Raw genomic sequence first — 144,179 nt, 5'->3', positions numbered from 1 at the left:
CAATCAACAGGCTTTCATCCTTCAAGCAATGGTACAAGATCCCATGTTTGCTTCTCCTTTGGAACATGTGCATATGTATTGCAACCAAAAACTCTAATATTTCTCAATGAAGGCTTGTGACCCGATCATGCTTCCATAGGTATTTTATCTGTTGGAATTAATTAACACTGAGAGGGGGGGTGAATCAGTGTTATGCAATTAACAACTTTCTTAAGTTGATTTTGTAACCACCAGATGCAAATGAATAAAAGCAAAGTGCAGAAACAAAATGAAAACAAGCACAAAACCATAGCACCGAAAATTTTACGTGGAAATCTCGAAAGGAAAAAACCACGGTGTGATTGGAACCCACAATATTATAATACTATGATCAGGAGTGTAATAATATTACAATAGAGGAATGCACATGCATTCAGGAATACTACCTAGAGCTCACTACTCAATTACAAAAGAGGGTTACAACTCGAAAGAAGCCTCACTGCCTTACAAAGATTACAAATGATAACAAGAATGACTAAACTAGAGAATAGCATCTACATATGCCAAATTGCAGTTCTAGTTAAGCGCAAAAAGATTGTCTTCATTGTTTTGTCAAATTGCTTTGCTCTATTGCTCTGTCATATACTAGAGCACAAAAAATTTCAATCACACAAATAAAACTTTGCACAATCACTCATACAATCTTCTCTCACTCACATCTCATCACATCACACACCAAAATGCTCAAATCAATCAGTCTTATATATCTACATCAATAAATTAAATCAATTTCCATGTCGGTCCAAAACCGCATAACAGGCAACATGAAATGTGTAACCATAAGTCAACTCAATCCAATTACCAATCCATATGCGGACCTAAACAAATTTATAATTATCTTCCCACATGTCGGCACAAACATCTTGAACTCAAAACCAATCACCAAAATCATCCCAAAGATTCCACATAACACGTTACACCAAAATAACTTTGTTCTTCCTGAACTACCAGATATTTGATCTTCAATCTTACATAAGAATCAATAATGGAGATTAGGATTGTGAAATAAATTTTCTTGAACATCTAACCATCTAACTCTTTCACCACAACCAAAATGGAGATTTGTCCAATGTATTCATACTCTACCACATACTATGTTCCACCTTCCAGACTTAAGCATAAATGAATATCAAACTTCTGGTAGAAAAAATTTGCATATACCAAATGTGATCTTGAATCTAAGTTTCCATAAATGAGAAACCTCAGAATAATCTTCAAGCAAAAATCTCTACTGGTACAGTGCCTCTTGCCAACATTATCAACAAGAGCTGATGTAGGAGACTTGTTAATCAGGTAGCAAGCAGTGGCAATAGCTTCAGCCCAAAAATTTTGTTCTAGACCAGTACCACTTAGCATACTCTTAGCCTTCTCCATCAGTGTCTTGTTCATTATTTCTACAACTCCATTCTGTTGTGGAGAATATGGATTTGTATTTTGTCTATTAATACTATAGTCTTTACAAAATCTATCAAAATCATTAGAGCAAAATTCACTGCCATTATCAATCGTCAAACATTTTATTTTCTTTCTAGTTTTCAATTCAACCATTGCTTTAAATTCTTTAAAATGACTAAAAACTTTAGATTTACTCCTTAGAAAGTATTCTCATGTCCTTCTACTAAAATAATCAATAAATGAAACATAATATGTGGATTTTCCAACGGAAGAAACATCTAGAGGACCAAACAAATCAGAATGAATAAGATCCAAAACACCACAATATTTATGAGAACTCAAGTAAAACTGAACATAGTTTTATTTTCCATAAATGTAATGCTCACAAAAATCAAAGTCAAGATTACAATCATTCAAACCTTCAACAAGGTTTTTATTTTTCAAGGTCCTTAAGACCCTTTTCTCCAATGTGGCCAAGTCTCTGGTACCGTAGCATAATCTTCTCTATAGCTAATTTTTATTCACAAGAAAGAGCACCCTTTGGTACCCAAAATATATGTCCATCCACTGAAGATGAAACCCTTAAGTCTTTTGATGAAGTATCCACAAATTATCTTTTTATAGAAGTGTTATTAAACTCAACAATGTATGCCTCTAGCTTATACAAAGTGTCGAACCTAACACCTCTAGCAATCACCATAACACCCTTAATCATCTTACATACTGCATCAAAAAAGACTACCTACACACCCACATCTATCAGTTTGCTCACAAATAATAAATTTTTCTTTAATCTAGGGATATGCAACACATCGCTAATCCTTTTTATTCTACCATCAAGAAACCTGATCCTAACTTTAACTCGACCAAAAATGTATAAATGTGAATCATCACCCATGTATACCTTACCTCCATTAAATTATTCATATTCAGAAAACTAATCTTTATTGGAAGTCATATGAAAAGATGCACCTGAGTCAATTAACCATGCATCATTACCTGCATGAGTAGCCAAGCCTACAATGCATGCATCACCATCTTCCTTCTCAAACTCAAGATCATAATCGAACTTATTATTTTTCTTCTTCTTTTTCTTCTTCTTTTTCTTCTTCTTTTCTTCTTTGCAATCCTTACAGATGTGACCTAGTTTACTGCAATTCCAACATATGAATTTGGACTTTCCAAGAGATTTCAATATCCCTTTGGATTTGGACTTATTGCACTTCTCATTCTTCTTGTCTTTTTCCTTAGGTCTTCCTCTAACAGTTAGGGATTCCTTCCAACTAATGGATGCCTTCCTCTACATCTCTTCACCAAGTAGGTCACCCACCACATCTTCAAACTTCAAAACAATAAAAGTACTACAAATAGCCATAACAAGAGAATCCTCGAAATCAAGCAAAGAATAAAGCAAGATCTAGCATTTCTCCTCTTCGTCCATCTTAACACCAACAGATACCAATTGAGCCACCAACATATCAAATGCTTACAGGTGGTCTACAAATCCTCCACCCTCTTCCATCTTCAAGGAAATAATTTCTTCCTTAATAAAATCTAATTCAATAAGGATTTCGCTTGATACATTTCACCAAGCTTAGTCCATAACTTCTTTGCAATGTTCTCTTCATGGGCATTGATTAGAACAGAGTCTTCTAGGAACAATATAATTAGAGCCTTGGCTTTTCAGTCCATAACATCATACTGAGTAGCCCCAATAGGATATGAGGGTCTTGAGACACTCGCATCAATAACATCCCACAGATCTCAATCTATTAGCAGATCTTCCATCTTCAGCTTCCACATCTCAAAATTACTTCCATTCACTTTTTCCACCTCTATTCTCCTTGATGAACTTGCCATCTAAAAATTCCTACAACAAGATCAAAAAGTGTCTTTTGCACAAGCTCCCACTAAAATCTGGATTAGTTCAAAAAACCCAACAACCCACAACTAAAACCAAAGGTGATCAGACTCTAATACCACTTGTAAGGAAGTTAAGTATCAAAACAACTTCCTACACTAACCTTGAAAGGAGGGTAATGCAAAAAAAATTATATATCATTACAATAGTTATAGAAACTTAACATAAATAGACATAATAGAATGCATACCACAACATAGTGATTTACGTGGGGAAAACCCTTTTAGGAGAAAAAACCCACACTCCAAAAGCTGCCCAATATATTATTCAAAAATAAACAATAGATTACAATATATTTGTAGAGAAAGCTCTTCATAGGAGTACCACTAATCAGAGAATCATAGGTAACTCAATAGTCATGAGATTCTTACACATAACCACTATCTCACGCACCTCATATAGGAGATACAATACAAGAAACTGTCAAATGGTATTATAAAACCATGGGCTAAAACTACCCAAGAAAGTTGAGCCAACCTTATCTCCTATCTAGATGTCCTATGATGTTTTAAAACACACATCAACACGTGTCCCTCCCTTTTACAACTCATTTATGTGTCCGATGTGTTTTATATTTCCTATTTTAGGAGTACAAACTTCTGGAGGCCATAACTTGAGAACTGTGTATCCTATTGATGCACCATTTGAAGCACCAAAAAGATATTGAAGTGCTCTATCACATTGTAAACTGCTATGCCATTTATTGTTGGAAATTGACACTCTATTGGTTGGCTTCACTATGTTGTCATTGATGGCAACATGATTTTGTGTTCTGGCTTCATGTTTTAATTCTATGGTGTACCGGTAGACACTTCACAGATTCTACACCGACACCGACACCGACACTAGCAGGTCAGAGGATTTCTTTGGTCACCGACAATGTAGAATGACATGGTATAGTAAAGGATATTGGTATTGGAGGCCGACATATCTTGGATCTGGCATCGACAATTTGTTTTAATGTTTACACATTTATGTTATCTGGCCTACATGTAATCTGATATTGTATATATCTTTGTAAGCGGACATAAGGCATAAAAGTTGTATAGGGTATATAGGTCAGTTTGATAGATCATTATGTTAGAGACTTAGAATGGACATGATGATATAAATGTAATGGATCATGATGTGAATATAATATGATGTGAAATATATCAGAGAGATCATGTATGTGAGAAATTTATTGTAAGGGTGGTGCAGAGGCACTCAAAGGTGACTCAAAGGTGTGATAGAACATGTGTTTGCAATCATCATGATGTGTTGTCTTGAAGGTTTCTTGTGTAGGTCCTAAATGGATATGATAGGTCCAATGCTATGTTATAAGCCCTAAGGCTCCAAAGTTGTATACTTGGTCACAAGCCTTGTATGGGAATTTTATTTATGTTTTTCATGTCTATGGGTCCTAGAGGTGTTGTGTGTCCAATTTGTAACCTTCAATATGAAGGCAAGTGTGTGATGTCATAATATGTCAAAAGTTGCTATGTTGTCATGAGCAATTTTTGTAACTTTTTGAGTTGTGGTTTTGAAGCGGCTAGTTGGTTGCATTTTGTACATTGGGAAGTGGTTAGAAGGCTTCTTTAGTCTTATTTAAGTCTGAGTAATGATTCCCAAAGGTTACATTGAGGCTTTGAATGAAATTTATGCTTCCTACCATTCTGAAACTATCATTTTTATTGGTTTTTCTTGGGTTCTTGGTCTTGGTACAGATTTGTACGGACTTCTAGAAGATCTAATATTTTGAAATGAGTGTAGCAGTGAATCACCTCTCATTTGAAGTTGGTTTGAGGTCTTGAAGTTCTATGATCGAGGATTAGTTGATTTTTCTTCCTCGTTGCTTGGTAAAACCCTCAAAACCAGGGTTTGGATTAAAAAGGAGACCCTATTCAACATTCCTCTATGGGAAAGGTTTGAAAGCCTGAGGAATTTTGGATTACCATGTATACTAGTTGTCTTTCTTGGTTTGGGGAGCAAAAGATCTTGCCTTGGCACTATTGGAGTGATGCCCTATACTTGACATCTCCATGTCGCAAGTCTGTGCAGTGAGGGATTGAATGAATCCTTGAGATAGTGGACACAATGGTGGTGAAATTTTAAATGGGAAGGACCCTTAGGAATTTTAATACCTTCTCCAAGAGCCTTGACTTCATCCGACTAGTGAAGGTTTTGACGCCTAAACCTCTATACCAACTAGTTAGACCAAAAATAGGCCCAATAGGGTTTGAAAACTTGCACTCAAAACCCAGATGCAAAAGTTTGAAATATTTTAGAATGCCCAAAAGGGTACTTGAATATCAAATTTTTCAGGGGGTTTTTTAGGTATTTTGATAGGTAAAGTGGGAAAAGTTCAAATGGAGGGCTAATTGCTTGTAGCTCTATTTCCTAGGTCCATAAGGGAAAAAGGCACAAAGGACTTATAAATACCTATAAAAGGGGTAAAGGTAAATAAAAATACCATATAAAAAATATACAAACACTCACATATGATAGACTCCACCATTTGAGCAAAAGGTCATGTTGGCAAAGGGCTTGGGGGTTGTGAGGTGTCTTGGTTTAGGGGTTGAGTATTTAGGAGTAGGAGTCTCCTAGAGAAACTAAGTTGTCTTGAGAAGATTGATCATTGGGAAGGATCAAGGAAAAGACTAATAACCTTTGGAAGTTTGGAGAGGTTGGACCATTGGATGGTGCCAAGTGTTGACCCCTAAAGAAGAAACCAAGGAATTTGCCCATTACCACCTGTTTATGGTAAAAATGGATAACAATAATAACAATATTGAAAGGCTAAATGAATTCAACCACTAAACCCTAGCCTAACAATGAACAAAGATCCACCATAACATATGAAGATAACCTAAGACAATGCAAATAACTCAAAATCACAAAGATTATACCATCACATGTCCAATAGGGTTTTGATCTCCATTCTTCCTATCTCCATTGATCTTGCTTGATATATTTGCTCTCAGATTTTTATATGCACAAGAGCTCAACAAAGAACGGAATGTGGTTGCAAGTAGGATCGTAGTGTAGCCAAGTACTCCAAAATCAGTCATTAGGTTTTGACAATGAAGGAAGCATCTCCTTAAATAGAAGACACAATAGGAAATGGAGGGTTAAGATTGAGAGGTGTAAAAAGAGAGGTCGGCTAGGATTAGAGGGTAGGTAAAAGAAATACCAAAATAATGAAAGAGGTAGGTAGTGTAGGAATTAAGAGATAAATGACATGTGTCATGGGTAGAAAAAGCTAATGAATTAATTAAATAAATAAAGATTTATTTAATTAATAGAAGAAGTAGGACAATTAAATAAATAAAATATTTATTTAATTTAAGAAAGGGATAATTTAAATAAATAAATGTATTTATTTAAATGAGAAATAAGGCTAGAAGAGGATAAATGAATGAATTAATTAAATAAATAAAAATTTATTTAATTAATAGAAGAAATAGGCTTAGATAATTAAATAAATAAAATATTTATTTAATTAGACATGACAATTTTGAGTGTCTACACCACCAAACCCTCTACATCAAAGGGTTATTTTGGTAAAGGGGTTTAGGGTTTCAAACCAAAACAGAAAGAGCTTAAACCATAACTGTATTCTAGCATAGAAGATTTTATCTTAAGCAGTTCACACTTCTCTAGATTGTAGTCTAGAATTTTGTGTAGTTAGTGAGGCTCCTATTGTTATTGAGTAGTGTGCTCTAGGCTGTAAGCCTTCCTGCAAGTATAGGCCCCTCATATTTTATAATATCTCTTAATATGGCCAGTGGATTGATATTGTGGTTCACAAATCCCACCATGGTTTTTCCTCTTTGAGGTTTTCCATGTATAAATCTATGTTATGATTCTCATTTATGTGATTGGCTTATTAGTTGCTTTACTTCTTTCAATTTTGTTTATACTGGTTGGTGTATGAATGTTTTAATAAGGCTAAAATATACTATTTTGGTATAACATTGATTCACCCCCCCTCTTAGTGTTATTATTTTCCAATAATTGGTAGCAGAGCCTTGTACCTCAGAGGAAGTTTAACAGCTTGAGGAAGATCTTGAAACCGGAATCCATGAATATGGCTTTGGAGAAGCAACTTGAGATGGCACTTGAAGATTATGATGATGAAAGGTTGAAGAACTTAAAGATACAAGATGAATTGAATTCTACAAAGGAATTCATTCTTGTCCTACAAGAGAGGCTATCATCTATTCAAGCTAGGAGGAAGGAACTTTTGCAAAATCAGGATGATGAAGAGAAAAATGCACTTAAGGAGAAATGTCATAAATTGAGTCAGGAGAACATGGTTATGAAGAATGAAATGAAAGTTATAACTATGAGGATGTCTAAAGAGATTGAGGACATAAAGAAAAAGGAAGAAAATCTTGTTGTATCCTTGAAGAACAAGTTTGAAGAATGTGGTAGGTTGGTTCATGAAAATGATATGTTAAGAACTGATTTGCTGCAATCCCAAAGTAATGAGCAAGATCTTGAGAGACAAATGATAATACTAAGTGAATATTTAACTACTGCAATTGAGTACAAAGAAAAATTCAAGATCAGCTCAGCACAGCTTGATGAGTTATTGAAGAGATAAAGGCAGATTGGAGATTCTAGTGGACTTGGATTTGAGCAAGGACGGAGTTCCGGTACTACTAATGAAGATCAAAACCATAAGGCACCGATAAGACAATTCAATGCTTATAAATTCAATGGTAGATGTTTTGTTTGCAATAGATTTTTATCACATGGCTAGGCAATGTAGAAACATAGCAAATCAGAACCCTAATTCTACTCCCAGTAAATGTTCTAAATGCAATCATTTTGGTCATAAGATAGAAGATTGCAGAATGAATGTAAAATGCTATGCTTGTCAAAAATTTGGACATATGGCTAATCAATGCAGGTCAAGAAATCTCATTGGTTTTAGCAAAGCAATTCAGAAGAACAATGTTACATGCTATGCATGTAATGAAGTTGGACATATTGCTAAGTTATGTAGAAGCAGAAATCCATTGGTTAGTAATGGAGGATCAAATGAAAAAGGAAAAGAGAAGGTTAGTGAAATCCAACAAGATCATACTCAGAGATGGGTTAGGAAAACTGAAGAATAATCATCAGATGGGAATGTCCCAATTACTTATGTGGCAAAAGAGGTTGCTCCTACACCGGTAGGAAGCTCATCTGGTAAGTAAGGAAGATGCCTTAGGGGTAGGCAAAATTCATGAAGATGTTGCATATGCCCCAGGAAGAGGTTGTAGAAAATGTTCCAGATATTGGAGAGAATTATCCGGCATAGATATGTTCTGAGTGAGATCCGGTATCTTTCATCGGCAGTCATTTACATCAATGGAAGATTAGGGTTTTTCTTGAAGGTTAAAAGGCCAAATACACTTCATTGTTAATCACCTTGCATTTAGAGCGACTTTAGAGAAATTCAAAGTGACTAGCTACAATCAGAGGCAATTCAAGGCAATCAGATTTCTTCTTGACCAATTTCACCAGCGTTTGGAAGAATTCATTAAAAATTTTCACTGAGAGCGATCAAAAGGTATTTATCTTGAAACATGGAAGCAGTATCATCTTCTATTCCTATTTTTGTTGCAAACCCAACTGTCGTGGAGGTCAAGGACTACCCTAGACCAATTTTCAAGCAGTATCCACATGTGGCCACCTTGGAAGACTCGGGTTGGAGTGTTTTCTCGCGATCCAGAGGGAGTTGTGTATGTAGAGGATATTAGGGCATATATTCATTGTCATATCAAGGACTTGGGAACTTCAAAAATCAAGGGAATGTATATGAGTGAGCTAATGAGAGAATCTGGAAAGATCAAACCAGCATATCAACATATTGAAGAACTAGGGTTTACAAACATTCTGGATATTCTGGAGTTTGAGGATTAGATAATCAGATATGTACTGAGCAAAGTACATGGGGAATTCATATGGCTGAACAGACCTTACAAAATCACCAAGGAAACCATCTGGGCAATTACTGGTTTGCCATCAGTAGGGCAACACCTAGACTAAGAAAGTTTAAAATGACTTCGTGAGGAAGATCATCAGTGCTACATTTGATAAAAGATCCATGAAAGTGAGCACTATCACCGACACAAACATCAAATTTGGTAGCATGATTATAGGATATAAGGTAACTCAGTCAAACCGACTGAATTCAGTTTCCAGTTCATGCATTTTAGCTGCATACAAAATGATGAGAGATAATGTAAAGTTAGATCTATGTGATTAGATGCTTGATGAGTTGCTAATCAACTTAGGAAAGATTAAGGGTGAGAATAATGGCACCTTCTGGTATGGGAACTTGTTAGTTTGCCTAATGTTATATTTTTTGAATGATACACCTAGTTCTGGTAAGAGACAGTGGGCTTTTGACATTCCAATAGGAAGACAATTGAAACAATCAATTGTTGCATTAGGAAGCCAAAGAGATGATAAGATATGGAGTTATTTTAAGGCATTTCAAAAATCTATGAGGTCTAGGGTAAGGGTACCTAAGTATATAGTATAAAAATACTCTACTGACATATGCTTCATGGTAAAGAAGGATGAGACTCTCATGGAAGCAATTAAGCCCCGAAAGATTTGGATTGAAGAAATGGGATATTCTTGATTCCTATGCAAAAATGCTAATTGATGCACCAATTGATGAGGTAGAGAAGCCCTATGGTACTGCACAACAGAAAACTCAAGAGGTTGAAACAGAGTTCAACCGGAAGAAAAGGGAGAAACAAGAAGGAAAAGAAAGTAAGTTTGTGCAGAAGGTCTCAAAGGACATCAAAGCACTAATTGATGTTGTCCTAGAGAAAGGTAGAAAGAGGAAGGATCTGGAAGTTCATATTGAACCTATTACTGCAGAATTTGAATCAGAGGATGACACACCATTAGCATTTAAAAGGGTTGTTAGTAAGAAACCAAAGGAAACAAAGGCAAAAGAAAAGAAGCAACCAGTTAGGAAGGTCACAATCAAGCTATCAGCATAGAAGCAAGCACCTAAAGATACACCTGCAACTGCATCTAGTACTGCCAAGAGGAAGAAGAAGAGTGACATTGACTTAGTAATTGAAACTGGTAATGTGACTATCATACCACCTAAAACTTGTGCTGAAATAGTAGATGAAATTACTAAAGATGGCATGTTGAAGAATGTTAAATTTTATTATGAAAACCTAGAGGATGATGAATAGAGAGAGGTAGAAGAAGCAATCCTATTATACTTGGATATCTATAAGAAAGCCTTAATAGAGATATAAAATCAAATATCAGCTGATTTATATAACATGTTAGATACTAGAAGATTATCTACTATGCAAGAGGATAAACACATTAAAATTCAAGAACTACTATCTATTTGTGTTACTATAGCTCCAGATGAAATGGACAAGACAATTAAGGCCGCAGATAGAAAATTTTTCAATAGTAAACATAGGATAACTAGTCTGATGCTAGGGAGAGTAAATGAAATAATAAAGGAGACTCAAAAAGCATGGGTCAAATTTTTGGGAGAAAACAAAGTATTCTTTACTTCACCAGAAACCAAGATAGACATTGTAGATACCCCGATTGAAGGAAAAGGAAAGGGGATTATAGGCACTTCACCATCAGTTTTGAAAAATATTAAGATTGTGGAAATTGAGCCTCCGGTAAATATAGATGCATGGACAAATACTGAGATACCAGTTAATACTGAGAATGAACAAGCTAACATTGTACAGGATACTAATATTGAGGATAATTGTCCTCCGGATATAAATGTATAGGTTGAGAATACTGTTCCTATAGAGGAACCGACAGTTACACAGACTGCACCAAGTGGCGAAGCCACCAATGCAAGTGAGGAGATTATAAAGGATAAAACATCAGAGGAGAAAATAGGGGAATCTGGTAGGGAACTAGTTGTTGGTCCATCATTATTGTCAATTGACACTCCTCAGGTAGAAAAGAAAACCATCACAGAAATGAGTCCCACTAAACTGATGATGATGGCTGCTCAAAAACTAATGAAGGAGGGATCCACGGACAAGGGGATTATAGATCAATCAATCACTGTTCTACATAGATTGGTCCCAGAATGTAAGATTGAAAATGAAGCGAGCTCTTCTGGAAAGCTTAAGGTAATCACTAAGCACATATCAAAAGACTTTCAATCCTTATAGCAAATCTCAAACCGACAAGCACTAGAAATATTTACTCAGGCTAAGAGAGTCGCTTTTGATCAAGTAATTGAAACAGAGAAGAAAAAGATTGAGGAGAAGCTAATCCTAATAGAAAATTCTTTGAAACAATGTACAAATACATATAGGGTATGTTGTAATACTGAAATACTTACAACAAATGTAGATAAAAAGATTAAAGAGATTCAGGAGAAAATTGCAAATATTGCTAACTCTTTTGATGGATTAATTTCATTGACTACATCAATTGATGGTCAAATTTTGATCTTGGAGAACCAAATTTCTTCTCTTGAAAAGGAAAGAGACAAAACAATTCAAAGAGCCAGAAGTCTGAGAGGTTTGGTGAGTCCTCGATTGGATTCACTCTGTGTACACAAGAAAGAATGCATGGATATGGTGGAAAAGCCCACACCGGCAAAGATAAATGAAAAAGAATCTTTTGCACATTTATTGAGTGGACTTGTATCTATTTTTGACACATTTAAAACTAGCTAGGATACTTATGTGGAGTTACTAGAGAAGGCTTATCTAGAAATTTTGAATTTGGTCAAGCTCCGTTAAGACATTTTTGGAGATATTCAGTGTACAGTTCTTATTCTTTGACATTTTGGGGGGGCATTTATGTCAAAGGGGCAGTAGTATAGATGTGAAAAAGAATAAAAGAGTTGCATACATTAGGGGGAGTTATAGAGTTTTGGAGATATGAAATATTTTGCATATTCAACTTAGGGGGAGCAGGGCAGGATAAAACCGACAGATGAAACCTTGACCATTTTTCACATGAGTGTTGCCATCAATGCCAAAGGGGGAAATTGCTGGAAATTGATACTCTATTGGTTGGTTTCACTATGTTGTCATTGATGGCAACATGATTTTGTGTTCCGGCTTCATATTTTGATTCTATGGTGTACTGGCAGACATATTCTACATCGGCACTGACACTGGCAGGTCAAAGGATTTCTTTGGTCATCGGCAATGCAGGCCAACATGGTATAGTAAAGGTTATTGATATTGGAGACCGACATATCTTGGATCCGACATCGGCAATTTTTTTTAATGTTTATACATTTATGTTATCTGGCTAACATGTAATCTGATATTGTATATATCTTTGTAAGTCGACATAAGGTATAAAAGTTGTATAGGGTATATAGGTCAGTTTGATAGATCATTTTGTTAGAGACTTAGAATGGACATGATGATATGAATGTAATGGATCATGATGCGAATATAATATGATGTGAAATATATTAGATAGATCATGTATGTGAGGAATTTATTGTAAGGTTTATTTCGGTAAAGGGGTTTAGGGTTTCAAACCAAAACAAATAGAGCTTAAACTGAAATTGTATTCTGGCATAGAAGATGCTATCTTAAGCAGTTCACACTTCTCTGGATTGTAGTCTAGAATTTTATGTAGTCAGTGAGGCTCCTATTTTGATTGAGCAGTGTGCTCTAGGTTGTAAACCTTCATGCAAGTGTAGGCCCCTCATATTTTGTAATATCTCTTCATATGGCTAGTGGATTGATATTGTGGGTCACAAATCCCACCATGGTTTTTTCTCTTTGAGGTTTTCCATGTATAAATATATGTGTTATGATTCTCATTTATGTGATTGGCTTATTAGTTGCTTTACTTCTTTCAATTTTGTTTATACCGGTATACTGGTTGGTGTATGAATGTTTTAATAAGGCTAAAATCTACTATTCTGGTATAACACTGATTCACCCCCCCCCCCTCTCAGTGTTATTGGTTTCCAACATTTATGCCCACTTTTCAAGGCATTTAAAAGGGTCTAAAGTCCTCAAAATTAAAGTTAAACCTTTCATTACACCCCTCCAAGATGAAAACTTTAATATATTCAAAATTAGTTGTGACCTTGCGACTTAACTTTACCAAAATGCTTATCTAGCCAACCAGAAGCTTTGGGGAGAATTTTGCACCATTTCATGCTCAAATGAAAACTCACTATAAACAGTAACCTCATGTAAATGCAAGGTTGAGACACCATTTTTTCCAACATCCTTAACATGATTTCCTATGGGCCACTTACAAGCTGGGTACGCATTATGAGCCACTCCCTAGACCCACTCTAATATGTAATCCTAGGCTCACCCTGTTCCACACAAATAAGGGACAATAAAATTCATATAAAAAATTGAATATCACATCAATTTTCATTTCCAATCTCAAGGCACATTTTCCCAATATCTCATCATTCAACACAATACAAAGTCTCATAATATCACTATTCACCATATTGCTCATATGCCCAATTGGCCAAAACATCATGAGATGGATCAAATTTGATCCCAAGAATGAAATTCCATAACATTATCCATTCTCTCACATCATATTATCAAGTTTTAACATCCAATTTCCACTTTTGAACTTTACACAAAATTGCCCAAAAACCAGTCATAAACCATAATCTACATTAGTGGATCTCCAGAAAGCTTCAAAAATCCAAAATCTAATCAATACTCATTGTTTCAAATATTAACAACATCACATTTCAACAATAAATTTTACCATTCAATCATTTTATACAAATTTTGACAACATAACCCTACCTAGGGCATTATTTTGGATTTTCAGTCAATACAAATTATACAATGCATAAAGCAACTTGATCCAAATTGGAGAAACATTCTAAATCATATTTTTAAATCAAGGAAATAAATTTGAATTGAAAGAATGAGAAAATAGAGAGAAATCAAATTTTTCCTACCTAAACTTGAGCAAAAATTCAAAATTAAAGTACTTTTAACAAACCCAATTATAGCTTGAATCCTTTAGACAATAGGGAGAATCCATGAAAATAAATTCATTGAGCTTCTACCCACAAAAATCTTTAAAAATCTTTCCAATAGAACTCTGACAATGAAATTCCAAAAATTTGAATGTTGGAGGTTATGGAGAGCAAAAAAGTGAAAAATAGACAGTATCCAAATAGCTTTTGATTTGCCATTATAAAACTCACTTTTAGAAGTGGGAATAAAATAATAATAATTTAAAAATATAACATAAATAAATAATAAAATCCCCAAATAAATCGACAAGCTAAATAAAAAATTACCAACATTTTACATACTCATAAGGCATATTTAAGCATTGACTATTAAATTGCCATTTAATTATAATTAAAATTAAGTAACTATTCCCCAACTAAAAACCATTTAAAATAATTAAAATTAAATAATAACAATAAATTCCCAAAAGGCATCAAACCCCAAATTAGGCAATTGCCTTCATTTTAAATACATATAAGGCACAATAAAGCATTTAATTATCAAATTTCCTCAAATAACATTAAAACACATGAATAAATTTCAATGCAACGCTAAATTGCAAACAAGACAAAATGCTCAAACTCTCTACACAAGTTGATTGTGGATAATGATTGGGTTTTTCAAACAATACCAATTGCCATAGTCAGGGCTCAAGTAAAAAAATACTAAAAAATCATCCTTATTAAGGAACGATGGGTTTTGGCTTGGGGTTATTTTGGCCAGTGCGTTGGAAACATGAGTATGTGTTGTCATTGATGCCAAACTTGTTGTCATGGGAGACTATTCGTAGTTTGCATGGTGTTGTCATTAATGTCACACTTGTGTGTATTGATGACAAAGGTGGAGAGGAAGTTGTAGTTGTTCGATTGTATGGTCTAGAAATGATTTTTCAGATGTTACTATGATGATTGGTGATGATTGATGTCAAACTTGTTGTCATGGGAGATTGTTGGTAGTTTGCATGGTGTTTTCATTGATGTCACACTTGTGTGTGTTGATGACAAAGGTGAAGAGGAAGTTGTAAGGTTTTAAAATAATTTTTCATATGTTTCTATGATTACTAGTGGTTATATTGAGTGAGTATGTGGTGTTTCGAGAAGATGATAATAGTGGAAGCTAAAATATGCAGGAAAGAGTATTTAAAGTATTTATGAGAGAATGATCTACATTCATTAACTTTTGTATTTGATGTCTTGTGGTTCTAGATCTAATGCCTATTCTCTATGGATGTTGCACTATTATGTTTTCAAGTCCTCAATAGTTCAGATGTTGAAGTTGGTTGTTGCAGTTTATTGACAGTGAGGTCGTTTATCAAGATTGGTCTGAAGAATGCTTCACATTTCTCCATGATGTTTATTCAAGTGTTGTGTCTTGGAGGACATGTTCATATTGTTCGTGCAATGTTCCAATTCAAAATTCAAGTGTTGATTTGCTTTGCAAGAGAAGTTATGTTATTTTGTTATTTGGTGTTGTCTATTGTGTTGGTTTCTAGCCAACTCAGTTGGTTTAACTTATTTTGATCATACTTAATTAAATTGGATATGCATTGGAGGTCGAGTGAAAGTGTTTTTATGGGTTTTACCATGGTGTGTGAAGATCCATATTGATTATTTTGCATTGGATAATGTTTTTGGGTCAATTGGTTAGCATGCTTTACTATATATCTACATATTACATTTGATGTTGAATTTGGAGGATGTGTTGGTGTGTGTGGTTCATTGGAATTGACTTAGGAAGACATGTTGTGATGTATTTGGGTCCCCTTTATCTCCTACAGTGGACCACATTTAGCACAATTTCTCATTGTGGCCAACTTTATGTAATTTATGTTTATTTTGTCTATGGCTGACCTAGTTGAGTGTTTCAGTGAATAAGTTGATATAAATAGATGTGTAGATGTGTCAATTGTTGTGTGGATTGTTTGAGGATGATGTAGAGGTATATGTGTGGTAGAAAAAGTATGAATATTAGTTTGTGACGTGTTTATGATCAAGAGATACTACTCAAGTTCAAATCATCCTTCTCTGTGTCTGACGCAAGATAGTAAGTCCTTTTGGAAAATTGTGCAAATATGTATCTTTCCCTAGGATCATATGTCTTAGTACTGCAATTATTTTGTATCTTGCCTTGGAGTAGTGAACTTCAACCTACAAGTCCTTTGTATCTTGCTCTGAGGTTGTGTGTCTTACCATGCAAGTCCAAATCAAAAGCAGTGAGCTTCCTTGGCCTTGAGCAAAAAATATTGTATTCAAATATTTATATTGTGAGTGTGATTCTCACCATGGTTTTTACCACATTGGGTTTCCCACGTAAAATTTTAGTGTTTAATGAGGCCCATTAATTTCTTGAGTTTACTTATTTTCTACTACTTTAACAAACTTTTACTAACTTATCATTAGACTGATAATATGTTTTAGTCATCCTTAGAACCACATTATTGATAATTATGATATATATACACATGGTATATTGGTATGGATATGTGATATGTTTTAATAGATAACATGTTGTTAAATGTCATGAATGTTGATTTATGCATATTATTTTCATTACTAGAATTAACGTGCAATGAGAAGCATGAACCGGTTGTAGTTGACATATCTTAGTTACATCTGTAGTCAAAGAAGGTGGAACTTTGTCAGTATGCATAGGAGTAGCAATGTGGAGAAAAATATTCTCAATTGAAGAAGAGTCTTTTGACTCTATCCTTTCAAAAGGTGTTCAGAAGATAATAGATCATGGAAACCGATGAAATTGTGCATCATTAATATTGAATTAATGTAGCAACCATGTTCCTAGTTCTACATTACTACTTAATAAAAGAGTCCATAATGAAACAAACTCATGTAGTGCTAATCTGTTAATCTATTTTTCTTCTTAGAATAAATCACCTTAGTGTTAGGGAGAAGTGACATTTAGTTAGAGTCAGTTGGAAGAAGTTAATGGCATGCTTTCTCTAAATGTTTTGAATAGTGAAAGTGTCATTCTAGTTAGAATCTTCTATTCTTGTTAGGAATCAATCTACTTTTGTAATTTTTTGTTGAATATATAATGTAGACAATATAGATTGTGTTATAGCTATATTTTCTACGTAATCAGTATCAAGTTGTTCTGAGTATAAGTTAATAATGATAAAATGATTATTGTTCTATAAATTCTAGCGTATTGTTATCCTTCACGAAGATTGAATTCCTCAAGAAAGAACCACTAGAGGTAATGTGAGACTCCTTTATCCTTTTTGTTATTTAGTGTTGTTTAGTTTTATTTATGCAATTAATAATTATTCTTAATCTTTAGTTGTTAATTTATGTTCATTAATATCTCATAGTAAAGAGTCCTCGTTGCAATTGACTTCTATTTTGTTCGATTACATTGATAATTTGTACTCACAGTGATTGTTGAGCTACTCTTAGAGTTGCTCATAGCAACTATTGTGTTAGTTTCTCATTTCAACATTGTTTATTGTTTATGTCCTTAGTAATTTATTATATTTTTTATGAAATGATAGAGAAACTAGGACCCTTGTTGCACATACAATTCCAATGCCATCTTTGAAGATATGTCCTTGGCTGATAATTAAATAAGCCTTAACTTAAGACATAGGGTTGCCCCACTGAATACTTCAACTGAGTTGTGTGCATGGAAAACCACACCAACACAATGGATATAGTGGAAACCAATCATTTTTGGCACCATTGTTGGGGACGGTGCTAAGGTTTAGGACTATTAAGTTTAGGATTCCTTTTAGTTATTTACTTTTTGCAAAGTTTATTTTAGTTATGCGCTTTCATTAGCATAAGTGTTTGTATTCAACATTAGGGAAATTATATTTGAACTTGGTATCAAATTCATTACAAACAAGTGTAGGAAGAAAGCCCATAAGCCCAACACTTTCATTGCTTACATTGATAGAGAGATGCTAGAGGAAGGTTTCTTCCCTATACATCAAGTGTAGTAGGAATATTGGCTTCAAGAGAGGGGCTAGAGGACTCATCACTTTGACACGAACATTAGAAGATCCATTTAGTGCACTTGTAGATCCAATATCTTCTGGTAACACTTGAGAAGAACCTAGTCAAGAGTGCACCAAAGATAGTAGCAACAATGTGTAACACTAAAGTAGAAAATATCAATACACCAGTCACCTTTGCATTTCCAATTATTGACTACGAGAGGGCAACAACATTGAAAATATACCTCTAAATTCCCTCCCTAACTTTTATGGCCTAGTCACTAAAGATCTTGATACCTTTTGTTTCTAATTTGATGTACTTTGTATAAGATATGACTATGTAACTAACTCCCATTGCTTAAAGATGTTTCCAACCACTTTGAAGGACTCTAAATTATGGTGGTTCATGGGGCTAGGAAGAAATACAATTACTAGTTAGGTTATCATGAAAGAGAAGTTTCTACAAAAACATCAAGACTATTATAGAGGTGGAGACACATGAAAGGAGAACTTTCTACTATTTAGGATGTCTCAAAGAAAAGATGAACCCCTTCAAGACTACATAGATAGGTTCCAATTTTGTTTGAAGAAATCCAAATAGAATAGGCTCACTCTAAGTCTCTTAAACTAGTTTTTCTTAGGGGAGTTAATGAGGAATGCATTGATGCTCTCAATTTGATGGGTGGAGGTGACATTATACAAACAATATTTGATGATATTTGTAAACTAGCAAGGAATTACTCTAGGGCTACTTTGAGGAAGGATAGGAGCTCTCAATTCCTTCCTATCACTAAGACACCTACTAGTGTCTCAAGGGTGGAATTAATAAACCTACTCTCCAATATGAAGGAACATATAATAATTCATTTGGCAATCCAGTTGGATACCCTTTATCTTAAGAAAAAACAAGAAGCGGAGGTTTCTTTTATAGAGTACTATCCTCAATATAGAAAAAAGAGGTCCAGTTGCAGATGCAAAAAGATTGTTGCTATCATTGAAGAGAATCCAATTCATCCATAATTCAATGCAATAGAATACAAGGATGGACAAATATTCTACATAAAGAAATGTAGCCCATGGCAACAAAAGCAAGGTATGTCATAAGAACCATTATCCTATAATCCCTCATTTCTTGGATTTCAACAAAATGTTGCCAACTGAAATTTTCAGTCTTGGAATACAATGCAAAACCTCTAATGGAAGGGTAATGCACCAAACTAGATTCCTCAATAGGTCTCCTAGCCAACTCAATATCAATATCCAACTTATAATCAATGGCAAGATCCCCAAAACCCATGGAATCAACCACTGGCAATAGTCTAATTCCAATTACCTACAACAACAACACATTTCACCTCCATAACCTACCTTGATTCCTAATGTATACCCTCAAAAACCATCCATTATGTCGATTCATAACATGCCTACCTCTTCTCCACCAACAGAACCTCATTTGCTTGCTCAACCTACACCCAATCCTACCAACAAGCCTACTCAATAGGCTTGTGTGAATGAGATAACTCAGTATCCAACCTATATAGTTGAGATAAGATATCCATTTATGGTTAGGGAAGACTCTTCCTAACTCTACATCTCCACACATTGCATAACTTTCTGATGAGGAGCTAGTTATTGATGTCACTAACCAACCATTGGAGCAACCACAAACACATGATGAATCACTTGGTAAGGAGCCACCTTTTCTCAAGAGGCTAGCCACACATAAATACCAATGTAAGTCTAAATTTAACCTCTTAGGACAGTTGAAAAATGTGCATATAAGAATACCCCTCCAAGATTTCAAGGATGTTCCCATTACACTAATGCTATTTGAGAATTGTATCTTAGACAATCCAGTAGGAGGAAACAAGACCCTAAAGCAGCCAATGTCATTGGATAGTTGGTTGAGATCATGTTGGAAACCATAGTAGTCCCTAAATATTTCAATCCAGGGAGCCAAATTGTAGATGTAAATATCAATAGGATCCTTATTAAAAATGCACTAATAGATATTGGAGCAACCATCAATGTCATGACTAAGTAAGTAATGAATGAATTGCAACTGGACTAGTTACTATCAACACCAATAGTGTTGCAGTTAGTAGATAGATCTACAGTTAAGACAAAAGGATTGATTGATGATTTATTGATAACTATTGCTTCATGTGATGATCTTGTTGGCTTTGTAGTTTGCAACCTAAGGTCTATTTGGGTGGATACCCATTGATTTTGGGAAGGCCTTGGTTAGCCATTGTAGCATCCTAAATTGTACTCCCTTACAGTTTTGTCCTCATTTGGACCCTCACCTTGGCATTCCTATCCCAAGGCCTGATCAAAGCCTTGATTCTACCCACACCATGCACAAAAGTCATTTTTTCTAGAATGCACACTTTCCTACCCCATTTCATACGTCCCAGCTTAGTTAGTACCAGGGCACTAGCGCTTTGGTCTTCCCAATCAGGAACTATTTTTGGGCCCTTCAACGGTAATAGTATTTTGGCAGGGACCTAGATCCTGTGTCAGCTCATGTTGGAAAATTAAATTGTTTTTCAACGAGCATGTATAAAAGGAGGTCTACCCCTCTCATTTTGATAACCACATAAGAGATTCATGCAATCAATTCAAGCAATCAAGCATTCAAATTCAAGTGAGCAAGCAATCAATCTCCATTCAAGCATTGGAGTAAGGTCAATATTCAAGCATTAGAGTTGAGATGAATGTTCTATGTTTATGAAGACTTCATGAAACCCTAATTCCTTGTGGAGACAAATAAAACTCCAATAAAAGGTACAACATTAGTGTTTAAGACATTATTCAACATTTCCCTCAAAAGGAGATCACTTTCATTGTTGTAATTCAAAATACATTTCATTTCTATTTCATGGTTAATTCCAAAATTGGGGTTTGACCTAAGGAAAACCCCTATTCCCAACCTATTCCCCTTTTCTACTGTGTTTAGGAACAAGAACACCAATGAAGTTACGATCTTTAGAATTGGCTTTCTTTATAGAGATAATATGTTCTCCTTTGGATGGCAAAAAGTACGGAGGATCAAAGCAATGGGCATTTTGGTCTTGACATTTCAGGAGCTCCTCCTGGGAAACAGATCTGAACACTCTTACATTGCTCAGATCCAAGTTTGTGGCTTGATCTAACGATTGTATCTCACTGTTTATGCGTTTTCACTTCAATTCCAACAAATTTACCCTAATTTCAACATTTTTACTATTCAATCTAAAAGAGGATTCTTCCCCAAAGTAAATCTAATAAGAATTCTCAACCCTATCCTTGTTGATTTGTGGCTAGATCTATTAAGTTCATGCCTCTTTTAATGTAATGGTATCTAAGCCTAAAATTAGTGGTTTCTACTACATCTAATGGTGGAAACCCTAATTTTTCACCATTACAGACACTATTGATGCCTTCATTGGTTTTTGGTTAGGTAACATAACAATCTCCACTAGGGATAAAACCAAGCAATTTCACCCTCCAACTCAACCTCATGCGGATTTGGAACAATCTGTTAGGCCTACCTTAGAAGAAGATGAACAATACTCACTACACACACTGATGGTGATAGAGAGAACTCCTATGATGGAATCTCAAATGATAAAGATGGTGTAGTTGCTAGAATCATACATAACTACTATGGCATGGATCTGTAGCAAGAATATTTTTTATCATGCCTCACTTGTCTAGTTCATAGTTTTATGGTCAATGAAGATTTAGCAACTTCAACTATGCTCTCTACTATTTTGCCTAATGATTTTAGCCTAAACATAACAAGTCTTGAAATGGCCTCTGTCTCTACAACAACTAGTCTAGTAGAAATATCACCTGGAAGGATGTTCAACGTCAATAATGAACTAACAATAACACAACGTGATAGCCTATTATGGATGTTGCAAGCTAACACTTCAACATTCACATGAGACTACCATGATATGAGAGCATTGATCCAAACCTTTGTATGCATAAGATGTATATTAATGAAGGTTGCAAACTAGTTAGGTAGCCATAGAGGTGGATGAATCTAGCACCTAGAGATATCTTTAAGGTAAGGCTAAGCTGTAGAAATTGCTAGATGCAAGATTCATCTATCCTATATCAGTTAGTATCATCAAGATAGAGAATTGATATATTGCAGTAGTCATCAGGTGAATTGGATCGGATTTGGCTTGGTGTGGAGATGTGACCAACTACATTAACTTCCTCAACCACCTTAAGGTATAGCCAAGGAACGCATTTGTCATATTTGTCACCATTTCTAGGGTTTCTTGTCTTTTGCGACTTTAGCTAGTTACCTACCAACTTTTGAGTTGTAAATGGTTTGAAGCTTGTTGCACCATTGTTCTATAAAAAGGAATTCAAGTCCATCTATTAAGGGTTCCATTTTGAGGGGTTCCAATCCATTCTAAATAGGTCTCATTCTTTGGTTCCATCCTAAGTGGTTTTATTCTTGACTTCCAAGTTTTCAAAGTAATGCATTTTTTGTGTATGGTTGCTCTACTAGGATTTTCGCTATTCTTAAAGTTTCAGTTTTAAATATTGTAATCTATGTTTTGATAATGACAAGGAAACTAATTTGCAACTTAGGATTCTAAGTGTCATGTAGTAATGTCTCCTAAATGTATGTATTGTTTCTTCTAATTAGAATAATCAAGTATCATTATGGTTTATGTTGCACATTTGTTGCAATAAGTATTTACTTGATAGCTCTTGTTCAAGGAGAAATTTTTTTTTTTTTCAAACAAATGTTGAGGGATAATGTATTGTATTTAAGATTTCAAAGAATGTTACTTGTATGTTCATGACAGGCCTCGTTATTTTAAGTCAATAATGATTTAAGGGTCATCAGTTTTGTTTTCATGTTGTTATCAGATGGGTTATTCCATGTTGACTCTATAAACAAACAAGGAACTAGTCTAGTGGGTTTCTTTTCATTCAAACTCTAGAAGGAATCACCATTGATAAACCTCAAATTATTTTTATTTCTTGTTTGTAGTTTAGGCTTTTGTTTTCTATTTTGATTCACGTGAGACCTAATATAGAAAACAAATGATGAGTTAGTCAAGAAGTACTCACACAAACCCTTGTAATTTTGTGTGAAGTTTTATTTGTTGTTGCATCATTGATTAGTGTCTTGAAATACCTAAAAATGATGTGAAATAAGGTGGAATCACCTAAATTTTGTAGAGCTTGAAGTATAGTGGATTTCAACCTTTTGTTGAATCCTATTTGTTGTCTAGATCCAACACTAAACTTGAGCATAAGAGATGGCATGCCTTTATGGTTTAGTAAATCTATTGATTTGGGAACCAACATATATGAGGTAATATCAATCATTTTATGTTATTGCATCCATGTTATGTCATTATATCATAAGTCAACTAAGAGAAGAGACCTCAATGTAAAGGTTATCTCAAGCACTAGTAGCCTTTTTCAAAATGTTGCTAAAAGAGCATAAGTGGACTTCTAGAAAGAGAAAAAATCATAAACCAATTGATGAGACAAGGATCTATGCCCTGCAATATGTTGCTTTGATCATACATAAAGATGAAGCAAAAATGAAGATGTAATCTTATTACTTGTTAATTAGGTCTTTGCATTTTGATGCTTTGTTTTTATGGACAAGTGGCTCCCTGTTTGTAGCCCCACCTGGTTCGAGCCAAGTTTAAAATACGATTTTAATTAATAGAATAAACCTTTTACCTATCAAAAAATATATATTAGCAAAAAAAAGGGAAAAAACTAGCATTAGAATAATCTTCAAAGTAATTAATGTTATTAATTAATATTAATTTATTTTCACAAATAATTAATAATAGTTAAATTTACGTTAATTAACAAAACATAGTTAAATTTATGTCAATTCATTAACTTTCAAAATAAATTAGTATTAATTCAATCTATATTACAAAAGTATATTTCAAGAAATATAATTTGCCAAAAGAAATTGAAATTAATGAAATCTATTAATAGTTAAGTTTATATTAAGAGACCATTTTGAAGATTTGAGTATAGTTAAAAGAAATTATTATAGTAGAATTTACTAGGATTTAGAGTTCACTTAAATTTATATTGCAAAAGGAAATAAAATAGTTAAGTTGAATTTATTTATGTACAAAATATTTTTTAAGAAATTAGTATAGTTTATTATATTTAAAGGGTATTTAGTATTTGATTAAATTTCTCAAAAAATAAGATTGGAAAGAATGAATTTAAGGAATTTATTTGAGTTAGAGTAAATGAATCAAATCTTTTAAATAAATATTTAGAAGGTAAAAATAGAAAAATAATTTTCTTCATAAAACATTTGGTTTAAGTTCGATTTTCAATCCATGAAATTAAAATGATTTCCTAGTCTAAGATAACCAGTAAAACCAACTTTCTGACACTAAATGGAGGAGTTTCCTTTACAAATATGTCAACAAGGAAGTGTGCCAATGTTGTACAGAGGCCTGCAGATAACATGAAGGGGGAGTTTTCGATGGCTAGGTTTGAGCAAAGGGTGCAATTTTGAAATGGACAATTGATAGGGTAGAATAATAAGTAAATCTCACATGCATTAAAGTCAGGTTTTAATCTGGCTCCTCATTCAACCCAGTGTGTTAGTGTTGCAATTACATCTCCAACAATGATTATTGGGGAAAAATTTAGAAAATAATTGGACAAAAATGAAAGGTATTTTGAGAAATTAGGGCTGACTAGGAGGTTAAGAAGGTTCTAATCGAGCCTCTAAGAATCACACCATTGGATTATAGATACTTGTAACCCCATTCTAGAAGGTGATGTCCAAATTTCTCCTATGGGCAAGGTTTCTTTCTAGTTGCATTTAAAAATGTCTAGGATAAGAATACAATCCTATGTGACTATCCATGGAGCTATGAGAAATTTGAAACCATGATACCCTACTTTCAATCTATTTATGAATTTTAAATGTTGCTCCAATCTAGGTAAAATTCTTGAGCCTACCTTTATAGTTTTCTTTTGAATCTTTTTTTGAGGTCATGGGAGATTATTTGGGGAATTTCTAAGGGTGGATGAGGGTTCCTTGAATTATTATCATACTACTTATGCCCATATCCCAATGGAGGTGGATGTCATGAAAGATCTTCCAATAGATATTTTTGCTAAAAAGTATTGGTATGATTTGGAATCAATTGCAAGTTTATCTTTTCATTATCGTAGATGCTTCAATTTAGGTCATATCATTGCAATTTTTTTCAAATGTAAATTTTATAACCAAGTAACATGGGGGAGAAATGTTTCCCCCCATCCTTTCATGGTAGAAAAAGATGATTCTACACACCATAATATCCCTACTCCTACCTCAAATCCACTCTTGGGTGTTGGCAATCGGAAGGGCATACTGATCAATCCTACTAATTAATGTGTGTAGTCCCCTTGGTTGCTTTTATTGATTGAAAAAATCACTTTGTAGACACCTTAAATTAATTAAATTAATATTTAATTAACTTATTAACTTAAGCTTGTCAACATAATTAACCAGTTTGATTGTGTTAATTTCCTTCTTCTTAAGGTTAATTAAATCAAATTTAACCAATCTTATCACTATAGTCCAATAATTAATTTATCAATAAATTAATTATTTCCCCATTCTTCTAAGGCCACCTCAACCATTATTTCTTCTAAAACCTACTTAATTAATTTTAACTAAAGTGATTCCTACAAATCACTTTCCCTAACCTCCACTTAGCCTAATTAATTCTTCTAGAAGCATGCTTATCACTATTTTCCCCATTTTATATTCCTCCACTCATGTCACATCAACTTTGAGACTTTCAAAGAAATTCAAATTTCTTTGAATCCCCCATGCATCCTTTATTTTGGAATTTTTAATTCCTCTTCCCTCTCCTCAAGGAATTTTATATTCCTCTTTATTCTCCCCATGCACCTTGATCCATGTCTTCTCTCTCAAATCAATCTCAACCCTTCTTCCCAAAGTCAATCTTGGCCCTCCATTGGCCTCCTCCAATCTATAAACTGGGGTCTCCTCCCCTTCATTTTCCATTTATATCCAATCAAGTAATCTCATGATGTTAACACATCTCTATAAATTCATCAAAAGCATCATCATTATAGGCAAGAATCCATGTCATCCATATCCTTATCATGTCCTCATGATCCTTCATCAAATCCAAATCTATCCATTCCCATCTAATCCGAATCCAAATCTTATCAAATCATCCACCAATCTTGTTGTGCATTTGGAGAGAAATCCACATCCCAAAGAAGAGAACATCCAATCAAGTGGAGTGGTAGGGCGCCTCTACTTCATTATTTTCTCAATCGGAGAAACAAGAGAGATATTCTCTTGCAAGGTATAAATTAGTTATTTTATTGTTCTCATTTGGTTTTATATGCTTATTTATGTTTAAACTAACCATCTAACACCTTACTCAATTTCCCTTGTTTCACACTTAATAAAAATTTTAGTAAATAAAAATGAAAGAAAACCAAAGTATGAAAACCTTTCACTAGATTTTAAAAATTAAACTACTAACTCTCAAAACTTTACGAAAACCTAATCGTCTTTAAAATTAAATTAACTAATGAACCTTAATATGAAAGTTATCCTAGTATGTCTCGAATAGATAAGTGCCTATCTCATATGGGTAGAAGTCTGCAAGTATACAAATGAATGAACACATAGTAAAGATCATAAACAAAAAAAACAAATTAGTGGTAATTTTTAGGGTTATTGAAAAGGGTCTTTACACGAGCTATTTTATTATTGGGAGGATACTATCTCCCTTTTTTCCCTCCTATAGGGAAAAATTTATTATATACTTGTGATGAATCTCATCAATGAGGGGACTTGATTTTTCCATCCATAATATGTTTGTTTGCATCTTTTCTCTCTTTTTGAAATGAATTTAGTCCCACTAGGTTTTCTTTATTTCTCTATTTGTGAGAGATTGCATTTGTAAATGGTTACCTAATGTAGACACCTATTTCTTTCCACCCAATTAAATAAATTTTATATTTGTTTAATTATCATTCATCCAACTATTAATTAAATTCACATTTAATTAATCCTTTAGCCTTTTCAACTATTAATTAAATGAATATTTAATTAATTCACCCCAACCCCCTTCTTCTATTAATTAAATAAATTATTCAATTTATTTCATTTTATTCAGTTAATCAAATTCTAACTTTTAATTAAATAAATAATTCACATTTGTTTAATTAAATCCTCCTCTCACATTTAAATAAATTAATATTTATTTAAATCTCTAAAAGCTCATCCCTCACCTTTAAATAAATAAATATTTATTTAAAATCCTAATACCCTCACCCACTTGCACTTTCTAGAAAATACAAGTTGCACACTAACCCATCTCCTAATCATGTCGAAGCACCTATCATTAGCCTAATCCCCTTCTAAGTATTTGCACATTCCTAAACTAAAGGATTAGGGAAGAGTTAGTTCTCAAAAACATTTAAGGCTCTTACATAGCATTAAAAGAATTTTTCTCTTCCACAAGTTAACCCTCAAAGTCTCTGCAAGCATTAAAGGCTTTGATCCAACTAACCCACCTTCAACCCTTGGTTAAAGACTTATCCCTTAACCTTACCATCCAAGGTAACCCTCAAGTCTCTTCAAGAATTTAATGCTTTGACTAAGGTAACCCTTTAACCCTTGCACATTCATTTACCCCTTGAATAAAATATTTATCCATTAGCCTAACCTTAACCCAGCCACCCATGTTAATCATCATGTCTCTTCAGGCATTTAATGCTTTGTACCTCTCCTCTCAATCCTTCTCATCTTGACACTTGTCAACATGTGATTGGCTTGAAGAGGAGAACGTAGATTGAGGATCACCCCTTCCTCGAGAAATCCTAACCCTTTTTCAATCAATTGAATCACACCCCTCCATTTGCCCATTTCCTCTATAAATAGGATTCATCCCTTCATTGTCAATGGCTCCAAGTCCTAATCTCTAGATCTAGATTTTTTCTCTCTTTGCCTCTCACACACAAGCATTTTAGAAGTGTTTTAGATTATAATCTCGTTATCAATAGCATAGCAATCTCATTATCAATAACATGGCATTTCCATTATCATAGATCAATTATAGCAAGCATTGCTATTATCTCATAGATCTTAATTGCATAGCGTATAGATCATTTTATCATAGCACTCATTATTTGGGTTGTCATTCTGAGAGTCAAGTGCTCAATGATCAGAACTTAAGTAATCCTTAGAGAGAGAAACAATGGAACTCTTTTGAAGGATTGTTTTGTTTAATTTGCCTATCAATCAAATCCTTTTATATATAATGTTTCATTGGTGTGTTCTTTGGGCTATTATTTCTTGACAAGTAACATATTGTAGCACACATTTTGGATACCCACCATGGGGCCCTACCCAATCTTTAATATTTTCTTGCAAATTTTCTGTAGGTACATATCCAAAGGTTTGTTTCGGCACATTCAACAAAACCTCTAGCGCATTTTGTTAGGGTTTCAAGCAGATCCGAAGCAAATATGAACTAACAATTATATATAGATATAAATACAAAAGATAAAGGAATAAAACAGGACACAAATAACACAGAGATTTAATGTGGTTCACCCAGAATGGGTTACGTCCACCATACATAGCCATCCAATATTTCTTATTATCCAGCAAAAATAGTACATCAACCTCACAATGCCTTAAGCATCCCAGGCGCTTATAACATGCGTTTTTAGGGCAACAAACAAAGTCGGCCTTTTTAGGGTTTTATTACAATGTCGGTTTTCATCAACAAAAATGTCTAAAAAAATTGACAAGGATACATGCTGAGTGTACAGTACTTTACTGATCAATCGCCGCATATCAACACATTTGACACACCTTCTAGTGCATTTGACCTATGTTTTAGCACCTCTAACGATTTTTGTAGCACTTTTAGTGTTTATTATGGCACATTTAACATTTATCTTAGTGCTTTAAATTGTTTTTCTAGCACATCTGACATTTCTTTAAGCACTTATGACATATTTTGTTGCACATATTATAGTTATTATGGCACTTTTAATCACTATTTTAGCGCATTTAACACATAGAGCATCATAATTTTCTAAACATTTCTCTTTTCTATTTGCTAGTTGAAATCCAAGAATTAAAGATCAAACATAAGCATATATAAACTAGTGATTGTGTGATTATAGGAATTAGAAGGATCAATTGAACATCATTTCTACTTTGTTTTGTGATAGGCCTATGTTCTCCCCTTAATTGGGTGACCAAAACACTAGACTCACTCTTTCATTTATTAGGCTAAATCCATTAGAAAGTATGCCCTCCCTATAGAGACATGGACCAGCTAGGACTCGAACCTAGGACCTTCTATACGCTACTAGAGTGCTCTACCACTGAGTTATTGGCCCCTCTTGGACCAGTCCATCGTCGGTCCGGGTGTGTCTTATTTCCAACACCAACACCCCCCTTTAAGCCACACCTCTCATGTGCTTGGGGATCCTAGCCTGGACCTGGCTCTGATACCATGTTGAGACATGGACCAGCTAGGACTCAAACCTAAGACCTTCCATATGTTGTTGGAGTGCTCTACCACTGAGCTATTGGCCCCTCTTGGACCAGTCCATCGTCAGTCTGGGTGTGCCTTATTTCCAACACCAACACTCTCGAGAAGCCCATAAGGTCAGTGAGAGGGGAACGACCTAAGTGGGAACGACTAACACTAAGTATTTCAACCCACTATAATCAAATGTGGATTGTGATGAAAATCACACCCAATGATAGTGTTCATTGATAGCCTTCCCCCAATATCCTTGAGAAGCGTAAATCCTTTGTTCTAAAGGTTGGGAACTCTCTTGAGGGATTTTATCATTGATGTACCGAACATAACCCTTACTATGAACTTTAAGTGTAGAAGCCAAGCTTAGTCAGTAACCAAACATTATTATATCATAGTGCAAGGGTTGGGGAAGAATTCGCCTCCAAGACACTCACCATACGACTCCCAAGAAGATGATTCAATTGAGAAGCAATTCTCTTTGGTTCAACTTCTCACAAAAGGAAAAAAAACGGGTGCACCCTCGGGTGTGACAAGGCTATTTGAGCTGATGAAGTATCAATATGTGGGCTATGATATGATAATGACCTTTTTGACACTAGAAGAGTCTGACTGATTTGTATTCAATTGTGCAAACCTATTAAAACTAATGGGATTTGAAAAGATACGAGAGCATACACTTTATGTGTAAATTAGGGACAAATTTGTCGTTGTGTTCATGATTGTTTATTGTGTCCTTGTCAGAAATCAGAAAATCATCCAGCACAAAAATCAAAATTTAAAAAGATCAGACAATTCACTGAAAATTTCCCAAAAAATAGTAGATTAGCGCATTTGACCATTATAGTGATGCATTGGACCATTTAACTAGCGCATTTGACCATTGTCTTAGCATATTTGACCATTTACTTGGTGCTTCTGACTATTTTTCTAGTGCATTTGACATTTCTGATAGCGCGTTCAACAAATATTGTAGTCCATTTACAGAGCACATTTGAGACGGAGGACACTTCCTGACATTTTATGCAAATTTCAAAACTTGAATTGGATACCCTTTTTTAGTCTTCTTTCAATTCATACTATCACAGAAAACTTTGTTGAGCAAAATAGACTCGATTCCAACAAGTGACTCAATTATACCTTTTCACATCACTCGAAACACATACTTTGTTTCTCTACTCAAGTCAATCAAATCAATTTAGTTTCACTGTCAGGAAACTTCATTAATCATTTGACACACATAAGTCTCATCAATAGGAAAACATTGAATCTCCTATTATGACTTTGTAACTTGAATCTATCAAACATAGTATTTAAAATCGAACCTTTTAAAATAGTCACAATTTCAATCACCTGTATGACCATATACCATCAATTGAAAAAAAAAAGAGAAACCTATTCAAAAAGAGAAGATTTATCTACACAAACCGCAAACTCTTGTTAAAACATCATACATTCCTACACTATTTTTGTGATTATCTAAACAGTCATGATAATGAGTTTGACGAAGAACCTTGAGATCTTGTGCCTTTCAACAAAGATTTGCCTTGTCCCAATCTGTCAATAGAAGTGGTCAATCTCCTTGTCCAATCTGCCTCAACAAAAATCACCTATTGAGTCATTTCTCGTCTAGGATAACCTTTCATCAATTTTCATTTAATCAAACCTTTCAAAATAGTCACGATTAGATCACTTGCATGCTCATTTTGACAACATCTCAGAAATTGAAACTTAAAGAAAAGGAGGTAGAAACTCCCCCCATCATGACAAAAAGAGAGGAAAATCCTTTTCACAAGTATCAAGATACCGAAATAGAGGAGATAACTGATGAAATAATTCAAGGAGCTCAACAAGACCCCAAATTCCATAAATGTATGGAAAAGGTTCTAGAAACTGACCAAGAAATATACTTTCTAATACCGACAAGTCAAGGTGCTACACTATCGGTTGATTTTGATATAAACAAACTAAAAGAAAATTCCATGAAAGAAGAAGTTGAGATAAGAACTAATGATAATAATAATCCCTAAAGTGCTTTAACCCAACAAATTCAGGCTTTTCAACAACAAATGCAAGACATGCAAAGGGGAACAACGAGGAGATATTCATTGGAAGACATTTGCCCCTATCTATTTGATCAGAATTTAAACACGATACCATTTCCACCAAATTGTGAAATTCTAACATACAATAAATACAATGGCAAAACTGACCCACAAGACCATGTGAGGGAATTTTACAAAATGAGTTTTGAATTTGCACACAATGAGACCTATTTAATGAGGTTTCTTCCAAGAAGTTTGGGTGGACAATCGATGGAATGGTTATCAAAACTTACACCAAGTATTAGAACATTCGAAGAGCTAGTAAACAAGTTTGTATCTCAATATTCATACAACATCCAACATGAGATAACTATGCGCGACTTATGTAAGACAAAATAGAAAAATGGTGAATCATTCCTTACATTCTTACAAAAATGGAGATGATTATTTGCTAGGTATTCTTGTCTAGTATCTAAGAAGGAGAAGACGGATATCTTTATTGACAATCTAAACAGTGAAATGACTTATAGACTCCAACTACAATGCCCTCCAAGTTTTGAAAAACTGATTGAAAATGGTCTCAAGATTGAGGAAGCCTTGGTTAAAAGAGGAGTATTGAAATTCTCTAAAGAAGGTATGAATTTTTCCAATAATTATTGTGTGCGAGAAATGTGGGTGACAAGAACGTAAAAGTCTGATTTCAAAGTGTCCACCAACGAATGGGACTCTTGGTGCAAGTTATAAGAGCTATATTGAATAGCTCAACTTCCCAAGGGGTGTTCCATTGTTCTCTATCTCACAGGATCCCTGAAGTCAATATCTTTGCTCTCAGATCACTGAGCAAAGTGACTTAGGAATAACAACTCCAAGAACAAGTGATGTTTGCTTATAAGTATGAATGCATTACTATAACATGTATAATATTGAAACTAGAATGATTTAAACTAGTATGAATATGATGCTATGATAAAGATTAGTAATCCTATCCTAACAATATATACTAGTCTAACATGGATATGTTATGATATTAAAATGCTTCTAAATGTTTAATGTGTTTTAACAAAGAGAGGCTTGATGCTTAGTAAAATCACTATAAGTTAGATGCATGAAACTTGGATTATCTCAAAATGAGAGAATGAGAGCTCTATTTATAGGGAAAATAGGGCAATGGATAATCTTAACAAGGGCAAAGATTGAAAGTTAATCAATCCATGTTCACAATTATCACCAATGAAATGGTGAAAATTGTCAACAAGAGGTTGCTTGAGAGGAGATGAAAGAAGCATTTAATGCTTAAGGAGACATGAAGGTTACCTTAGGAGGTAAGGGTTAAGGTTAGGTTAGGGTCATCCATTGGATAAAGCTTTTATCCAAGGGATAAACTCTTGTGCAAGGGTTTAAGGGATAGCATAGGTTAAAGCCATCAATGCTTGATGAGACCCTTGGGTTAGATGAGGGTTGAGTTAGAGAGAAAGTCTTTAATCATGCAAGAAGGTTGAGTTGACCATTAATGGTTAGGAAGACTTTTAAGGGTTAACTTGTTGAAGACATAAAGCCTTTAATGGTTTTCAAAGACTTTGGAGGCTTTGAGAAGTGACTTCTCTTTGCTTAGAAATGTGACAATAATTAGGAGATGGATTAGGCTAAATTGGAAGTGATTAGAAAAATCTAGAAGGGGTTTAGGAGGCAAGTGGGAGATGTAGGATTTTGCAAGTGGGGGGATTTAATTATATATAAATTTAATTAAATGGGCTAGAAGAGGGATTTAATTAAATGTGAATTTAATTAAATGACTTCGATGGAAGAAGGGTATATTAATTAAATCTTAATTTAATTAATAGGCGATTAGAAGAATCGGGATATTAATTAATAGGAAGAATTAAGAATAATTAAATGAATAAAATTCACTTAATTCATTATGCAACTTTTATGTGTCTACAGTTATAACAATAACAATGACAATGACAAATCCAAATTTTGGACAAGAAACAAGAACATTGTTAATGATGGTGTAGTTGATACACATAACATAAAACCAAAGCGACCAATCTTAAACTTATCAGGCACTACACCCTCAAACAATCAAGATAACAACGGATCTAAACCAATACCTGCACCATATTTGAAGAAAATTTACACCTTTGCCATAGTCACTCGAATCAACATTTAAAGAGCTTCTTGCAAAAAAACTCATAACATTGTCGCATACACGATATTTTGAACCAAAAGTCAAACCAGCATGGTGGAATGACGCATATCAATGTGAGTTTCATAGAAGCAAAGGTCATAGAACTAATTATTGTCAAAGATTAAAAAATTTACTTCAAGACTTAATAGATATAGGTGACATAATGATGGAAGGACACAAAATAAATGATGATCATAGAGCATTCAAAGATCCTCTTCCTAATTATGAAAAAGGAGAACCCTCTTCATCAAATAATAAAGGGAGCAAAGTGAATTACATTTATGACAATGTCATCAATCACATTTCAACATCTAACAACCAAATCAATGTCATCAAAATCAAGGATAAACAAGTACATAGACCAGTAAATGTGACCACACGAGGGCATTAAGTTTGTATTGAAAGGAAACACATATAAAACATCTCCTATTCCTTTAAATCAATACAACCTAGTAGACCAATTACAAAAGACGCCAGCACAAATATCCATACTAGAACTTCTTAAAATCTCACCAACGCATAAGGATATTCTAGAAAGAGCTCTATTAGACACCACGGTACCAAATAATTTGGATGTCAATCAATTCCAAGCCATGGTGGGGCATTTAATTGCACCTCACAATCTATCATTTTTTGAGAACAATGACATTTCTTTAAGTCAACCGCATAACACTCCCCTCCATATCGAGGTCCTAATCTACAAACATTAGGCCAAACGGGTATTAATAGATGGAGGAGGCAGTCTAAATATATGTACTTTAAAGCTTATCTATGCATTGGGTTTCTCAGAAAACGCTATAGATCCTAAGAAAAAGATAACTATAAAAGCTTATGATGATGAAGAGAGATCTTCAGAAGGATTAGTGGTATTGCCCATTCAAGTGGGACCATTTCAAAAAGATACAATTTGCCAAGTCTTGGACATGGACTTGTCCTATGATATACTCTTGGGTTGACCATGGATCCATGAAATGCAGGCAGTACCATCTGCCTACCACCAATGTGTGAAATTCCCCTACAAGGGACAATAAATCTTCGTCTCAACAGATTCTAATCCCTTCCAGTACTGCAATAATCTCGAGGTAGTTCAAGATCTCTGTATACCACACAACAGGGAAGCTCTCACTTCTATTTCATCAAGTAGTGAAACACAACTCAATTCTTTATCAATAGATTTTGAGAAAAGGTTTCAGCTAAAAGATAAAGGTATGGAGAATATTCTTTTAAACATTCTTTATGTCTATCTAAACAATAATCTTCACAACCCATCAAGCTCTTTGATGGTACATTTGTCAAAGCAGGAACTCTAGAAGATGAATCTGATGACAAAGACATCCTAAACTGGCTATACAACAATGAAGAAGAAACCAAAGAAGTAGCTTTAAATATCAAAGTACAAACAAAACAATATGGTAAAGGGTTCAAAATCATGCAAACCATGGGATATGATGGTAATGTTCCTATTAGCAAAAAAAATAAGGCATTCTAGAACCTATACAGCTTCCTTGTTAAAATGCTAAAGAAAAATCAAGAGTAGGTTTTGGGCAAGGCATTCCAATTCACACACAAGAAGAAGAAGAAGCATGCAAACAACAAGAGGAAGAAGCAACACACAAACAACAAGAGGAAGAAGTAGTATGTAAAAAAGAGGAGGAATATGAGAAAAAATAAGAACTTGCTATCAAGAGAGAGGAAGCTACCCAAAATCTCTATGAACAAATCCACATATTACAAGCTAGTTCTAAAAAAAACTCAAATGAATGAGAGTGGGATTCACTTTCACCTTTTGAATGGTCCTGTGAAGATAAAGAGATTGATGTGACATAAACATATGCACCCATACTCTATGAAGGACAAAGATCAGGGTCTACACCATTTGAATTTGGACCACAACATATCGATGACTCTAGTGAGGATGATGAGATTCAGAATGAGATAGGCAATCCCAAGGAGTGTAATATCATAGACCTTGACTTTGCTATCGTAAACCTTGACAATATTTCCATCATGACCCTTACTATCATGGACCTTAACCCACCAAATAATTCCTTACCATTGGTACATCACAAACTCATCAACTAAGAACAAACAGAACCACTTAATATACCTATCTTTCAAGATGACGATGCTATTGTCCATTACCTCTGTTTAGTGAATCCAGAAAAATGTTCCACTAGAAAATCTCATAACAAAACTTTCAACTAGAGGAGTGCCAAGTCTTTTAGTCGCAAAACAAATCAAGCAAAAAATCAATCTAATGATGAAAACCATACAATGGCACTGTTAGATAATTAAAAAGTTAAAAGAAAAGGCATATCCAGCAGTGAAAACCTCTCTAAAGCACTAAAGGATGAGAGACATGACACTCCTCCTGAGCATTATCAAGAAAGATCATCAATATCGATTGAGCCTGCCCAATCAATAAACATCACCACTAAAGAAGCAACAAAGAACATACACCTAGCCAAATCATTGATAAAGCAAGAACGACCTAATTTCACCAAGTTCTTCGAAGAAAAGCAAATCATTTTTTCTTGGTCATATGTTGATATGTCGGGGATAGATCCAAATTTAATCATGCACCACCTATCCATAGCTCTCGGAGCTAAGCCAATAAAGCAAAAACTGAGAAAGATGCATACACATATAGCACTTCTAGTCAAAGAAAAATTTAAAAAACTACTAGATATAGGATTCATCTAGCCAATCGACTATGCAGAATGGATTTCCAACATTATACCTGTATCAAAGCTAGACAAGAGCATTCGGATATGCACGGATTTCAGAGACCTTAATAAAGCTTTTCCAAAGGATGACTTTCCTTTACCTAGTATAAATACAATTGTAGAATTAACAACAGAACACGTTGTGTTATCACTCATGGATGGTTTCTCAAGACTAGGACAAAACAACTTTTACGTGCCTGTGGGGTAACTATTGTTGGAATGTCATGCCTTTCAGATTGAAGAATGCAAGAGCAACCTATCAACATGCCATGACCACAATCTCCCATGACATGATGCACACGCTCGTGGAGGACTATGTAGATGACTCACTAGACAAATCAATCACAAGGAAGGACATTTAGAGATCCTCGATAAAATCCTTTAGCAATTGGAAAAATTCAATGTGCAGCTAAATCCAAAGAAATGTGTATTCGGAGTAACATCAGGCAAACTCCTAGGGTACATAGTGTCAACAAAAGGCATCAAGGTAGATCCAACAAAAGTACAAGCAATCATGGAGATGCCACCCCCTAGAAACATCGGCCAGTTAAGATCACTACAAGGAAGGTTGCAATCCATCAAAAGATTCATCGCACAGCTAGCTGACACATGTTTTCCTTTTACTCATCTACTACATAAGAATGTTCCTTTCAGATGGGGAAGTAAAATGTGAAGAAGCCTTTAATCAGTTAAAGCAATATCTGATGAATCCACCTATATTAGTGCCACCAATAACAAAAAAACTACTTTTATACATCTCAGCAATCGAGGTATCCTTGGGAGCTTTGCTAGCACAAGAAGATTCAACAAGCAAAGAAAGGGTTGTTTACTACATCAACAGAACATTGAGTAGTTATGAACTTAACTACACATTCATTGAAAAGGCTTGTTTGGCCGTGGTGTTTGCATCTCAAAAGTTGCGACACTATATGTTAACTCACACAATCAAGCTTATAGCAAAGATAGATCCATTAAAATATCTACTCAACAAGGCCGCTCTAACAAGCAAACTGGCAAAGTGGGTAATGATATTGAGTGAGTTTGGCATTCAATATATGGACAGGAGAGCCATCAAGGACCAAGCAATAGTAGATCAATTAGCTGAAGCACCATTGCAAGATAATCATTTGATGCATATTGAATTCCCGGATACAGATGTCTTAGAAATTACAACACAAACATGGGTACTATACTTCGATGGATCTTACACCCAACATGGTCGGGTGTTGGAATCCTATTTGTCACTCCTCAAGGACACACAATCCCCAGATCTTACACGTTGATGTTTCCTTGCACCAACAACAGTTGAATATGAAGCACTAATCATTCACATCAAAGTAGCAATGGAATGGAAGATCACAGAGTTACAAGTCTATGGAGACTCCCAATTGGTCATCAATCAGGTCAATGATGACTATCAAACAAAGGACGACAAGTTGTTGTCGTACAAAATAATGGTGGATGATTTTAAGAAACACTTTGTTGAGATCAAATTTGAACAAATTCCAAGACTGGACAACAAAGCTACAAATGACATGGCAACCATCGCCTCCCTTCTACAAATATCGGATAAGTAGAATCATTATGAGTTACTACAATCCTGATTCCCAAGTCGTATGCCACTTGGTTGGTTCAGAATCTTTAACCTGTGGGAAGATCTATACCTATTTGAAAGACAATACCCTTCCAACTGATTTATCCCGAAACCAAAAATAAAACTTTGTGTCAAGCAACCCATTACACCCTAACAGCTAATATGCTTTACCAACAGGGTCTTGATGGTACTCTCCTTAGGTGTCTTGAAAGTGACAAATCTGAAATTGCCTTGCATGAAGTTTATGAAGGTATTTGTGGTATACATTCAAGCAGTCCTACTCTAGCCAAGAAACTTCTAAGAATGGGATACTATTGGCCAGACATGGAAAATGAATCCTATCAATTTGCTAAGAAGTATCAGAAATGGCAAATCCATGGAAATCTTATACATGCACTAGCACAGGAGTTACAACCGTTCACAACATCATGGTTGTTTTGTAAATGCGGACTTGACCTCGTGGGTAAGATCCATCCCTCCTCAAATGGACAAAAATTCATAATCACAACCACTGAGTATTTCACAAAGTGGATTGAATTTGTTCCATTAACCACCTTCACTGACAAGCAAACATCCTCACTCATTTTGAACTACATTATCTGTCAGTATGACATTCCTAGTTCTATTGTCATGGACAATGGTAGAGCCTTCAAGAACCAAGATGTGCAAGAACTTTGTGAAAGATTTCACATCCAACATCGCTTTTCCACACCTTATTATCCTCAAGGAAATGGCCAAGCAAAAGCTTCAAACAAAATCATTTTGAGAATCCTAAAGAAAACTATGAATGATGCTGGTCATGATTGGCATGTCCAACTAAACCCTACCTTGTGGGCATACCGAACTAGCATCTGCACCCCTACTGGAGCCACATCGTATGCACTTGTGTATGGAACAAAAGCCATTTTACTCATTGAGGTCAAGCTACCTTCACTTAGAGTATCATTGAAAGGACTCATCTCAGACGAGGAATACTAGGTAAACAAACTACATGGTCTAGAATTACTAAATGAACGTCGTCAACATTATTTTGATCATCTAAAAGTATATCAACAACAAATGTCTAGAAGCTACAAACACAAAGTGAACCAAGAATGTTTTAGGTTGGTGACTTGGTACTAAAAGACAATCCCTGCAATCAACAATATCAAGAAAAGAAAGGAAAATTTGAACCAAACTAGCTAGGTTTGTTCATCATCATATCAGCATATGGTTCTGGGGCATATCATCTATCTACACCAAAAGGGGACCTATTTGACGAACCTATCAACAACATCCATCTCAAAACATTTTACACTTGAGTCATCCAATGCCTAGTAAAAAGCAGAAAAATTAAAAAAGCAAAAATCATTTTTTTAAAAGTACAATAAAAGCAAGTAGTGAAAACCTGCCAACAAGTGCTATTTGTGATAGAACGGCTCTTTCATCTATCGGTGCATATGTTATGCATCCGCTTTTCGCCATCATTATCCATATCCACAATAAAGTCTCGTGTACATAATCAATCTTTTGCAACTTCATTTCACCATGGCTTGGTGATCATCGTATGTATCCAATGTCCATAATAAAAGGTTTGTTTCTAGACTGGGGGAAAAATCCTAAACCTAGGTGGGACAATCCATTTTGAGCTTAAAACTAACAGACAACCAAACAAAAAGACATGCATCACAAAACAAAGATCATGGAAACCAACAGTGGACATTACCATCAAATCTCAAACACGCATATCAAACCAAAGAAAATTTAAACTAACTAGCAAAATGGTTTTTTATCTAACAAATGACATGAATAAGCGTGAATGTTCATCTATGGTATCTTGATTTTTTTATCATGTTTCCTAAGAAACTCAAGAATGTCATTGACTAGAGGAACAAGGAAGAGGCATGATATTTTTTTTGTACGTTGTTTGTGAGTTGATCTTTAAACATATGTGAATAGGTCCAAGAACAAAATCGACAATAAGATCATCAAGGACCTTTCCAATTCAAATATGAAAAGGATTAACTTTTGTTTGTTTCAGGCAAGCAATATACTCATGCCATCTCGGTTAATCATACCTAGATGCTTGTAAAACTTGCAATATCAAAATCCATGTAAGAGGTACTTAGGTCATCATGGTTCAATTATACCATCCATGTTTGTCCTATCGTCCAACATTTTAAAAGCTCAATAATGATTAAAAAGGGCACAACAAATAGAATGACAAAATGACAACATGGCATAATTAGGCTTGCATGGTTAAAATCATCATTCACATCATTGCATTTAGTTGCATTCATCACCATTCCATTTAATTGCATTTCAAATAAGTATATTCATCCATGTCATTTAAGTGCATTTTTCACTTCATCATTACATTCATTAAGTAAACAGTAGTGCATCATCATATTCCATAGCATTAGCACATAAACTCATTGCATCATTGCATGCATTACATCATATAAGCATTAATCCATGCATCATGTCATGATACATTAATCCATACATAAACATAATCATATACGCATTAATCCATGCGTCACATCATCATAAATAGCATGCATCATCACATAAGCACAATCAAATAGTATCATAGAGCATTATCATACACATGAATTTCATCATCACATCCAAAACATCATCCATCATTTGCAATTGCATATTGAAGTAATCATCCTACATCATCAACACATTATCATACGTTTAAATGAGCATGAGCATAAATAAACATCACCATGATACATACCTTCCAATGCATAATCATCATATAAGCATAACAAAGAAAATCATATGCACATATTTTGCATCATCATTACATCATTCAATATATAAAAATCACATGCATCCATCATCTAACTAGGGCATATAAACATCCATCATATAAAGCATAAACCACATAGCATCCATCCAATCATCCGCTGCATATCATATCATAAATCAAAAATCAAAGTCCAAGTGTACAAAGACGCTAAATAACTATGAGGGGTACATCTCAAGTCAAAAATGAATACATACAAGGGGTACTGTCGTCAAGAGCATTTATACATCAACAAAAATCAAAGCACATAGATCTATGCAGTGCTATCCCCAGAGATTGTAGTTCTCACTGACCCTCCTACTACAACACCACCTGATGGCCCTGCACCTAGACCCCCCTCTCGGGGATCTCTATGGAGTGGCCCAGTGACACCTCTGCTCTCAGTTTGTGAGCGACTACGCCCTGACCTAGTGCTTGAAGTCTATGCATAACTGTGAGCACGTTGATCAACAAGAACAACCTCATAATATAACCTCCGATAGTACTCAATCTCCCTACCAGACTGACGGGTCTCTCTGATAGTATCACTCATGATGGTCCCTATAGCAATTGTATCTTTGTCAGCCAAGGCCTCTGCCTACCCATATCTCTCGATAGTCGCATCTCTCTCCATCATCAAAGAGGCAATCTATCTCTGAGCCTATGCTAATTGCCCCTATAATCCCTGCACCATCCCTACCTCTCCCACCACCACCTTGCCCCCTCCCACCATATCCTCTCCCGGCCTCTCCTTTGGCCCTCCCAATCTTACCTCCACCCCTCCCCTGGTTGTGACCACCTCTTGCATCTCTGACTCTGTCTCCACCCCTGTTGCCTAGGTCAGTCCTCGTCATCCTCAACCACCTCAAGAGGAGGTATCAACTCTCCCAGCCCTATCAATGTCGAAAAAGGGTGCTCTGCCTTGTAATGTGCATATTGAGGTGTCATACCTCCATTTGTAATATCTAAACACATGTTCCAATGGGAATGTGCGAGTGCATAAAACTCTACTTTGGCAGTGTCAAAATCAAGTGTTGGTCCCCAATCTACCCTACACTTGTGCATACAGGCATACAAGGCAGAACCTTGAGGCATCCCCTGAGTCCGACCAAACTGCCTCAACACACGAGTCTGGATAATTCTCTCAATAATATATGGCGTCCGACCAATCAGGTATCGACTCTGCATTACAACAGGTACCTCTGCAGCGTCCTCCTGCCATGCCTCACAATCAAGGTAAGGCATCCATACAACTCGATCTAAATCATCCAATGCCCGTCTTCAGTACTCTAGTTTCCCAAGCGTCAGTTGGGAAACTACACGACTGTATGCATAAAGGTAAGGTTGTCCAAGTGCTCATAGTCTATCTACAATCAACCGAGTCATAGCTATGTACTCCCAAGCCCAAATCTGGAGCAATGTGATCCCAAATGATAAACTGGTCACTTTGTCATACAAAACCTGGTGCAAATCATGATATAAATGGGCTAACATGCATATAACCCACGCATACCGAGTGCCTTGTCTCGTCATTCACTCTATAATCCAACCCTGTCCCACTGTGAATCCATGTGATCGCCTAGCATGACATAGAAACCCAACCAAACCTGCTAGTATAGAGGGCAAAGGCGCATAGAACTCAACCATATAATCCCACCTAGATGTCAGGCCCCTCAATCTCCTTGTCCCCAAAGACTGTAGAGCAGTTGTACCTCCCTCAAGGTGATCATACTTTACTAACTCTCCAATGATCGAGATGCGAAGAATCCTGTACACATCCTCTGGTGTCACTATAATCTCTCCAGTAGATAAGTGGAACGTGTTGTGGTCACTATGCCACCTCTCAGCCAACACGATCAGTAATCCCATGTTCGTCCTATACTCAGGCATGAACAAAATGTGTAATAACCCACAAGAATCAATGATGGCCCTATCAGCATCTGTGAGGTCTCCTCTCATGGCAAATGTCTTCGGATATTGCTCCTGAGACATCAATACACCAAGATCCTCCTACAACATGGTATCAACAAAATGTCAAGTTCTTTATCAATCAATCGGATTCATCAATCAAATCAATTATCATATCTACTCACTTGAAATTTTAATCACTCTCTTTGAGTAATCTATCAAGTGATGTTCATTCATCATGAAGTCATGCAATCACCAAATTTTGAGTTTATATCATTGCCTATCAATCATGAGGTCAATCAAACTCACCCTATCAAGTGACGCTCATCAATCGTGAGGTCACACAATCAATCTAAGCTATCAGATCATCCATATGTCAAGTTTAAATCATTGAACCTCATCGATCGTGCGATCAATCAAACTCTATCAAACATCTAATCGAGCACAAAAATCGAAATAATCAAGAACTTGGCATTCTAATCACTAAAAAATTGCAAAATTAAAACATCAACATTTTGTCTCAAAGCCGCCACCATAACATTTAAATACGCTACAAAAATTATCAAATGCGCAACAAAAATGCTCATATACGCCAAAACATATCAAATGTGCTACATCATGCCTATCCTATAACCCTCAATCAAATGCACTAAATCAAAAGTTCAAAGTGCCAAAACACCAATTAAATGCGCTACAGAAAAAATTGAAAGTGCTACAATAAAAATCAAAAGCACTACAAGAACTATCGAATGCGCTAAAAAATAAAAAAAAAATAGGGCAAAAATGCAAAAAACCACTAGCAAATTTTCAAAAAAACAAAAAAATCAATCAAAAATAAAAATTTTGAAATTGCAAGAGATTAAGAATTCACTTACCAGAAGTTCGTACTCCATTGGCCAGTCGAATCGACGAACTTTCTCAAATCGATGATTTTGGTAGGGTGGTGCCATTTTCTCCAAACTCTTCTTTTCTCTCCAAAGCTTTATTCATTGAATGACAAATGTACAAATGAGCTAGAAAAGGGACCCCAAGGGTTTATATATCAAGTGTTGATGTAGGCATTTTGTGCCACATGGGTGAAATGAGTGGGGCATGTAAACCCTAGGCGCAATCACATATATTTTAATAATCAAAACATTTTAATCGAAAGATAAATTATGTCAAAAATTCCAAAAATTCCAAAAAAATCAAAAATTCTAAATTCCAAAAAAATCGAAAAATTGTAAATTTTCTCAATTGATCTTCTGAAAGGGCATACTGGTATCATTATCTGACAATCAACATCTGAGGCAAATCAAAAAATTTATCAACGTCATCAAGCGAATTTTTTCTTTGAATCAAAGTGTCGCCACACATCACTTCAAAGAGAGGCAAAATGTAGACACCAATTTATGTCCACCCAATAAAATGAATTTTATATTTGTTTAATTATCTATCATCCAAATATTAATTAAATTTATAATTAATTAATCTTTTCGTCTTTTCAACTATTAATTAAATAAATATTTAATTAATTCACCCCAACCCCCTTCTATTAATTATATAAATTATTCAATTTAATTAATTTAATTCTCTTAACCAAATTCTAACTTTTAATTAAATAAATAAATCATATTTGTTTAATTAAATCCTCCTTTCACATTTAAATATATTTATTTAAATCTCTAAAAGCTCATCCCTCACCTTTAAATAAATAAATATTTATTTAAAATCCTAAAACCCTCACCCACTTGCACTTTCTAGAAAATGCAAGTTGCACACTAACCCCTCTCCTAATCATGTCTAAGCACCTATCATTAGCCTAACCCCCTTCTAAGTATGTGCACATTCCTAAACTAAAGGATTAGGGAAGAGTCACTTCTCAAAAACATTTAAGGCTCTTACATAACATTAAAAGCATTTTTCTCTTCAACAAGTTAACCCTAAAAGTCTCTTCAAGCCTTAAATGCTTTGATCCAACTAACCCACCTTTAACCCTTGGTTAAAGACTTATCCCTTAACCTACCATCAAAGGTAACCCTAGAGTCTCTTCAAGCATTTAATGCTTTGACTAAGGTAACCCTTTAACCCTTGCGCATTCATTTACCCCTTAAATAAAAGCTTTATCCATTAGCCTAACCTTAACCCAACCACCCATGGTAACCATCATGTCTCTTCAAGCATTTAATGCTTTGTCCCTCTCCTCTCAAGCCTTCTCATGTTGACACTTGTTAACATGTGATTGTCTTGAAGAGGAGTACATGGATTGAGGATCACCCCTTCCTCAAGCAATCCTAACCCTTCTTCAATCAATTGAATCACAACCCTCCATTTGCCCATTTCCTCTATAAATAGGATTCATTCCTTCATTGTCAGAAGCCCCAAGTCCTAATCTCTAGATCTAGATTTTGTCTCTCTCACACAAAAACATTTTAAAAGCATTTTAGATTATAATCTCATTATCAATAACATGACACTTCCATTATCATAGATCAATTATAGCAAGCATTGTTATTATCTCATAGATCTTGATTGCATAGCATATAGATCATTTTATTATAGCACTCATTCTTTGGGTTGTCATTCTGAAAGTTAAGTGCTCAATGATCGAAGAGAAAAATCATGACTTAAGTAATCCTTAGAAATAGAGAAACAATGGAACCCTTTGGAAAGATTGTTTTGTTTAATTTTCTTATCAATCAAATCCTTTTATATGTAATGTTTCATTGGTGTGTTCTTTAAGCTATTATTTCTTGACAAGTCACATATTGCAACACACACCTAACATAGCCTAACAACCAAGACTCGTCATTATCTATAATTTTCCCAAATTGGGATAGACCTATTTTTCCCCAAAATTAACAATTCCAACAATATAATTCATTTTACCAATAGCATTTTAATGTTAAATCATTTAAAATTTATTGAGCTTGAGAGTTAATGAACAATTAACATCATATGAAATGATAAATAAGTTTACTACTAGAGCCCAAACCCTGGCTTATTCCCCATAACCAACCATTGTAGAGTTTGGAGATGAAAACCATGAAAGGGTGTCTTAAGATAGTTCAGCCCAAGAGCATGGAGCATCCAACTAAGACAACTCGCCCCTCGGCCCACAAATTCCAAGAAGATCCAGCTAATACAATTCCATCAACTTGGGGTGGCCTACTTAATTCAAGGGAATTGATCTATTGCCTCTCCCTAACATATTTCTTCCCATTCCATATATGATTGCTTGTGGGGACAAGGAATAGATAAATTTATTAATTAAAGAAACATAATAGATTGACAAGCTTATTAATATCTTGGTCAAAGATATATTAAAAAGTATTTTTGTATAATAACATTTACCCACATTCCATACAAAATACTTGTTAATTCACAAGTTTGTTGTTTTATCTAAATTTCAATATCTTATATCCAATCTTGTTTGACAATTCAAAACTATAATATTTGTGGTCTTACTACTTAACAAATTCATATCATTGTTGTCCTCAGATCAAATCTTAGGTTGCATATATATAAAATAAGAGTTTGCTCTTTTAACGTGACACCTGATTTCAAATTAAATGATTCCTCAAACCTCTCCCTTTTATATCTCCCATTTGGAGGCAATCATTACCCTTTATGACACCCTTTATACTAGTTAAGGGTCACATGTCTTCACAACTGGGCATCATCTTAATAAATCTCAACCAACTGCCTTATAAAAACTTTTTGTCATTTAAATATTGTTTATAATTCTTCCTTAGTCTAGTCAAGCCTCTTATAATTAATCACCCCTAATATTAATTGCATTTATCCTAGGTTGGCCCCTTGCATTTATTTAATCACCCATACTTAATTACATAAATCCACTACTAGGTTTTATGATTGTTGTGACTAGGGTTTAAGACAAGGGTATGACATTATCATTATGCATTTGTTTATATTCTCCCTAAGTTGCACTTGAGGGGGTGTTTTGGTGTGAACGAGGATATTTCCTATTTAGTTACCTTTTTAATGTGGACAAGGCACATCATCTAACAAGTTCTTAGTTAGGTCATTTTCAAACATGTTCACATGTTTACTTAGGGAGTTACAAATATTTATAAAAGTCTTTAGTAGACAAGTGATATTATCCCTTAGTTGTCACATAACATAGGATTAAAACACTTGTCATCATCCTCATTAGTCCCATCTTTCAATCTTGCCTATATAAGCAAAGCATCATATATACATTTTCGCATCATTTAATCTCTAATCAAGATCTAATTTATTGTCCACCATAATCGAGCAATGTTTTGTTCTTACTTCTCTCGAGGAATGCATCTTTTAGTTTTGTAGAGATGATCTAATAATGCTAAGCATATTGAAATTCATCATAAATACAATGGGCAATTGGTTGACATTGATGAAATTTCTCTTTATCACTACTTTCATGAAAATTAGATTTCTATATGGTTTAGTTATTGAGGGTATTAAATGTAATAATATTAGACATAATCTAGGAATAAATATTGTCCACAAGCATTTATTGCTTATGCCAATAATGTATAACATCACATTACTTATGTCTAAAAAGTAATTTATAATTATTTTACAACCGCCTTGTAACTTCTCCATTCACTAATTAATTAAAGTCGCTCATTAAAGTGTGTGCCATCCAATTCTCAAAAACTCTATTCATTCATTCTCCCAACAAAAGAAGAAATGGCTCTTAAATCACAGAGGAACTTAAATGGCGGTTCTACAAAACCAAATCCCGAAATTCATCATCGACTAATCTTGCTCACTTGTATGGAGAATGATAAGCCTTTATTTGTGTTATTATCTACATAGCTAAAGGCCATAGTGCTCCCAATGATATTGAACTCATGATTTTAGCATATTTTTAAAGGGTGTATAATGCAAAGTAAAATATCAAAGTAACTTGTTCATACTAATGAAAAATTTAGTGTATTGCATCTAAATACAATAGGGCATGCAATGAAAGGAAGTTTTTCCTTCTCTAATGATAAACCTTTAAGACAAATTTTTAGGCCTTCTTTGGTGCCATCTTGCTTTGGCTCTTGCTTGGCAACTACTACAAACACTGTTGGAAATCAACCATTGATAATGCTAGTCTACCAAAGGGTGAAAACCATGATGGCATTTAAAAAGATCTAATAATATATATCTCACTCAAATCAAAGGAACAATAAAATTGGAAAGCTTTAGAACAAGCTATGAAAACCATTCCAAATGCCCTTCAAGGCTAATTGTCTAGAGCCAAAGCCTTAAACTCACCATTGCCCTTAAAGAAATTTGATACTGGGAAATATCAAGTAATTGTACAATATGCTAAAAATTAGTACCTTACACAAGAGTCTTGAAACAAGTCTTCACAATTAAAAAGGCCCTTCAACACAAATGTTGCATACAAGACTAAGTATTTGAAAGCTATTCTAACGATATTCCAATTTTGTTTTCAAATATGTTATTTGTTCTATATTTACATTCCTCACTTTCTTTTGCACTTTAATTCATATTTTACAAAAAATCCCAACATGTAATATATGGCTGTGCTCTAACCTTATTTAGATTCATACATTTTACTGATCCAGTTTGGCTGATTGGAGAAAACTCACTTTGTTTATTTGCGGTCTTTTACTACCTCACTAAGATCAATCTAAAAAATGTTTTTGCACCCTTTCGTTTCTTTAAGACTCTAATATGAACCCTAAATATTAGGAATACAAAAAAGAATATAGAAATCAGAGATGCTCTTATTCATGTGCCAAGAGTGAAACATAATCGTGTTGCCCTACGTGCTGCTCTAAACTGTGCAGAAGATTAGGATTTTTTAAATATTTAAATAGAACTATATATTATATTGGCAAATATCTCAAGTCATCGGAATTTATGGGCTGCCCAGGCAAATTTTAAGATGCACAATCAAATTATAGTCGACAACTATATAGATCTAGACATCCGTCCACTTATGCATCTACATATCTAACAGTTTGTACACACAAACATATACTACATTTATATAAAAAAATGATTATATAACATATATGCATTAAAGGACACAAATGTACACAAAGGAGTACAAACACAACAAATAGAACTTTACAGAAGAAAAAATAGAAATTTTAGCAAAAGTAATAACCAAAACTTGAAAAAACAAATAAAAGCAAGAACAAGTAATGCAGCTGCACGTTGGTATGTTTGCAGCAACAGTCTTCAAAAACATCTCAACACAGTAGTGTGTCTCGAGTTGCATTGCCTGTTGTTGAATTTACCCTGCAAATCACCAACATATGCAGCTGATTTATAGAGATTTTTATCAAAACTGGTATTGTTTCATTCAGCTGTGAAATTAAAAAATTAACTTACCCATCAGCAATATTGCAAAGGTATTGCCGCTGGTCATCCCGCAAAGACACATCCGTAAAATCTACATGGTTTAGAGCCATCAAACACAGAAAATAACTGCAATGTGCTAAAGAAAATGACCATACATCAAACACAATAATGAGAAATAAAAGTATTTATTCACAGCTTACCAGCCCCATTAATATTTGATCCCTTAAAAGATGTATTGCCTGTGACAAGTGCACCTTCCAGATTTGCATTACTCAAATTTGCCTGTGCACCAGCGAAGTGAAGAAGTAATGCATAAATTGCACCTTAACAAATGGCATATCAAGCAAAAGAGATGTACTCATTGACTGATTAAAGAAGGCCTGCATCTTGTTTTCAATTTATTTGTTTATACAATAATGAGGTTTGATGAGCACACAGTTATACTGAGAGTTGGGGGGTGAATCAGTACAATGATAATCTTTATTTTTTTTAAACTTAATACCATCTTAAAACTTGATCAATAACAATAACACCATGTTCTCAACATCAATAATAATGCACATGAGAAGATCACGATAACAAATGATATTTACATGGAAACTCTTACAGGAAAAAACCACAGAATATCACTTGCTTATAAAATAATCTCTTGCAAATTTCGGAGGCTCCAACCTACTAGAGACACCAACCCCTCATTCAATTCATAAGCACCAGCCCACTAGAGGCACCAACCCCTCATTCAAATTGTCTTCACTAATTTTTCCATCTCTCTTCAATCTTCTCTATTTAAATCTGCTATAAACTGATCATAAAACTCCCACAATGTGATCACAATCTTCTCATGAAAATCTGCTATAAACCTCTTATAATCTTCATTTGTTCACTCTATCATTGCTGCACTTATAAATCTGTTATTTGATTCGCTGCAAGTCTCCTATAACTCTTTACAAATCTGTTCAAACCTTTGCCATCAAATCTGCTCACAAATTCTTCATAATTTGCTTCACAAAGAATTCATAAGTATGCTCAAGCCTTTGTCATATATCTGCTCACTACTCCTTCGTATATTTCTGTTTTAATGTTTCCACAAGATCTAACCTTTTTCATATGATATTACATTGACGACCATCCACTCTACAACTCACACCCCTTAGTCTCTCGTACAATATTTATTTTATACTTTTCCTTATGCTCTTTCATGAAGGGAGGCATCCCTTAGGATAGACATAACCTTTTACAAAACCATGATTCTTTGTTAACAAACATCTTCCATTCTCATATGAATCGCTGCCTATTAATCATTCTCTTTAAAAATCGCTGCTTCGTCTTTAAAGTGAAGTTTGTCTTTTCTTTGAATAAGACAATAAATTGCGTCTTTTAAGGAACATAATACGAATCATTTGTTTCTCTTTTAGCAACTAATTGCTCCACTTTTTCTTTGCGTAAACATAAGTGCTGCGTCTTTTTATCTTGTTTTATTTTTGTCTTTATATGCTTTTGTCTTATTCTATTTTTGTCCCATTTGTTTTTGTCTTATATAGTTGCAGTTAATCTATTGATGTTTATTTACATAAGTCTCCACCTTTGATTTCTGCTTTGTAAGCGCTGTCTTCACAAAATGCTTTACATTATTAATTGCTATTAATAATTAGATTGCTGCATAACTGACTTCTTTGTTTATTCTTTTCAACGATAAAATATTCATGTGAAAAATCAATCTTCTTCATGTCCTTTCTATGTTAACTCCATTGCTATCACAGGCCACAATTTGAGCTCTCTCAATTCAGCTACTACCTCCAATGAAACCTCTATAGCAATACCTTAATTACAAGCCAATCTGTATATGCCAATACATGCTTAACTAAAATGGCCTTTGGCCTTCACTGTCAATATGTTCTCCATACTTTTGACATCAATGATATTATGAATGACATTGTTTTCACCTGTGGTATCAATGATAACATTCTAACAATCTCGACTGAGCACCATTGACATCAATGACAACATTTCAACAGTCTTACTCATACATTCTCACCTTTGATAACTATGATAACTTCCAATTCCTTTGACATCAATCACAATATTTCCAACAGAGGTCAGGCACAAAAGCATGGTGATCCTTGATAAATATTTCCATGTAAGGACTGGAGCAGCAAAGTAACAAACGTTAAAGTTCAAGATTGAATCACGAGGTTCTGAACAGCACTTAAAAATAATCCCCATATGTATTATAAATTACTGTGTTTTAATATGTTTGAGTAACCAACACAAAATTTAACATAACAAATGAACACAAAACAGAGGCTGATACTGAAAACTAAAAATGTATAATTCATGTCAAATTATTAAGACATTAGAAAGAAAATCAGTACAACTAAGAACCATCGCAGACTGCCTTCCAAGCACGAAAATATCGAACCATAATCAGCAATTCTATAAATAAATAAATAAATCACCATGCATGTTTCTCTCCTGTAATGTCCCCATTCAATTCCTAAAGCAAGTGGGCCAAGGACAATGCCTTCAGCCCAAGGCATGTCAAATCATGGACTATACACAAACCAAATAATTAAGATTAAATTATCGCTGTCCAAGGAAAAACGGATCAATCAAAGGCATGTGGACGTCTCATGCATTAAGTAAACCTATCGCTGACTAAGAGGAGAGTAAACAGTTTGATTGAAGGAAGATCAATTCCTTAACAATATCGTTAAGAGTAAGATCGATAAAAGAAGAGCAATCAAATTGATCACAAAAATGATTAGTTAAGTTAATGATGTTGTCAATAAACAAAGGCTAAATCAGATTAAGGTTATAATTAGTTTAAGTTGTTGAAAGAGACATGGTTGAGGAGATACAACTCCTCACATCATGACCACTCGAAAAGCTATTAGAGGAGGTTCGTGGTTCACCCAAGAGATATTGAAGACTGATATTTCTTAATTATTCTATCTCAGATCCAAGTGCTCAAGGAGCCACGATCTGTCTACTACTTGGAAGGTTCCTTACCACCAATTACATAGCTTTGGACGCATGATTAAAGAGTCAATCAAACAGGAACAGCGCCAAGTGAATCGCAAGAATAGAGAGCAATTAGACTGGAAGAGCAATCAGTTTCAGGATCCCATTCTTTCCGATATTCATGCCCATGATCATGAGTGAATCAGAAATAGTGACCAGATCATTACTAGGATTGGGTCCTCTACCGCACACAGCGAATTCTGCAATCATTTCATTGTATAATTACCTTGTAGATCCGATGTCAGACATATCCATACTAAGTCAGAATTAGATCATTTATATATGTCAATACAATAATCCTTATCAGATGTATGCTTGATGAATGGTATATAAGAAGTTGTTCACCCATCCAAGAAGGATCATTATTGTATGAATTGATCTTATCATTCCATTCAAGTCCTTGGTACAATAATCATATTTGCCTCTTGATAGCATTACTTAACCAATAATAGACAAAAATTGTTAGAAAGGCCACAAAAGCCATCACAATTGGTATCGAAGTTGGTTCCTTTGAAAAAGTTTAACCACTTGAAGGTAGATCGAGAGAGCACATAAGCAAAGAAGGGAAATAAAGGAAACAGAAACACCAAGAAGGATATTAATGACAAAGCACCAAATACAAGTGTTGAAGTGATAACACCTCTGGAAATAGATAATGAATTCCTTGAAAGAGAAACCTATTCTGTATTGAGTGATGATTGTGTGATGTCCCCTATTTGGGATTTACCTAATTGAGCCTTATCTTGATAGCTTCCTCTGATACGTATGTCTCTAGCATCATCGAAGGTGATTTGGTAATAATTTTTCTATCCAATCAATGTTGATGATGGGAAATACTTCGAATGGCTCTAGTTGAATATTTGACCTCATATCAAGAAATCGTATTGAACACTGATATATTACTGATCTTAATGTGGATGCAATATGACTATCCTGATTTGAAAGTATATATTGTTTCTAATATCTTCCTTAATGTGCATGCAATATGATTACATTAATCTGCCGGATTAATCATTGTTTTCTGATATTTGCCTTAACATGAATGCGACCTATCTGATGCTGATCGGTCTATAAGACCTTGAAGAATCGCTTGTTCGCTTGTCTGATCAGTATCCCTTATAGTTGTGAGGGTCAATGATGGTCAGTTTGAATATACAATCTGGAATGTCCCTTAATGTATTTATACTTATTGTTTGTAGATTGTCTTGAATACAATTCAACTTGTGTATGATCAATGGAAGAACTTTGTGTATGATAAATGGTGAAATTCGTAAATCCATACTGCTAGCACCTTGCTGATTGTAATGGAAGAACTTTGTGTATGATAAATGGTGAAATTCGTAAATCCATACTGCTAGCACCTTGCTGATTGTAAAGTGTCTTGCCTAGTCAACTGGATCCATCTTAGTCTATGCTTGTAGTGGTGATTTGTAAGAACCCTGCTGGTTCTAACTCTTCTACTGAAACAAATGCTGTCTTGTTTTTGTATTTTCAAAGGTTTTGAACAATTTTTAAGCAAAAAATAACACGTGTCAGGCAAGAATTGCACATAGAACCAAATAGAAATGAAATTGTGAGCAAATACAACTATAATATGAATAAGATAACTGCTACAATAAATCCTACTGCTAATTGCATACCCGTAGGTCCTCAACTTATTTTAAATGAAGAATTCTAGAGTTTGCCAGCCAAAACTGGGAAACTGACCAAAATAGGTGTACAAGTCCAGAAAACAATTTCTCCAAGCCAAAAAGTAGATGAATCAACCTATCAGGGCTAGGCGTTGAGGATGCTGTCACCAAAATGCAAATAAGGGAGGCGTTTCAGCCTCCAATCAAAAGCGTCCTTCCTGGAACCCCACGTGGCAAGCTGAAAGGTGTATGGCCAACAAAGGAGAAGTGTACGGCTGCTTTATTGAATCCAAAATGCTGCAAAAAGGGACGTCTAAACCTGAATGCCCCTCTTCTTATTCAAAATCTACAAATAACTGAATACATTAATCTTTGATGAAGCACATAAAGACTTCTAAATGAAGCCCTCCCAATTTGCAATAGTTCAACTGATCTTTCACAACGTCAGAATCACAGACCCATGACGAAGGAACGTTCTTCAATAGCAAACCCTCTGAAACCCTTGTCTCAAAAAATCTGCAGAGCAAAGCAAAGCAATTTCAAATAATCAATAATAATGAGTTTTAATTGCCTTTTTTCTCCTTATATAACCCCAAAAGCACAAATTCCAAGAAAGTACAGCCAAATGCAATTTTAAATACATTAAATGTATTTAAATCACATTCAATAGTTTAAACTTTTAAATTCATCTTGGACGCACTTTTTCATTTAAAAGATTTAAAATCACTTTTAATATTTTAAGTGACCTTATAATTTTTTATAAAGTCACTTTACAATATTTAAGTGGCTTATAATTTTAATAAAGTCACTTTATGACTTTATAATATCTATATAAATTAATTAAATAACTTAGCCACTAAAATATCAATATCTCCCTCAATATTCAGTCGAAGCTGGGGTCAACACTGAATAATCCCCATGTGTCCAGGTGCCCTGACTAAAAATATCACAACTGCCAGATTGACTTACTATAAATAGTAAGTCTCTCAACTAAGCCCATACACTGACTACAACGGCCCTGGAACTAAAACCAAGACTAAACTGAAGAAATGGAACTGCCACTGAGACTCTCTATCCAAAATGTTAGCCTACGAGAGTTCAAAATAATAGGCTAACCCATCAGTCACTGAGACTAACTAGAGTGGGGACATTACAATTCGCCTTCCCTGAATTTGCTTGTCCTCAAGCAAACTCAATGCTAGATGCTGTAAAATACTATCACTCTCCCAAGTAGCATCCTCTGTCGGTAGATCTCTCCACTTATCCAAATATTCCTTGATAACCCACCTCCAAAGATGACGTTCTCTAGAATCCAAAATGGCCTCAGGTACTAATATCAACTCCCCCTCATCATCCAAGGGTGGTAAGCTTGAAGAAGAAATCACATGTTGTCCCAAAGCTAAAAGTTCTTTGATGGTTTTCTCAATTTCATCTTTCAAATGCTTTGGGTGCCTATAAGGTGTAATCATGATGGGCTTGGTGCCCTCCTCCAACTCAATGATGTGCTTGATGCCTCTATCAAGAGGTCTACCAGGTGGTATGCCATTGAACACCTTGGTGCGCTTAACTCAAAGCTCTTGAACATCTGAATGATAGGGTGTTGTATGCTGCTCCTTGTAAAAAGGCATCAACTTACACTTTGCTGCCCGTTCTACCATATCATGTTTGATAAGTCTCTCCATTCTTCTGCAAGTTATAACTCTCAAGTTGTTGTCCTTGATGGTCTTAAGTATGTGAATTGTCCCATCAACCTTAAATTTCATTTCCATGTCCCTAAGGTTGAGTGTAAACTCTCCAATTGCATGAAGCCACTTCATGCCAAGAGCCACATCCGTGTTTCCCATGTTAACCACATAAAAATCTACCTTAAACTCATAGTTATTAAGTTTCATAGGCAGATCCGGGATCATTCTCTCACAATTGAGAGTACAACCATCAGCAACTTTTACCTTAATTCATTCAAACTCTTGAGTTTGAATACCACACTTTTCCACCAATGATGCATCTATGAAATTGTGTGATGCACCTGTATCAAGTAAGGAAATAACTCTATGACCAGCCAAGATTCCACGCAACTTAAAGGAGCCTTCCCTTTGCATGCTAGATATATGAGCTTCCTATAGCTCCAACTTCTCTGCATTTGCAACTTCATTTTCTGAGTTTTCAGACCTTAAATCCTCTTGATCAGCTTGCTGGTCTGTATTTTCAGTCATGTTTTCCCCCTCATAAAACCATTCCATATTCTTATACTGCCCCTTAGGCTTGAGAGGACAATCATGGTTTTGATTAAAAACACAGCCTCTTCCTATGCAAATCATTAATTGTTTTCCTATCCAAAGATGCAGCAAATTTCTTCTTTTGATCACCATTTTCTGATTTCTTTGGATCAGATTCACTATCATTAAAGGATGAAGATGGTTTTGAATTGTTTGAGTTGAACTTACTACATGGAGCTGTAAGTTCCATGCTACGAGCTTTCCTCATAGCCTCTTGCAAGTTGGGGGGATCAAAAGCCTTAATACATCCCTTCATAGGCTCATAAAGACCTTCAACAAAAAGAATGACCAACCTTCTCTCTGAGATATTTTTTTACCATGACCGTGAGCTTTTCAAATTCACTAATGTAAGATTCCAAGCTGCCCATTTGTTTCAATTGAGCTAAATCTTTGAAATACAACTCTGAATCTCTTTTGTCAAAACGTTCAATCAATCTATCAATGAATTCTTGGTATGTAGTAATAAGGTCATCATGCAAGGTATAACCATCTCATGGTGCCACCAATCATGGGCTACCCCATCCAAATGTAAAGCTGCAAAATTAATGGCATCTTCTTTTGACATAGGACGTAAGGTCAAGAGGGTATCTAGCTTGCTAATCCAAGCTCTAGCTGTGACTCTACCGCTGCCATCAAAAGTAGAAAGTGTGAGCTTGTTGATTGCATATTTTAAATGATTAGTTTTATTCCAAGGTTTCTTGTCATTCCAATTCCACTTCTTGCTATGTTCCCTCTTTTGACTCATGAACCTGTCAAAGTTAAGATGTTCCTTAACTCTTGGTGGTAATACATCCCATTCGTCAAAGTTAAGATGTTCTTAACTCTTGGTGGTAATGCATCCCATTCATCATGAAGTGTCGTCACATTAACTGTAAAGACCACCTCATCTTCCTCCTCAGCCACGTCCTCTTCTTCAAGTTCATTTCTAACAAAGATTGGGCGTGTAGGCCTATCATAGGTGTGTGTGGGTGTCACTCTTGCTCTTGGGCGACCAGCAACACTTCCATTTATTTCCTGGTTCTAGTTATGTCCCCTTGGCATAGTGATCTACTATATGGTTGTAGTCAACTGCTGCAACACATTTGCCACCTGTCGCTGCCCCGTTACTAGACCCCTCATAATAATTTCGGCTTCTTGGTCCCCATTGTTAACAGGCTCTCTATGTGGCTCACCATCATTCCTATCCCCCATAATTTCCAATGGTAGCTCTTCAATTTAATCCGAATCACCTTGTAAACCAAGTCTCATGCGTGTATAATACCTATAAGGCCCATACTGTTGCTGATGCATAAGAACTTCTAACCCTCCAGGAAGGCAGGATCAAAGCTCTGATACCACTATAAGAACCCTGCTGGTTCTAACTCTTCTACTGAAACAAATGCTGTCTTGTTTTTGTATTTTCAAAGGTTTTGAACAATTTTAAAGCAAAAAATAACACATGTGCCAGGCAAGAATTGCACATAGAACCAAATAGAAATGAAATTGAGTGCAACTGCAACTATATTATGAATAAGATAACTGCTACAATAAATCCTATTGTTAATTGCATACCTGTAGGTCCTCCACTTATTTTAAATGAAGAATTCTGGAGTTTGCCAGCCAAAACTGGGAAACTGACCAAAATAGGTGTACAAGTCCAAAAAACAATTTCTCCAGGCCAGAAGGTAGATGAATCAACATATCAGGGCTAGGCATTAACGATGGTGTCACCAAAATGCATATAAGGGAGGTGTTTCAGCCTCCAATCAAAAACATCCTTCCTGGAACCTCACGTGGCAAGTTGAAAGGTGTACGGCGAGCAAAGAAGTGTACGACTGCTTTATTGAATCCAAAATGCTGCAAAAAGGGACGTCTAAACCTGAATGCTCCTCCTCTTATTCAAAATCTGCAAATAACTGAATACATTAACCTCTGATGAAGCACATAAAGACTCATGAATGAAGCCCTCCCAATTTGCAATAGTTCAGCTGATCTTTCACAGCCTCATAATCACAAATCATGAAGAATGAACGTACTTCAATAGCAAACGCTCTAAAACCCTTGTCTCAAAAAATTCACAAAGCAAAGCAAAGCAATTTCAAATAATCAATAATAATGAGTTTTAATTGCCTTTTTTCTCCTTATAACCCCAAAAGCACAAATTCCAAGAAAGTACGGCCAAATGCAATTTTAAATACATTAAATCACTTTCAATAGTTTAAATTCATCTTGAACGCACTTTTTCATTTAAATGATTTAAAATCACTTAATATTTTAAGTGACCTTTTAATTTTTTATAAAGTCACTTTATAATATTTAAGTGGCTTATAATTTTAATAAAGTCACTTTATAATATTTAAGTGGCTTATAATTTTAATAAAGTCACTTTATGACTTTATAATATCCATATAAGTTGATTAAATAACTTAGCCACTAAAATATTAATATCTCCCTCAATATTCAGTCTTTTGACATGCCGTCAGAAGCTGGGGTCAACACTAAATAACCCCCATGTGTCTAGGTGCCCTAACTAAAAATATCACAATTGCCAAATTGACTTACTATTTATAGTAAGTCCCCCAACTAAGCCCATACACTAACTACAAAGGCCCTAGAACTGAAACCAAGACTGAATTGAAGAAGTGGAACTGTCACTGAGACTCTCTATCCAAAATGTTAGCCTACGAGAGTCCAAAATAATAGGCTAACCCATCAGTCACTGAGACTAACTAGAGTGGGGACATTACATGATTTGATAATCATAAAGCTATCCCTAGAAGATCACACTGGCCTTGTGGAGATGTTTGATGCATGTCAAAGCAAAGCTTAGTTGAGTTTCATCAAAGATTGTCCATTGCTCTTACATGTCTCATATTAGATTAGCTTTCTCAACCCTCATCCCTTTTATCCTTTGTTCCTCTTTTTTTTTAATCAAGTTAATTCCCACATTCCAGCGACATTCAAGCATTCAAGATTCAATGTAAGTCCACCTTGTGATTCCAGCAATATCACATCAAACAACTGAGTCTATCCAAGAGCACGTCAAGACCTGACATTCGAAACCTTGGAGTTGTCCCATTTGATCACGCAACTTAGCATTTGGGGAGTCTTTGTTCAAGAAAGGATAGAATACTCAGTATCTTTTTATGTGTTGCATAGTGCGTAAAAACACCATCAATAGGCACCTCCCTCGTATGATAGGGATTTTTGGGATCTTTGTGTACTTTTAACCTGAAAGTACACAAGGAGAAAAAACAAAGGAAAAAGGATAATAGAAACACTAATGGTAGACATACGAATAACGATTGAGATTTCACAATGGATGACAGATTACAAAGGGGGTTTAGCACAAAATAAGTTTGATTTGCAGTAATGAAGGAAGGATAACAAATCTCAACATATGAGGAAACAAGTTATCTTACCATATTCAAACCAAGATACTTGGGTATGATTGTGTTTCATCGATTACATATATCATTGAGCTGAAAACTAACAAATCACACAGATATGCAAAGGAATTATCAATTTAACATATGAGAAATTGATAGCAATAATTTAGAAACACATTTAAGACATACGAATCAAATGTATTCTTTATTAAGTCTTGAAAATAATACAAGTTCAAAAGTCCTTAGGTACAAAGTGCAAACATAAAACTTCTCAAAATATTTCTCTCATTCTCTACAGTTTCCCCTCTCTAAGTCTCGTTTACAAACGAAATAGCCTTGTATTTATAGGCTTTAGAGGATAACTACTTTGTAACCATTTTAGGTAACCACTTAGGATAACCAACTTTAGGTACCCACTTAGGATAACTACCTAAGTGACCACTTCCAATAACTACCTTTTAGGGAACAAGTTAGGATTTACCTAACTTTTACAAAAATCAAGTTCAAATTCTACCTTGCAATTACATGAGTGACATAGGTCACTTTTTCAAAATATAAGTAAAATCTTGTAACTTTGGGAAAAAGTAAGTTATCATTTCTTCTAGAGCAGATACTATATGTTCTCCCAATTCTTGAACCATTTGTTCATTAGCAATTTGGCCTTGAAGTATGTGCATTCTAACCACATATGATAAGCACCTCTTTCCATGAATAAAATGTTCTTGTGAATAACATGGAGGCTCGTATAAGACATGACCAATTCTTGTGTATGCGTCTTTATTGCCACCTTGTATAAATCATCAATCATCTTTGAAAGAATATTTTTTATCCCAAACTATCCAAGCTTGAATTTCCAAATGATTCAGAAGGTCCACTTGTTACATTCTATGAGTCTTCATCTATGCATCTCACAAACTTTCCAATTCTTGATGAAACTACCAAATTATTCATTTTAAAGGCAATTTGAGTGCAAGCAATGGTTTTCCTTCCCATCCAACTTTACTTGGATAGACTAGGAGGGATACATATACATTATCAATAACCATGCTAGCACTTAGATGTTCTCCTCGTCTAGTTGTTCAAAAGATTAGCATAATTTCATAGTTGAATTTCTTCCATGAAGTATAAGACCAAGGGGCAAATGATTGAGACATGGCATAACCAATAGAAAACAAAGGGTATGATGAGGTTAAGTTCTATTCTCATCTGGCATTCAAAGAGACAAGTGTGAGCGGTGATCCAAAACACCTTGCATTAATTTTTTATTTGCATTCGACAGAGGAAGTTCAATGGGAGTCAAAGATTTATCTGGTGTAGAGAAGAGAAAGCACGAAACCTTCAGGAACAATAAGGGCAAGTTGCAAGCAAGTTTGCATATCAATCTCAAGCTTCTAGTAAATACTCAAATCACCATTGTCTTGTGCGGCATAGGTTAGTGGATTTCCCCACATTTTTCTCACTGTTTTTGAAGTTGGATTGCAAATTTGTCCATGGATTTTTAGCACAAAGGTTGAGAATTTTGTGTTGTTTAAAAATTTTCAAAGCAAATCTCTTATAGATACTAGAGTTTTATTAAGAACTTCAATGCAATAAAAATCTTGGAGCAATTCGGGTTTCCATTAATAGAAAAGAAATGGTAGTCAAAACCATAGGAATCATGCCCATTTTTTTTTTTCTTTAGAAGTTATGGAATTGGGCAAGATCAAAGTGTTTCAATATTTGAAATTGTCTATATTTTAAATTACCCCTATTTTTAGTTAACATCCTGTTGGTGTGTCTTTTATGCACACTCAACTCAAAATAAAATACCCACAGATATCCTATTCTCTCTTCATCAAAATCTTCTATGTGCTAAAAAGCTAAACTATGTGATCACAAAGACGACTCCAAGGTTCCCAAATGCATACGGATAGTCTCAGTTGGTTTGTTGTCATTTGTTGTGATCTCAAAGGGGACTTACATAATTGTTCAAGGAGTGAATCAATCAAAGGATTATGTTGATTGCCAACACTTGTAACTTTCTTCTTTTCTGGAATGATTTTGCAATAAGCTCTTTTTAATCCTACTACTAAGACTTGAAAAAAGGGCAAAAAGGATGAGGGTTTAGGAAGATAACTCTAATCCTAATCTAAACCTATGAACTCTGGAGACAGAAATTGCAAAAGTGGAATTTAAACCAATTCTTGTTTCGCCGAATTCAACAACTACACAAGAATGGTGCTATCTTCTAAGGAATTCAAAAGATTTTCATATCACCCATATTCACCAACATATTGAACAATGAATATAGCAATCGAAAGTTAAGTTTTCATCCACTGGTTCAAGCTAACTTTGCAAAACATTGAAAATCATCCAATTATAAAAAGTATGGACACATCAACTCAAAATTAAGCAATTTTATCAAATCCTTCATTCAATCTACCAACTTGAAAATGAAATCTATTCTAGTGGGAGCCAAGAAACCATGTAGACTTGCAAAAGTGGACAAAGATCCACCAACAATTGAACAATGAATAATGTCTGGTACTTAAGAAGTATCACTACAACAATTTCTCCGAAATCTCCCCCTTTACAAATGAGAGGAGGAAGTTTTATATAGACACCCCATTACAAAGTAATGACCCAGACTCATCTAAGATTAATGGCCCTAATTGGGGCAAGATACAACAGTTATCCAAAATGGACCAATGAGAAATAAGCAAATATTAAATCCAACTTTCTTCTAGAAGTGAGCGTCCCTTATCCTTTTCTTTGGCAGCAAATTCAATGAACCCAGTCACTATGGGGTCGAGCTCTTCCTTTGGGACAGTTGGCAAAATGTCAATCTTGTATTGCATCAGGTCCACCTTATCATTTTTCGAAAACCACCCTCAATGGACAGAAATGAGGATGCCTTGCTAAAATGTTGCTTCTGGATTGGATTTGTAGAAGTGAAGAAGTTGCTTTGAACTTTGGCCTTCAGGTTCTCTACATCCACATCCTTGTCTCAAAGTATTTCCTACTCAAGCACATAGACCTTGTCTTGGATTGCTTTGATTGTTTCTTCTATTTTGGCATCATCAATCTTCATCTTTTCCAAGGAAATTTATGGATTAAGGAATATTTCTTTGCCTTCTTCTTTTCTTGAAGTCTTCAAGGTCCACATGGCCAAGGTTAGTATCTTCAACCTTCTTCCACTTTGTTACAATATTGGGCTCTAGCTGTGGTCCTTTGTTATTGAACTTCATTTGCGCCTTTCTAGAAAACCCTTCTTGAGTTGACATAAACATGGAAAATTTCTAAATTAAGAAAAAGGGGGATTGATGTTTATTTCCAACCTGGAGTGCAAAGTTTGATGGAATTTCAAAGGATAATTTTGATTTAACTTATGAAATTCTAGAATTTGGACTTAGTGAAATTTTGCAAATTGTGAAATTAAGTCTGATTATGGAATTCCCTGCCTCCAAAATTGTAAAAAGCATAAAAAAGCAACATTGATCTTGAGTGAAATTTAAAGAATCTAAAAATTTTCGTGCAAGTCTAGAAAATCAGAAATTCAGACTGAAAGAAGGAAATCTTGAAGTGTGAAAGAAACTGAATTCTGAAAATCTGCCTTCAAACTCTCTTAAACCTGAAAATTTTGAAGAAATTCCTTAATTGCTTTGAAGAATTGCTTTCCACTTCATCTTCACATGTAGGAATTAGTCTGAATTCCTCTAAAGATTGTCTTGCACTTGCAACTTTCTTCAAAATTCGCCTTGAAGTTCGAAAGAAATTCTTTCTTGAGCTTCAACTTTCAACTTTTGAGAAGCAACTTGTGAGTTGAATGAATGCCAATGCTCAAGTTTATAGAGAAGTTGAATCCTTGCTTTGCATTTTTTTTGTTTTTTAATGTTTTATTGGAAACGAATCCAATCACGTTATGAACACCAAATTGAACCTTCTCTTTCTTTCTTTTTGCTTTATATCCTCAATGGCAATCTTTTTTTTAATTTTGCTTTCTTCTAGAAACTTCTCTTCTAACAAATTTACATCTTTTTTTTTAATGTTCAACACGACACCAAAAATTTTGAATTTCTCCATTTTCAATACTTAGGCAAAATTCATCTTGGTTTGTGGATTCCTTACCCAAGGGGTGGACTTTATGCTGCTTGTGGAATTTTCCTCCTGTTTTCATACTTAACCAAATTTCTTATCCTCTCCTTGGGCGGACCTCATACTTGGTAGAGAACTTTCATGTTGCTAGGCAGAGTTGGTGATAACACAAGGATTTTCCCATCATGAAAGGGAGGACTTCATACCAACTCATGGATTCTCCATGTTTTGCAAAGCGAACTTTGCACTTGGTCTAGAATTTTCACAATGTGTAGAGGGCGGACTTTGTCTTGTACAAGGAATTCCTCTCTATGCCTTGGGCGGACTTTCTTCTTAATTGGAGATTTTTCTTATGTTGCCATACTTACCCAAATTCCTTACCTCTTCCTTGGGCGGACTTCCTACTTGGATAGGGAGAATCCTCATGTTGGAAGGCGGACTTCATGAGTGTTTGAGGATAATCCTTGCTAGGGAGGGCGGACTTAATGTTAAGATAGGAAATTTCCACTCTTGGAGGGTGAACTTCACACTTGATTTTAACGTTTTTGCTTTAATCCACCAATACTTAGCCAAAAATTTTGAATTTTTCTCCAAGGTATCAACACTTAGCCAAATTTCTTGAATTTTCTCTTCTCCAAGGTATCAACACTTAACCAATTTTCTTATCCTCTCCTTGGGCGAACTTCATGCTTGGTTGAGAAATTTCCATCATGTTGGAGCGGACTTCATATGAGATCAAGGAAAATCCTCAATACTTAGCCATTTTCTTGAATTCCTCCTTGGGCAGACTTAATGTGAAACAAGGAAAATCCTCATTCTTGGAGCGGACTTCAATGCCATCAATATTTCACCATTAGACAAGGAATTTCTTCATGTTCAAAATAGACTTCATTTGGAAACAAGGAATTTCTTCCTTCCTTAGCCATTTTCTTGTGATCTTTTATTAACATTCCTGACCATGAACTCCCTTGGCTTGACATTTTTTCCGACTCTGAAACTACCCATAATCCTGGAAAAAGCAAAAAAGCAACTTTCTATTTTTAGAAAAAAAAAAAAAAGAAGGTTCTCGGATTGGCCCCAAAATGCCAAAAACAAAACTTTCTAAATTTAGAAAAAGCAGAAAAAAGAAAATTTCCTAAAAATAGAAAGTCGCAAGAAGTGATCCCGGAAAATTGCGATTTTACTCCTTCAACCTGCCTGAGCACAAGAACAACCTTTTGACCACTTCTTCTCCCTATTGATTTTGATGACTCCTCCAAATTTTGAAAAACTTGACTCATTTGTAGAGGCGAGAAACCGGAGACAAAACCCTAAGATGCAGAAACACTATCCAAAAAGAAAAACTAAGGGGGTCCCCATTTGCAATAGGGGGATGTGTGAAAACATCACAACACATTCCCTACTATCACCTAAAGAAAACCTCTATCTAGTTGTCCCAAAAATGTGTCCATTTCATGTCATGCCCACTCCAAAAGCTTGGGAGAACATAGATTATGATCAATCAAGAAATGCTCACATGAGGTTATGGGGATCATCAATGTGTACTTGCATTGAGATCTAATGTGTAGATGGAATTGTTGAGTGATTTCCCTTCCTTGATGGTAGACTTGAGACAAATCAAAGTAGTCAAAGGAGGAGTGCATGCATGTAACAAATCATGTCGTTTGTGAAACCATGTTGTTGTATGAACTAGCATGAGTAGGACTAGATAATATTATCATGATCATAGTAACAAAAAAAATTTGTGGACTAACTTGGTACACTGTGAGATGAAAAATTATTTTTTTTTTTTTTTAATTTCGTATTCATCAACCATGGATAAAAATTTCACTCTACTTCGCCAATGCTTCATTTTCCTAAAAATGTGAATTCAATGTCCAACACTATGACCAAGGATAATAGTTTGTGTTCTCATGCGGTCATGCCTGCCTTCCTACTCAAGCCTATGGAGTGTCCGTTGATGATCTAAGCATTGCCGAGGATCCATTGGGGTTTTCTAGGACTCAAGAATCACTCGTCTGAATCCTCCTTCTTCCTTAAAACCTTGTGCTCAATGCCCTTCTAGTTCGCCCGTGCATCCAACCAGAAATCAAAAGCTTAACTACAAGGAGGCTTTAGGCTAGAAGCTGCAATTCCCAAATGGTGGGCACCAAAATCTTCACTCTTGTTTTTCCATTTTTTAGTGCCTCTACAGCAAGGCTCTCCTCTTCGCAATTTTCTAGGCATGAGAACCCCCCATTATGTGTCCTCCAATCAAATTTGATTCCGGAGATTCACATGGATATGTTTGCGGTTTGCCTACAATCATGAGAAGTACCTTCAAGAACGTGCCCTAATTTGCAAGTTTATGTGAACTTGGCCAAATCTACAATCTTTGCATACATGGATTAGCGACAATTGGAAAGAGCACGTAGAGGAAGAAATCAGCATATACCCATGTCCCAAAGGGTTCTTCATTCTGGAGTTCGAATCTATGGAAGACGAGGAATTGATTCTTAACACTGGCCCCTAGTTCTTCAAGGGAGACTTCCTTTGCATCAAACCCTAGTTCCCTTCCTTCGATCCACGATCTAAGATATTTTCAACTGCTTTCTTGTGGGTGAGATTACATTATCTTCTCTTGTAGTTTTGGGAGATAAGTTACTTGAAGGCCATTGCCAATGGCTTGGGAAAGTACCACAGCATTTCAAAAGAAACAATCAACTACAAATGTTCAACATGTGTCCACCTATGTGTTGAAATGGATCTTTCCAAAAGGCTTCCTACTAAGATTTCCTTGATGATAGGTAAGAGATGTTGGACACGAATTGTAGATTATGAAAAAATTGTTTTCAGGTGTAGGAAATGTTTTTCAACAGACCATTCTACACACCAGTGTAGTTAAAAGTTATTTCATGAGAAAGCTAACTCTTCAATCAATCCGCCTACCTAGTGGGTGGGGGTGGAGTCGCACCATTATATTATCCCCCCCCCAAAACAGAAAATGATTTGGCTTCCACAGATGCAATTCAGGAAGTTGATATAAATCTTTGTGCACCCTCTTCACTGCATGGGACATTACATGAGCATAGTGCTGAATTGAGAAACTCGGAGGGCTCTGTGATCTCATTGAAGAATTCAACCACTCAACCCGAATATCAAGATATTTCTTCAGAGGCCAATGTGAATCCAGCAGTTACACACAATAATGCAATCCCAATAAGTAAAATCAACCATGATCTGGCTTCCCCATCCATGACAGAACAGGAATGGACAGAAGTTAAAAAGAAGAAATCACCAGCAGCAAAATCAAATTTCCAAATGATATTAAGATCAATTAAAAAAGGGAAAATATCCTTCAGGCAACCATTAATTGTTGCTCAGATCTTTTGTGAGTAGGTAATTATGATTAGAAGGAATTCATCTATGGTTAAGGGTCTTTTAGATATCAATCAGCACATTAATGTTTGCTGGTCTTTTTTTGTGTGTCAGCACACCTTTGCCTTATTCTTTGTTGCACCCCTCGTGGCAAGGGCATGCATATATTTAATTTTGGATCCTATATATAAATGGTCGCTGCCCACTCGGCAGTAATTACCTTAAAAAAAAACCGTGAGATGAAAAAAAAATTCAATTAATCAGGGAAATTTAACTTTATCACACCTCAGATTTATGGCCGATTCTATTAAAAAAATCAGAAATCCAATTCAGATCAGATCATCAAGCAGTCTATGCCATGGATACTTGTGATAACTTGCAAACTTTTTCCAGATATTTGCAACTGTAATAATGATGATATGCTTCTTGAATGGGATATCTTTTCTATCTTTGCATAACAAAAACAAATACTATTAGATTAGATGTTTATTTTCTTGAATAGGATTGTATTATGGTCTTCATATCTTTATGTGGAGCAATTTCAAGGACTGGTAAACATTTTGGCTTTTGAATAAGTATTACCTTAGCAATGGTATTATATTCACTTCTTATTGCTTAAGGAATACATAAGTAATCCTATACTGAGTAGTACTACACAAACTCTTGTTGACGTGATTGTTGTTTTATTAAATTGACACAATTGCAATATCTTCATGACACCTTAAAAGTACGCTTTTATTGGAATGGTATCAACAAGATGCTATTTAATTTCCTACTAAAGTCATCAGATTAAGATTGATGTAACGATGGATGGATATGGTTACTCCAGACCTTGAATACAGTTTAAAGATTCATGATTATGCAAAGTAGAATCAATACCAGATTCTCTTCTTTCTCATTAGGAAAATGTATAGTTATGAATTTAATTGCAAGGAATTTATAATTATAATCATTGTTCTATTTTCTTGTCCTAAGTAATCTTCCTTATCAATAGCTGAGTTAATGAGAGTGGACTTGGGAGAATTAAAATACCTATTTTAGTGCTATCGAACAGATCTTAGTGATAATAAGCCCGAGTCTATTACTAATGTCATCTACTGAGAACCCTGGCTACGTAATGCATATCAAATGTACTTTAATAGAAGAGTAGTCGCAAGATATTAAATGATAAGACTTGGCTAGATGAATGACCAGTTTGAAGTCATTTTTACAAGTTATCTTATTTGTATTTTATGGTATTGTGATCTTGATGATAAGAATCTAGAGATCTTTAAGGATTCTTGATTATGAGCTTAATAATAGTGGGGCATTCCTTTTGATTGGGAGGGTGAATTAGTTCACATGCCCATTTAAAACCCTCAATTAGTAACTAATCACTCACGGAACATAGCAAACGTTGCACTAGTTACAGCTAGTCTCAAACAAGATCACCTTGACCTTGAAAACAATAAGGGTCATGTAGTTTGCTTCAATTAAATAACATACTAAGTTATTGATAAATTTGAGTTTTAGATATGTTTTATTAAAGAATTTGGAAAAATAACCCTTTTCAGTGGAAAGAAGCTATTACATAAAGTTGATAAAGAAGAATCCAACAAAGCTAAGAAAGATGTTCAAGTTGTTGAAGATGCACAAAACTAGGGCATTATGAAAAATTTGAAGCAATGGAAATCAATCTTTTAGTAAATCTTGAGAAACAAGAAAAGAAAGAGTCCTAGATGGAAGCAATGAGGCTGGAACACAGGACATAATGAAGTTCTCCCTGATACGTATGCAATTGGAAATGTGGAACTTGCTAGTGAAGATTGTTTTGGATGAGGCAAAGCTGTGTAATAGTGAGAAAAAAAAGTTCTTGGTGAAGAAGATGACTAAAAGGAACCTTAAAAGAGGAAGTTGCAAATAAGAAAAAGTTGAAATAAGAGACAGGAGGAGTTGTTCCAGTTGCCTCAAATTAAGTAGAAGAAAGGAAAAGATTCTAAATGAGTTCATGGCACCATACATAGGAGGAGATTATAGATCTACCATATGGAGACATTGAAAAATTACTCCTAAAGAGAAAGGGAGATCTTGTACATACAAACCTGTTATTCGTAAGAAGAAAGGCTTGTCTTAAAGATAATCCCAATGGTCAAAAATTTCTAGCAGAGAAAAACCTATACATACCAATATGATTACTATTCATGACAAATAAATCACATTTTAAAACTGTTCAGAATTGGTACCAACCATACAAATTGGTACATAAAACATTTCTGATACAATGATATATCAAAATACCACAAAGCATATAGCACTTCTACATTAATTCTATACATGCCTGTCAACAATGCAACATCTAAGAAATATGTAAATGTATAGACCATAAGAATCTAATCATAATAATTGCATTCTACCCTCTACTTGTAAGGTTACTAGATAAGTTAAGAGTCCTGTGCAGACCAATCCAAGATTGTAACCTGAGAAAAGCAAACGGCTGGAAATTGAAACATTATACAAAACTGATACAAGGCATAGATAAGCAAGGACCACTTCATGCACCTTTGTCACATTTGCAAGTGAAAAGTCCACTCCTCTGAGATCAGCATCAGAAAGATCAGCTCCTGATACAAAAAACAAATATTGAAAGATTGAAGAAATACATTACCAAAGTTAAAGTATTTTCAAAGAGATTAGTCCAGCTGGAGAAATAAAGGTGGTCATAAATAGAAATTAATGAAATTTAAAAAGTGAATGCCAGTATAACTAGTTCTAAATAAATTAAAGTAAACCATATTCTGAAAGATGCAGCTTCACATTTGGGATATGATGCTTAGCAACAAAGAATGAGATAAAAGGAAAACTATGGCAGACAAATCTTTCCAAATTCACTTGCCCGTGTTCCTGATCATGACTTATAACCTAAGTTGCTGGGTTCGGCAGCACAAGGCCAGAACTGGGGCCGGGTGCGATCCAGGTCCGGGTCCAGTCCAGCCATGGAATCGTCCCAAATTTAACGGTCCTCAAAACGCAAAAAAATAGGTCTTCTTCCTCCATCCGTTCGACTTTTGCTTGCGTTCGTTCTTCTTCTGCCTCCATCAACTCAAATGCCTTGGCCTCTGCCTGATTATATTTGTTTTAAGTTGTTTGTCGATTATTAATACTTTATAAATCAAAGCTACTTATAATTAATATTGTTTTTTTTGTTTAAGAGGCAATTTTTTATTTGTGTTTAATTTTATAATTTATTAAATGGTCAAATATAATAATACTTTAATATTAATTTATTACTCATTTTAAATTTATTATTTATCATTTAAAATTTCAAAAATATATCTTTATTATATATAATTTAAAAATATATATACATATATAAATAAATATAATATATATAAATATTAAATATTAAATATTAATATTAATATAAATATATAAAAATATTAATATTAATATAAATATATAAAAAATATTAAATATTAATATAATTATATATATGTATGGGCATACCCATACCCAAGGAACAAAAATTTGTCATACCCGCAAAACTATACCCATATTTGTATATGTACTTGTGCCGAATTGATAACTTAGCTTATAACTATGCTTTCTACCATAACCATAGGGATATCAAGTGTTGTAGATGGAAGTATGACTCTTAACAATTTATGATCACCAATTGGGAATTACTAGCTTCTAACAACTCTACTTGGAGAAACTTAAATTATTGCACAGAGGATTGCCTATAATTCAATCAAATTTTGCTCCAAGTGTTTGGTTACTACTAACAGGTTTGATGCTTCTGGTCCAAATAGTACAAAGATCTATTATAACTTGAATCCTTGAGATGTATTAGGATATGTGTTCACAAACTAAGGCACACATTACCCTGATTTCATGTCTTAACTAATTTTTAGTTCATCAATCTAGAATTATTGATCTAGTCGACCTCTTTGGGATTAGGAGATCATTATGTCATAATGATGCTATAGGTGTCAATGAGTAGTCTTGACGTGTTATTTATGACTACGTCTAACACAGAATAAAGTTGCCCAACGGGTCACTTTACGCTCTCTTGATCAAAGTTCAATCATATGCTAAGATTGCAGTAAGTTCAAACGATTGACTCCAAGGTTTCGGTTATGCAGTGGATGTGACTCAGTTGGCTTGATGTGATATGCTGGTAATCCAAGGGGACTTACATTTGGATTATTCTTTCACTTCTTTGTTGTGGCTGGAACTTTGTCATCGGATATGGCAATTCTACGATGCTTCTGCTTCAAATGAACTGAACTGGGATGGACTAAAATTAAAGGGTTAAGGGTTAGAAGGATCTAAATCTACTCCTAACAGCAGTGATATCAATAGATAGTGCTCTAATGGACGAATTCCAAATAAACCAAGTTTTGCTTCGCCAAGATTAACTACAACTCCACAAGAACCGGTGCAATCTTCCAAGGATGTTGAAGGATTTTCACATCAAGAAAGTGCATTTGAATACCCAAAACGATGCAATCCAAACGAATATCCACAATCAAACTTAGCACAAATTTAGTGGCTCGGACTAACTTTACACTACAACTTATAATCAACATGATGCAAAAAGTATGAACCATGGAAATTCATCAAACACCATTACATTCTCCATTGAAATCAAAGCACTACTCTACTTCTACTCTAAGCGAGGAAGGTGAAACCATGCAAGTTTTGAAAAATAACTTAACTGAACACCATCAGTGAACAATGCATCAAAGTTATTATCTCAAAAACTTATCGCAACAATTTCATTCAAATCTCCCCGTTTACAAATGAAGGGGTCACCCCCTTATATAGGCCTCTATTCTTGATTACATGCAAACCCTAATTAGGGTTTGACCCAAAAGATTCCACACACATGATGCAACAAGGTGGGGAATAAACATTAAATGCCCATCATGCAAACATTAAATGCCCATCATGCCCACTTACAATAAATTCCTTCCTGCCCAAAATGGCACCACTGTGCATTAAATGCACCACTTCTTTCAAACTCGCCCAACGTGTAGTAAATGCACCATCACCTCCAAAATCGGTTACATGCAAAAGATGCTCCACCACTGCATTAAGTATGACAGCTGCCATGCAATGAATTAGCTGCCACCTTGGTCAAATATATAAGCAATGAATGCACCACTATGCCTTCATATACTCAATAGATTCTCACCATGCGAATGGACCCCACCGTCATTTATAATTTTCCTAGTTGTGCTTCATTAATACGAAATATTCTCTTTGCATGTCGCCAATTCCTCCTTTACAAGAATCTTCCCATTTTGGGCTCACAAAAGACATTTTGGAAGATTTTCCTGCCTTAAAAAGAATTTTAACAAATTTATCCGCTCCTGTAGGAATCCTGCACATCAGGAATTCTTGGAGAGAAAAAATTCTTGAAGAGAGAATTTTGTCGTTAAGGAAAAATTTTGTGCACACTTCGTCCTAAAGAAAGATTTTCCTGACCACTGACCATTTTCCATGCTTAAGGAATTATGTCTTGTTCTGAGCTCTAGAGAGAGAAAATCTTCTTACTTAGCCAATTTTCCTTGTGCTTTGAAATTCTTCACCCTAGGCACATTTCTTCCCTGAGGAAGGAATTTCTTCAATCCTTAGCCAAATTTCACATTTTCCAAGAATTTTGTCCTGAAGAAAGGAAATTCCAACATTTAGTCAATTTTTCACTTTTCTGGAATTCTATCTTGAAGGAAGGAATTTCCAACACTTAGTCAATTTTCCACTTTCTTGGAATTTTGTTCTGAAGGAAGGTCAATTTTTCACTTTCTTGGAATTCTGTCTTGAAGGAAGGAATTTCCAACACTCAGTCAATTTTTCACTTTCCTGGAATTCTATCTTGAAGGAAAGAGTTTCCAACATTAGTCAATTTTTCACTTTCCTAGTATTCTATCTTGAAGGAATTCTATCCTGGAATTCTATCCTGATGTAATTTTCTCCTTGGGAAGAAATTTTTGATCAATTCATCACCTTTCCTATTTTTTAGGAATTTTTTCCATTTTGAGCTTCGGAGCTTAGGAGAGAGAAAATTCTTTCTCTTGATCAATTTTGTCATTGCCTTGAAATTTCTTCAACTTTTAAGCAATTTTCCATGCCCGGAGAGAATTTTTTTTATTTTCTTCTTGAGGGGATTTTTCTTTCCTCCTTATCCTTGACATAATTTCCATGCCCCTCTTTCCAACTTCTTCCTTGGGCATGGAATTGACCTTGTGGAGGAAAGTCTATCTAGAAGGAAAATTCCTTCCTTACCCTTATCCAGCACTCCCCCTTTGATTTGGGCGCTAATTGCATGTAGTGGAGGAATTTTGGGTGTGGAGAAAAATTCCTCCACAATCCCATTCTAGCGCTCCTTTCTTGATGTTGGGCACGAATTCCATGCCTTGGAGGAATTTCACTTTCAGTTGTTTTTCCTGCATGACCCCATTCCAGCGCTCTTCCTCTGATTTGGGCGTTGAAACCATATGATGAAGGAAAATTGGTCAAGGAGGAAAATTCCTCCTGACCCTTAGTTTGGCGCCCAACTGCCTGACCTGAGCGCTGAATCCATGTAGTGCAAGAAAATGTGGTGTGGAGGAAAATTCCTCCACCACCTAGTTCTAGCGCTCCCCTTGATGCTTGAGTGCTAAAAGAACATGGAGAAGGACATTTGGTCATGGAGGAAAATGACCCCAATCTAGAGCCCAATACTTGACATGAGTGCCAAAACTACCTAGTCATGGAATTTTGGGGGTGGAGAAAAAATCCTCCATGACCCCAATCTAGCGCCCACCTACTTTTGAAAGTCATTCACTATCGAGGTAAGGATTCTTTTGGATTTTGCCAGACAGCCAATTTTGCCCTTCTAGCGCCCACCTACTTTTGAAAGTCATTCCCTGTCGAGGTAAGGATTCTCTTGGATTTTGCCAAACTTAGCCAATTTTGCCCTTTTCCACACTTGGCATGCCATCTTGGATTGAAATGGATTTCTCTACCAGACTTGGAAGATTTTTCAATGCCTATCCACTTCTGGAATGAATTCAGACTTAGTCTTTTTTTGATCAATTGCTTGCTTTCACACTTTCCGGATATAAACAAATGTTCAGGAATACTAAGTCTTCAATGTCAGGCCCCTACCTGCGAAGAACTTGCCAAAACTAGACTTACCAAAAATAGTAAGTACTTCAAAACGTTAAAATTAGGACAAATCAAGGCGGGATGACACTAAAAATAGAAACTTACTAAAAATAGGAATCACTAAAAAATAGTAAATTTGATTTTTGGCAAAATAACGATAATCTGAGAGGCAGTGAAATCCCTAAAAAATAAGAACTTTCTAAAAAATAGAAAGTTGCTCAAAATTCACTCAAATTTCACTAGTAGGTTCCTTGAAGGGTCCTGATTCCAATGCAATGCTCAATTTTTCCGAAACCCTAAGGAAAAGTTCTCAAATCTAAGTCTGAAGGGCAAAACCCTAAAGTAGGCAAAACAGGCTCCAGACTTAGCCAAATTTACTCAAACGACTTGTAGACTTGATCTAATTCACCCCAAAACACTTGCAAACTGAGGAGATTGAAAGGACTGCTACGAAAAGACCCAAAGAACCAAAACTAGATGACCAAGAGGACCTAAAAAGTAGGGGGTCCCCATTTGCAATGGGGCGTTGTGTGAAAAGGTCACGAGTAGTGGCTAATCATCATATTGTGAATTCTCCCCAAAGTGTCACTACTTATTAATCATACATTCCACTCAAATTTCACTATTACCATATGGATCTGCTCTATTATATTGTGTCCAAATATTGTCTACTATTTAGCATTGCTATCTTGTGAAGTTGTTACTGAGTAGATTAATAACAAGTGGCATTAGAGAATCAATTTGGGCAAAAAGGGAGAAGATTTTTGTTGACTTTTTTAGAAAAACAACTTGTCTTGTAGGTCTTTCTCCCGATAGGTATCCAATTAAGGAGATATTGGAGTCAATGGAAAGATAATTTTGAGCACTTTCTAAAAAGTGGTCATCATATGAATTTGGAGCAGTATTAAAGGAGATAAGGCTGTGTAAAGGTTATATTGGTCTTGTTGAAAAGATAATTTCAAGATCCTCATGTAAAGTGACCATCATAAGCATTATAAGTAGTATAAATGGAATAATGACCCTTCATTATGGACATTCAAAACATAGATGTAACAGTTTCCAAGGCATGCCCTAGAAATATTTTTATGTCTTCCAATTTTGACTTGGTTTTCATGGTGATACCTTAATTTGATGCAATGTAATTGTTAGAGAATGATGGTTACAATTTTGTGAGATTTTGCCAAGATCAAGGGCACAATGAAAAATATTAAAATAGAGACAAAAGAATGACAAGAACAAACTGTATTCTCATCAATATGAAAAATGATCAACTGGATTCATACCAATACAATGAATATAGGCTTGCTTATATAGGCAAGGCCATATGGATGTACAAGCACACAATCATGACATGTGGCTCAATGAGAAACAAGGTTAGGTAAGAAATACTAGGGGTAGGTAGGAGAAATAATATAATATTCCACAAGAGGTGGATGACCCACCGAATGTGGAGTGTAACAGCAAAATAAGACCACAAAAGGTGGAATTTCTCCTACAAGCTCTACCCCTATGTGCACACTTCCCTAAGTGTCTCAAATCCAAACTACAAAGAGATGCATTATCCTAAGTTAAGTGTAATAATATCCATAATGAATATTTATTTACACCAACACCCCCCCTTAAGTGCAACTTAGGGGAATGAAGACTTAAATCAACAATGCAAGATGGGTCCCGGCTACTAGGCCATGATAGGTACCCATGTACAATATGCAAATGCAAGCAAAACTATGCAAAGAAATCTCTCACAAACGGAGAAAGGGAGAAAACCCAGTGGGAAAAAACTCCCCCCCAAAAGAGAGATGAAAGTACAAAAGACTCTCAAAGAAGAAGGACAAAACCTCAAAGAGGAAAAAGTCCCCCCATATGAAAGGAAGGAGAAGTCAGTTGACCCCCCTTAATGACACATCCCACACCCCCAAGAGAGCTCGCAACTGCTGGAACTTACTCTCGGTGAAAGGTTTGGTGAATATGTCTGCAACCTGCTCTACTGTAGGACAATACTGCAAATCAATGACCTGCTCCTGAATGAACTCTCGGATATAGTGCATATGAATCTCGATGTGTTTGGGCCGCTGGTGCTGGACCGGGTTCTTCGAGATTGCAATAGCACTCTGATTGTCGCAATGTAGAACTCTTGGCCGTGGTGTGGTGAATCCAAACTCTGTGAGAATCTGCTGGAGCCAAATGGTCTCAGTCGCTGCGTTAATAACGCCTTGATACTTAGCCTCAGTCGAAGAGAGAGCAATAGCATGTTGTTTCTTGTTCTACCAACAAATGGGGCCTGAACCAAGGTGAAAACTGTAACCGAAAGTAGACTTATGATCATCAAGATCGCCAGCCCAATCGGAGTCTGTGTAACCAACCAAGCGAAGTCCTATGCCTGCTGCATAGTGAATCCTATAGTGATGTGTACCCTGGATGTATTGAAGGATGCGTTTGGCGGCTTTCCAATGAAGCTCATGTGGTTCCTGCATGAAGCGGAAAACCATGCCAACTACAAATGAAATATCAAGGCTTGTATGGGTCAAGTAGATGAGACTACCCACAAGCTGACAATACAAAGTGGCATCAACTGGTGGAGAAGAACACTGAGCCTCAAGCTTGACTCCTAAAAGAAAAGGAGTCAAGGCAGGCTTACAATCAGCCATATGAAAGCGTGCAAGGAGATCAAGAGCATACTTGGGCTGTGATAGTGTAATCCCGGAAGGTGACTATGAAATCTCTATCCGGAGAAAGTAGTGCAAAAGACCCAAGTCAATCATAGCAAATCTATCATGCAAAGCAGATTTGACCCTGCTAATGATGGATGTAGTACTCCCTCTAATGATCAAGTCATCAACATAGAGCACAAGTATCAAGTGAAAGTCATCATGTCGCAAAATGTAGACATTCAGATTGAAATGACACATAGTGAACCCTGCGGAGAGAAGAAAGGAATCCATCTTGGCATACCAAGCCCTGGGGGCCTGCTTAAGGCCATAGAGAGACTTCCTTAGTCTGCAAACCAAAGAAGTATCCTGAATGAAACCCTGTGGTTGCTCCATATAAATCTCCTCATCAAGATCACCATGAAGAAAAGCACTCTTCACATCCATCTGATGTACAACCCAACCATGAGCTGCAGCAATAGCAAGTGTCAAGCGAATGGAGTTCATCTTGGCTACGAGCGCAAAGGTCTCAGTATAGTCAACACCTGCTACCTGGGAGAAACCTTTCGCAACAAGTCGAGCCTTGTACTTATCCACACTACCATCCGCTACAAACTTGGTCCGATAGATCCACTTACATCGAACCCTCTTTCTCCCCATAGGGAGATGGACTAAATCCCATGTGTTGTTCCTCATTAAAGAACTATACTCTTCCTCCATAGCTTGGTCCCACTCAAGAACACCTAATGCTTCCCGAAATGTCTATGGATTGGAAGCGATAGCAATGAATGCATGTGGAAGATTCTGATGTTGTGATCGAGTTCTCTGTGTATCTAAAGGATCCCCAACAAGAACCCGCAGACTCAAGTGTCTGTCGAGCCCAACGAGGTCTAGGTGGAGGTGGAGAACGAGGCTCCTCAACTACAAGTGGACCCTGCGAAGGTGTAACCCTGCAAGTCGGAGTTGAAGGAGTCTCATCATCTGAATCACTAGCATCACTATCCACAATGGAGGAAGGTGGAGGAGGTGGAGAGGCTAAGCTAGGAGAGCTTTCCTCAAAGTGAACACTCCTCTCGATGAACACCTCGTGTGTCTCAGGATCCATCAATCTATATGCCTTAACACCCTTAGGATATCCAACAAATATGCAAGGTCGACTCTGAGGTTCCAATGCCTTGCGTTTCTGCGAAGGTATGCGAGCCCATGCTGGACACCCAAAGACTCTGAAATGTCACACAATTGGTTTCCTACCAGCCCAAGCTTCAAAAGGAGTAATACCTTGCAAAGCTTTGTGAGGAACCCGATTCTGGATGTGTGTGGCTCAACTGATAGCCTCGGCCCAAAAGGCGGGATCAAGAGAACGTGCATGAATCATACAGCTAGCCATTTCTTTGAGAGTTCTATTCTTGCGTTCTACAACTTCGTTCTGCTGTGGAGTGTATGCTACAGAATGCTGAAGATCAATCCCCTCAAATGTACAAAAATCCTCAAGTCTCTTGTTCACATATTCCCTTCCATTATCTGTACAAAGAATCTTCACCACTTTCCCGGATTGCTTCTCCACACGAGTCTTGAAGTCCTGAAATCTGTCAAATACTTCACTCTTATGAATAAGAAAGTAGACCCAAGTGAAGCGGGAGTAGTCATCAATAAAGGTGAGGACATAGCGGGCCTTACTAAATGAAGGTGCTGGAAATGGACCTGCTACATCACTGTGAACAAGTTGAAGAACTTCCAAAGCTCTCCAAGCTTTCCCCTTATCAAACTTTTCCTCGGGATGCTTGCCCATGGAACAACCTAAACATACACCCTCTGAAAAACTGATTTGAGGTAGACCTATGACCATGTCTTTAGTGCTGAGCTGTTGAAGATAGCAGTAGTTGAGGTGACCAAACCACTCATGCCATAGCTTACTTTCGGAATTTGAATGAGTAAGCAAGGCCCTAGAAGGTGAACTTGGCACAAAGTGGGAGAATGAATAAAGCCTTGAGTTGTCATTGACTTGTCCCATTGCTACCAAGGCATCATCATCAAGTTCCTTTACCACAACTGAATCAGGTGTAAACTCAACCTTTTTCCCATCCCCATAGTGAGTGATTTGGTAGATAGAGAGAAGGTTGATAGACAAGTTAGGAACATAGAGAACATTCTCAAATGTTCCATCATCCATGTCAACTGAACCTTTCCCTTCAACCTCTACTTGTGTATCATCACCTATGTAAATGTGAGGTACCTTAGATGGCTCCAATGAAGAAAACTGCTCCTTTGTAGAACCCATGTGATAAGAGGCACCTGAGTCAAGTATCCACTGCTGTGAAGAACCTGTAGTAGCCACAAATGCTTGCCCTTTTCCCTTAGATTGTGAGGAAGAGGAAGGAGATGAATCCTTCTTTGTGTAGGCGGATGGCAAGTTGATGTTGTTTTTCTTAAGAAGATTAGTTAACTCATCAACTTGCTTTGTGTGGCATCGATGCTCATCATGACCATACTTCTTGCAATATGCACAAGTTGGCTTATCCTTCTTAGGTGGTGTCCCCTTCTTGGAAGAGGATGAAAAATCACCTTGTGATGGAGAGGATGATTGTCCTTTTTCCTGTTGTGGTTGTGACTTAGATTGCTTCTTCTTCTTGTTGGAATCTTTGCCTTGACTTCCTTGATTCCCTTGATTAGCCACCAAAGCCTTGGACTTTGAAGACTTGAGAAACCCCATGTTCAACAACTTAGATTGTTCCAATATCAACATTTCTGTGAAAGCATCAAATGAAGGCATAACATAGGAACTCCCCACTGTCAAACGATGAGTTTGGAAGCTAGACACAAATGCTGCATATTTTGGTGCAAGCTTGTCCAACAAGTTGAATATCAATTGAGCATCCTTTTTGTCAATTTCACAATCCTTATTTGCTTCGGTGACATAATCTTGGATTGTATCAAAACTCTTGGGATCCAAGTTGGTGAGCTCATTGTCAATCTTATAACCTCTGATTTCATCAACTTGACCATACAATTTCTGAAACATATCCCAAACATCTTTGATCGTAGTACACTTTTCAATATGAAAGATGAGGTCATCTGATACATACTTGCGCAAAGTTCCAAGAGCCATGCAATTCTTAGTGAGCCATTCTAACTGAGCATTAGGATCAGCCTTAAGATCAGGTGGTGCTGCTATTGTTCCATCTATGTAATGCGTGAGACCTTTTTCCATTAATTTGCTCCATACTTTAATTTTCCATGATGCATAATTATGTGGAGTTAAAGGTGGAAATTTATGAGGACTCATTGCAACAAAAATGAAAGAGCACAAGGAAAGAGAGGCACAATCACACAAGACACCCTCCCAAATTCACTCAATCAAAGAACCCCCCCAAAAGTGATGATTTGGCACTTTATACTTAGTGCATGTACAATGGACCACTTGCAAAAAATGGCAAAGTGGACTTCTGATTTCAATTTTACAACTGCCTCAATAAGGCCAAAAGAGACTCAAACTAATAATGCAAAAGATCTAAACTAAGATCCAAGCAATTTACAAGTACCAAATAGGCCAAATAAGACCAATATTTGAAAGTACAATTTCTACTTAAAATCTCTGAAATCTGATCATAGATTATGAAAGTAGATGAAAAAACATGCACTTTCAAAAAAAATGGCACCTGAAAAGGAGGTCGTATGAGCTCAAACGAGGCCTTCGAAGTTGCAGAATTGAGGATTTGACAAGTACAGCTGAGAGAATCCGAAAATTCCAAAACACTGTACTGCCCGAATTGGGCAGAAAATTTCCTCCACACCCAGAAATCGATTTTCGCCAAAATAGGTCGAATTTATACTCGATTTTTATGGAAACGGCCTCCCGGATGCAATAGTGAGGTCGAAAACGCTTCAAGATGTCTCCAAAAAGTTCAGTTCCTCAGATCCGCAAATAGAAGTCTTCCGCAATGTCTCCAAAAACCAATCAATGAAGCCCCAATGGCTCTGATACCATGTGAGATTTTGCCAAGATCAAGGGCACAATGAAAATTATTAAAATAGAGATAAAAGAATGACACGAACAAACTGTATACTCATCAATATGAAAAATGATCAACTGGATTCATACCAATACAATGAATATAGGCTTGCTTATATAGGCAAGGCCATATGGATGTACGAGCACACAATCATGACATGTGGCTCAATGAGAAACAAGGGTAGGTAAGAAATACTAGGGGTAGGTAGGAGAAATAATATAATATTCCACAAGAGGTGGATGACCCACCGAATGTGGAGTGTAACAGCAAAATAAGACCACAAAAGGTGGAATTTTTCCTACAAGCTCTATCCCTATGTGCACACTTCCCTAAGTGTCTCAAATCCAAACTACGAAGAGATGCATTATCCTAAGTTAACTTAAGTAAAGTGTAATAATATCCATAATGAATATTTATTTACACCAACAAATTTAAATGGAAGAAGTTGGTTGTTGAAAAAGACACATTTCTTCAGTGTCATCTAAATTTTAAGCCTCGAGGACAAGGCCTTGTTTTAGGAGAGAGAGGAAGGGAGCATCAAGAACGATTGAGGACTAAGGAGTGTTGGAGAAATGGAAGAACTCATGGATGCAAGAATCTAACCAGCAAGACCAAATATCTTCCACAAGGGAGATTCAATAGAAAAAATTGCTATATTGCTAGAAAATAAAACTCAGAATGATTACAAAACAAGATGACCTTGCTACATAGGCCAAGATAAAACCCTATATGAAACCCTAGGACAAATAAAGATCATGTGAATAGTCTTAATCCTATGATATGAAACACGAAAAGTAAATGACCTAAATAAGCTAAAGCAACTAGGTGCAAATAGGTCCTAAACCAAAACTAGGTTAGGAACACCAACAACCCCCCTTAAATGCAACTTAGGGAAAATGAATAAACGTGCCAAGATGCAAGCATGGATCCTAGCTACAACGCGATGTAAGTACTACTGTACAAACAAAACTTTTACCAACAAAGAAAGGAAAAAAAACTCATAGGAAATAAACCCTCTCCAAAAGAGAGAAAATATAAAAAAGGGAAGGAAGGAAGACTCAACATGAACCGCCAAGGACTACTCCCATCACCAAGATACAACAAATGTCCCCTAACACAAAGGAAAACATGAGGACTAAAAATCCTCCAAAAGCTATCCAAAAAGGAATAGGAACATGAAGATAAATATGAAGAACACCACTAAAGCACAAAGAATTTGCGAACAATTGTCAAAAAATAACTGCTATAGTGTTAAAACTGAAAAAACTTCACTAAAATTAGGATGAAGATCAAGATCAAAAAGACACAATTCTACATGAGTGACTCTAACGACACTACTCAAACAATGAACAAATGGCAAAGGAATGGAAGAAAGGTATAACAATATGAGCAAGTCCAAAATCCCCACCAAGGCTAGAAAGTGACTCAGACATCCTCATAGTTGAGATCATAGATGAAAAACTCGGCGAGCAATTCAAAAACTCGCGAGTAATCGCGATCCATAATCCCGCGCGAGTTAATCGCGGAAATACTCGGGGCGATTTTTTTATATACTCGCCGCGATTTTTTTGGCAAATAATCGCCGTTAATGGCCAAAACCCGCCCGAAACGCGGCACAAAATGCGAGAAAAACGCGACTTAAGTCGCAGGCAAAAAAAAAACCGAAGTCTTTATTCCATTTCGCGGCTCGCGCGACTCCGGAAGGCAAAAAAACGCCACGCGATTTGCATAGGGTTTGCATTTGCACGCACGACCAGGTATCTTTTTGTATTGTTTCATTTCGAATACACAGTCATTTTGACTGTGTAATACACAGTCATTTGAAATGACTGTGTATTACACAGTCAAAATGACTATATTGTTTGCATTTGCACGCACGACCAGGTATCTTTTTGTATTGTTTTATTTCGAATACACAGTCATTTTGACTGTGTAATACACAGTCATTTGAAATGACTGTGTATTACACAGTCAAAATGACTGTATTGTTTGCATTTGCACGCACGACCAGGCATCTTTTTGTATTGTTTTATTTCGAATACACAGTCGTTTTGACTGTGTATTACACAGTCAAAATGACTGTATTGTTTGCATTTGCACGCACAACCAGGTATCTTTTTGTATTGTTTTATTTCGAATGACTAAGACTGTGTAATACACAGTCATTTGAAAATGACTGTGTATTACACAGTCTTAGTCATTTCAAATGACTGTGTATTACACAGTCACAGTCATTTCAAATGACTGTGTAATACACAATCATTAGTAATTAGTAATTACAATTTACAGTCATTTCAAATGATTGTGTATTACACAGTCATCAGTCATTTGAAATGACTGTGTAATACACAGTCATTTGAAAATGACTGTGTATTACACAGTCACAGTCATTTCAAATGACTGTGTAATACACAGTCATTTCAAATTTTCAAATGACTGTGTATTACACAGTCATCATTACACAATCACAGTCATTTCAATTTTCAAATGACTGTGTAATACACAGTCATTTCAAATTTTCAAATGACTGTGTATTACACAGTCATCATTACACAGTCACAGTCATTTCAAATGACTGTGTATTACACAATCACAGTCATTTCAATTTTCAAATGACTGTGTAATACACAGTCATTTCAAATTTTCAAATGACTGTGTATTACACAGTCATCATTACACAGTCACAGTCATTTCAAATGACTGTGTATTACACAGTCATCATTACACAGTCACAGTCATTTCAAATGACTGTGTAATACACATTCATTTTCAAATCACTGTGTATTACACAGTCATCAGTCATTTGAAATGACTGTGTAATACACAGTCATTTCCAAATGACTGTGTATTACACAGTCATTTTCAAATGACTGTGTAATACACAGTCATTACAGTCATTTCAAATGAGAAATGACTGTGTATTACACAGTCATTTTCAAATGACTGTGTAATACACAGTCATTACAGTCATTTCAAAATTTCAAATGACTGATGACTGTGTAATACACAGTCATTTTCAAATGACTGATGACTGTGTAATACACAGTCATTTGAAATTTTGAAATGACTGTGTAATACATAGTCATTTTCAAATGACTGATGACTGTGTAATACATTAATCATTAATGTACATTGTAATTAATGACTGTGTATTACACAGTCAATTGTGAAATACTCATAGTCATTTGAATTTTGAAATGACTGTCAACTGTGTAATGTCAATGTGTATTAAAGTATTTCATTTAAATTTAAATTTGAAGTTAAAAACTTAAAAAAATACACAACCAATTAAAAATTTTAATTTTAGAGAGTCATCTATTTTGACTGTAAATAAAATACAGTTATACAGTCATTGTAATTTTTGGATGTTTGTGATTTTTTTTGGTAACAATGTTATTTATCTCTAAATGTTGCCTCTCTTTTGCTAGGTTCTTTTCCACATCTTTTTGAAAGAAAATGGATTCAGCTTCTACAGTTAAAGTTGGTGGCAAAAAGAGAGACCCTTGTTGGAAACATGGGAGACCAGGTCCAAAACGAGGAGATGTTTTTTGCAACCATTGCAAAAAAATTGTAAAAGGTGGCATTAATAGGTTCAAATATCACCTTGCAAAAATTCAATGCCGAGATACCACAAGCTGTACGGAATGTACTGAAGAGGCTACGAGAGATGCAATAGCAACGCTTGAAGCATATGATCAAAGGAAGGCAACAAAAAAGAGAACAGCAGAGGCAATGGCAGCCCCAAGGGCAGATTTGAGTTCCATGGGGTCACATACAGATGTGGGGACATTTGGTTCTTCCCTTGGGCCACGGATACGAGCAAAGGGAACTTTGGACAGCAACATGGAAAACTTCTTTATTCCACGTAACACTCCTGGTGCACAACCTGGATTGCTTGGCACTGCATGGAATAAAGAGGCTCACCAACAAGCCAAGGTGGCGTGTGCTAGATTTTTTATCTACAACGATGTTCCGTTCAATGCTATTTCTAGTCCATCTTGGGACCAATTGGTCACCGCGTTGACTGTGGCAGGTAAGGGATTCAAATCCCCAAGCCGTTACGAGGTAAGTGGACCGTTATTGCAGGATGAGGTCCAAAACACTCATGCATTAGTGGAAGAGCAAAGGACTATTTGGGAAAAGAATGGCTGCACCATTCTTTCTGATGGATGGACAGATGGTAGGAACAGGACACTCATCAACTTTCTAGTTGCTTCAGGAGGACAGTTAGTATTTTTAAAATCAATTGATGCCTCCAATGAAGTGAAGAATGCGGAGACCTTGTGCAACATGTTGGATGAAGTGGTGATGGATGTGGGAGTGCAGAATGTCATCCAAGTTGTGACTGATAATGCAGCTGCATATGTGGCAGCCGGCAAACTTCTAATGGCTAGACATCCGACATTATTTTGGAGCCCTTGTGCTGCCCATTGTCTTGACTTGCTCCTTGAGGACATAGGGAAACTAAGTTGGGTAAAGAAAGTGGTTGAAGATGGAAGGAATATCACCAAATACATCTACAATCACACATGGGTCCTGAATCTTATGAGAGAACACACTGAAGGTAAGGATCTTGTGCGGTCGGGGGTCACACGCTTTGCTACCAATTTCCTCACCTTGCAGAGCATACTTGCTACATTGCCCAACCTGAAGCGGATGTTCGTGAGTGAAAGATGGTTGGGGAGTCCTTATGCTACAAAGCCTGAAGCAGAGAAGGTTGTGATTGCCATTTTTGATACTAATTTTGCCAAGATGGTGGAGGAGATCATCAATGTAAGTTTTGAAACTTTAATTGATGATTTATTATTTAATTTTCTAATATTTCAATCTGCTGATTTTGTTAGATTTTTTATATCTAGGTGTCGGAACCGTTGGTGAGGGTGCTACGAATGGTGGATGGGGATCATAACTCCATGGGGTATCTATATGAGGCCATGGATAAGGCCAAAGAGGCGATTCAACACTTGTATGGGTCAAACAAGACCAAGTATGAACCCATATGGCGCATAATTGATCGGAGGTGGAACCATCAACTCCACCAACATATTCATGCTGCTGCCTACTTCTTGAATCCCAAGTTTTTTTACTCTCCGAGTTTCAAAGCAGATGCAGAGGTTAGAATTGGCCTTGACACATGCATTCGGAGATTAGTTGATGATGAGATCCTTCGAGACCTGATACTTGATGAGTTGCAGAGTTATAAGAAGGCCTTAGGGGAATTGTTTTCTTCACCTGATTGCAAACGTAGGAGAGCCACCTTACGACCAGGTAAAAAAAAACATATGTTTAATTTTTACCATTTATTTCTCTCTTTAAGATTATTGAAATCTTTACAAGTTATAAATCACATTTTGTATCCTTGCAGATTTGTGGTGGGAAGATTATGGTGCCACAACGCCTAATCTTCAAAAGCTTGCCATCCGCATATTATCACAGCCTTGTAGTGCTTCTGGTTGTGAGCGCAACTGGAGTGTTTTTGAGAACATCCACACAAAAAAGCGCAATAGGTTGACTCAACAACGCTTGAATGATCTTGTCTATGTGCGGTACAACATTCGATTACATGAGAAGAAGGTGCTAGGGCAAGATTCACATGAAGCACTTGACTTGGATGACATTGATCCATATGCAGCAGAATGGGTTGCTTCTCCTGATGATGTTGATAATGATTTGGATCCATTCCTTACTAATGAGCAGCTGAGTGAGTTGGAGAGGGCAGGAGAGGAATGGGATGCGGAAGTGGCAGCACGTGAGGAGGAGCAGGAGGTTGATCATGCAGAAGAGGCACCTGTTAGTGTTGAGGATGTTGCCACTACTTCAGCACCACCTACCCAGCGGCCACAATCTATTTTGAGCTTTAGTCGTAGACGCAATTTATGATTTCTTATTTTCATAATTTCATTGATACCAAACTTTGAACTTGATATGTAATCAGAATTTCAGAGGTTCTTGTTTTGTGGTCTATGACTCTATAACTCTATGAGACTGTCACTATGATACGTTGATATGTATTGAACTCTTATACATATGTTGCACTTGGTTTTTGGTTTATGCTATGATACTTGCATTTGTTGCTATGTATTACCAAAAAAATTTGATTTATATATCATGGAAATCATATATGTTATACAAATTTGGTGTAAATGTGTGTTTTTGAATTATATATAAAAAAAAAATGTATTTTCAAATGTTCAATAAAGTTGCCGAGTTTTGCCGAGTTTTTTGCCGAGTTTTGGCGAGTCCCGAGTTTTTAAAATTTTTTGGCCTTGCCGAGTTATTGCAAAATCCGAGTTTTTCATCTATGGTTGAGATAAAGGACATTATACATCTTATTCTAAGGAGTTAGATTTCGCTTATCTTTCTTCATTGCATGGATTGGCATACTCAAGTTGCATGGGTGAATATTAGATTTTCACTTTAAATCCAACATAGAGTTTGGAGAATATATGACAAATTTTGGAGTAGGTAATTGTTACTTGTGTTGTAAACACACATGCCCCCATTGCAAATGGGGACCCCCACATTTTTTTTGTTAGCCTAGTGTTTTGTTTGCTTAGTTTTAGCTGGGCAATAATTTCGTAGTCTTTAGCCTTTGTTTGTGAGAAGGGTTTTCATCTTGTCAATCCGAAAAGAGAGTATTGACCAATCCTTGAAATGGGTTAAAGTGTTAAGTAGGTATGATCAAGTCAAGAATTCAAGATTTAAGTTCCAAGTCCATGAACTTCAAGATTGGGAATTGAGGGCGAGATTGCAAACACTATCAACATGCAAGAAAAGTTGCAAAATGTTGTCAAAGTTGACAAAAATGCAAATTTCAAGGAAAATCCTTGTTTGAAATATGGAATTCCAAGATGAAATGTTAAAATTCTAAGTGAAATAGGGAAAACCTAGATCCAAAGTCAAATTCCATGGTTGAGTGAGGAAATTCACTAAGTGCATTTAAAATCCTTGTTGAAGTGTGGAAAGTCAAAGTTTAAATGCTTAGTCCTAAGTTCAAGTCTGGAATTTCCTTTTCAAGATCAAGTTTTCCTTAGCAAATTCATGGATTTCCTTGACAAGTTCATCATAGCATTCATCTGTCCATGCACAAGTTAGATTTGCGCTCACAATTCCTTAACAAAACCTCTTGAGTGCTTGGAAAATTAATCGACAACTTTTGCAAAACAGTCAATAGTCCTTGACCACATGGAAAATGCACCCTTTCTTGTCCTTGCATTGGTGGGATTTGACCTTCATTTGTCCTTGAATACCCCTAAAATGCGCCCTTTGTTGTCCCTCTCCACCTTGGAAATCTGCCTTCACTTATCCCTGACCCCATCACAAACCTACCTAGTAGTCCTTAATCACCCTTCAAATTCGCCCTCAAATCATGGACAACCTTTGAACTGCATTTAAAAATCCTTGCCTGCCATGGAAATGCGCCTTTTAGTCCTTGTACGGGGTAGATTTGCACCACATAGTCCTTCACTACCCGCTCACTAGTCCTTGCACACAACTAAATCCCGCCCAGCAGTCCCTCTCTGCCTTGCAGATGTGACTAGCAGTCCTTGAGAAGAGATAAAACCCGCTCAGCAGTCCTTGGATGAATGAAAAATGTGCTCTAGTTGTCCTTATGTGAACCCTGCCTAGGAGGAATTTGAGCAAGGGTAAGGAAGCCGACTTGGTGAAGAACAAGAAAAATGTTGATTGAGCTGACCTGAAGTGAAGAAACTTAAATTACGAGTTGAAAACAAATACAAAACTTCATCTAAGTCGGCCTTGTTGAAAGTAAAAGGCAAAACAATTTAAAAGCAAATTCACAAAAGAAAAAGACCGACATGATTAAGAGGTGGAGGTGCACACGTATATATAAGATATCAAGCTTCAAACCTTTGTCATCATTCAATTCAAGACAACTCAGATGTAAATCTGAGAGGAGCAGATCAAAAATGAAATAGGAGCAGACCTAGTGCAAGTTAGGGACAAATCAAGAGTGAATTTGGAGCAGATTTTGGCAAGGATTAAGGTGAAGTTGATCAAATAACTTGACATTCAACAGCAGAAGGGGCGAGTTTGGAAAGAAATTCAAGTAATCATATGCAGATCCGAGCATGATTTTCCACCAAATTAAGCATTCTTTTTCAGACCTGAAAATCTGTTTCCAGAATATAACGGAGAAATCAGAGAGTCTTGATAAGGTTTCACAATTGTTGTTGAAAAGTGATTAACATGAATATGGATCAAGAATCCAAGTTCCACGTTTCTCAATCTTCTTGCATGTGCAATTTCATGTGTGGACTAAGCACATTGATGTGCAATATCATTTTGTTTGTGAAATAGTACAGGACAACAAGATCATGGTTGAGAAAATTGTTGTTGAAAAGTGATTAACATGAATATGGATCAAGAATCCAAGTTCCACGTTTCTCAATCTTCTTGCATGTGCAATATCATGTGTGGACTAAGCACATTGATGTGCAATATCATTTTGTTTGTGAAATAGTACAGGACAACAAGATCATGGTTGAGAAAATGGACATTTGTATGAACATCGCAGATGCATTGGCAAAGCCTATGAGAACAAAAAATTCAAATGATGTTGAATGGCTATGGGCATCAAACCCTAGCATTTAGTTCATTTAGCTGGATTTCATTATGTGTAGTATACAGTCCTGATTTGTTTTTGAAAGTGTTGGCAAGTTTTGAAGCCAATGTAAACTGTTTTGCTGATTGTTTTCAGATTTCATTTACCAAATAAGAGCATACATTGAACACATTCGCATGGAAAGGACCAATTACCAATATGCTTAAATAATAAATTCACCATAAAATCTTTTAACACAATACATAGAATCTGAAAATGATGCAATACAATAAGAAGACCTGGAACTGTGACATTTATGAAGACATCTGAGCATGAAAAGTAGTTTGGCAAGCTTCATATGACTGTTCCAGCTCAAGAATCTAAAGATCTCCTTCAAAACTCAATTCAGATCTTCTGAACCAAAACTCAATCCATCCAATGGAATCCCACAGCATGTATGAAGGTTTTCAAACATTAAAAGCCAACTCAGAAATTGCTGCAACCAAACTGAGCACTTAACAAGACGGGTGATTTCTACAAATAATTCCCAAGCACCAAACAAGGCTCCAAATCTGCTCTCAAACACTCAAATTAGTTCCTTGGCTTCCAAGTGCTCCTGAAGGAGGGACTTGTCCTTGCAAAATGCAGAATTAAGCCTTCTTAAAGCTCCCACATGCCAAGAAGAGTTAGGCACTCCTCCCTAGAGGGGCGATTCCATGCTATAAATCAGTCCTCCACCAATCATTGCAAATGATACATGGAAATAAGTGCCCAGCTGCAAGGAACCATTGATTCAATACCCAAAATACGCAATGACTTCACTTTGAAAATATGAACAGACAAATGATTTTCTATATAGCTGGAATGGCATAGCCAGCACTGGGAAAAGCCTTCAAAACCCCTTGAAACTTGAACAGCACTCCAAAAAGGAATTAAACACACCAAAAAATGAAAACCCAAATCAAAATACTTCATAAATCTTCATTCTTACCAAACCCTTATCACCAAACTTCAAGCCAAAATCTCTGAAAAGTCAAACAGAAAGCAACAACCAGCTAGGGTGGATCTTTCACTGCCGAAACCAGAGTAACTGTAGAGGGTTTTCGTCTTGAATAATCTTCAGAAGAACTCTCCAAGTTCATTCCAACAGCATCTCATTATGTGTGCACAAGCAAAATGGAAGAATGAGAGCCCAAACTCTTATAGAGTTGGTGGGAAAGATGAGGACAACACAAATTTAAAATATAATATTTTCCCTCAAAGGTCTCTCAATAAACTTATAAAATCACTTTGTCTCCCCCCTTGCCTAGGCATCCCCTTTTGAGGCAACTTTATAAAAATATTTCTTAAATTGTAAATTAAAAGTCACTTTTTGGTCACTTCAGTGAAAAAAATAAAATATTATTCCTATCACCTTAGAAAAGTCACCAAGGCACTGAAATCAAGAACACTTCACTCTAAATGAAGGCGGAAACTAAAATTGGGACCAATTACCCAAAATGGCACTTACTAAAGATAACATGTGCCAAAAATAGAAATGTTGTTGAAACACACTGAAACTTTAGGGTCAAGCCCCCTAACCAGCTCCACTTAGCCTACAGAAACCCCAAGAATAGGCTAACAGGAAGCCAAATTGACCAAGTGCAAGAAGGGAACATTACATAATGATTCTTGCAATGATATAACAAGTGAGAGAGTGTTAAGATTAAGAAATTATGTGTTGTACAACTTGCAAATCCTTAGCCTAGATTTTATTATTTAATATTTGTATAATGTTGCAAATAATATGCTCATGTGGAAAGGGCACTCCACTTGGATGAAATCTCAAGGTTCCATTGTTAGCACTCTCTATCATATGTTAGCTTATGACAATTGTAAGAAGTCAATGAATAGGGGGATAGTAGGTGGACTATGACTAACATCTTTGACTAGTTATTATTAATGGTGTGTAAGAGGTGTACAAAGGTAATTATAACACCCTACATAGAGCACTTGGGAGTTACTTGGACCCTTCTTGGTCATGGGCATTAACTGATCAACCAAGGAATTACTCTTGGAAAGGGGTGCATGGATTGGACTTAAGTTTACTCCACTCAGTGAATGCTTTAACTTACAGGGTAAACAGAAATATAACAATGATCATATTAAACACAATAATTCAGAAACAACACACCAATATGGCCAAAAGATATCTTTATTATTTTAACGTCCCCATTTTCATGAGGATCAGTCCGCAGAGGGGTTTGGCCTATCACTTGACCCTCGTAGGCCAAGGAATTGATGGGAGGGTCGCTTGCGCAGCTGCTTGTGGCTTCACGTTTTACTTTTATATGATTTTTCGTGAGATAATGAATCCTCACGTATGATATCACGTGTGTTGCACTTTATATATTTTAATTATCTAAATTCTGAAGTGCAAATTAAATAATAAAGTCATTTAAATAATATTATTATTATTTAAGGGGAATCTTCTAGAAGTTCAATTAAATATTATTTTATTTCTTCTAGAAGGAGGTCGACCTCTTGAGGGAAAAGAATAAATAGAGGAGGCAGCCTCATTGTCGGGCATCAATTATTTGACATCTTCTCTTGTGTTTAGACTCGTGGAGCCAAGGGTTTCTGCAAACTTGATCATTGGGAACGATACCTCCCTATGATTTGCATAACTGAGGTGGTGAGAGATCCTCTGAAGGGTTGCAGCTGAGGGTGGAGGATAAATTCAGTCCTTCACATTGTGCTTAATGAGTTTTTATTGCATCTTCATGGTAGACGGGGTTGGGTGTATTCAGCTCATCATTATTGTGTCACCCAAGTGCATTGATCGAAGGTTAGGAGACAATTGTTTGTTGATATTCCTTGCACACTTTCAGTCATATATGAGCAGGGGATATTACAATTATCAATATGTAATGGGTACAATAACAAAGAGTCCTGGTTCTAGATACAAGCCAGAACTATATAGCACTCAGCAGTTGGTTAAGAGTGCCAACTGCCGACAACTAACAACTACCCAAGAACTACAACCCATTACATTGCCATTTATTAAACAAAACATTATTTATTCTTATTAGCAAAACTATCACCAACATCGACCACCCTAAAAAGAAAAGTCGTCTTCCAGACGATGAAACAAAAATGGAGCTGATGAACAACAACATCTACTACTGAGAAACAGGGTGAGAGGACGTCCCTGGAGTGGCTGAGAATGTTGCCCTAGGTGCACCTCGAAGGAGCCATAGATCTCGCTATGCGACCTTCTGCCTCTCTCGTGCTACTTGTTGACGTGTTTTTTATGACAACGCCTAACATATAATAAAGTTGCCTAACGGTCACTTCACTCTCTCTTGATCAAAGTATGATTGTATGCTAAGTTTGTAGTAAGTTCAAACAATCGACTCCAAGGTTCCTATATGCAATGGACGTGACTCAATTGGCCAATGTGATTGCTGGTAATCCAAGGGGGACTTACGCACACATGAAGATCAAACGATTTATAACTTTCAAGGAATTTAGCAGCAAATGATTTAGCAATGAAGGGCTCTTTTTTAGGAATTTTTGGATTTAAATATGCTGAAAGTAAATAGGAGAGGGTTTAGGAAATCTATGTTAACTCTAAGAACAAAGAGACAATGATTGCTTGGGTGAAACCAAACCACGCTTTGCTTCGCCAGCTTTGTACAACTACACAAAGACGATGCAATCTTCAAAGGTTGTGCAAGAGTTTTCATACCAACAATGAACACCATAATAGAACAATGTCCACCCGATGATCGAAGTTAAGTTTACACATAAAATGGCTCAAACTAGCCTTACAAAGTTAATAACAATCAGCTACTAACAAAAGATATGAGCAAGGGTTTCACTGCAAACAATCTCATCAATCCCATTCATCTAACAACTGAAAGCAAATCTACTCTAAGTGACGAGAGCGAGACCATACAAGTTACAAAACAAAACAAGCATACACCATCAAATTGAACCATGTATTAAGTTAACTGCTTCAACAACTTATCGCAACAATCTCAAAAAGCAATCTCTCCTCCCTTACAAATGAGTGGGGTCACCCCTTTATATAGGCTTCATGTCTTGGCTACATGCAAACCCTAATTAGGGTTTTTCCTTAAAAGATTCCCCACACATGATGCAACAAGGTGGGAATCAACAATAAATGCCCATTATGCCCATATATAATTAATTCCAACCCACTACAATTGGTATCCAAAATGCATTTAATGTGCCACTCTTCACTAAATTTGCCCAACATGCATTGGACATTCCTCCATGCAAAAATCGCCCCATTGTGTCATAAATACACCATCATCACCACATGTGACGACTGCATGCAAAAGGAATCGGCCATAATGCCTTAAATGTGACGGTTGCATGCAAAAAGATGCTCCATTAATTCAACATGCATTGACCCGACTGCCACTTGGTCAAAATATTCCAGCAATAACTATGCCACTGTCACTCGATCAAAAGATCCTCGTTCAAAAATGGACGGCCATTATCTCGCTCATTAATGGCATAAGCAATGAATTTGGAGACAACAGCCTCTAACTCCCCTACGGAGACAATTGGCACAGTTTGGTTCTTCTGATCAATGCTTTGCAGAGTTCAGTATTTCCTCCAATATATCCTGATGTGATCAAATCTTGAGTTGAGACTTTGGGAGTTTGTTTGGGATGTTCATGTGTATCTTCATTTCAGATGGTTCGTGATTTGGTGCTCCGCAAGTTATCTTTCATCGTGGCAGTTGCTTCTGTTTGAGTGTTCTTGAGTTTCAGATGTTGATCAATGAAGATTTGATGAGTGGTGTTGGTGCAGCTGTTACAGATGATTCTAACGTACTTGCTAGTGTTTCCTAATTGTGTCCTATTTGTTTTTATGATCTACATTGATCATTGCATGGTTTTGGTGTTTTGTTTATCCAGTGGTGTTGTTATGCTATATGAGACCTATTTGGTGGTGTAGCGTGTTGTAGTTGATCTTGGAGTTGATTCTGGTGGTGTTGCATGTTTGAGCATTTGATTTAGGTTCATGTTATGTCATGTATATCATCATATTGGTCCAGTGGTTCTCATATGTATCGTGTGATGTAATTTTGTAATTGTGAGTTGAGGGTTTGGCCGACCTTGTAGTCAAGGTTGATGATTTGTATAAATAGGTGATATAGTCATGTAATTTGGGTGTTGGTGAAGTGTCTGCATTTATCAGAGAATGGTAAAGGTGCGAACAATCGAATACATCCTTCGGCATTGTGATTGAGCAAAGATTGAAGTGTTGCAGAGCAGGCAAATGTGCTTAACCGGAACTGTCATCAAGCATTTGCAGATGTTATTCTTTTAGTTCATTTGATTCTAAATTGTTGTCCAAATATTTAGTAAGTCAGTGAGGCTTCCTTGTAAGGTAGTGAACCTTCCCTGAGGGTTGTAGCCTTTCAAGTTATTGTATTTTGAGCAGTGAGCCTGAATGTGTGTGCATTCCCCATTGTAATTATTTTCACATACTACTGCAGAGTATCATCTTATTGTGGGTAGGTTCCCACCTCGGTTTTTCCCATAACCGGGTTTTCCACGTCAAAATCTTGGTGTTGTGTGTTGTGTTGTCAACTTGCTTATCTTTGTTGTTGCTGCAGTTAATCAAATTTGCATTTAAGGTTAAGTTTGTTAAACCGGTGAAAACTGATTCACCCCCCCCCCCCCTCTTAGTTTTCCTTCATTTGTGTTGCCAACATAAGGATCACTTAAGACAACTCCAAGGTTCTTGTATGTCAGATCTTGACTTGTGGATAAGCACAATTGGTTGATGTGATTGCTGGTATCACAAAGGGACTTACGCTGAATTGTCGAATGCTTGAATCGTTGGAACTTGATCATCTGATATTGCAATATGGTGATGCTTTTATGCCCTAAACTAGCTTGAATTTAAGAAAAATGGCAAAAGATGGAGGGTTGAGAGACTCTATTCTAAGGCCTAGAATGTAAGAAGATGGATGAATAATTAGATGGAATCCGACCGAGCAAGGTCTCACCATTAAACTGAACATATTTGACACAAGCTCAATGCAATCTTCTAAGTGCAATTCAAAGATGTTCAAATTATTACCATCAAACATTGCTCACCATTCAAGTTAATGCATAAACAATGGACGCATAACAATTTGAGGTTAGGTTCATATCATTCCAGTAGACCACACAAGGCACACTTACAATTAGCAAGAGGCTAGTGGTATGGACTAAACGGATTCCATATAAATGCATTCAACAAATTCCTCCATTCCATCTAATCAACATGAAAACAAAATGAGAAGTAGAACCATGAGGCTTGTTGAAATAACAAATTTCACCACAATTTCAATGAGAAGAGTATCTCATTTACAAGTCATAACAACAATTCTTCCTTCTCCTAATCTACTCTAACTTCTATTATATTTTCTATTCTATTACTATTCACTAATTACCCCTGCTATTAACTATTAACCTTTACAAATGAGAGATTTGAACCTTTTATAGTGCTCTCAATACAATTCAATGGCTCAGATCAATTTGAGATAAATGGCCGAGATTTTACAATGAAAACCCTAATTAGGGTATGTTACAACAAACACAATTCTGGCCAATGAAATAATTACAACACTTTGACATGACCAATAGATAATGAGGGTAGGTGCCTCGAAGTTTGTGCCATCACGAGTGAGTCGGGTTCATTGAATCAAGACGTGCTGATGTGGAACTTCTTCGATTTGGTGAGTAGTGATTGGGATGATGACTAGGATTGCACCTTTAACTTGCACTTTGTAGGCTTGATAGATCATCATGAAGGAATATTGAACTCAACATTGTCTAGCTTCCGCGATGATGATGATCTTCTAACTTTGATTAACTCTTCTAAAAGTATCCACTTGAATGCTTCAATCATGGAAGGTGCAAGGTATAGATCTTAGTTTCGAAGTATTGAAGTTGCCTTAGAATGAACTTTTGATGTCACCACTGTCTCTCTCCTTCGGAATTCCTTCTCTTGTGACTCCTTGGTGTTGTAAGAGTTGAGATTCCTCTTGGGCATCCTATGCTTGTAGATGAAGTTTTTTTCCTTGCATGGGGATGTAGATCTTACAATCTTTCTCCTTCCGCTTTGCAATCACCATCCTTTCTCATCTGCAAAACAAACATGATATCAAATACATAATATATAACTTTGATAGTTCATCTTGTTATATCCCTTGATTTTATGTGATTTGCAGGTTTGATAAGAGGATTTAGAGAGAATTCGACTTCATGAAGGAGCACTTGAAGTTGTTTTTCGCTCATAGAGGAGCTCTTGAAATTTATTCCACCCTTGATGTCCATGAAGTTGCCCTTGTCTTTGAACTTGCTCTCCTTCATTTTCTTTCATTATATGAGCTCAACTTTAAAGATTTTAGTCATTAATTGATGACAACATGATGAACTACCTTTAGGAGAGGCCTTTATAGGAATTTCGCTCTTGAGCATGCTGCTCATGAAGTTCGCCTTGACTTTGCTTCACATGAAGTGATCTTTGAACTTCTATCTTCATCTTCTTAACTCAAAATGACTCTTTCCAAACTTCAAATCTTAAGGTAGTAGTCATGTAACCAATCTTGCAACTTCTCCTTCAACTAGGAACACATGGAGTAAAGTTCACTCATTTGAAATTCGCTCTTGAAGCTCAATTTGTAAAATTCGCACATGTGTCTTCATTTTTGAAATTCGCTCATATGAGTTGATTCCTGAAGTTTAACATGAAATTCGCTCATCCCCCATGATTCTTGAAGTTAACTTCTTACTCACCCTGCCTCATCTTAAATTCTAAATTGTTCCCTCTCAAGGAAATTAAGGCATCAAATCAGCTTAAGGAAATGACTTATTAGCTGCCTTGCATCTTGTTGTGAGTAAAGGAGACAAATTTGCTTATGTATGCTGATCTTTGAAGTTTGCTGATCTATGCTGATTTATGAAGTTCGCTTATGGGTCTCCATTTTTGAAGTTCATTCATCCTCAAAATGTAAAATTCGCTCATGTAGCTTCATTTTTGAAGTTCGCTCATCCTTCTCAATCCTTGAAGTTCTCTCTTGTAGGTCAAGTTGTGAAGTTCATTCATAACATTAAATCTTAGGTGCTTGGACCTTGAATTCACTCATATACCCCAATTCTTGAAGTTCGCTACGTATTGATTTTTTTAGTTCGCTGATGTGCGTTCAAATATGAAATTCGCTCCTAGGGCTTAATCTTTGAAGTTTGCTCATCTCCCTTCATTTTTGAAGCTTGCCCATATAGGTTGATCCTTGAAGTTGGATGATGTAGGTCAAGTTGTGAAGTTCGCTGATGTAGGTTGATCTTTGAAGTTCGCTCATCCCCCTTGATTCTGGAAGTTAACTTTTTATATTCCATTTGATGAAATTCGCTCATCTCCCTTCATTCTTGAAGTCACTCATATGCCTTGAAATGTGAAGTCACTCATATACCTTGATTCTTGAAGTCGCTCATATACCTTGATTCTTGTAGTCACTCATATACATTGATTCTTGAAGTCGCTCATCTACCTTGATTCTTTGAGTCGCTCATCTACCTTGAATCTTGAAGTTTACTCAAAGGGTCCAATTTGTGAAGTTCGCTCATATGCATCATTTCTTGAAGTTCGTTCATATGTATCATTTCTTGAAATTCACTCATCTAGCTCAATTTATGAAGCTCGCTAATCCTCATCAAATCTTGAAGTTCGCTCATGTACTCCATTTCCTGAAGTTCGCTCGTGCCTTCATCCTTGAAGTTCGCTGATGTAGTCCAATTTGTGAAATTCACTCATCTTCTTTAGTTCATGAAGTTATCTCCAAATTGGATCAGCTCGAGGTAAATGCTCTCACATCTTCTTCACTCTCCCACTTCCAAATATGAAGTTCGCTCCTCTAGGCTAATTTGTGAAGTCCGTTCATGATATTCACTCTTAGGTGCTTGGACATTGACTTCATGCATATCCCTTTAATCCTGAAGTTCGCTCATGTGTCTTCATTTTTGAAGTTCACTCTCATACTCCATGTTGTGAAGTTCGCTCATGTATGGTGATTTGTGAAGTGTGCTCATCTCCCTCAATTTGTGAAGTGCGCTTTTATGCCTTCAACCATGAATTTTGCTCCTATCGACCACCACATGAAGTTCGCTCTCATCTCCAAGCACATGAAGTTTGCTTTCAACTCCAAATCGGATGTGTTCAAGGTAAAGACTCACACATCTTCCTTGGGCATATGAAAGAAATTCGCTTCCACTTAGGAATTCATGAAGTAAAAATTCGCTACACTTAGCAAGCTTATGAAATTCGCTCTCCTTCCTTAATTCCTGAAGTTCACTCATCTATGCCAATTTGTGAAATACACTCATGTAGGCTGATTTGTGAAGTTTTGCTCTTAGGTGTTTGAAGATGAAGTTTGTTCCAAATTGAATCAACTCAAGGTAAATGCTATCAAATCTCCTTTACTCCTCTACTTCCAACATGGACTTCGCTCTCCTCCTTCAAATCATGAAGTTTGCTCATATACCCTCAAACATGGAGTTAACCTCATGAGGACTTGGAGATGAAGTAGATTTGCAAAATGAGCTTATCTTCAATCATTTCGTTGCATATTGATTCAATTCTTAGACTATCTCCTTCAAACGCTCAAACTCATATTCACATATACTCAAACAAGGCATTCAAGGGAAATTCGCTCCAAGGGTGATGCTCATGAAGTATGCTCCTGAGGGTATGCACATGAAGTGAAGGCTCTAACTTACTCATCTCACACCTTACACGGGACTATCCACTTGACTCCTGGCCTCTTGACCACCTATACCCTTCAGATGCAAAGGCTAATAGCTAAAGACCCTAACACTATCTAGAAAGCAGGAAAAAAGTGGGGATCCCCATTTGCGATGGGGCGATGTGTGAATACCTCACAACACCTTGGATCACCTTCCTATCTATCAGTTTCTACTTCAGAACCTTCATCAAGGCTCCGAGTCGTGGAATGGTCAAGTCCTGATAAATGTGAACAACTTCCCATGCACCATCCGCTACCTCCAACCGGTTCAAGAGGTTAATAAGCCTAGAATGAAGGCTAGCCAAGTCTTCAATGAATTTTCCGGCTGCAGTGAAAACATCCTCCACCCACTCCTTAGAACAATGGGCAATTTTCCTAACCTTATCAACAGCATCAATATATTCCTTAGGAAGAGAGGAAGGAGGAACAAAGGACGGATCCTCCTCCCTGAGTGGATGTTTAAAACTCTTAACATATTCGTATAAGGCTCTGTTTTCACTACATTTTTCCTTCATCTTTTGCATCTGTTCCTTCATTAGCCAAGGAAGATCCTTCAAATTCATCTATTACCTATGTCATGGAGGCATGCCCCAGATCAACTTCTCTGATTACATAATCATCTAGCGTGACCTCATCTCTATCATTTTCCATGGTAGGCTCAACTAAATGTAAAGTCCTAGATCCAGACTCATCCCTTGTGATTTTGGAAAACTTCTGGGCAGCTTTCTTTTCCACTAGTTTATCCATTCTTCTTAGAAGTTCTTCCAACTCCTGTGCTAGATCTACTTCCTTTTTTGGTTCCCTTCTCAATCTATCTCTCAACCAATTTGGAGCAATTGCTGACTGATCCTGAATTTCCATATTTATCTGCTCTTGTGAAGATTCCTCCATTTCTTCAAGGATTGTTTCTACGAAACTATCCTAGTGTGGCTCTTCTGGATGGGAGGGAATTTCTTGCCTTTGACCTCCTAGCTGAGTTGGCCTGTGTACAGCGTTGATGCTAAGAACATCTTGTGCAAGTGCGTTATCAGGCAAATTACCTTGTGGCGGATTCAATGGATTTTCTTGTGTGGACACTCCCACCTCTCGCACGCTGAAAGAACTGGTTGGGAATTGAGTTCCTTCAACCCTTGCTAATTTCTGATGTGGTTCTTCCTGGTGGGCTTCTTGCTAAATATTTGACTGGATTTCCAGTTGAACATTTAGTTGGGCTTCCTTCCTTTTCCTTGTCCTAGGTCTCTTTGGAGCATCCTTTCCTCCACTCGGTCCAACTCCTTCCTGTTGGATTTCTCCTTCTTCAACCTGGGCCTATGAAGATCCCTTTGTAGCCTCGCTAAGGGAATCCAGATTTCCCATTAATTGGTAGCTCAAGTGAACATTTCCTTCCGTTAGTGCCCTGATGTGCTAATCAATCCAATGCCTGGTGAATTTTAGAACTGGTCTAACCAAAACGTCCAACCCGTCAACCTTAGGTTCTGACCAACACCCAGAAACGCCATGCAAACTACCAGAAACGCCATCCTACATACCAGGAACGCCACCATACATGCCAAGAACACCACTGTTTGTACCATATGCTCTGTCAAACTAACTAGGAGAGCTGAGGTCCCGATTTGCAGATTCAACCATATTGACCAAAAACGCCACCCTAGAGACCAGAAACGCCATCATACTGACCAGAAACGCTACCATACATGCCAGAAATGTTACCATACCTACCAAGAACGCTACCCTAGGTTTCAGGAACGTTGAGTTGTCCCAGGGGTCTCCGGAAGTCAGTTTTTGGCTTGTTTGAGTGCACCTTTGGTCTGTGTGAGTACTCCAGAGGCTTGTGCAATATGTATTGGCATTTTCAGATGTGGTTATCATGTATTTTGATCTCTTATGTTGTTTCATGTTCTCTGGTAAGAGGGTTCATGCCTTACCGTTGAGGTGTTCCTATGCGATTTGACGCTCCGGCGAGAGGGAGAAGGCCTCGTTGTTGAGGAATTGCTTATGTGACTCCAGTGGGATGTGTTATGCCTCATTGTTGAGGATATGATGCTATTTGTATCTCTTTTATGGTTTACATTCATGATTGGTTTATCTTTGAGGTTGCATTTGTGAAGGCCGCCTTCCTTGAGTTTGATTCATGAGTCCTCTTTGCTCAGTTAGTGCTCAGTTTGTTGAGATTGTTATTGTATCTTTGTTGGCCTTCATGATGATGTTATATGTGTATTGGATATGTATTTTCACCCTATGGTCATAGTTCATGGTAGGGAGAGTGGGCCCTTGCATGTGTGGACCAAGGTCTTGAGCATTAGGCCTCTAGGAGGGGGTCTAGACTTATTGGAACCACATGAAGGGTTTGTTGTAATTGCAAGTGATAATTTAAATAATTGATTAGTGGGTTTTGGGTATCAAGAAATTCACTAAACAAGATAATAATTGATTGTGTGCCCCTCCTCATAGCCCTAGAAGCATGCGCGCTCGGGATGAATTTGGGAAGACTGTTGTAGCGGTAAACCAATCTCCCTTGAATAGCTCCAAGGTTGAGATGGTTCCACATGTCTATCAAGGTGAGGCTTGGCCCCTTCTATTGTGAGGATAGCATGTGATGACACTCTTGCCCTACTTGAGTCCATTGTCCATATGCTTTGCTTTGTTGATTGTGCCTCTGGAGGGTCTCTTGATGATTTCAACCTTGTGATGCAATTTTGTGTTGTGATCTCTTGATTGGAGTCTTGTTGAGCCTTGATGTATCCTTTGGTCAATAGGTGTCAACTTAGGTCATGAGTGTGTGTTGAAACCTTTGTCATCTCCTAGCACGGGGGGTGGTTCCTTGATTGGTTCCACATGATCGAGTGGTTGATTGCCTTCTTCCATTGGGATACTCTCCTTGGTGTTGCGTGCGTGGATCGGATTCTTCGTGAGATTGCACCTTGGAATTGGTTTTCTATGCTCGTGAAAAGAAGACATTGTATCATAATGCAATATGTATGTAGAACAGATGATGTATTCTTATATTGTACTATCATGTATTTGAGAAAGAAGTTGTAATAGGACTTGTTGTTAGAATAAAGTATTCATCTATGGATAATTCGTGATGTAGTAGATGCTTGTATGAGTTTAAAAGCAATCATGTGAATGGATTGGTTTAGTTGTACTTGAGATGTATTACACTTATGAGATGGATAGTATTATGTTATTAAATGAATGATAGATAGATGAAATGGATAGCATTGATCTATATTTGAGTAACTAGGTGATCATGGATACTAAAGGTTAAATGATTTCTGTAATGCTATGTGTTGGGGACTTGCATAGGATGATATGATCATGTAAGAGAGTATGCATCTTTGAGTTAGATAACTATGTGAAATGCAGTAGGACATGATGTAGAGGATGGAAGAATGCTTGATGTTTCCTAGATGTAAGATATTTATATGTTAGGTGCTTATGGATATAATGCGTTTATAAGATGCAGTAGACATATGATTTAGAATTGTATTTATATTCATGCCTTAAAATTGAGTTATGATGTGCCCTAGGATGATTGATGAAAGGAATAGAATAGTTGCATTTAAGCTTTATTTGAGTAGTTAGGAATTTATGAGAATTGATGGTTAAATGTAAATTATATTGTTCTCGTGAGAGATTATGAAGTGGAAGAATATGCATATGTATTGGTTGTGCTTTAGTTGCATGAAAAGTAATTTGGTTAGAGGATTAGGAGAATAGTTCTTCTTGATATAGAAACTTGAAGACACAGTAAGAGTTGTAGTTGCATGAAGAGCAGTCTTTTATGGCAAATCGAATGATTTGATTCAGTTTCAGAACATCCAATTGAGCAGATCTGTTTCAGAGATACAGAGACATCCGATTGCATTAATCCATCAGCATACTTTGTAACTAAAATATACACTTTCTGTATGTTGTAATGCTGCGATACTGTAAAGGTTGATTTTCAGATTGATACAACAACTCTCAGTTGAATTTGGCTTCAAGAAAAAGATATTGGTTATTGTTTCAATTTGTAATTATTTTGATTTATATTTGAGTTGATGCTCATAAGAGAAGTTGGTTTGTTGTAAGATTTGGTGCTCTTATAGATAGGGGTTTGCTGACTCCTTAGGGTTGGTGCCCTTAAATCTTGTAATTGGAGTTTCAATTGTGAGGCCGGATTAGGACAGTAGATCCTAGCGGCATTTCTCACCGTGGTTTTCCCACATTGTGTTTCCACGTAAAATCTTGTGCTTTGTGGTTTTGCTGTTGCTCCTTTCTCAATTTCAGTTGTTGCCTCTTTTAAATCTTTCAGTTTTCAGATTAAAGTTTGGTAAAAGTTTAAAGTTGAAAAGAAAAGATTACAGTGCTTGTGTACTACTGATTCACCCCCCACCTCTCAGTAGTATGTCTGTGTTCTACATGAAGATCAACAACATGATGAAGGCGAACTAATGCCTAAGTGTTAGGGTTTGCAAGCTTGAATGGTGATGACTATCCTCCACTTGTAAGAATCCACGCCGCACCAAAATCCATGAACCTCCAAAATCCACAACCTTGCTAAATCCACAACTTGATGAGGGTGATTCCAACATTATGGTGTTTAATTAAGTGAGCAACTAAGTATGATGAAGGGGTGAAGCGATCAAGGCAACCAATGACTTGACGAAAACAAGTGAATTGTCCATGAGTGGAGAAAATCCATGACTCATGACAATCCACGATGGGCAAAAATCCACGCCCAAGCAGAATCCACACCCTCCAATATCCACGACCCTGTGGGAGAAGTCAAACGCACGAATAACAAGGTATATAATTAATTAAATTTTGCAAAAATCACCCCCTTTATTTTAATGAAACAGTTCAATTTCCAAAAGTTGAATTTGAATAGGCATGAATGTGAAAGGTCAGCCTCATAAGAAACTGAAATGCCAGAGTCATGAGCCTATTATAAAGAGAGTGATGATCATTCCATTTGATCATCAACTCAAGCAATTCGGTTTTCCTTCATTAAGCAGCAATTTTCATCGAGGCAAGTAGTGAATTACGACCAGCATCCAAGGCGAATTTTGCTAAGCATTTGAAAGCAAATTCCAAGCAAGCATTCGCCATCAGCAAGCAGCATTAAAGAGCGAATTCCTGGGAAGTTCCACACCTGAAACATCAAATTTGCAGACCTGGAAGCATCATTTATTGGACTGGAATTCCACCTACAGACCTAAGTGACTTTGTTTCAAACCCTCATACTGCGAATTTGAGATATAATCAGCAATCAGAGCTCCGGAAAGTCTGATTTTCTGCAATTTGTGGATATATTTCATTGTTTTAAAGACCTGATTTAGGTCAGAATTTGAAAGCACAAGTTTGGATCAGTCATTTGTAGGGTATCAAAAATCAAAATTGCCCTAGGATAATTCATTTTTATGCTTTCAATTGTCAAGCTCTGCTTCTCTTATTGCTGAAATCACATTAACATGATCAATATTAAGGAGAATCTGAGTCTAATAGAGGGTTAGGGTTTGAGTTTGAAGCTGAAGTTATAGCAATTCATTAAATTTTATGTTAATCTTCAATTTTCAAGGACTGAATTGCTCTCTTTTCTAATGATTTTCAAGCCTTAACACTTAAAAATCCTTTCAAAACCTTAACTTAGACAACTCTTACAGGTGAAAGATGGCAGCCCCAAAGACCAGAGGAGTTTCAAGGCAAACACTAATCAAGGAAGACTCAAAAGGAGTACTACCGGAGTCAAGGATTGTGTCACTATGGGCTAACATTGGAGATACCAACCTAGGCAAGTTTGACATGAAGAAATTCCAGGGACCCCTCTATAAGAGTAAACCCTCTAGAGTATCAAAGAAAATGCTTGAGAATGGGATTGTGCAAGCAGCTAGCTTTGCTCTAGCTATCCAATGCAACGAGCTGATAGTGGAATGTGCCAAGCACTACAATGCCTATACAAGACAGATGGTGGCACCTGACAGAAAGGTCCTAGCATACCTATCAGAGGCTGCCATCAGTGAAGCATTCAACGTACCTATTCACAAAAACATGATATACAAGAATAAAGGAGCACAGATGATTTATGATGACAACCCGAAAAAATGCTCAAGCATCATCAACAAATATTGGATATTAAAGGCTAGAACCCATCTTCCAAGATGCCTAATAAACTCCACTGAGTGGACTTCAAGGAGGGGTATGGCGACCTGATCACATTGCTCAACTAAATCATGGGGACTCCTCAAACCTCTTATTTCAAGACTTGGATGTTTTACTATGTGGAAGCAGTGACAGCAGATGAAGAGATGATCAATTGGGCAAGGATCATAAGCAATAACATTGATCAACAATTGAGGAGGCTAGAGCGCACCAAACAATTCTATATGAGTTCCTACATAGTCTACTCACTTGCAAGGGCTTATGGATATAAAGGATTAACATACAGAGGTCCAATTGGAAGTGGAGGAGAGATAAGGGTGTGTGAGTGCTATACACAACTACACTTCCACAACAAGGCACACTTCAGGAGAGTGAATGATGTCTTCTCCATGCGCATAGTCAGACATTGCAAGGTGGCATCCATTAGAGATTATCTCAACAAGCAAAGGAATTAGTAAAGTACAATGGGGCCAGTTGACATGTTTTTTATGACTACGTCGAACACACAATAAAGTTGCCTAACGGTCACTTCACTCTCTCTTGATCAAAGTGTGATTGCATGCTAAGATTGCAAGAAGTTCAAACAATCGACTCCAAGGCTCCTTTATGCTACGAACGTGACTCAGTTGGCTGATGTGATTGTTGGTAATCCAAGTGGCCTTACGTTTGCATCGTTCTTTCACTTCTTTGTTGTGGCTGGAACTCTATCATCGGATATGGCAATTTTGCGATGCTGCTGCTTCGAACGGACTAAAATGAACTGAAAGTAAAGGGGGAAAACTGAAAGTAAAGGGGGAAAGGGTTAGAAGGATCTAAATCTACTCCTAAGGGCAGTGATATCAACAGCTAATGCTTTGGTGGACAAATTCCAAACAAACCAAGCTTTGCTTCACCAAGATAAACTACAACTCTACAAGAACCGGTGCAATCTTCAGAGGATGTTCAAGAATTTTCATATTGAGAAAGTGCATTTGAATACCCAACACAACACAATCCAAACGACCATTCACAATAGAACGTAGCACAAATTTGGGGGTTCAAGCTAACTTTACACTGCAACTTACAATCAGCAAGATGCAAAAAGTATGAACCATGGAAATTCATCAAACACCATTACATTCTCCATTGAAATCCAAGCACTTTATCTAACAACTGAGAAAATAAAATTCTACTCTAAGCGAGGAAGGTGAAACCATGCAAGTTTTGAAAAAATAACTTAAGTGGACACCATTAGAGAACAATGCTTCACTATTAATTTCTCAAAAACTTATTGCAACAATTTCATACAAAGCTCCCTCCTTACAAATAAGGGGGGTCACCCCTTTATATAGGCTTCTGGCCTTAGCTACATGCAAAAACCTAATTAGGGTTTCCCCAAAAAATTCTCCACTCAAGATGCAACAAGGTGGGAATCAGCAATTAATACCCATGAAACCCATATACAATCAATTCCAATCCTGCCAAAAATGGCACCCATAGAGCATTAATCAACCATCACATTCAAAAAGTGCCCACTATGCAATGAATGTACCCTCATGCAAAAAACGCCCCATGATGCCATAAATGCACCATCATCTCCTGAACGTGACGGCTCCATGCAGAAAGAATTTGCCATATCGCCATAAATGTGATGGTTGCATGCAAAGAGATGCTTCATTAATTTAGCGTCCATTGACTCAGCTGCCACTTGGCGAGAAAAAACCCTGGAGAGAGAAAACTTCAGGAGAGAAGAATTTGATCCATGAAGAGTTTTCTTGAAGTTTCTTGAACTTTCCTTGCTCTAGAGGAGATTTCCAACACTTTTCAACCACCTCCTATTTTTTAGGAACTTTCCTAAAATTTAGGACCCGGGTCCAAGAGAGAGAGAATTCTCTAATGATTCGAAATCTGCAAGAATTTTCGGATTCTGATAAGATTTGTTGTCCAAAATTGAAAATTTCAAAAAATTTCCTACAGGGAAATCCGCTTTCCCATTCCTCCTTGACCCTTGGATTTTCATGTCTTAGACAATTTCCTCATTTTTCCGACTTGGGTGTGGAATTCACTTTGGTGAAGGAGTTTCATTATTTCCATGCCTTAGAAAATTTTCGACTTCCTGACTGGGTATGGGATTTTGACTTTGATAGAGGAAATTCATCCTTTCCATGCTCTTCCTTGATACCTTGACTTGGGCACTTGCCTTTGAACTTGGGCAATGATTCTGCATTGGTAAGGAATTTTGTGATTTTGAAGCTTTCCATGACCATCAAGTTTTGGCATCCTAGTACCTTCCTTACGCACAAATCTCACTTGGTGATGGAATTTTGAACCTTGACGCCCTACTAAGGAGTAGGGTGCAATTCCTCTCAAGGTGTGGAATTCACTCTGCCATGGAATTTCTTCCTTCCTTTGATTTTCTTTTCCTGGCTTAGCCATTTCAACATCCTTTCCTTGGCCAAGGCATTGATCCCTCCATTCCCTAGAATCTTGAATTTTCTCCATCTTCCACACCTTGTGTTTTTTGACGCCTTAATGAACCCTTGGGCGCAAATTCTCCATGGAGAAATTCATGAGTTTGAGCATTCTTCCATGCCTTCATGGATTTGGCATCCCATCCTGTGCTTGGGCGCTAATTTGCTTGGGTCATGGATTTTCATTGTTCTTTCATTCTCCTTCATCTCTCTTGTTTGGCACCTTGATCATGGCTTGGGCGCTATTTCACCTGAGGAAGGAATTCACAACTTTTCCTTCCCTCCTTGGCCTCTTTACTTCAGCGCCCTACCTAAGTGTTGGGCGGAATTTTGCACTAGACAAGGAATTTTGTCAATTTGTGAATCCTCCATGAGACATCCATTTTGGCGCCTGTCCTTGGCCTGGGGCGGAATTTTGCTGTGGAGGAGGAATTCATCAATTTGTGAATCCTCCATGAGACCTCTGTTTTGGCGCCCTGCTGAGTGCCTCGGCAGATTTTGGCCATGAAGGAGGAATTTGATGTTTTCTGCTAATTCAAGACATGTATATATATGAAATATAACATTAAGTATAAGTGGCATCTTCAATTTCATATATATTATCAGGATGTTTGAGAGTGGTTTCAGGTCCCTAGTAATCATAATGCAAATTCTGGATTTTGGAAGATCTTTCAAATTTTCAGACTTAGTCAAATTTCAAGCCATTTTCGGATTAGGATAACATTGGTGGATTGATGTGAATTTCCAGACTTGGATGATTTTGCATGCTTTCCTCTTTTGGAATAGGAGTTCCAAACTTAACCATTTTTTTGATCCAACTTGTCTACCTTCTGACTCTTCCGGATTTAGAAATGGTCTTCAAGAACGTTCAGTCTTCAGCGTCTTCAAAGATATTCAGCTTTCAGTGTTTTCTTGTGAAGATCCTGCCAAAAATAGATTTTCCCAAATAGTAAGCATTTCAAAATGTCAAGGTTTGGGCAAAATAGGTCAAAAAAACACTTACTAAAAATAGAAACTTACTAAAAATAGAAATTACTAAAAATAGTAAGTTTGATTTTTGGCAAAATTAGACCAATCCGAGAGGCAGTGAAACTTACTAAAAATAGTAAGTGCTCAGAATTCGCTCAAATTTTACTAGGAGGTTCCTTGAAGGGTCCTGATTCCAATTCTAAGTTCAGTTTTTCCAAAACCCTAAAAGAAACCCCTAAAATCTAGGACTGAAGGCAGAAACCCTAAAATTAACAAAATGAGTCCTAGACTTAAACAAATTTGCTCAAACGAAAAGCAAACTTAATCAATATGACCCCCAAACACTTGCAAAGCAAAGAAACTGGCAAGACTGCTACGAAAAGACCCCAAAAACGCAAGCCAAAAGACCAAGAGGGCCTAAAAAGTAGGGGGTCCCCATTTGCAATGGGGCGATGTGTGAAAACGTCACAACAGGGCCTGGTTCATCCAATATCCCAAGTTCACATACATAAGAATTCAAGGATGCTCATCACCACCATATAAGCTTCCAAGGTATCCTACAAATAAGATGGTACTATTGGAACTCTTGAGGCAATTGGTCACTTATGATAAGGTTCAGAAGAATAGACATAAAGCTGGAATTTCCTTTCCCATCTCAATTGGACAGTTAGTGGAGGTATGCCAGTCAATACAAGCTGCTGAGAAGTCAAAGAAGATGAAGTTCTATCCCCTTGTTATCTATCCTCCACAAACCAACTTTGATTCATATGAGAACATAAGGAAGATCAATGGAAGAAGGCACAAGCACAAGTCACACCTTGAGGACTACATGATGAATGCCAAAGATGACTTTGCGATCAAAAGGAAGATGTTCTTTAGGCTACCTATTGAGATCATTAGGACTTGTAGAGTGTTCCCTATCCCTGGTCAAGTGCAGGATGATGGAAGGCCCCTCCAGCATGCTTATGAGCAAGAAAAAGACAAGGATATACAAGTTGATTGGAATAATATGGAGATCACACAATTAGAAGAGCTAATGAGACCTGTCATGGCAAACACACAAAGGTGGGTAGGTGCTCAAACCAATAAGTTGAAGAATCAAAATGCACAATTAACATATGATATGATGGGAGATCTGGATACACCTGATGAAGAGATGAAGAGCATAGGTGTGAGTGATAATGCAGCCTAGACACCTCAACCTAAGGGTTAGAAGAGGAAAGAAAATCACAAAGAAGGATGAAAACAAAAGAGGTAGAGGACAAGTTCAAGTCATCCTTCCACCAACACCTCATCCATACAAGAGGTTACAATGAACCGAGTATCCATCAATGCAAGTCAATCACTCAAGGGAGGTGAAGATCAAGGCATGTTTGAGGAAACGCCACCTCAAACATAGGATCCAGCAACGCAAGAGCGAGTTGTAGACAATACTACCATAGCAAATGAATATGTTGAGATCATGGATGAAGATGACAATGAGTAAAAAATCTATCCACCCTGAAAAGATCAGCAATCTAAGGAATTCGAAGTAGAGAAAGAACAATCCACTAACGTAGCATGGCTTAAAGAAAGAATGACTAAGTAAGTGATAGTAGTAGAAGAAGACACAAGAGATAACTTAGAAAGCTTCTTAGAGAGAATTGGTAAGATGGCTGAGAAGAAGAAAGCTACTAAGCTCTCCAAGGTTATAAGAGATAATAGAGGGTCCCAGACTATACAAATAGCTACTCCAAGAGTGGACAAGCCAGAGGATGAGATCACTGTTGATGACTATGACTTAACAACTATTGAGCTAGGTCCTGCTACCACTGAACAAGAGATGGAAGAGTTGCATGATTCAGTGAAGGCAGTCCCAGATAGATTGAAGATTGTGCAAGATGACAAGAGAAAGATGGAAAAAGAATTGAATGTCTTAAGGAACCATGTCCAGCAGCTCAGGAATCCGATAAGACAAGCTGACCCTTAGTGTATTCCTCCAGCATTGCTTCCACCTGATTAAGTTGAAGACTTGGAAGAAATGAGGACTACCTCACACATGGTGAAGAGTTGGATTGATAATGCCTTCACCAAGGCAAATGAGTTCATAGGAGAGTTAGCAAACATATTTGAGAAAGTTTCAGCTATCCTTGACAGGATCTAGGTGTTCACTAATTCCTATAATGTATTTGGCCACACAAAGGAATTAACCATTCCAAGGCTGCAAGTATTGATGGATATTCCCAAACAAACCTTGGTAAATGGTGGAGTGGTGAAGGATGGACAGACATGTGACTTCTACACATGGTATTGCACACTTAGGATGAGGAAGGACATGTTTGAGCATATCAGCAGCGATTGCACTCAAGTTGAGGAAATGATCAAGGAGATAAATGATAGAATCGTAGCAGCAAATGAAACAATACTTGGAAAAGAGATGAAGGAAGAGGTAGACATGGTTTTTGAGAGATTGACAGAAAGAGTAAGGTGTATCTTCTTCAGGACAGCTGGGTCACAATCAGATAGGCAACTGGAGGATATTTGGTCATTCATGACACTTGTGAGCAACATCCGAGACTTGGGGCCTGAATGGGAGAAGATTTTCATTTCATCCTTAGCCGAGTTAGCCTACATGGAGAATCAATTAAAGATCATGCCATGTGTCCCAATGGATGAGCTTGACAACATCATGTCTAGATTCATTGAATTTGTTGTGAAAGAAAGAGATAAGGGGAACAAACTTCTAGATGATAGTATGTTATGATCCTATGTGGCATCGAATTTTCTCATTGGTGGACCTCACATCGTAGTTTGTGCCAAGAAAGTTGTTCCTTTCACATTGGCTATTATTTAATGAAATTCAATAATTAGGTATTTTGTTGTAACAAACCCTAATTAGGGTTTAGGTGGCACAATCTTGGCCCTTGATTTAAGATTAATCTTGGCCATTCATCTATATTGAGAGCTCTATATAAGCTCAACTCATTTCATTTGTAAAAGAGTGGAGATTGTGAAGAATTGTTGCTTTGATGCTGCTAGAAATAATAAAATCATTGAAGTGTTGGTGATTTCTTGTGTTTGGAGTATTTGCATTTTTCTTCATCCTTTCAAAGATAGAATAGATTTGCTTCGAGTATTTTATAGATGAATGAATGATCATTGTGGATGATTAATGGTGAAATTCACATGTTCATACTACTTGTATTTTGTTGATTACCAAATACTTTGCATAGTCAACTTAACTCTTTACATAAGCTTAACTTTGATTGCTACTCACTTATTGATATGCATCACATTGATGGTGTCTATGTTGTTGGTGATAATTTGAGCATCATTTGCTTACCTTAGAAGATCGCACTAGTTTTGTAGAGTTGTTCTTTGTGTGGCAAAGCAAGGCCTAGTAGAGTCTCACCAAGTCATTCACTATATCTTGCACTCCTAGGTTTAATTTAGCATCCCTCAAACCTTATCTATTTTCACTTTTTTTTATCAAGCACTCATTAGTAGTAGTAAGCAAAGCACATCATTGAAGATCATTCAAAATTAAATTCATAGGGCATTTTCCTTGGCTTGAAAGATTATATCCTAGAACAATTGCATAAGTCCCCTTGGATTGCCAGCAATCACATCAACCATTGAGACTATCCACAAGTCAAGGCCTGACAGATAAACCTTGGAGTCATCTCAAGTGATCACTTAGTTCAGCATCTGAGAAGATTTTGTTCAAATGAGGATAGAGTATTCAATACTTTATTCTGTGTTCAAAGTGTCATAAAACACACATCAACACTACCCACATAATATTCACAAGTCAACCCAATTTTCCACATGTCATGTTTGAAAATGGTCGTTGGATACAATTCCAATTCAACCAGCTTTTCTATTAAAATAATATTACTTTAATATTTTCTAGAGTTGGACGAAGGAGTAAAAGTCATTTTGGAACCTAAGGATATCATGTGGACAAGGACAAGAGACTAAGAAGTAGGATGATAATAGAATATCTCATGAGTGGAAGAATTTACCACATGAAGAGTCCACTTAGGAAGATCAAGGATTGTTATAGCAGTACCACAACTACTTGTTGAGAACAATGCTAATTTGAAGATGGGAGTACTAGAGATCTATTGAGAAATGTGTTTGTCAACTATGACACATGTTATCCTTATCTTTGACTAATAGTTAGTTCCTAGATATAGTATCGATTTAGTTGGCCTCATTGAGATTAAGAGGTCATTAGGGCCTGATGATGCTATATAGGTGGCAGTGAGTAGTGATTAATCATCATATTATGAATTATGTTCTTATTTGAAGACTTGAGGTTTCCCCCTCTAGCTTTATTATCATCTGCTCTGCTCATATTTCACTATTACCATGTGGATCTACTCTATTCTTTTGTGTTCAAATATTAAGCCTATTATTTTGACATTGCTATCTTGTGAAGTTGTTACAAATACTATTGTATTTCCGCTTTTGCAATAAGTGAATTCATTACAAGATTATTATAGTGGAAACTTCTATTTCATACATTTTACAAACTAGGATAATTCATTTAAGATTTTTAATGATAAGATGTTGGAGACTCATATAAATTGGATGTTATGGCTTGCACAAATTAACAATTACTAAATATCATGAGGACCATGAACCAATCATCTTAATCAAAGGTTCGTTCAATTGTTACTGCCAATAGTCTCCAATATTAAATAGTAATGGATCAGAACATGATGAATGCCAGTTAACAAACCGTTTCAGCACTATCCATATATTCCTTAACAACAATATTGAGTTTACAAGCTCTAGAACAATTGGAAATACTGGCATGAACAAGGGTTTTGGTGACAATCCCTGCTACCTTGATGTGGGGACAGCCTTTGGCAAGGACTTTACAATGGTGTGCCTATGAGCACAATGGTGATACAACAATAAAATATTGTACACATTGGAAATTCAAATAACTCTCATGCTGAACAAATCAAAGAGGCAAGTGTTTTCTTTTGCTTTTTTGGCTTGCAGATTCTTCTTAAAGGAAATGCTTCAGCTTAGATGTAATAACTAGGGGATAACTCTTCTCTCAAATTCACCAAGGACTTGCACCTAGCCTTGTTCATTGGAGTATGCCACACCTAAAATTGAAAGTAGTAAATTACCCAATTTAAACACTCAACATTTGCACATTTAGTATGGCCCATCTTTCCTAAGAATTTGGATATAGGTCTCACTAAATCCCTAATGATTTATGACTTGTGTCCATCCCATTTGACAGAGTGAAGTTATTAATATAAAGGATAAGGCCTTTAGCCTTTCATCCCTCGAGCTTGATGGACCTAGTTTGACTCTCTTACAATAAGGATTGGATCTTGCCTTAGGAGAAGATTCTCCAATAGGGTGCATGTGAGAACAATGGAGATACAACAGAAAACATTGTAAACATTGGAAATAATTCTCATCTTGAACAAATCAAAGAGGCAATTTATTTTTTTTGCTTGGAAAAATCACCTTCTAGGAAATTATTCAGTTTATTCAAGACTTGCAACTAGCCTTGTCTATCTGGGTATGCCACACCTAGAATTGGATGCAATAGTTTACACAATTTAAACACTTACATTTGTTAACATTAATATGGACCATTTCTCCTAGGGATTTGAACATAAGTCTCAAGAAAGCCTAATAATTTACCACTTGAGCTCATCCCATTTGGCATACGGAAGTTGTTATTAATATAAAGGATAAGGCCATTAACCTTTCATCCCTTGAGCATGATGGACCTATTCTAAGTTTCTTACAAGAGTGGATCTTGCCATTACACCCTAACATATTCATTTCAAAAAAGTTAATTGTTGGCATCAAGAGTAGGAATGCGATAAGAGATATCCCCAAAAGAGTTTAAATGAGAATGTGTGGTGATTATGATGGGTTAAATATTCAAAAAGTGACAACACTTGAGAATAAGTTCTAGCGCTTAACTTAATGCTAACGAGAATATAGTAAATGTAAAGACTAGTAAGGAAAATGCATCTGCATTAGTGGATAAGATTGGCTATTTTTGAATGTGGAGAACCACATACTAAATGATGGCAGCTATAGGAAGGTGCATGCCACAAACAAAGTGATGAAAAGGTAATTAGTGATTATTAGGTGAATTGGACTTCTAACACAAGCTTGAGCACAGATCTAAAAGCTCAAGCAACCTCCAAAGAAGGTTGGCTCCTCCGTCTTAGCAGAGTATTATTTCTATCTAATTGATGTAGGAAAGGATTAGACATTACACTAAGGGATAAAATGTGAGAAGGTATTGTACAAAGATAGTCTATCTTAATCTATCCAAATAAAAATCAAAGCATAAAACATCTAACTATATTGCAAAACAAGTAAGGAAACACAATTACTCCACATGTAAGAGGTGAGAGTGATCATTGCAAAGACAAATAAATCAATCCACAATTAAGATCAAGACCAAGAGTAGGAAATATCCACAACATCTTTATCAATTGCTTCAAATTACAAATCTACATTTAACCACAATGGTTAAGAAAAAAATATGTTAATGTCCACAAATGACAAAAAATAGATTAAGAGGACCAAAACATGTAGAAGGTGCGATAACAAAGGAATAGAACAAAAAAAGGAAGCCCTAGACAAAAATAAATAAATAAATATATATATATATATATATATATATATATATATAATCTCTTTTCTCCCTTGTAAGGATGTTCGTCTTTAGGGATGATGGCCTTACACATTTCTAAAGTTTCTAGCTCCTTAGAGCTATGATAGAAGCATAATCTTAGTATCTTACTAAATTTACATTTATTTATATTTTCATTTTTTTTGTTTGCTTTTTGTCCAGGGCTTCCTTTTTTTCCCTAGTCCTTTGCTATTGTACCTTCTATATATTCCAGTCCTCTTTATCTATTTGTAGTCATTAGTGGAGTAAACCCTAGACCAAAAGTAAACAAAAAAATGAAAATATACAAAAATGTAAATTTAATAAGATGCTAAGATTAGACTCCTATTAGAGCTTTGAGGAGTTAGCGTTTGCTTTTGGCCCAAAGCTTCCTTTTTTGCCCTAGTCCTTTGCTATTGTAACTTCTATATATTCTAGTCCTCTTACTCTATTTTTGGTCATTTATGCACATTAATACATTTTCTTCCTCAACCTTTGAGGATAAATGTAGGTATGTAAATTGAAGCAATTGATAAAGAAGATGTGGTTATTTCCTATCCTTTGTCTTGATTTAATTGTGGATGATTTATTTGTCTTTTGCACTAATCATTCTCACCCTTTACATGTAGATTAATTGTGTTTCTTAAAATATTTTGCAATATATATAGATGTTTTGTGCTTTACATTCTATTTATATATATCAAAAATTTTGCCCACCATTCATTGTGATGCAAGAGCATCCATGGTGGATAGGAGATTCAAATTTCAAATTGGCATATTCAACCTCATATCTAGAATATTCCTTTTTAGGCATGGAAAATGAGAGTTACAACTTGCCTTGACTCAAAGATACTTTCCTTAATGCTAAATATTCAATAATGGGCGCCCAAGAATGAGTTATTGAGCAGTTTCTATTTCGGGACCCTGTTGAGTGGAGTTGATGGCATAGTGGATTGATATTCTTGGCAGGTTTGGAGGTGGAGGTGACCAAGCATCCAAAAGCTTTGAAGGCAATTTCTAAGTCGGGAAAATGCCTTTCCCTTGTTTGGGCATGACTTTTGGGGGTTTGGTTTGGTATCTATGAGAGTTAAAAGGCAAAGTTTCAACATTTATTTTAGGATTCCCATTTTCAGATTTTTAGGAGTGTAATGTCCCTACTTTGAAATATAATTTAATAATAAATAATAAAAAAATTAAAATACAAAAGAATAAATATAAAAATTAAAATTAAAATATAAAAGAATATAATTAAAATTTGATTAAAGCTAATGAAAGCTCAAAAGGCATGAAATGATAAGTTGTGACTCCCTCAAACGTGAGATATAAAAGGGAGAAGAGAAACTCATTTGAGGGGGGCAAAATTTGAAAATGAGAAGTGCAGATCTGATTTAAATAAGAAGTGCAGATCTGATTATGAAAGGTTGTGTCCCTTTCAAAGGGCAAAAATAATGAAGAGTTGCACTCTTTCAAAAGGTGCTAATGGTGAAAGGGTGTGTCTCTTCCCAAAAGGCATGCATGATGAAGAGGTGTGACCTCTCCCTCACATTGAGAGATATAAAAGAAAGGAATAAAAGCATCCAGTAAGAGCACCATCAAGCAGATCAGATCAGAACTGTTATTATTGAGTTATAGGCAGTAACATCCTTGTTCTTGGTGGTATGCATGGGGATATGTTTAATAAGTATGCTTAATATATGAAGTCTGATAATGTTTTTATGCAGAACTAATAGTAACATTAATATGGACTGCAATATGTATGACAATCATACTTAATTTCATATATATTCATAATACATAAGAAATTAGTATACTTAAAGTTTTAATCATGTTATTACTGTCAGCATTTAAGAAGATGGGAAGGAGATGTTCCAAAGAGGGGCAGTCTAAATCCAAGCAATAGGTTAAGTCCCAAGATAGGGTGGGGATCAGCGACCCATAAGCCTTGAGGGTATAGACCCAAGATAGGTAAGGGCTTGGATCTGTAAACTTTGAGGGAACCTATTGTATTTGGTCTCTAAGCGCTTTGGTAACATACATAAACCCTTCTCCCTTAAAACTGAAGTAGTAGCAGGGTCTGATAACTATATTAAGAACTATGAATAATGAAATTAATCATCTAATGAGGAAAATAAATAAGAACTTATTAATAACTAATTGAAGAATATCAATCAATTTTAATATATTGAAATAGATTAGGTAGGGGACATTACAGGAAGTTTGAGGGGAAGAAGAAATTTGTCTTTGAAAAGATGGCAGATTTGAAGATAGAGAAATATGATTATGGGTAGATTTCAGGCTTAAGATATGAAGCCACGTTGAATTTTGTTGCAAGTTGAAGGTTAAGAAGCTAGTTCTGTGGTAGGATGCATAAGGGGATGAAGTGTTTTGAATTGTAATTTCCTCTAATTATTGTGACTGATTTTATCAGTTTTCTATCTGATTTTGGAGTGTTATTTGAAGCCTATAAGGCTGTCATGCAACATATTTGCAGATTTATTATGTAATTTGTTCATTTCCTAAAAATTGGATAGAATTAACATTTTGTATGTATTTTGGGTTAGGAGAATACACATATCAAATTTTAAGTCAGATCTTTAATTTATTTGCGTGTGTGGTTTCTGAGGGTTCATAGCCCTTCATCAGATTGGCACTTGATCAAATGACGCAGAATAAAAGGCTTGCTACAAATTAATGTTGCATTGCCTATTAGTGAAGGCCACCAAGGGGCCCACTTGTAAAAAACGAAAGAAGAAACATGTGGCATGCCCACATAAGTTCAAGAGATGAAATGGCATTAATTTTTTCCCAAACAATGACTACCATCAATCTGTAAGAACCCCTTTTGGATGTTCTAAATTTTTTTCCTTTGAAGCACTTATCCCTTTTTATATTTCATTCCCTGTTTGCTGTTTGAATCTTTAAATTTGCAGGCAATGGTTTATTGGTATTGAAGTGTTTGAGCAGGAATATGATATACCAATATAACATGGAGACTTTTAATGCAGAATTAACAGAAATAACTTTCAAAACAAATAAATTCAGCCTTCAGAAATGCTCAGATAATAAAATATTTCAGAATATAAAGATGATACACTCTAACCTCAAAATTTGCTGATCTGAAAAAGAGTGATATCAATTGCCATATATTGAGTTCATGCTTAACCTTGGAAAGCACTACCATTTACAGATTTGACCAATGAATAACCTTATTACATATATTTAGAGCCATCAGCCAACAAATCCACAAGTCAGGAATGGAAGCTGTTGATTTTATACTTTCAGATTAATGTAAAACTTAGAAATCAGAATTTAGTTTCTAATTGATTTGTTTATTGTAAAATTTAGAGATTTCTAGATCTAGGCATAGCATAGAAATGAACAAATAAAAACAAAACACAATTACCCTGGGAAAACCTCCTAGGAGGAAAAACCCAGCCAGAAAAGATCCTCAGACCTGACTATGGATTATATTCATATAATGATTACAACACTTATCTCAAGTACTTGAAGATGTCTGAATGTCTGCTCTTAGGGCTGATGAAATCAACAACAGGTCTGCACTTTCATGAGCATCAGGTCTGCCCCTTAAACACACCAACCAGTACTTAGGCTCATACTCTAGATCTGCACTTTTACTTGAGACTGGGCTGCAACTTTAGCGCCTTGATTCTGGAATAGTTCGCCTTCCTTTATGATGGTATTTGCCCTTAATGTTAGCACCTTCGATGGCAGAGATAATTCTGATTATTCCTTCTTCAAACTTCGCATTTAGGCAGATGTATAATTCGCACCATTAGCAGATGTATAATTCGCATCATTAGCAGATGTATATTTCGTATGAGGGATGTATTGATTGTGTGTTTGAATGAGGTGAAGATGACTTTATTTATATGGTGCAAGATCTAGGAATGTCGGCTTATGATAAATTAATAACCTTTAATTTATTTATGTCTCTTTTACTGAAATGCTTCATAGGGTCAGCCCTATTCATGGGAGCACGTTACCTTGAATGTAGCGTGAGGTTTTAGAGGTGCCGTGAGAGAGGGCCCAGCCCTATACGTTGAAGAAGGGGCTGGCCCCTTGGGCGGATTCCAATGTTGCCCAAGGCAATTGGAATCCGCCATTCCCTAATTACAATCAACAGAAGCCATGAAGCAAGCATAACCAGCAGGAATATCCTCGATAAAATGAAGAGGCTTTCAAACAGAAATTTCTTCACATGACCGCCTTATGTAATCTTCAGCAATACTAATGGCCCTTAAGGCCGCACTTCTTCTCCTAAGACCTGTGTCTGATTTTTATTGAACTCCCAAGCCAAAGAATATAAGCAGTTCGCAGCTAGCAGGGATATTATGGCAGCCCGTTAAATAGCATTCCACGCCAAAATAAAGAGAAAATAGAGAGCTGCTAATAATCTTCAAGTTCCCACGCCAAATAAAAGAGAATTGTTGACATTAAGCTACTCCAAATCTCCACGCCAAGTGCATCAGAATTAATATGTATTTGCTTCAATTACAAATAATATAAGCACGGCCCTCAAATTTCATTCCACAAATATTTAGCAATAATATCCAAAACCCTGCAAATTTGTCTTTTAAGGAAACTTTACAAAATTGTTGAATCCAACTGCGAAATCACTGTGAAATAACTGAATGATATCTCCCAACTTTAGCTAGGGCAGATAGTCTCACTACTGAAATCAGCCCTCCCATAGGGTTTTCCTCCTAGGATTACAAGCTCCAAGAAGCTCTCCAAAACAATATATGAAAACAACCAAGCATACCTTCAATGGACCTCTCAAAGTTCTTTTATAACCTTATGGGGAAACTTCTAGAGCAATTTCCAATTTCCCACTCTTTTTAATTTAAGCTTAATCTTAGGGAAATAATAAAGTGACTTTATTAAAGTCTCACTTAAATAACCACTAAAGTAACTTTATAAACTTATTAAATTAATTAATTAATATTACCCTTAATAATAATTTTTGATGGATCACATTAAATAATTAAATTTATTAATTCCCTATGTCCCGACTATAGCCTACGGGAATTATATAGGTTCATAAGTCCTCCTAGAATGACTACACGGAAAGGAACATTACACAATCCTCTTCAAGACGGCATGATCCAACAACTGAAATGCCTGTAGGAGATCCACACCACAATGCTCATCATAAATACATCTGCACTACTGTAAGATGCTACCCTTTTTCTAGCACCAAATTTTTGCACTTCTTTCCACTGAATAATTTTGTCAAACAGTTTGCATGAAACTGTGCAGGTGTATGTGTTTCCAGTTTTGCATTGGTTTCATTCAACATTCATAATGGATGGCATTCATATAATGCATTGACAAGAAGTATAATAGCAGATAATATATATTTCCTCAAGCTCAATATAAGCCCTGCACAAAAATTTAATGAGACGATATATATTGCTGATCTCAATTTGATATAAATGATTTTGCATAAGACTGAAATACAACTAATATGAAGTCCATTACATGCTGCAATAAAGCTCAGAAATGAACAGCAGATAAAGGATAGGGTATCCCACAAATCAAGTACTTGACAACATAACCAATCTCCAATGTATGAACAGCAGCAATGAAGTCTGAGTTGCAGCAGCCCAACAAACACAACAGCTACTAATTATGCATGCAATAATCTGAAAGTGCCATTCTCCGGCACTTAGGAATTAATGGTATTCAGCACAGATTCCCCTTGCCAAAGCTTAACTCACTCCACGTTCCTTGCCCTTAGTTTCTGCTATCACAAAGTTCATATGGCCAGCACAACGCAATCCTCCTATTTCCCACGCCACAACAAACTCAGGTCGACCACCCAAATAATCATCAACAACAGCAAATGAAGGAACTGCCTAGCAATTGTGAAGCTTGGCCATGGGAAACACCACACCCTTCTAGCAAATTTCATATGATACTAACTTCAAACAATCTGCTGAATTCCCATGCCTAGGGCACACAATCACTTACACCCAGCTAACAAGAAACCCTCCAAACACTCTAGATCTCACACCAAGGAACTCCAATATTAATTTGCTTCAAACTCTAAATGGGACATCTACCAAATATGGCACCCCTATGCACCTCACACATATATCTGCAATATTTCCAATCTCCTGCAAATTTGTCTCTTAAAGAGACTCCACAATTTAGAAAACCTCAATCTTTAAATGTGATATGAAATACCTAAACAATATCTCCAACAAATGTTAGCCAAGGTAGATCTTCACCACCAAAGCCAATCTATTCTAAGAGAGTTTTCGTCGTCAAGAAGGTTGAGATGAACCAAGTCCAATCTCTAGAACCACAAGGGTTTTCAGGCAAAGAGATAATAAACTTCAACATACCAAATGAATTCTCAATCCCCCTTTTTATAAGCTTTTTTGGGAACTTTACAAAAACTCCTTTTAAAAATCATTTTATTAGTTTAATAAACCTTTTAATTCCAAAAAGTGATTTATTTTACTTTTAAAACATTTCCGACACTAAAAATCACTTTTTGGTGTCTCATCAGTTAAATCTTTTTGTTCTCTTTCCAACAAGCTATAATACTAAGGTGCCTAATAAAATAATTTAATTAAAATGGCCACCATAGTGAACTTAATTAAATATAGCTCTAAATTGCATCCAAATAGCGACAATGGTCGAAATGAATCAAAATCGAAAACTAACTGTGTACGAGTGATTCCAATAATGAAAGATGATAAATGGACCCGACCAAGTGACTTACTAAAACTAGACGCTCCCTCCAAGAATCTTGGAGACCAAACCGCAAGTTGGAAATAACATCTAAAAGAGATACAATTCCACCAAACCATCTGAGCTCATAGGTAAAATTAGATTACCCCTCGGGACAAGCTGGCCCAAAGCCTAAAAGTCGGCACCAATTGCACTACAAGAGAACCCAAAAATGGGGACATTACAACTACATGGTTCACCCTCTTATGGTTTCGAAGGAGTCTAGAAAACTTTCATATTCCCTTTTAAGCATAATGATTCACCATCAGCACCTTTGTTCATCATTCATTGCACATTAGGCTACAACCTACTTCAAATCAAAATTAGGAGCAAGCCATACCAAACCATTGTAATTAAAGGTTTGTGGCTTAAATCCAAATCTTTGAGGCTGTTTTGGTATATAGTATATCAACCTTCAATCAAGCACCTTAATGGAATATCATTCAACCTTGGTGCCCAAATTGAGAGATTAAGGTGCTTGATTGAAAGTTGATATCCCTTATCCTAAAACAACCTTAGATACTTGGATCCAAGCCACAAACCATTAACTGGAATGCTTCACATGGCACACTCCTAACTTTGATCTGAAATGGTTGTGGCTTGATTTGCAATGAATGAAAAACAAGGGTGCCAAAGGTGAATCATGATGCTTAAAAAGTGGATCTGAAATATCTCTAAATTCCTTCAAAATCATAGGAACCACATAGTGCGCGTGTATTCAAGATGAGCATCATGGTGAGGATCTCCTACAAGCATTTCAGTCATTGGAAGATGCTGTCCTGGAAGAGGATTGATGGTAGGTATTGTGTGGGAAAACTTTTATACCACTAGATCTCTTGAAAAACATATGCAAACATGCCACATGTTTCTTCTTTTGTCTTTTTTACAAGTGGGCCCCTTGGTAGCCTTCACCAATAGGTGATGTTACATTCCTTAGTAGCAAGCCTTTTATTCTGCACCATTAGATCAAGTTTCAATTAACTGTGGACAAAACTTTGGATAAGTTCAATTTGCATGGCAAAACAGCGAGACAACATTCCTCTTTGCAGATTCATATTAGAGTGTCCTTAGTCCCTTTGTCTCATTCTGTCATGTCCCTGCCATAATCCATATACTATGTTCTTACAAATTTCATCAAAGACAATTCCAAGAATATGCAATGATAAGATACGAGTCAGATAATTATAAGGTAATCCAACTTTCCATAAGGAAGCCAATAACTATGTATCATATACCACTAATGAATCTACACAGGTTAATGAATTGCGATTAGTTGGTACGGGTTGAGCAAACAATATAATTAATATATGAAGATATCGAACTAGGGCAAAGATATCCCTCTTCAGTCCCAAATATGCATGAGAATACCAATGATTATACACTCATGAAGCCATGTATAAGACATCTATAGTAGATTAAGGCAAGACATCTGTGCCAGAGAGGATCCGAACCCACCAATCCCTACAATATCATTTATGATCAAGAAAGAACCCAGCCAACAAACAGGAGATTACCTTAACTAATGCATATAACCGATATTGATTAGCTAACTAACAATAATGGAAGGGTGCGAGTGAAAGGAGATATCTTCTCAAACCAAACAAGGTAATTGTCCACTTCGCAAACTATAAGACACCAATTGGATTCATTCCAAGAGGGGGTGGAGAATTTATATGTTTGTTTTCATTGTCCAGTATGGGCTTGCTCATAAGAGCAGAAAAGGATATCGGATATACTGACAAATGCTGGGCTATATATATATATTATTATTCCAGTTGGATCGCTCTTCTAAGAGCAATTGCCTTTGGCACACCAAACGATTGCAAAGATATATATACAACAGTTTGAATTGTACTTACAGGTTCTTGTTGTGACTACAGACCGTATTAGGGAAGGAATAGAACATTAAGTTACTAGTAGATTATTACATCACGGGCAACATGCTGCAACTACTCATTAACTAATAACTGTTGAATATTAAGTTATGTCTGCGTTCTAATTAAGAATAAAGATTAGATCAGAACTATTAAGTTACAGGCAGTAACATCCTTGACCTTGATGGTATGCATGGGAATGTATTTTAATTTTTACTATATGAAGTATGATAATGTTTCTATGCAGAATTTAATATTAATAGAAATATTAACATAGAGTGCATTATGTATTTAATAAGCATACCAAGTATCATGACAGTGGCAGACCAGATCTGACATACATCAGATCTGTCTGCCATTACCAGCCAGTAAACATATTACTAACTAGGATTGTTTTAAGTTGGTAGTATTATTATATAAATTATATAGAAGGATATCAGCTAATACATAAATAATTGGTACTATTATTTTATTTATTTATAAATATATATCCAAATCAGAGTAAGGAATAATATAAGGATTGTAAATATAGATAATGATAATAATAATAAAATATAAATAATTATAATTAATATAATATCTTTAGAAATTAGTAATAATTCATATAATTAGTAATTAATAAATACGTAAAGGATTTATAATGGATCAGAATAAGATTAATTATTTAGTATGGTAAGACAACAAGTACTTCATAGATTAAAGAAAGAACATCGCAGATTTGATTCATGTTAAGATAGTCTTGACTCTTGATCAAGTTAGTTCAAGTCATAAGTACTTTGAAAATAGATTAATTATGGTTAACATTGACCAAACCCTAATAGGGGACATTACACATTCTAGGCACAATGGATCTACTACTTCTCAAGATCGAGGACCTTGCCCTTGTCCACATCCCCAATCATAAAGGCAAGTGCACGATGCTATATTTTTCTCTACAACTAAATGCTCAATGGCTTTCGATGTTAAGAGAGGTTCTTGGGGGAGCACTCAAGTTGCTCCTAGGATTATCCACCGAGCCCCTTAAATCCTCATCATTTTGCTATGAGCATTATCAATGTTGCACTGGCCCTTGCACTATGACAAAGAATGATGGCATTGGTTCTCCTAGCCCAAGCCTTACTACAACATCATGACATTGTTATCTCCTCTCCTGATCTGCCCCGTCCCCCAGCTCATTTGTACTAATACTTAGTTCTCACAGTTTAGAGTCTGACTGATTTAGGTTTACCCCTCTTGTTATGTTTACATTTATTTAGAGTTTAATGTTTACTTACTCTTCATAGCCTAGAGTTTTTCACCCTAATATTTTTTCTAATTGTAACTCAAAGTACTTTTTGAGTCGCATTGACCTACTTTTTATTATATGTGGATGTTATATAAAATTTCTCTATTTTCCCGTCCAAATTAAACACCATTGCCGGTAAGCATTTGTTTGGATTCATTTCCTTGTATCCATTCTAAATTCCAATTGATTCTTGCGCAATCTGATGGCAACACTTTAAGAGCCTTGATCTGGTAAAGATAGCAAACCTTTCATTTTCTCACACCATTTACATATATGTCATGTCTTCTTCTATTCTTTTGCTCTTATCTTTGGTTCAATTATTATTTCAAAAGTCACTCCTTCCTAATCAAAGGTGAAAGACACAAAAACTTGGGGGATCCCAGACTCTCACAAGCACCACTGGAGTAATAGCATAGACTGTGAAGGTTAGATCGGTTGTCATGTGATAATAATTCTTTGAAATTCTCATTTGAATTTTAAGAAAATAACACAAAAAAGGCAATCTGACAGGATGAAGAAATAGGCATACAGTGGCTAAGAGTCTTTTTCTTGACATTCAAGATACTTTGGTTGTGGGCAATCGTGATTTAAATGCCACTTCTACACTTAAGAAATGGCATCCCAGACTAACTTTCTACTATGAAAGAAATAATCAACAACATGCAAGCAATTGTAAAACAAGCAGAAACACTTTCCCCTCAAGATTCTCATAAGAGGTGAGAACATTTCAAGACCAAGGTTTTTCAGAGCTCTTACCTATCGGTGATACAATCTGCAGCCTTCAATTGCAAAATGCCCAAGGTTGCTGAGTTGTGCCAATCTGACCCCCCGTAAAATAAACAATAGTGTTGAATGCTAACAACTCTGTATTGCTTGTATAGTTACATATACCTTGTAGTGTATTTGACAGCATATAAACTTCATAATCTTGTCAAGCTCTCAGTCTTATAAGCTGTGAAAATGTGAATTTATTTTCAATGCTAGAGCAACAATTTATCGATTCTTAATCTTGTGACTAAATTTTGTGATTGTATATTATTCACTCCTATAGGGTTTGCCAACAGCTGATATACTTATGTTTGTCATGTAAAACAAAAGTTAAGTCACTATCTTTATACCTTTTGCACCATTTGAATTTAGCCTTCTCTGTCAGTTGTGATCCTTCGTGATCACAAAGTTGTATTTACTATTAACTTAAAGATTAGATTCCTTACTTTTATGATAATCATAAAACCTATAATTTAAATGAAGAGTACCAACAGCAATTCTTACACCCAATATATTGAAAAAATAATATAGAGAATCTATGAAAACAAGGGCATGATAGTTCTAAGTATTAATGAATTGTAGGGATACTGTAAAAGACCTGTTAGATCTGCATCAAAAAAGCTAGCACCAAGCAATTTTGCACCCTTGAATTTGGCTTGCCGCAGGATTGACTGTACAAATAATCATTTTGTAAACAACCTTAGTCGGATTAAAAAAGTATGTTGGGAATCAACATTATTAACAAATGCAAATCAAATCTGCCGAGATGATAACTAGATGTGTGAAATTAACTCAAGATGCAGACTAGTATCAGCTACAGTTTTCTACATACCGTTTTGAAGTCTTGTTGGACCAAAGTCTTCCCACTAAAATCCTTTCCTGATAGATCTGCTCCTCGAGTTACCTCTGCACCATAAGGTCCACCTCCCTAGAAAAATGCATCGGAGTTTCCTTTCTTAGATCGGCGAGAACAAATTACTAAACCTTCAGCCCAATGTTTTACCAAAGGAATGAGATGCATATACACAGTCAATCACTTGGTTGGAACGCAAAAAGGCTCAAAACATTGCAAAATAATTGCAAAAAATTAAAAATAATATATGAATGTCCACCAAACCATGCTTTAATATCTTGGCAATAATGCAGACCACCATCAGTCTGAACAAACCGTGGAGCAAATCCTGGGTGAATTTTGACGCAACAGATATTCCTCACACAACTTCGAGTATGAGTTACCAATCAAACGTGCATAAATGACGAATCACAGTTAATGGTATAGAAATGCCTAAATGGGCAGCCGGTTTTTCATAACTACAAATGGAATAAGCCCCATCATTAACAAAACAATATCAATTGGCTTTGATAATCAAATTAGCAATCAATTCCTTTAAAATATGAATTGCAAAACCACGCGTAAAACTTCAGCCTCAAGAAGAACCGAATGAAGTCCATGTAGGGCAAATCAAATTTAGCAAAGCCAGATGATAGGAGAGCAACATAGAAGCAAAATTGGGCGCTTAATTCTCATTAAAGAACCACTCTCATGGCAAACCCACAAATAAAAAGACATTTATAATCAATAGCCAGGATGAAAATTTCGGTTTACATACCTTAAATGCCAATGCAGGGTCCACAAAGCAGAGGGCTGCAGCCAGAACAGCAGCGAAACTTGAGCGACCCACAATCAGAGCTGCTCCAGAATTCCATTGACTGCAGGCATTTGCATTATAAGATGCCTGGCAATACAAAAAACGAATTAGAGGAATATGTTCTTGGATGTCTCATGCAGAGTGGAGAGTTAAACATTACCTGTTTTTGTGTATGACTAGTCGGTTTGTAGGTTAATATTGAAGAAGCGGTCTTAATAGGCACCCGTTTAGACAGGTTTTGACTTGGCTGTGCAGATGGAGATAGCAGGGAATGATTGCAATACACAGTGATCACACCAGTGGCCATGCTTCCCTTATTCTTCCTCTGCCTACTTATCCATAAAGCGGTTGTATACTAGAAATTGCTCGTGAACGTTGAAGACCGCGCCCACATTAAATTAGAAAATAAGGTGCTTATTGAGGAGCTGCTTTTTTTTCAAATATTTTAAACTATTTTAAAAAAGCGACTCTATATATTGAATTAAAGAAATATATATATCAAATTTTTATATATAAGTAATCAAAATATCAAATAAGTTTTTACGGAAAATCAAAATATAAGTAGATATTTTAACATATTTATTTAAAAATGTTTAGATATATGAGTAAGGTGTATAGGTATCTTAAATATATTTATCTAAACATAGGTATCATTTTAGGTTATGTAATGGTTTTAGGTTGTTTGAATGTTGGTAATACTCTACTCTTATTTTTTTGGCAGCATTTTGATTGTCTATATTCATGTAATTTTTCTTGCATTGGTTCTATTAAAAAAAAGGGCATCATTATACTAATAGCTCTTAGTATTGTTTAGATAAATTTATTTAAAATATCTATATTAGTAACATCTGGTAATGTTGCTAATTGACATTTATTTATTTATTGTGATTTTATTATATAAATTTTTCACTGATAAATAAGAAAGCATATCATATTCATGTTCATTAGCATGTGTCATATATAACATATTAAAAGATAATTAATGAGACATTTTATATTTGACCTAAATCAAAATATACATTATATCAAAGAAATTTGATATAAGAATTATATGTCAATATACATGAAATATATAACATTGTTGTTGTTCCAAGGAATTGAGTCTCTCTTCTATAACTTTCTTTTTTTTTTCATTATTTCATGGCATTGATATACATATGGTAGCAAAACAAAAATCCATCCAAGGACTTAACACACATCCAAAATATAAGTCAAATTCCACCATACAATATGTTTATGGTTTTTGTTTGGCACCATTATATCTCAAATATATCTTAGAGCTCCATTTACAACAAGTTGTTTCCCAAATCTATTCCTTAGTGAAATAGAAAAATTTGTCAAACCTTATGATCAAAGACATCGAGAGAATTGACCAACAAACGGGACATAGGTTTTACACTTTTCTCCCATACACTCTAAGCTCTACAGTTTCTAAAGGGGTTACCCTTAATGACACTAAATATAAACATAAAAAAAGAAAAAAAAAAAATTATAGTGCCTAGCATATAAAAGACTCATACAATTGCAACAAGGATTTGCATAATTGTACACATGACTAGCTCATCCCTTGTTATCTTCAAAACTCTAGTATAAAGTATGCAAATAATTATAAATAAATTAAAAATGTCTTGAGATTTCATCAATTTTAAGATGAATTTGAAAATAAGGATTGCAAAGGACTTATTGGTGCCTATCATGAGTTATGGAACTTCACATATCATGCATTTCATATTACAACACCAAAACATATATTGATGATCTATTAAAAACTTGTCACCATATGATAATCAAATCTCCCTAAACCTATAATGCAATCATACTTAAAAATCCACTTGAAAGCCTAACACTCTCATTACTTCCAAATAAGCATTTACATCATTCCTTGGACAAATAGCAAATTATTAAAGAAATTCAAAACAAAAGATGTGTATTAAGAACTCAACAATTCTTGATTATTTTGTTCAAAGAGCATTATATATCAAAGTTAGAGATGATAATATCACATTATGACTTTCATATTTGCACATTTTAGGATACAACAATATTGACATGAATGACTTATAAACATAGACCTTCACCTATAACAAACCTAAAACTGACCTCCCCCTATAGTTTCTCTTGATTCATAGAACTAACTCACAAACCATTATGGCATGTCTCAAACCTTCCTTGGATCTGATATTGAACCCTTACAAATTATTTGAAATCCTCATTTATAGGCATACAACAAATTTGCATGTCAATGGGATATATGACACCTACCACTCAATCTTAACAAACTTTGTTGCTTTTGTGCAACTAGGAGTTTTCTTGAGAATAGCATGTCACCTTTCCTCTTTGCAATTCCTACCCCTCACACAACTAACTTGGTTATGTAGACACCTAAAAATGATTAACACATTTCTATCTTGTCATCATCAATTCTTCTATCTACATTAAGTAAATATTTTTTAATTAGTAATTAAGCTAACATTTCTTCTTTTCATCTATAAAAAAAAAAATTCTTTAACTATTTTATCTATATTAATTATATATTTTATTATTTAATTAATTTATTTCATTTTCCCTCTAATATTAATTAAATAATTTTAATTATTTAATTAATCCACCCATCATTTCTTTTGGTTCACAATAATTAAATAATTTTAAACTATTTAATTAGGTAACACCTATCCCACAATCAAATAAGTTTCAAAAAAATTTAATTCATCTTTCCCTCTAAAATAAAATAAAAAATTAACATTTTTATTTATTATGCATTTGATTCTTTCAACTCTGTCATCTCATCAACCCAATCTCCTAATTTTAGCTCCTACCCTTTCTCAATTTTTCTCATCCATCGATTCCTCTATTTTATGTCCATTGTTGACCAAATATCAAGTGAAGCATATCAACAAAACCCTTACTTTCATATTATCTCCTAGCTCTTTATCTTGAGAACATTCACCCTAGACAATCTATGAACAAGCAAGCGTATCTCTATCATCTTGACCTATTTATAAGGCTATCTACTATCTTGGATCTAATATCATTGTGATATCATAGTTATACTATTTTGAAGAGAAGCCCACATATAAGTGTTCAATCAAATGTCAAGAAAACAATGGTATAATTGTTCATTATTTGACTTTATGCTTGGATCTTGTGCTTTATTGAGTGAGAGTGGATGTGAATTTGGCTCTTGCATTGTATTGTTCCTATTTTATAAGATTGATATTTTCATCCATCACATTTTGGTGCATTTGGTGGGACCCACATCCCTATTTAATCTTTATTTTGGAAGGTTTTTCTAACCCCATCTTGCTATCTATTTTTCTTGGGCTCATAAGCCTAGTTGAAGTAAAACTATATTATTATCTATTTTCTTGGGCTCACAAGACTAGTTCAAGTGAAACCATATTAATTTTAATTTTGATTATTTACTTGGACTTACAAATATAGTTCAAGGGAAAACAATATTTATATCATTGGAGATCTAGCTTAACTTTGATATATTTTGGTTTTATATGACAAGAATATCTTATGAATCAATGTATCTAGTCTCATCTAAGGTGTTACTCTTACATATGACAATCACAAGTTCACAATACAAGAAAAACATGGAACCTCACCAAACCAATGTAAGAATACAAAAAAAATATAGGAGATAGCCAATATGAGTTTAGAATGTCTTCATGTTTGCCTTCCCTGCAAAAAAAATTAAGATTCTAATCCATCATTTACAAATACTGTTATAGTTGAGGAAGAGCCAACCATACAAGACCTAGAGGAATTGAAACAAAACCCTACTCCAATGAAAGTTGTGTATGATCACCTTAATTTGAATCTTGATCACTATTTTCTATTATTAGCTCAAAGGGGTGTCAAGGCCCCTCAATTTTTAAACTCTCATTTGTAAAGAACAAGACCTTCTAACTTTCAGAACATCTATCCAAACTTGAGTCCCACTAACATGTATGCCACAAGCATGTCACCCTAATAATTTTATATATTGACTTCATTGTAAACTACGTCACAAATCTAATTGGATCAAGTGTTTAGCACTATCTCGCATACACCATCATCCCAATCACCTTCTTCTAAGGTTCAATGGCATTCATTTCATGAGACTCATGGTCATCTCATACCTAAATTGTCTCATATAACTACCCAGTTTATTTCAAACACTACTAGATCCAACACCCAAAGCATGCCTCCTCCATTAAATCCACTTCAAAAAAACTCTTCACGTATAACACTATTACTACAATCCTTGTCATCTTTAAATATCCCCAAAAAAATGCATTCCAAACATGTCACAACCCTCCTTGTTAAGGTTTTAAGTCATATTGGAGCAATAAACAATATTCAATATGGTGCAAAAAAATAGAAGCAAAAATAGCAAATCACAATAACACAAAGATTTAACGTGGTCCACCCAATGTGGGCTACATCCACTAGAGAAACAGTCATCCACTTCTTTTCTATTATCTAGCGAAGAGAAAATTACAATATGATGATCTGGTTGTAATGCAATGCCCTCATAAAATAGGGTTCCCTTATAGTGTAAACAAAAGCACACAAAATATCCATCGTTAGATCTATGACCTAATGATAAAGGGTCAGGATTCACAATGATAAATTATAAATTAATTTTTGTTTGGGGGGAACTACCCCTAAAACCTCATGTCAAGACACATTATCTAGACCACCAGTCAGTCAAGGGTTTGAAGCCTGCAAGGGGGTACCACCCTTACGTGCTTGCAACCCCCCACACTCACATATTGACACTAAATAATATAGGGGGAAAACACAACTCAAAAGGTCACCAAAATTTAATCCTAGAAACATGATCAATTGCCACATACCAACACTTCTCATTCCACTTATCAACAAATACAACCAATGTCATCCTAAATATACATACCTAATCAAAATTATATACCACAAAGTCAAACACCTACTTCTAATATATTTTCCAACACATATATCCCTCAAATTCAAACATCGTTTGTAAAATATATCTCATTAATACATCTCTTTTGGTGCCTACAAATGACTTGGCAACACAAGTTCAAAACCTACAACAACAAATAATAAAAATCCAAATGGGACATACCAACAAGAGCCAACACTCGAGGACATGTGTCTTTATCCCTTTGATAGATATATACCAATGATATATTTCCTCAAAAAAATTAAATACTTAAGTTTGACAAATATAATGGAAAAGGTGGTCCACTTGAAAATATAAGAGAATTTTACCTAGCTTGTCTTGAAGTTTCTTATTTAATAACACTCATTTAATGTGCCTCTTTCCTCAAATTTTAGGAGGTCAAGACATTGAATAGTTCTCTCACCTACCCATGGAATCAAATCTTTTAATGAATTAGCATAAAATTTATTGCTCATTTCTCACAACAATTTTCACATGAATTTTATGTGACCAATCTATGTAACATAAAACTAGCATACCTATCTTTAGAGCAATATAGCTAAAGTACGTCAAAAGATATCATATTTGTTCACTATTCTACTGAAAAAATAATTATATGATTATATTGTAATTTAATAAATTAAATCATTTTATTTATTTTTTTGGTGAAAGTGGCAAGCCACTAATATATTATATTTATATAAAAATTAAATCATTATTATATAATTATATTGTAATTAATATTAAAGTATTATTAAAATACAATATTATTAAATTATGATTGAATACATTTTTGTTATAATATATTTATATTTTGATAAAACTCTTTACAAAAGCAAAAAAGTTTTTTTTATCGATAATGTTTTTTATATTAAAATATTATGTAAAATGTATGTATAAACACTAAAACAGTTCATGAATAACCAAAGGGGATGAACCCCACTAGTCTAGCCATGGTAATAAACATACTGGGTGAATACTAGCAACCAACCATAACATCCTAAATACTAACATACTAGGCAAATACTAACATACTGGGCAAATACTAACAAAGAACCATAAACATCCTGAATATCAGAATCTACTTGTCAAAAAAAATCTTGTTCCAATGAAACTAACAAATCTGGAACAAGAACCCTATAGACTCCTACTTAACATCCATATTCTTGCCAAAAGCCTCGCCTCGAGCACCTCCAACACCAACCACTTGCTTACCATGGTCTTGTTTTTTTGCCACTTGAGCCATATCTCTCACCTCCTCAGCCCAACGAATGTAGACTAGAAGGTCCTCCCAAGCCTCTCATGCCTCCTCTAACCTTGCCACCCAATCTACAACATCTCATCAAAGCATGAAAGGTCGGTACTCCATGTTTACCCAATTTGGCATCACTCCCTCACCAAAAGGTCACCTCAACCCCAACCTAGGGATAACTCTGCCCAATAGAGAGACCAAACCACACAAAGGATGGAGGGGAACACATGTTTTGGCAACCCACTCAACCTCAGCCTTTGTGCCAAAAGAGAGACCCCAGGCCACAAACATGAACACAATGTCCATGTTTGTCTTGTAATGGAACTCAAAGACCAAATATTCATGCCCCATATAATCTTTTGATAATGTCCAAAAACTCCTCGTCATTACACCCACCTAGGTGTTTATCTAAAATGCTTCCTAAAAACACTAGCTATTGTTTAGTGGAATGCAAGGTGAAGTTTGCCTCCATTGCAAACCGCCTAAAAATATAGATTTTTAACCTTCGTTGCACTCCTCACTTCATCAAGAAAAACAAAGAAGGAAAGATTCCCATCAACAAAATACAATGCCACCAAATCCAAAAAAAATATTACAAACAATGCCAAGTCATACACACGCCGAAGAACGTGTCACCCATCCTCCGTCCAATCCCAAATGCATTTTAATAATGAACCAAACAATGTGACGACTCAATTTAAATGATATTTGAGTGAAATCAGCATAGAGAGAATAATGCAAGAGTAAGTTTAATGAAATCATGCATCCCAAAGGCAAGAGCTATCATTGCCATGTACTTGCTCAAGCGACCCATGCCATCTCAGCCCCTGAATTGTCCCACCACTAAGTACTTTGAAGGTTCAACTCACAACCCAAGTTGGAAAGAGCATCCGCTTCCTCATTACCAACCCTCCTAATGTGTGAGATTTTAAAATCTTGAAAAGAATTTAATTTTGTTTGGATTATTGAAATGAATTTATTTATTCTCCAACGTTGTGATTATCCACCCGCAATTGCATCCATTACAATCTTTGAATCCCCTTCAAGGTACAATTTTAGGATTTTGAGATTGCCAATTAGCTCAACTACCAACAAGGCAGCTCAGACTTCCACCTTGTTATTAGTTCCAATCGATAATCTTTGAGCTCCCTTAATGAGAACCTTCCCTGCATAATCCCTCGTAATGAAACCCGCAACTGAAATACCCGGGTTACCCCTTAAAGCGCCATCAAAATTAATTTTTACCCCTCCTTGAATCGGCTTACCCCAAGTCGATTCAGAATTACACCCCCCCATTGGAATTAACCCTTGCTAGCCCATTAACAGGCCAAAGCAAAAAAAATTAGTACCAAATTATTTTATTATTATATTTTTATTAAGCTCATGATGAAAGCAAAAAAATATATTAAGATTACAGTATTCTTATTATTATATTATCAATCCCCCATAATTAATAATATTATTTCTAATCTATTATTGCACTACTCTTTTATTATATTATATATTTAAAACAATGTAGAAATATTTTTTTGTTTTTATATATATTTACTAAGAATGTTAACACACTAATCTTGTAATAAAATGATTTTTTTGTTTTCATTTATTTAAGTGTCACAAATGTGTCAAATTAAATACTTTTAGTTTTTATTGATGAACATTTTTACATCCATAATGTGAGTGTAATACGCCTTCGGTGTAATAAAGAAATGGAGAATCATTTTCTTCCTTTCTAGAAAGGTGGAGATATATCCTAACCATACTATTCTTCATCTACATCTATCTTATCCTATCCATCTTGCACATTTAGCATCCATTTCCATATCAATTTATATGTTTCATCTTGCATTTGATCAATGGGCTAGCTTGCATATATATCCATGTAGTTGTATCCACACAATTTTTTTGCGCAAACTTTTCTTTCACATCTCTTTTTCAAGAGTTTGAACTAAAATGTATTTTCTGGACAATCTCTCAAGGGGGCATCTACTCATTCTTTCATCCTTCTTCTATCCTATCATTGGGGTATAATCATTAGTATCATTTTTCTTTGAAACAAAACCATAAAAAGAATTGTCTCAAAGAGGGGCAAAATGTAGACATCTAAAAATAACTAATGCATTTTCATCTTGTCACCACCTCCTCATTAATTATTCTATATAAATAAATCCATTTTTTTAAGGCACATTTCAATCCTCTAGATGCTTCTAAAATGCATTTTATTCGTTAAAATATGAGCCCCACTCATAGGTCATCACTATAGGAGAACAAATTTCACATAAACAATAATAAAAATAATATTTTATGACCTCAAAATTACCCTCCGAAGCTCAAATGAGAATTCTGACATTAGATGGATCCCACTCTCCATAAAATTTATCATTTCCTCTCAAATTAAATAAATTCAAACAAAAAAAGGCTCAGGAGCGAGCAAAGGGCAGATCCTTCTACGAATTAAATCGTAGTCAATTTTCAACAATTTTATTGTTTTCCATGAAGGCAAACAAGATCCCACTTGGGCAAAAAGTAGGTGATGAATTGGAAAAGAGATTGTGCAACAACTAGTAGGGGTGGCAGAATAACAAAGTCTAGAGGAAAGCAATATGTCACAAAAGGGACAAAAAAAGTGACAAACTGGCAAGAAACCAAACGGAAAAATGTCGCATGGCAAAAAGATACCCACCATAATGGGAACATCGCACCTGCAACCAAGGGAACTATTAGGGTTGCATTTGGTAGAAATATAGATGGGATATACAAAGCCTAGGGGAGAGGAGAAGGAATATGATCAGGGAAAGGATTTAACCTTAATCCATCAACATACCTTAATGCATAGCATTGGAATGTTAGGCATAAAAGGAAAGGTGAAGATGGTAACAAAGGAGAATGGTTTGCACCACCTGGAAACGGGAGCAAGATAATGGTTATCTCATCAAAAAATCTAAAGCCAATATGGGATCACTTCAAGGATTGTAGCTTCTTTGTGAACAGATAGGTATGAGCTACCTAGCGGAGAAGATTATCAACTAGTAGGAAAAGCGATTCAATGGTTGAGTAAGCACCAAAGCCTTTCCTGGAGGTTAGTTTCTCATAGATCACATAGATCATTGTCTTAAGAAAGAGATCTTGTTCAAAAAACCTTTATTCTTCAAAGACTTTTCTTTTTTATCAAATAGAATGAGAGCCAAATTTTGACCCCGCCAATCACAAACCTAAAAGATTTCCCAAATGGGTGAGAATGAAAATCTGCCAACCAAATTTTGGAACCTAGTGACCCCAGAGAAGATTGGGGAGGCACTAAGATATTTTATTAGAACAAAAGAATATTTTTTCTTTGGGAAACCAAATGCAAATGCATGAATATTGATAGATTTAGTCATGAAATTCTACTATCTAGATAACCTAGAAATTATCACTAAGAAAGGAAGATGTCCACACAGAAGGTGGAAGTGGATATTAACAAGAAAGGGGGTAGATGCATCCTAGGTCCAATATATATTGTAAGATTCTCTAAGACTTCAAAATAAAACAAAGGAAATGAACTGGAAATCCCCTATTCTGACAACCCACACCAAATGTGGAAAGAATAGTAAAATGATACATGCAGATCTTAACGTAGAAACAAGATTAGAAGAAGGAGAAATAAGGTATCTAGGAACCAAATATTGGGGGATTAAATGAGATGGAGACAACAATGCAAGTAGGAGAGGAAAATATGTCTAGAAAGGTCTCCTCCAACTTTGAAGCAATCAGAGTAGAAAGTCAAGATAAGTTCACACTTCTAATGATCAAAACAAAGGGGCTCCAAAAATAAATTAATAGGTAAGTATCATTGTTATCCCCAAACAATTTGACAATAATAAATGACAATAAGGAGGAGTTGAGAAACGAAAGGGCTCAACTAGAACTAGAACCCCAAAATCTACCAAGGAAGAGGAGGCTTCCACATAATAGGGAAATCCCTAAAACATGTGAGGGAATAAGGGACTCCAAAGTAGGTAGAGAAAAGGAAGATAACATTATATCCCCTCAAGATAGTAGAGAGATAGAGGGAAGGGATTCCTCCAAATTAAAAGAGATAACAAGGAATCAAAAAGAGAACGTAGGAGAAGAAGCAAAGACATGGGAGGAAATCAACTCCACCATGGAGCTGGAAGTAGTGTGTGAATTCCTAGGTATATCACAAATAGTAGAGCCAAAGGATGAAACAACACTTAAGGAAAAGAAAGCCCTGGTTAAGAAAATCCTAAAAATGGATGAATTAGAGGAAGCAGAACAAGAATTTTTATTTGGAGATTTGGAAATTAAAGAGGATAAAGAAGAATAGATGGATAAAAGCCTTGGGCTATATCAAAACCTACCAAACAAGAGCAAACCTAACAATGGGAAATCAATAAGGAATGAGAGAGGAAGGAAATCCTTTCTTGAGTTGAGATCAAAGGATGGGGTGGTAGCAGATCAAACATAAATAACCACACTTCTTAAATCAAGGAAGGGAAAAACCCTTCCCCATGAGCCATGATGTTCCTAGCATGGAATGTTAGGGATTTGAATGCTCCTAACAAATTTTACTTTGTCAAGTGCAAGGTCTCAACTACAAAGTAAAATATTTTGTTGTTGCAAGAGACATAAATGACTACTAAGGATATGAATGTGTTCATCAAAAATTTGAAAATTGGAAATCAAAAGGGGTCCAAGCAAAAGGTTCCTTCGGTGGACTAGCAATTCTCTAGAAACGAGGCTTAGTATCCTTTGAGGAAAATGTAGAAGGGAAAAATTGGATTGGAGGCATGATCAAGAATCTGAATGCAAATTTAAGTTTTATGCTCATTAATGTATATGGGCCTACTCTTAATGTGAAGAAGAGAAAACTGTGGGGATAATTAGATAACTTCTTATCTGCATTTCCCTCTCCTCATACAATAATTAGGGGATATTTAAATGCAATACTTCACTTCCTAGACAAGAGAGGAGGAATACAAAGGATGAGTTAGTCCCAAATTAACTTCAAAGAATGGGTCAAAAGAAGTTGCTTTCTAGAAATTGAGGCAAAGAATGAAATCTTCACATGGAACAATAGAAGGTTGGGATTCAGTCATGTTGCTAGAAAACTTAATAGGTTTTTTCTCTAAAGGGATCTTTCAACCTTCCCTTTAGACTTAAGGCATCGACTTTGTAATTTTCAGGTTCAAATCATTTCCTAGTGTAGGTATAAATAATGGGAGACAAGAAACCTGTATGTAGTCTTTTTAAGTTTGAAAATATGTAGATGAGAGACAAAATCTTTGTAAACCTAATTGAAGGCTAGTGGGGGGGAGAATAACATTTGGATCAAATCTCTTATGCTTTGTGGCCAAGTTGAAGGTAATCAAACAAAGGCTCTTGAAATGGAACAAAGAACTATTAGGATAACCAGTGAACAACTGAGAGGGGGGGGTGGGTGAATCAGTTGTCAATAGATTATATTAATCAAACCACTTTATAACCTTTAACCGGAGCACACAAACATTGAATATCGGAATAGCAAAAACAAATACCGATAAGCAATAATACTTAAGAATAAAACAAAGAATTAACATAATGCAACCATACCACATAACACCATGATTTGTACGTGGAAAACCTGGTAAAGGGAAAAACCACGGTGGGAAGCCTACCCACAGTCAAATGATACTTCTGCAGAAAATATGTGATACAATAAGGGGCCTGGACATGTAGGAAGGCACACTGCCTAGAGCGTACTGCTCATTACAAAGGAGTCTCACTGACTACAGAGAGGTTATAACCACCTCAAGATAATTGGACAATAATCCAGAAGAATGAACTACTAGAGATAGCATCTACCATGCCTGATTACAGTCCCAGTTAAGCTCAATATCGAAGGCCTTTGACCTCTTAAACCCACTTTACAATGAGATCTTACATCAATTTATACAAACCCTAAGGCCTAAACCAATTAATTCAGCCACCTAAAAGTTATTAAATAAGATCATTATATACATCCATATTACAATGATATGTCATGTCATCTTAAGACCAAAACAACATTAACCAATCCATAAATCATCTCGGTAACGTGTAGAGAACACGTTAACATGATATAGGTCCATAACCTAGATAGGTACCGGACCTAATCTAGGTCCACTATGCCAAAGCGATGTCTTCAATCAGTTGAGCCATGATCAAGGATCACCTTTTGCATCCTGAATTCCATCTAGAAACCGCACCAACACCACTTGTGCATCTTGTCAAAGATTCTCAATAAAAGCTCTATTGGTAAAACCTTAAACCCTTACCGGTAACACAAGATCTTCTATTGGTAACCAAAACCTGTCTGTCGATAACCAACCAAAACAACTAGTGTTGACATCAATGATAAAATATCAATGCAACACATAATCAATTCCTCCATATTGCCAATAATCACTCGATGTGAAAAAGAAAACATCTAAGTGCCAAGAAGTACCAAATATTTCTCATAGAAGATATAGCAATAAAAAACTAAAAAATCCTAGCAACTCCCCCTGAGGAGTGCAGTCTAATCTGAAGCTCTGGGTTGATGTAGTGGTGCTACTACTCAGGGGGAGTAGTCAGCTTTGAGATTCACAAAATTCTGATATCTATGTCATATCTCTGGCATCGATGTCAAAGGGGGAGAGTTATATGTGAAAAATAATGTTTATGGGAGAAAGATTCAGATCAGTTTCAGATTGGACTGCACTCCTTAGGGGGAGTTGCTGGGATTTTTCAGTTTTTTATTGTTTTTATCTTCTATGAGAAATGTTTGGCTCTTTGTGTCACTTAGATGTTTTTTTTTTCACATCTATTGTTTCCATCAATGCCAAAGGGGGAGATTGTTGGAAATATGGAGGAATTGGTTATGTGTTACATTGATGTTTTGTCATTGATGTCAACACTAGTTGTTTTGGTTGGTTACCGACATACAAGTTTTGGTTACTGGTAGAAGATCTTGTGTTACTGTTAAGGGTTTAAGGTTTTACTGGTAGAGCTTTTACTGAAAATCTTTTACAGGATGCACAAGTGGTGTTGGACCTAGATTAGGTTCGGTACCTATCTAGGTTATGGACCGGTATCATGTTAACGTGTTCTCTACACATTACCGAGATGATTTATGGATTGGTTAATGTTGTTTTGGTCTTAAGACGACATGGCATATCATTGTAATATGGATGTATGTAATGATCTTATTGTAATATCTTTTAGGTGGCCGACCTAATTGGTTTAGGCCTTAGCGTTTGTATAAATTGATGTAAGATCTCATTATAAAGTGTGTGTCATGGTCATGGAATGAAATATCGTATATGAAGGAGATTTGGTCGATCATAGGTGATCAAATTGGGTTTAAGTAAAAGGTAAAAGGCCTCTAGTATTGAGCTTAACTGAGACTGTATTCAGGCATGGTATATGCTATATCTGACAGTTCATTCTTCTAGATTGTTGTCCAATTATCTTGAGGTGGTTATAACCTCTCTGTAGTCAGTGAGACTCCTTTTGTAATGAGCAGTACGCTCTAGGCAGTGTGCCTTCCTACATGTGCATTCCCCTTATTGTATCACATACTTTCTAAAAAAGTATCATCTGACAGTGGGTAGGTTTCCCACCGTGGTTTTTCCCTTTACCGGGTTTTCCACGTACAAATCATGGTGTTATGTGGTATGGTTGCATTGTGTTAATTCTCTATTTCATTCTTAAGTTTTATTGCTTATTGGTATCTGTTTATGCTATTTCGGTATTCAATGTTTATGTGCTCCAGTTAAAGGTTATAAAGTGGTTTGATTAATATAATCTATTGACAACTGATTCACCCCTCCCCCCCCCCCCCCCCCCTCTAAGTTGTCCACCAATTATCCTAACAAGAACACTTTAAGGATATTTTCAAAGAAGAAGAGAAATTAGAAAAAGAATTACAAGACCTAAATGAACAATTTATACATCATGGATGTACCAAGAGAAATTCCTAAAGTAGGAGTTGCTACAAGGATAGACAAAAGTGTTTTACAAAGAAGAAACATTTTGGAGACAAAAGTCAAGGGAGATGTGGCTGGCAGAAGGAGATAACAATTCTAAATTATTTCACAATGCTACTAAACAAAAAAGAATATCAAACTTAAAAAAAGAGAGGACGGATCTTACATGGAAGATCTAGAGGAATTGCTAATAATGCAGTTTCATACTTCCAAAACATTCTCAATAACCAGGAAGGTTTATATTGGAGGAATCAACAAGAATTCTAGGGGAATATCCCAAACTTGGTGATAGAGGATAAAAAAAATGTTATTAGGACAATTCTCTAGAGAAGAAGTGTAAGCAACCCTAAAGAAATTACATCCTAATAAATCCCCGGGCCCTGATGGATTCATGGTTGGATTCTTCCAGTAATGTTGGTATATACTAGGTAATGACCTAGTTGAGGCTATTAAAGTGGCTAGTAACTTAGGGAGAATCTTGAAGGAAAACACCTTCATATCTCCCATCCCTAAAAAGAGAATACAACAAGTCTGGATAAATTCAGACTTGTTTCTCTTTGCAACACCATTGACAAATTAATGGTTAAGGAAACGACAAATGAGTTGAAGAAAATTCTCCCACATATCATCTTAGAAGAACAAACTAACTTTGTCCCTGGGAGATCAATATTAGATGGAGTAATCATTGCACAAGAAGTTATCCATTCAATTTAGCATAACAAAATGCCTAGTATACTCATTAAGCTAGATATTAAAAAGACCTATGATAACATAGATTAGAGATTCTTATGTAAATCTCTTGAGGTTTTTGGTTTTAAAAAATCATGGGTGAATTAGGTGTTATTACATATGAAGCCCCAAATTATCAATTATAAACAATGGCTCCCTCGATGGGTTCTTTGAGGTTTCAAGAGGCTCGAGACAAGGGGATCCTCTCTCCCCCTTTTTCATTCATAATAATGGTATAGAGGAATTAGGGAGATCACTTATTATTTATTAAGAGAATGGATGAATTGAAGGAGTGAAGATCACAAATGGGATGGATGTCATCACTCATCAGCAATTTGCTAATGACACTATGCTTTTTGGAGCAGGATAAAAGAGGGAAGCTCGTAATTATAAGAAGATTGTAAGACAATATGCATTAGGTTCGATACAAATGATTAGTCATGAGAAATCATAAGTCTTCTTCTTCTCAGTGAATCCAAGAAGGATATATAAATTTTTAAAATATTGGGCTTCAAAATAGGAAAACTACCTTGCATTTATCTGGGATTACCTTTGGACAAGGGACTCTGCTCTTCTAAAATATGCAATTCATTGAAGAAAAAAATAGAAAAATGTATATCTTCTTGGAAAGGCAAGTGGCTCTCCGGGGCTGGGAGATTAGTAATGCTGAAAGCGGTGATTTTAGCCCTTCCCATCTAGCTAATTTCCTACATTTCTTTCACAGTAGGGCAACAACTTGAAGCTAACACAAATTATGAGAAAATTTTACTGGAAAGGATTAGATGGAAAGAAGAAAATGGCTATTATCTCTTGGAGTAAAATCTGGAGGCCCAAGGAGGTTGGTGGTGTTGGGCTCGGGAGTCAATTATAACAAAACAAGGCATTAGGGACAAAAATTGTGTGGATAATGCATACGGAGCCACACCTGAAGTGGATCATAATTATTCAAAATAAATACTTAGAGAGCATGGAGCCTAGGGGTATCTTTAGAACCTCAAATCCACCCAATAGAGTATGAAATTTTATTTTGAGTTGTAGATCAGTAATAACTGACCACCTATCTTGGGATATCTTGGATGGTAGAACTACACTCTTTTAGGAAGACTCATGGGGAGGATTCCTTGCTATAGACAACATAATGGAAACAACAAGGATCAAAGAGTTGATTGAGAAAATTTGGGAGTCTAAAGTTAGAGATTACATGGAAATAAATGAACACCAACCATACTGTGGATAGAAATGGAAGAACATGATGGGGCTCCCCTCATTGGCTAATGAGATTGACCAATTGAATCAAATACTTAAAGATATATTTTTGGCCTTCAAAGAGAGGCAAGGTAAATTAGTATGGATCAAGTCAAAAATAGGTCAATACAATACAAAAGGTGGATATAATACCATCATCCAAAGGATGTAATTTAAAAAAATAGAATTGTCATTGAAGCTTTGTTGGAGTAATTTATGCATG

The 144,179-nt window shown here is 35.9% G+C and overlaps 1 protein-coding gene across 1 annotated transcript; it reads right to left on the bottom strand.

Moving 5' to 3' along the window:
• Positions 1–49,068: 49,068 nt before the first annotated feature.
• LOC131045870 (thylakoid lumenal 15 kDa protein 1, chloroplastic) lies at positions 49,069–128,241 on the bottom strand. The gene is made up of 8 exons (XM_057979538.1): positions 127,991–128,241; positions 127,792–127,917; positions 127,014–127,109; positions 126,780–126,852; positions 69,653–69,714; positions 49,588–49,669; positions 49,418–49,478; positions 49,069–49,324 (listed from the first exon to the last, which is right to left on the bottom strand). The coding sequence occupies exons 1-8, from the start codon at positions 128,135–128,137 to the stop codon at positions 49,276–49,278; spliced, it is 696 nt and encodes a 231-aa protein (XP_057835521.1). The 5' UTR covers positions 128,138–128,241; the 3' UTR covers positions 49,069–49,275.
• Positions 128,242–144,179: the final 15,938 nt, after the last annotated feature.

The sequence above is a fragment of the Cryptomeria japonica genome, chromosome 8, assembly GCF_030272615.1.
Source record: "Cryptomeria japonica chromosome 8, Sugi_1.0, whole genome shotgun sequence".
Taxonomy (NCBI): domain Eukaryota; kingdom Viridiplantae; phylum Streptophyta; class Pinopsida; order Cupressales; family Cupressaceae; genus Cryptomeria; species Cryptomeria japonica.
The sequence above is the reverse complement of the archived record's forward strand: the minus strand, read 5'-3'. Positions and strand labels throughout refer to the sequence as shown.

Excerpts from the sequence above, each read along its gene's own strand:
- LOC131045870 (XM_057979538.1), bottom strand. The coding sequence starts at position 128,137 with ATGGCCACTGGTGTGATCACTGTGTATTGCAATCATTCCCTGCTATCT. Across the intron at positions 49,670-69,652 it reads CACTTGCAAATGTGACAAAG|GCAAATTTGAGTAATGCAAA; the intron begins GTGCATGAAGTG and ends GCTGGTGCACAG. Across the intron at positions 49,479-49,587 it reads ATCAAATATTAATGGGGCTG|ATTTTACGGATGTGTCTTTG; the intron begins GTAAGCTGTGAA and ends TAAACCATGTAG.